The sequence below is a fragment of the Amia ocellicauda genome, chromosome 8, assembly GCF_036373705.1.
Source record: "Amia ocellicauda isolate fAmiCal2 chromosome 8, fAmiCal2.hap1, whole genome shotgun sequence".
NCBI lineage: Eukaryota > Metazoa > Chordata > Actinopteri > Amiiformes > Amiidae > Amia > Amia ocellicauda.
This window is the reverse complement of record NC_089857.1, coordinates 10,731,390-10,857,837: the sequence shown is the minus strand read 5'-3', so window position 1 is coordinate 10,857,837 and position 126,448 is coordinate 10,731,390. Positions and strand designations below refer to the sequence as shown.

General features: G+C 39.1%; 4 protein-coding genes and 1 long non-coding RNA gene across 12 annotated transcripts; 3 read left to right on the top strand and 2 right to left on the bottom strand.

Moving 5' to 3' along the window:
* Positions 1-43,550: 43,550 nt before the first annotated feature.
* cdk7 (cyclin-dependent kinase 7) lies at positions 43,551-55,640 on the top strand. The gene is made up of 12 exons (XM_066711997.1): positions 43,551-43,714; positions 44,174-44,233; positions 44,491-44,524; positions 45,022-45,089; positions 45,522-45,590; positions 50,323-50,433; positions 50,929-51,047; positions 51,627-51,726; positions 52,267-52,353; positions 52,603-52,752; positions 54,690-54,834; positions 55,326-55,640. Exons 1-12 carry the CDS (start codon positions 43,655-43,657, stop codon positions 55,352-55,354), a joined length of 1,032 nt encoding a protein of 343 aa, XP_066568094.1. The 5' UTR covers positions 43,551-43,654; the 3' UTR covers positions 55,355-55,640.
* Positions 55,641-59,459: 3,819 nt separating this feature from the next.
* serinc5 (serine incorporator 5) lies at positions 59,460-86,190 on the top strand. 2 transcript variants are annotated; one of them, XM_066711995.1, is made up of 12 exons: positions 59,460-59,871; positions 67,708-67,872; positions 71,461-71,639; positions 72,488-72,570; positions 75,759-75,852; positions 78,128-78,339; positions 78,829-78,924; positions 79,535-79,664; positions 80,305-80,374; positions 81,127-81,166; positions 82,608-82,752; positions 82,909-86,190. In XM_066711995.1, exons 1-12 carry the CDS (start codon positions 59,845-59,847, stop codon positions 83,054-83,056), a joined length of 1,389 nt encoding a protein of 462 aa, XP_066568092.1. In that variant the 5' UTR covers positions 59,460-59,844; the 3' UTR covers positions 83,057-86,190. The 2 variants fall into 2 exon arrangements, with proteins under 2 accessions (XP_066568092.1, XP_066568093.1); XM_066711996.1 differs by lacking the exon at positions 59,460-59,871 and adding an exon at positions 59,893-59,955.
* A 366-nt stretch (positions 86,191-86,556) lies between these two features.
* thbs4a (thrombospondin 4a) lies at positions 86,557-103,846 on the bottom strand. The gene is made up of 22 exons (XM_066711994.1): positions 103,549-103,846; positions 101,162-101,359; positions 100,153-100,400; positions 99,865-99,967; positions 99,250-99,332; positions 99,111-99,162; positions 98,643-98,824; positions 97,301-97,438; positions 96,732-96,809; positions 96,187-96,339; positions 95,258-95,362; positions 94,948-95,055; positions 94,476-94,635; positions 92,579-92,697; positions 91,957-92,009; positions 91,241-91,434; positions 90,179-90,357; positions 89,653-89,701; positions 89,358-89,554; positions 88,317-88,489; positions 87,494-87,633; positions 86,557-86,796 (listed from the first exon to the last, which is right to left on the bottom strand). The coding sequence occupies exons 1-22, from the start codon at positions 103,625-103,627 to the stop codon at positions 86,735-86,737; spliced, it is 2,853 nt and encodes a 950-aa protein (XP_066568091.1). The 5' UTR covers positions 103,628-103,846; the 3' UTR covers positions 86,557-86,734.
* A 1,538-nt stretch (positions 103,847-105,384) lies between these two features.
* LOC136755233 (uncharacterized) lies at positions 105,385-106,390 on the bottom strand. The gene is made up of 3 exons (XR_010817639.1): positions 106,245-106,390; positions 105,767-105,921; positions 105,385-105,488 (listed from the first exon to the last, which is right to left on the bottom strand). It is a non-coding gene; the product is annotated as an uncharacterized LOC136755233 (long non-coding RNA).
* A 176-nt stretch (positions 106,391-106,566) lies between these two features.
* On the top strand, positions 106,567-117,409 carry mtx3 (metaxin 3). Of its 7 annotated transcripts, none has more exons than XR_010817676.1 (9): positions 106,567-106,719; positions 107,505-107,574; positions 107,978-108,054; positions 108,639-108,731; positions 109,191-109,373; positions 110,743-110,819; positions 111,249-111,406; positions 112,298-112,623; positions 112,839-112,921. XR_010817676.1 is itself a non-coding variant. In XM_066711988.1 (9 exons), the coding sequence occupies exons 1-9, from the start codon at positions 106,639-106,641 to the stop codon at positions 112,938-112,940; spliced, it is 930 nt and encodes a 309-aa protein (XP_066568085.1). In that variant the 5' UTR covers positions 106,567-106,638; the 3' UTR covers positions 112,941-117,409. The 7 variants fall into 7 exon arrangements, 6 of the variants coding, with proteins under 6 accessions (XP_066568085.1, XP_066568090.1, XP_066568084.1 ...); XM_066711988.1 differs by having other exon boundaries at positions 112,298-112,386; positions 112,839-117,409; XM_066711993.1 differs by lacking the exon at positions 112,298-112,623 and having other exon boundaries at positions 112,839-117,409.
* Positions 117,410-126,448: the final 9,039 nt, after the last annotated feature.

Genomic DNA, 126,448 nt, shown 5'->3' with positions numbered 1-126,448 from the left:
TTGTAATTTGTTTTTACTTCAGTAGCTCAGTATCTGGAGCAGTTTTAAACTTAGAGGACAGTTCTATTCCAGAAAAACATGAATTCATCCTTGCATTCAAATCTGAGATTTGACCCTGGATGGTCCCATGGTCACCCGCAGAACACAGACAGCAGGATGAATAGATGCCTTTTTGAACGCTGCCCATTGTAAACAGATCAGCTCCCTCTGTGGTAGATTTGTATGGCATTTGATTGATGACCATAAAAAACAATAAACCGTTGACCACTAGAAAAAAAAAGGGAACGGGGAAACATAAAGATAGAGATGGAAAGAGAGAAGCATGTGCATGGCTTTCTCTCCCGCTTTTTCTTCAAACAACGCCATCTGACTTTTAACAAACAAACTCAAGGTGGTCTGTTAATAACTCATCTACAAAAGGGGGTTTTACATAAAGATCACGTGGATTGGCTGGATAAAAGACATACACAAAACCACATGATATTTCAGTTTCACTTGCAACCTCAAGAGAAATGCTTCCTTTGCCAGGTTTGAAATATGATCATTCATGTCTCAGATATCTTACAGGATTTTAGGTTTGTTGTACCCCTGCTACATTTTTGGATGCATTATAAACACACAAACTGGAGCTATTAAAACTTGCTTGCAGTACAACCTGCATCGTGCCTGCATGGGGAAATACCAAGTAAAAGTGCTTGCATCATATCAGGTTTTGGACGAAGTCAGTTGCGATATTCAATAGCATCTCTGACAAGGCCAGCGCGCACAAATGCAAGCTGATGTGTTGACACTTATTGCGTAGCACTCAAATCATAAAGTTTAACATCTCATCGTGATGTAAACAATGCAAAGCAAAATATGAGGAAAGGCAGTGTTGCTCTCATAGCCGCAGTATCAATTAACAAATGCAGAAGTTTCGATTTTTCATAGTGGCAACTCTGTACAACATATGGGCTTGTGTTCCAGTCATTACTGTAAGTTACTGAGTCTGCCACAGATTCATTTCTTCATTTGTCTTGAACCCTTGTGTCAGCTTAGTCATAATCAGTGACCTGTAGCAACTCAAACACACCACTGTGATGGTTGCTAAATGATTCAGCTGGTTTTCTGCAGCATGCTGAGTCATCAATGCACAGGGCAAGGGGGCGGGTTTGAAAAGAATCAAGTGGTTGAATTACAGCAGGCCACATTTTTTCAAGGTTACCAAGATGGCCTTTGACCTTTTCTACCACTTCAACTGGGTCAAGTCACAGCCTGTAACAAAATGGTGGTGCAGTCCTGAACCACCAAATCAGGTCACTATACAGTATGAGTCAAAGTGAAACAGCCCTACAGAAACGTAGAGCTGAGATATAATGCTAGGGAACTAAAGACAAATCAAGCATAACAGCACATAGTCTCAATGCTTATATTGGGGGCTATTTGCTGCTAATGCAAAAACTAACTTGGGTGGGTAGCAGTCCACTTAATGAACTGGGTTAAACAATGGGAAAAACTCTGCTGGGGACTGTATAGTGATGAACTCCAGAATAGCTTCAGAATAACCTTTCCACAGGCTGACAGTTCAAGTGAGAGCAGCCTTGACAGTGGCTGCTAGATAAAATCCCAAACTTGGTTTAATAGAAGAAAGGAAAAAACATTATTTCTCTTTCCACACCTATGTTGTCTGCTGCTGGATTTCAACCATTAAGGTTGTACAATTACTGTCAGAAAATAGGGAGCAAAACAAGTTGGAGAACCTCTGCCTCCGAAAGGTGTGTTTTAATGAGCTGTTTTGTAGCAGCTGGAATGACATCCCATGCTGATGCAGAGGATACTTTGGGGAAGCTTGCTGTAATAACAGATCAATACAGTGCAGATCGTGGCGTTTCAGTAACAGAGTTGCTGGCAGGATGTGTGAGGGAGCTGCACAGAGGACAGGCTTTCAACACTTTCCTAATGCCACAGCACCCCTACCCTGTGCCTGGGTTTACAGGCAGACATGCATTTAATTTGTCTTCCCCCTTTACTGACAATGAGAGTGAAAACCACCTTCAATACACAATATATGCACATGCATTGGCCTCCCTTGTTTCAGTGGAATTAGGAGTTGATTTAGCAGGACAAAGCAGGTGGAATCTGCCTCCTGAGAAGGTGATATTAATTTCCTCTCTGTTATCAAAGCCAGAGGAGCATTCACAAAGGACGGCTTGATGGAGTATGAATACATTTGAACACCAGGTATTTAGAGATATATTTTCAAGAGGTATTCTGTTAGAATATAAATTAATATTGATAGCTATACAATTGGTTTCTGATTTATTTATGCATTTCATAAATATACGCCAGCATTTTCTTGCCGAATCTAATTTTAAGTTGCATTTCGATATGGTCATGTGCACATACGGTGGCTGCCGCTTGTATAGTTGGCTTCTGTTCTGACCTTCTAGTACCTCAGTGTGACAGCTGACAGCCCACATTGCACCACCATTTTTGTCATGCCACCTTTGTTCCCACATAGAGGATTGCCCTGGATGGTTTAAGCCTTTCAAGTGCCATAGAAGATAATTGGTTTAGGGCTTTAATACTTATTGAAGGAATCAAATCAAATGAGAAATAACCACCAGCATCAGAGTTTGCCTTTTAAACCTGACCAGCATAGGTTCACATCACTGAACGCATTCTCCAGTGTTGCCCATGATGCTCTTTTGGGCATTGCACAATCAAGACTGACTTGTGGGTGTGTGGATTATATTTTAAGCTTAAACTAATAGTCTTGAACAGGGGCTTTACTGTTTGTTGCTCTAAGACAAAAACATGTATATAATGTTCTATATAGAACACAAGTTTATCAGGGGACTAAGTAACAAGGCTGGAATATTCATGAGAGCACCTTAACAAAGCAAGTATGCTGCTTAGCTCGAAATCACACACCGTATTTCTGAAAACACTGCCTGCCCATCCAGAAATTGCATGTGTTGTCAAAGCACATTTTTTTTCTTTATGGTTAGTTAAATATGATCATAAATATCTGTGCATTTGAAATGAAGGCACACTTTGCATTATAATTTTACTAGACATCCAACTTGACTAGCATCCAACTATGAGGATTGCCTCAGTGTACGCATTTCAAGCCACAGAGACAAAAATGTGCGAATGTGTTGAATACCTTAGTGACGGGCTTGTAATAATAGTGTGATTGTTTCTTCAGTGAAATGCTCTGAAGATATTGCTCTCTGAAAAACAGTTATTTTGAAACTGCCAGATCTGAAAATGAGAAATTGAGAGCCACGGGGATGTTGAAGTCAAAAGTGAGCACAGCCTACACTGCCAAGCATTTTGGAGCTAACAAATAAACAAACAAACAAGCAAGCAACAGAGCATCCCTGAACACTCAATCTTAACAGGAAATGAAGTCTGAGACTGGCCCCACAGTGGATGACCACATCATGACAACTCACCCAAAACTCACCTGCACAGCCAGAGCTATGAACTGATTACAGGAGTGGGGCTGGCAGGGAAGGACGGTAGCGCTCACCAATCTGCAGGGAAGCAGGCGGTTAGGTAGATCTGCACCTGTAGCAGCGACAATTGAATTAAAATGATTTGCTGTTTCTTTGTACCTAGAATTGCTATTGATAGGCAGCACTAAATAAAAACATTTGTAAATGTGAATGTAAATACCGACAATCAGGAGTTCCCTGAAGTAAAATTAATCTGTGATTGATCTTTTCCACGACTGCCTCCCAATGTGATTTTTATTTTGTAAGACAAGGATGTACTTTTTTTATTCTTCTCAGCCGATGTTGATGTCTGACACTGAGCAGCGAGAATGAAATAAGGAGGCCCCAGACTGGCAGCATTCAGTTTGAGAAATGGTAAAATACACCAAAGAGGCTCTTCATTCCCTGTTAATGAATGAAACTGTGATCCAACCAAATTATTCCACTGACAGTTTTCTCATAAAAAATGTATAATTTAAAAAGTGTATTGAAGGAGAGAAATCGCTTTAGAAAAATATGAGACTCATAACCCTTGGGTATTTCTTGTAAAAACATTTGGAGAAATAAACATTGTTTTGAAAAAAGGAAAATAAAAGAATATACTGCTTGAGATTATAGGAAAAAAAGTGTATAAATATTTATAAAAATAAAAAAGACATTTCAATTCCTGGTTGAAATATTATGCATTAAATAATAATATCTTAACTCACCTGTCACAACTTCATAATGAGAGCATTTATGTGAACGTGCCTGAATCATGTTTTATTTTCACACTAGACTAGTAAGTGCTTTTTTGTTGGTTTTGTTTTATTTTTTTTAGTTTGTTTTATTGTGTTTTGATTAGATTTTACAGTTGAAGTGCTCATGCTAAATGTTTTTTCTGTAGTGTACCATGGTAAAAGCAAAGTCAAATATAGAAAGCAAAATTAAATCATGTTTCAGCATAAAAAGTTGTAGGAAGCCATAAGGCAAAGCATGCAAAACCAGGGTAAAGCTAAAAACAACTATGGTGAAACCAAGGAAAACTGTCAAATTACCATCTCCTCTGGTCAACCTTCATTGGGGGACTGTGAATTGATTTCATTATTTTTGGTGTGACTGAGTGATTTAAGTTTGAACTGTAAATACACCAATTTATACCATAGTCTAAATACTGTACATTATGTTAAAAATACTACAGTAAGGTTGCCTGTAAATCTCACCTCTGAGTTAGGGCCCACCCCCTACTGTTTAGTGTTTGGTCAAATTCAGTGTATCTGGGGGCCAAAAGGGTAATATCAAAATGAAATAAATTCACTTTACTTGGTGAGTGGGAATGTTTGTTTCAATGTTTGTTATTTATTGATTACCTGAATATTGCCTTTTCAAGCCCAAATACCTGCATTTAAATCATCAGTGGACCCAGTTTGGCTCATGCCACTCAAATATAAACGCATTTGTAATTTCCCTACTAAAGCAAGCCTGCCTTGGCATAGCCCACATATCAATAAACACGGTGGCCTTCTTGACGGGTATTACAGAACTGAGTTCCAGCACATGGTAGTACTACGCTTGGCATGGTAAATCTCCATCTGGCCTCAAAAGGCATCATGCCTGTTCCTATGGTGAGGTGAAGCCAGTCAAACCCAGGCAATTTCCTCTCCCCATTTCTGAGGAGCACTTAGGGCACATGACAGTCTATATGAGTCCTCAGCCATAAGCAACAACGTAGCCCAACTGGGACTTTAACCACTAATTCATGCCAGCACTGGCAAATGCAATAATAGAGCCTGTGGAGAAATGTATTAAATTGACAAAAAAGAGGTCATTCACATTTTGAATCATGCTTAAATGTTTCACATTTGTGGCTGGGTGACCACAAATAAACTACTGATTGTTTTGTTAGGTGTGTGTTAAATCACCTTGGGTCCAGACGTTTGCTGTATATTAAAGGGTTCACATAAACATACTAATATGATATTAAAATATCAGGATCTGCAAATGATTTGATATGAAAAGATTGTTTTCCCAAAATGTGCAATCTGGAGCATTTATTTTAAAGTATTTATACCGTACACACGTGCCCGTCATTTCGGAGGCTGTTGAAAAGTGCTCTTCCTCAAAGCACCGAAGGTGTCATAGGAAGTGACCTTGTAACCTCTACTACTAGTACAGACACAACCAGTCTATATACACCAATCAGCCTTAACATTATGACCACTGACAGGTGAAGTGAATAACACTGATAATCTCGTTATTATGGCACCTGTCAGTGGGTGGGATATATTAGGCAGCAAGTGAACATTTTGTCCTCATAGTTGATGTGTTAGAAGCAGGAAAAATGGGCAGCGTAAGGATCTGAGCGACTTTGACAAGGGACACATTGTGATGGCTAGACGACTGGGTCAGAGCATCTCCAAAACTGCAGCTCTTGTGTGGTGTTCCCGGTCTGCAGTGGTCAGTACCTATCAAAAGTGGTCCAAGGAAGGAAAAGCGGTGAACCGGCCACAGGGTCATGGGCGGCCAAGGCTCATTGATGCACGTGGGGAGCGAAGGCTGGCCCGTGTGGTCCGATCCAACAGACGAGCTACTGTAGCTCAAATTGCTGAAAAAGTTCATGCTGGTTCTGATAGAAAGGTGTCAAAACACACAGTGCATCGCAGTTTGTTGCGTATGGGGCTGTGTAGCCACAGACCAGTCAGGGTGCCCATGCTGACCCCTGTCCATTGCCAAAAGCGCCTACAATGGGCACGTGAGCATCAGAACTGGACCACGGAGCAATGAAAGAAGGAGGCCTGGTCTGATGAATCACGAGTTCAAGGTGTTGACTTGGCCTCCAAATTCCCCAGATCTCAATCCGATCGAGCATCTGTGGGATGTGCTGGACAAACAAGTCCGATCCATGGAGGCCCCACCTCACAACTTACAGGACTTAAAAGATCTGCTGCTAACGTCTTGGTGCCAGATACCACAGCACACCTTCAGAGGTCTAGTGGAGTCCATGCCTCGACGGGTCAGGGCTGTTTTGGCGGCAAAAGGGGGACCTACACAATATTAGGCAGGTGGTCATAATGTTATGGCTGATCGGTGTATACAGTGCTTTAGGAAAATATACATACATTATTATTATTATTAAACAATTACTTGTATTAATAATATTGGTCATGTTTATATTTTATTATGTAATCTTCTTTTCTAATTTTATTTTTTATTTTGTTATGAATGGCTCCCAAATCATAATAAATATGTCAATGTAATTTGTAAACATTTGGTCCTTTGTAAGTAAGCTCACAGAGCTGTCAGATTTCCATCTAATATCATGAACACTATGGATTATTTCTGTGGTAATCAGTGAGATAGATAGATGGATGGATACATGGATAGAGGGATAGATGGATAGATAGATGGATGTATAGATGGACTTATGGATTGATGGATGGATGAAGCTAAACTCTGAAACATTCTTGATAGAATCATTGATGGAACCAAAAACATCTTGATTCCGAAGCACAGAATGTGAGTAGAATCAGAGCACAGCTTTATTTTCCTCAATGGACTTGTCTTCCCTATTCATGAATTTAGCTTGATAGTAAAGTTAAGAATCACTGGAGGAGGCCTATTCAACTGCACAGCTCAGATGGTTGCATGCTAACCCAGCTAATCCAATAACATGGTGGGAACACTGTAAACAATTGACGATGATATTTGCTTTCGTGGATGATATCAACACATTGTACATTGAAGTTATTAAATTACATTCAAATCACTGCATTTCCTAGAAAGACAAATATTCACAATCAAATCCATGAATTCAATTAAAGTAATTGAAAAAACATTAAACACATTAAACACATTATGCAGTGTATATGCTTGCAATAGAATTATGCTTGATGTCTATTGACATTCCAGAGATGGACTCACGAGGTACACACAGCGTTATTGTGGGACAGTCAGAGAACAATAACAGCAGCTGGCGGTAAGGGTAGTGCGTCTCCTAAACACTTTTCTCACTTATCTTATTTGTGCTTTAATTGTTGGGGGAGTTCACCATCAAAATGGATACATTTTGCAACTTATGTTCTTAGGTTCCCCTTAATTGTTTATGTACTCAAACAAAAATTTAAAACAGTTTTTTCTGTTCTTAGAACAAATTTGGAAATCCCCCCACATCCTTCCTTGCCAGCATGTAAGTGCTGTTAGGGAGTGAAAAATTATACTGCCAGCCTGCAAGCCTGTGCAGGGAATTTGACTGGTGTGGTACAATCTCGCTGTCTGATCGTACTGATAATTGGAAACCACAACTCTGAGTTACTCAGCTCTGCGTGTTTTCCCCCCAGTGCCTTGTTGACAACAATTTTCTACTTGTTTCCTGCTTGAAAGAAAGCAACCAAGCCTGGTCTCTATTGTTAATCAATGGATTAGAGCAAATGCATATTGCAATGCAGGGATTATTAAACCCCTTTGTTACCTCTGAATGCTGCAGTGATACATCTTGGAGGCTTGTACTATGGGAAGAGCATTGCAAAATCAGACAATAAAATGGTGCAGGACAACAAAACATTGAAGGGAAAGCTTAAAGTTATATTGTAAGTTATATATGTGAGTGTGTATGTACAAATACATACATATATATATATATATATATATATATATATATATGTATGTATAACCACATCAGCAGCAGCCTTTATCATCCCATTGCTGGATGGAGGCCTTGCACTTTCCCAGGACCTCTGTGATAAAGTTAGAGATCCAGAGCTGTGTCCAGTCATGTCAAGTGGACTGTAAAGCAAGGCTGCTCCACCTGCAGCCATTTCCACCCCCTTCCCCTGCAGGACATTATTATTAAAAGCTCCCACATACAACTGAATAATGAAGGATGGCTCAGCATGGATGGGATGCGTTTCCTGAATTCAGTCTCAAGGGTCACAGGGCCTTTTGGTTTCTGTTGGAATTTGAATGGCTAATTAATCGATTGAACTAACTTTTTCCCCCTCTTAATTAGACCATGTTCCCCCAGGTGTTAAACAACTAATGAGATAAAAGTTAACATAAAACCTGCAAGACTGAGGCCTTCAGGAACTGTAGTTTTATGCCTCTGGGTTACAAACTCTGGCTTAATGGCTTCTGTTTAGACTGTTAGAAAAAGACAGTGATAACTCTCTTACACTATCACCTTGTTCAGGCTTAATTCATCAGCTCCTGTCTGTTTATAATGAATCTGTAATATTCAATATCTCTGTGCACATCATCATTGGTTTCATCTTTCCTGCAATGTGGTTTATAAAGAGAGGGGTCCGTGATCCACTAAATCCCACTATGTCGTTATTTAGGATTAAAATCAATTTTCATTTCGTCTATTTACAAATAATAATAATTTGAGTCACTAGGGGAATTGTACAAATTATCTCAAAAAGAAGTATATTGCTCTTAGTAAGAGTAATTATTATAATTACATGCAATTTTCATGTAGCACATAATTGGTATTCAAGGGCTCTAGAGAACTGGCCTGTTCTTTTTTCATTCTTTCTTTCCTAAATAATTAAATCAGTTATATTCCCTTCTGGGAGTGTCATCTAGGCTTCTGTTTAATTTACTGTAAATAAAGTTGTAAAGCAGACTTGCTCTTAATATCCTCTCAGAAAAAGACACAGATTTAATGAAATGCGTAACAAATTGTATTAATGAGGTGTGTGCCCGGGATGACATTTACACAGCACCACTCCTCCCTAGTATTGTTTAAAAATGCCATTAATCTCAGGGCTGCCCTCAACAGGGCCAACAAGAAAGTAATCTTAATAATAATAATAATAATAATAATAATAATAATAATAATAATAATAATAATAACATTTACAAGTTGATGAGCCACGGGTTTTTCTAACATGATTCTCACTCTCACTCGTCCTGCAAGACATCCGATCTTTATGAAAAGAAATGCCATCAGCCATTTACATACAAAACTCTTAATACAGCCAGTAATATAAAGAACCAATCCCTCCTCTTGTTCAAATGTAAATGAAATGTATTTTGTATAACATTTTTACTATGACTATTTGTATTACATTTCTTTCATTAAATACACTTCTTGTATAAACCCTGTCATTAAAGTGATTGTTGATGAGGATATTAGCAGAGAATATCATAATGAAACTGAATGAATAGACTTCTAGGCCATACCTTGCTCATAGAGGTCATGTTTGGAGATTAACTCCTTCAAAAGCTGTATTGTGCTAGAACAACAGATTGTTTTATTTCACAAGCAATCCAGTTTGCACTCCCTAATGCAAATCTGGAATCAGCAGGCTAGCAAAGTACTAATGCATTAGCTTACCTTTGCTGAGGGCTTATATTAAGAAACAAAAATGAACTGCCCATCAGACTAACTATCAGACAAATGTTTTCCACTATCAGGTGTCTCTGTACAAGCTAAGCTGGCAGCTCTTGCTTTGAAAGCGTTAGTGGAGTTCAACAGCATTTAACAGCAGGGCCCTTCAGAGCTTGTCTGCGAGATTACCAAGCAAAAGCCACATCTGTGTTTATTAGAGACACAGGAAGAGGGTGTACTTTTAAGAGAAGAACCTGAACCAACCACTTCCTGTTGAAATGGGAAACATTTGGAGGTGCAACACGAAGTACAGTAAACAAGAGAATAAAAAAAAGACTACCAAAACGGAAGCGTGGTTTGAGAAGCTCACTCTCAGTAACATGTGGTAACAAGAGCAGCGTTACAGAGTAGCATTTCGCATTCTCCCCCATGTTATTTTCCACTTCTTCTGCACCCCATCTCTAACACTGCATTTCAATATATAGCTGGGCTGGGTGTGGCAGCTGGCTATGTAGACACATGTGTCACACCCTCAAATCACCCCCTCATGGAGTGCACAAATTAAACAAGAACAAATGTAGTCAGGCTTGCAGCTTGATAAGCCAAGTGTTTCCTCAAACAGGCACTTTTCATTAGAGGCCTAAATACTCCAAATGTCAAGGGGCAAAGTGCATGTTCATCAGTGCAAATAACTTCCATCTAGTTACAGATCTTATCATAGGTCAAAGTTACGCTTGCTATACAGGGTACTTTCACACATAGTTTGTTTGAACTTTCACTGTGTAGGTGAAGTATGGTTCGGTTCCTTGGGAGCTACCAATGAGAGCCAGCAAAACAGCCCCGGCATGGGACTCGACCCAAAACAAAATGTCTATTTTCTCTCTCTGTCCTGTGGTTCTTCCCATGCATACAGCATTTCAAAGAACACCGAAGGTCTCCAGTCTGTAATCATCCACTTAGTTCAGTTCAACTGAGAAAGACAAGACAACACAAGTGATTATGTAACCCTCTTAAACTGCAATGAGTGAAATTTCATCATAGAGCAGGACTGGACTAAAAAGGGTCCAGGAAAAAACTGTTCACCACAAGCAATGTAGGTTCATGAGTTTCAATCTCATTTATAAAACCTGGGACATTTTTTTTGTATAGATCAATTAGATCCAAACCCTACACATTCTACCTTCTATTCTATTCTACCTCTACTGAGTACACGAAGGTGGGCTATTAAAAATTCAGGAGCTCTGACAGCTATGAAGACTGTTTTATTTGTCGAATGCTAAAAGCATACTGATATCAAAAGCTTCAGTGAAAGGAGGCAGCAAGTGGGAAAGTCAAAATAATCTTGCAGGATGACACTTGCACTCTCCCTTCAAGCCACATTACCCAGCATCATTATTCAGGTAGGATTTTAGATACTGTGGTTAATCTAAGCGCCGTCTGCAGTCAATCATAAAATGCCATAATCATAATGTTATAATGGGAAGAAAATAATATTGTAGGGTGTCAGAAGGGGTTACATTCATCCCCCCACCCCCGGGTTGCATGATAAAGTTAGTTTGCTGTTTTGGCACTGTGTAGAGAAATTGTATAATGGAGGTGCTAAAAAACATGTGACACTATTAAAGCTTACCAGGACAACACAGCGTACCATATGTATTAAACTTTCAAACTAAACTCCCATCCTCCTGAAACTTGCACACTAACATAAAATACATGTTGTGGCTTTACACTGGCTATAGCATCACTGTCACACATTGAACCACATCAATAACCTCCTAGTGACCACATATATAAGAGCTCAACAGAGCAAGTATCCTCACATACCAGATGGCTGACACTGATACTGGGTCACTAGTGGATGGTTACTTCAGGTTAGATAAGGGCAATGATATGAATACATTTGGAAATTTCTGTGAATACATGCATCCTTCAAAATACATGCAGTGCAAACTCATAACTTTCCTGTAAGGTCACGTAGGTCATATTTGTGCTGCCATGTAAAATATAACTAGAGAAGTACAACACTTATCTATTATAACGCAATGTTGTGTTGTTCTGAACTCCTGTTTGATGTGCTATGCTTGCACAGGCTAGGATCTCAGTACATTTCTTCAGTTGGACACACTGAACCACCCAACTGCATGAATGATGAGATCTTTAAGTGCATCGCATTTATATTTTAAATAAACAAGTAGTGTGATTCATGTGCTTATTTGTTTCAATTCCTCTTAAAAAAACGCCATCCAGATTGCACCAGTCCTCGGCCAAAAAAATGAAAAATGGTTATTCCACATGTGTTTCTGTGAGTTCTGAAATAACAAAATCCCTGTGTAAATCATGTAAATATTGTGATGAGCTCAGCTGTGCAAAAACTCTCTTGTGTAATTCACTCTCTCCCAATAACAGAAGGAAAACACTTCACTGTTTGTTAAAACTTTCTCTGCTGTTTATCCCCTGGTGTCACTTGTTGTTGATTTATTTGCTTCTGTTTTAACTCACTGCAGTCCACACCTAAGACAATCTGTACCACTAGAAAGGAGTGTTTCTCTCCGCCCAATAACAGGAAATCATCAAGGGGTCATTTAAGTTCAGCTTTTTATTATTATGATTAATTGAGAAAAACAAATTAAGCCATAAAACAAATTAACCCTTTCATCCCATGAATTAAAATGTTGAAACTATCACTTAATAACGCACAACCATCATCAGTGTCCTAGTGTACTCATAGTCCTGATCAGAATCAGCCCTGGTTGAATAGATTTCTCTCCCAAGTTGTCTTGGCTGTTACATGAACTAAAACTGTTACAATGGTTCATGAGCAGGAAAATGTGGATTACTTATTTTTGTGTGCAATTTCAGGCAGTGCAGATTAATCATATGCTTTCAGGTTCGGACATTCACACTGCTTCTCTAAAATTTGCATAAAGAACTAACAGACTGCAAACATAATATATGGGAAGTGGCGTTACTTATGTCATAATTGTCACAGGATACACTCATTAAACACTTTCAATTTCCTGGACAACATAGTTATTTCTGTCCCAAAAAATTTCTTAGTTCCACCAAGAGTGAACTGTTAACTGTTTTTATTATGTGGCTATTCTGAATAGCCACATATACTGGATACACATATTCTGAATATGGTATTCTGAAATCTGAAATCCCTCTGCTGGGTAGTGCATTTCAAAGCAAATACTCAATCATGAGCACCAAGGAGCTTTACAAAACTCAGACCACAAGTCTTATCAAATCAGATCAGTACATCTCAAGACCACAGATCAAGTGGAACCTTAATATGCAACAATGGCAGATAGAGCAAAGCCAATAAAGGCTTACACACAGACATTCATCATCAGGCATCCAAAACACAGTTTGTCAAGTTCATTGCACATTACATGCATTACAATTCTACTTGAATATCAGGCAACTATAGAAGATATCAAGACAATATAATGCTTACATAATGCAGAGCATGACAAAAGCACAAAACTAGGAGTACTAATAGCCTGAAACAGTAACTCAGACTTGAGGCTGAGGGATTTCAAATGTATTTCAGCTTGTGAGAAATTCAGTTTAGCAAATCTTCCATATAGCTAGACCACATCTGCTCAAGCTGAAAACTATTTTTAGGGAACCTATATGTTGTGTTATACAGACTGTAGGACGATTTCTTTAGAAAACTTAAATTTACCAAAAAGTTTGTCTCTCCCAGTGAAAGTCTGTCTATTGCTTTGGAATCTAACGTTAACTTTATGTGCATGCCACATTGTTAAAATGCCACATACCAAAACAAGTAAAAAAAAAAATATATATATATATATATATTTCAGTGAGAGAAATGGTGATAGGCATTTAAGAAGATTTTTCCTTCTTTATCAACCCCATCAAAAAGCATTCCAGGTGGTTATCACACGCGCAGCATCTGGTCGAGAGAATAGCAGGGATTGATGTGTCCTCCTGTGCTGTACTTGGTATATGAATTAATAAGAAGCACCTAACTGCAGGTCTGTGATGGGAACTAATACGAGCATGAGGAGGGGGGGGCTTGAGAAAGAAACAGGATTTAATTTGGCTGCATGTGATTCGTGCTTTGATGGAGGCACTTTTATTGGGACCAAGTCGATGAAACTTAAGAGTGAGGCTATGACAGCTGCCGATTTGTGTTCTCTCTGAGAGACTAACCTCTCCAGACAGGCCAGGCAGCAGTCAAAACACAAGCTGCTGCAAGAGTAGAGTGCGGGTTTTGGGAAATAATTATTGTCTGAAAGATTTAACAAAAATAACCGGAGTGCTGCTTTCCTGGGAGTCAAAAGGACAGGATAAAAATGTTCAATTAAAGGCAATGCACCCCTTTATTAGCGTTTCATATCATTGCTAGTATACATGGATGATATGGAATACATGGAATACATGGATCTCCACCTTCAATGCACTGCCCAGCATATTTCATTTCATTTCATTTCTAGTCTACATGTTTATTCTGTCAGACGATTTGCCTGTAATCATTAAAAGCTTTAAATTGTCAACCACAATCATCACAACTTTTAAATGATGCCCACGTGGGATGCAGTGGGATACTCTTGTGAATTAAATTGGGGGTGCAGAGAGGGGAAAGGGGAGTTGCTATTTCAAATGTGCACCCCCACTACAAAATCGATTCAACATCACAATTTTCAGGCTGACCACACCGTCTCATAATATGTAGTGTTCCACTCTGTTCAGCATCAATTCCTTGGGTAATCAACAATGTGCATTTTTTTCATGTTCATTATGATGTCCATGTACTTTTTCCCGGGGCAGGGAGCTGTGCAGTGTGGGTACTCAACAAATGACTAACACTGCCTGCTGCTCTGTAAAATAACTTGGTGTCAGATAGTGTCAGATTACTTATTATTTACCATGCCTTACTTGTCTGCATATCAGCATTACCTACATCTGATGGATTCTCTGCCATTAAGTGAATCCCAGATCCTATCTATCATTCATGACCTATATTTACTTGTCACAATCCTGTCTTAAATTGATGAAGCACTTAAAAATTTAATGGAGCCAGTCCTGCTTTTGTCTGCAGGCAGTCTGTAATCTCGCATCCTACCTCTCTTGTTCACGCTCGTTCACCAGTCTGGATGTCATACAACATGCTCAGATCCCAGGAGGAGTCTTCTCAAACTGAGCTCAGATATGAAACCTGATGTAATTTCTATGTAATCATTATCTAGAGAGACTCATGTTGACCCTAATTGCCAACAAGCACAGCTTCCCATGCCGCACAGCGCTTCAGAGCTTACCTGGGGGCATTAACAAGTGAATGAAGTGTGCCGTGACCAAGCTGTAAACATGCAAAGTCAAAAACCCATAAGACTGGAAACTGGGAGGTCACAAGCATATAATAATGTTACTGAGCTCTGATTATCCCACAGATATCAAAGAAATCTGAGGAAGGACCCAGCTCTTTCTTTATTTAATTTTGTTTAATTCGGTTTGTAACAATGGTAATAAATACATCCTGGGCCTTGGTTTTATTGAGCTATGGACAGCATTTCAAAAAGAACCAGGGCTGTGATACAAGAGGGGTGTCATGCCTCTTGTGGTTATCTGCACTCACTTTCGATGTAGCCTTTGTTCGAGGTCAAGAGGCTCACCCCCCCAGGCTGTAAGCATAGCTAATCAACCTAAGCAGCAGGTCTGTCGGATATGAGAGGAAATCGGACCACCTGGAGAAAACCCACAAAGACAACAGGCCAACTCCACTCAGGCGGATCAGAGAAGGACCCGGGTCCCGAGAGCTGTGAGGCAGCAGCGCTCATCACTGCATCACCATGCCGCCGCTATTGATTTATTCCTTCTTTCATTTTTTTTAATTATGTATTTTAGCTCTACCTATAATCACTTTTGGCTGTATGCATCAGCAGATCATTCTGATTGTCTTGCTAAATTTCTAATTTCCTTCCTTTACATTGAAACATTCAGTCTTAGCTAATAAATCAATCAAATAAAGAACTGTGAATACTCCATAGTTCCTCATCCATAGTGTTATCGATAACACTTTATAATAATGTACTGCTCATTAATATGTTATTAATATAAATGTTTAATAGATGATCAATATACTTTATAAAGCATTAATAATGCTTCATATATATAAATAACAATGCTTTATAATAGTATATTAATGATCTATGAAACATTTATAAATCATTAATTACACATTAACAAACAACATCTTAATATAAAGTGTTATTTCCTGTGTGGAAAGTCTCCCGGTGGATTAGACAAAGAACTATTAGATTCATCTTATATGTAGCAAAACACAGCAAAATGTGTTTCTGAAAGCAAATGGACAGCTATATCCTTGATGGTTGAGAAAATATACCAAATGGGAAGGAAACTAAATTATATAATTGCATATGATAGCCACATCTAAATACAGATTCAAATAGGAAAGAATATATATATATATATATACAGAAGCTGCACTGAGAGATGGAGTTAAACATATGAAGATTACAGTTTACATGATAATATAAAAAATTATTGATCTGGCCCAAATATTAGAAAACATGTTACAGAATTTGTTTTCTTAATTAGTTCCATGTTTTACATAAGAGGAGTGTTGTAGACTTAATATTTTCCCTTCTTTTGTTGAATTAATGTCTATCTTGCTGTACATTTCCTATGTTTTAGGGTTAGCACTGCATTTTTACAGAGAAAAATATAAACAGATGCTATCAAACCATACATTAAATTATGAAATTTAGATCACAAGTCAGTACAGGTGGTTGGAGGAAGAAAACAAACACGCTGTGACATTTTTTTTGGTATACATATTTTTATTGATTTAGTAAAAACAAAAAAGTGGGTACATTTCTGTCCAAGCCTGAAATTGAAAACGCTATTTTATATACATGTTTACCAGTTTTGCATTAGGGTACCATGAAGTCCATTATTAAAATGCCTCAAGCTGGCAGGCAGAAGCCTAGGTATGCAACAAATGACCTCATTAATGTTATTTATTTCTGTAGCCTGCTTTTGCCTCATCTCCATGTCTTTCATCGAGAGCGGAGTCTCCCACCAAGTGTTGATTTAACACGCTGCCAAAGAGGCTGCAACAGTGTGATTAAAACATCAGTGCTGCAGAGCTGAGACATTCGCACCATGCTTGCTCGGGCTGCCTGTGCTAATTACTACTGTTATCAGTTCCTTGAAGTTTCACAAAAACGGGAGTCAGATTATGTTTTCAAACACATCAGACTTTTGTAACCACACATACGAACCAGGCTATATAAAAATAGACTTCATATGGCACTTGCCAAGAGCACAAGATATTTTTAACATAATACAAATAATGATTTGATCATTGCAGAAGAATTACATTTTTCACATTTAAAGTTTGACTAATATTTCCCTGATGTATGTTTCTTGCAGTGGGAATTCTATGCATAAGCCCATGGTAATATGTTTTATGATCAACTTATCAACAATACAATTAAAGATTAATAGACACACGTCACTTTTTCAAGAAACTTTCAATGTGGTTTTCAATGTCTAAGATTAAAATTCCATATTTGCAGTTTCTCACACTGGAGAGCTTTAAAAACCTCACTTAGCTGAGCCCTTTGAACAATAATCACCTGACACGCTGTCATAATGCCATATCAGCATTCAACAAGACTTTTAATCATTTCAATAATTTCAACCACAATTGTTATAAAATTGGGTCATTACTGAATCTCATTCTTGAACATGGACAAAATAATAATGTTTACCCTACCAATATCAAAGTATTAAGTATGTTGCCAAACTGTATCTACAATTCCTAGGAATAATAGGATTATTCTCAGATACAACATTTGAGCTATTGTAGGGAAAAAAACAAACATGATAGCAGAATGCATGACTGGTACAAGCTGTTAAACTACACTCAGGCATGTAAGAGCGGGAGTGCAGAAACAAATGTGTTTGCACCTGTTTCCTGTGACCTTGCAACATGGGATTATAGTGCAGAATGTGAAATGCCATTTCAGGACTGAAGATGCCTGGGAGATTGCTTTCATACATTGCCAATCTCCTGGTGAGATTTTCTTGTACTCTTGCTGTATTGCAGTTTGTTGCTGCCCTGTTTTGTTTTTGTGTTTTTTGCTTCAATGAGAAGTGCAATATATATTTAAATAATTTAAACACAGATATGTATATATTCCCTATATGTACAATGTGTGTCTTTCGATGCAAAAACATGTTTTTACTCTGTGCCTCATTTCATTAGGATGTACAGTTAGGTCCATAAATATTTGGACAGTGACACAATTGTCATCATTTTGGCTCTGTATGCCACCACAATGGTTTTTAAAGGAAACAATAAAGATGTGCTTTAAGTGTAGACTTGCATCTTTAATTTGAGGGTAGTTACATCCAAATTGAGTTAACTGTGTAGGAATTACACCCATTTTTATATGTGGTCCCCCCAATTGTAGGGGCTCAAAAAGAACATAATCAAGAATTAAATTGTGAGTTTCAATATCTGGTTGCTAATCCTTTGCAGTCAATGACTGCCTGAAGTCTGGAGCCCATAGACATCACCAGATGCTGGGTTTCTTCCCTGGTGATGCTCTGCCAGGCCTGCACTGCAGCTGTCTTTAGTTCCTGCTTGTTCTTGGGGTGTTTTGCCTTCAGTTTTGCCTTAGAAATCAAAACAATGATTTCAAATGATTATGTTAGTTTGTCCAAATACTTTTAAGCACCTAAAACTGAGGGGACAACATATAAAAATGTGTGTAACTCCTACACCGTTCACCCAGTTTGGATGTAACTACCCTCAAATTAAAGATGAATATCTACCCTTAAAGTACATCTTGATTGTTTCCTTTCAAATCCATTGTGGTGGTGTACAGAGCCAACATGATGACAACTGTGTCTCTCAGTTTAACGTCATGAAGAAAATGCATTTGATTCTGTTACTTCTCAATGAACGGCTCTGCCCTTCTTAAAGTGAACTAGACGTATAGATGAATGTCCCATTTTGAGACTTGTTTACAGGAACATAAAAGCATTTTCATAGTGTCATGCTTTTCCCAGACATGTTTTGCAATGTTGGTCCAGCTTATCAAACACTAATCATTAAATAAATAAAAAATATTTAACTTTTTGAAAGTCATATGCATGAGTAATGCTACTTGGTTTTGTAACAGGGTGTGTTCAGTACAGCAAGCTATTCAACAGTGACTTAATGTTTTCAGGAGCACTGTAACCCTGTGCCAAGCAGACTAGTCAGTTTGGTACACTGAAATGTGTCAGTCTCATAGCCCAGGGTCTGTCAAGCTTGGTTTACACACAGAGGGTATCATCTGTGTTCTTCATATACCAGAAACAGTCACTGGCATGATTTAATAATGTACAAAGCAGCATATTTATTAACATCAAAGATTTTAATTATTGTCCACAGAGCTGTACCAGATGCACAGGAGTCCCCCCAAAACATAAGGACGGAATGAGAAAAGTGTGGTCACAAGATCATCACTGGACAAACACACCTCTTACAGCACTCCCAACACGGGGGTAGGAGCAGTACAGCGGGTAAGTGGTGTAACAGCTGTATAGTGGCTTCTAGCCAGTGATGGTGCTCAATTTTGATTTCCTAGTTTACCACTGTCCCCCTCTTTGTAAATAATCTTAAATTGTTCTGTCTCCCTCTTAAAAGTCCTCTAGTTTTCCAAGGATTAGTGAAGGCTCAATTCTAAATGTATTTCTCGTTACATATTTCTTGACCACATCTTGCACATTTGCACTTCTATGTTGCCCTGTGCATTAGGAGGCAGGGGCATTCAGGAGCCCCTAATATTGTCATCTGTGTGGCCTTGTTAGATATTTGCATTTTTACATCTCCTGATGTTTCTAAACTACAGAAAGGGAGAGTTAGCTTCACTCTCCTCTCTGTTTTTGGAAGTAACTGTAAATGTTTCTAGTAGATCCATCAAGACTTATTCCAGATGTGAAAAAGGAGTAGCAAGTGGAATGCTGTTTTGGTTTGTTTGTTTGTTTTTACTTGCTGGAGCCAGTTAGCCAGATATTTCATAGAGCTAGAGCTACTTCTGAACTGGAGTAAAAAATCTAAAACTTTGAAATGAATTACAGTTCTATTAGCCTCCTTAACAAGTATTCATTTGCATCTCATGTCTTTCTATAACCTAAACTATTCCCTTTCCCAAGTGCCTTTATTTGCACTACAGACAAAGATCCAGTTATTTCAAACACTACACAGCTTTTCCAGTTCACTAATTCACAGTTAGTCAACCCTGAGTTTTGCAAGTAAACCTTCTGATCTCATTAAGAAAAATATTATACTTCAAAATAATGGGTGATTCTGTCTGCTTATATAGTGCTCAGCCTGCTATACTATATGACATAAAATCTAATATTTGAGAAAATGTATCAATGAATTATTGATAGGGTGGGATTTCCACATGTAAATCAAATTGCCTTCGAAAACACTGGAATCAGAAATTACATTACTGTACTGATTACCTTCTGAGGATCTCTGCTGATTTGTACATCCAATCAAGCTACAATGACTAAAAACCTGCACCCACTGTGGTTGCAAGGGTAACTTCAGACTTTCAAACAATCATAATTTTTGTATTTACTTGGATAAGCGGATGAATTTGTTTTGGATTGTGAAGGGGTTGTACATTTTTATATCATTCTGTAAGATATCTGGACAGCTCAGTAAAAGCCCCAAATACATTGAGCTACCTTATTTTATGGACTGAGTTTTCTGAGTATCTTATCTTATCTACACAGCAAAAAAATAACTGTAGTGGGAAGTTATGTAGTGAAAAATATGATTGCATGTAGCAAACCAACTGATACAGTAATTCACTACAGTAAACTACTGTATGCACAAGCATGACATTCTTGTTTGTCGTGCAAGAATTGTTGCTCTTTCTGTTATATTTTCCAGATGCACGCAGAGCTATATTATGATCTTCAGAGCTAATGATGTACACAGTCATCTGCAAGGCCCAATTTCCACTACCTCACCCAGCCACTTGGCAGACTATATCTTTTCCTCTCAATGTCATATCCAGATTAACCTCCATTTACAACATGGCTGGGATATTATTCAATTATGTTCAATTACAATATCTGAACTGATTTACAAGTTCAAAGAGGAAGGAGGGTGGGGGGGAAGGAATATCACTGTACAATTCCTTTGTTAAACCTTCCAAATCCTTTCTAGCAAGAAACACAAGGAGACAGGCTGTCTCATAGCATCGATTTGAACATTTCTGCAGCATACTGCTTCACAATGCACTGTTTGTTTACAAGGAGAGGGAGAATTGTTTCCACTACTGGAAAAATGTATGTGTTTTAATTCTGCATGGAGTAAAAAGTTCAGGTTTATTTTTTAGCATCTTCATCTGGTTTAGGGAATCACAGGAAGGCCTGATTTTCTGATTAAAGTGTTCCAAGGACTTCAAGTACCATCAATGTATTTGTCAGCTGGCATTAGTATAAAGAAGGAGATTACCAACAGAACTGAGGCAACACGCATCATTGTTTAAAGCGCCTGATTTCAAGAGTGAGTGCACAGAAAACAAATCACTGTTTAATTGACTGTTGTAATTTGAATGACTCTTTACAGCAAGCCTTACTGTAATCACAATGGCTTTTGACGTTAATGCTAGAAAATGCCTTTTTAATCAAAGATGTAAAATACTACACAGGGGAGATAAAGCGAAATGGTATGGTGGTTTAGGCATATCGGTGTAGACATCTCAGATAGAAAGGAAAAGCTTTTCAGCTGGGTAAATGTTACATGTTCCTTATCTGATTTACTGAGTTTTAATTGTCCTAGCCAGCATTGGCCTCCAGAAGTGCTTCACATTTAGCCAAGTAGCACCCACACCCATCGTTTTGGAATGAACACACCTACCAGTCTGTGCATTGTGGACAACACAGATATTGTCTCATCACAAAGCCTGCCTTTATCTTCAGTTTTGGTAGTTTGGTGGTTCTACTAAACCTCTTAATGTTGCCACGTACATTTTGGATTGCGTATAGGGAATTTATACATCCAATGTCATTAAGGAGAAGAGATAAGGGCTGCTCTTCTACATCTCCAGATCGTTGTATTGAATTGGAAACTCTGCTCTGGTTCACAGAGCTCTGAAAAAGGTGCAACAAAGCACCTTGGGTGAACCAGAAGAGGGCACTCCAAAACCTTGCCAGCTATGATCAGGTAGACAGCATCCACACTGTACCGCATCCCTGTTTCTTCATTAACTAGAGACCACACCCAGGTTAATTCAGTTCATTTTAACAAACTGTTACGTTCATGTGCCAGATTTCCTCACAGCCTTCATCAGAACATGACTTTTTGCTAAATGAAATGGCTTCCCTCCCATTTTAATTGAATGACTTTGGCTTTTCTTTACTGCATTGCTAGAGTGTTTTTAAGCAAGAGGTCAAAGAGTCATGACTGCCTTGTCTGAATGAAGAGTGTAATACATTCTCTTGTGTGCGCAAAGTCTGTGGCCACGATTCCTGATCCACGCGATTCTTAAAATGCATGACCTTTAATTATACAGTGTTTGTGTATCTAACACGAGTTACCAGGCATTCCAAAAATATTTGAACAAAAAAATAAAAATATGTATTTTTTTGGGTACCATGTATCCACCTCAGACAGAATTTTAGCTCTTAATTAAATGCAACTTGAAAGTTCAGCACCGAATAAACCCAAATAGATCAGTTATAGTTTTTCAAGCAATTTAAATCTTTCTTTCTTCTATTCTTAAGAAGATACTTTTATCCAGGGAAAGCGACTGACATGAAAGGCAAACTCAGTACCTTTTTTCCTGCCCATTTTCAACTGGCAAAAGTAGGTCATTTTTACTCCTGTGTGCCATTGCTCAGTGGAATTGCATTGATTTCTGTAATTAAATAGGATGGAAGCAAATCCTGACCCCTCGCCGCCTGTCACACATCACAGCAGATCTCTGAATCTTAATAAGCTGTTTACTGTGATCTCGAGCCAGAGCTGCAAGATGTCAACATTTTCCCATCCCTGCTTGACCAAGTCACAATTCCTTCCTTTTAATTGACTCACTTTAGGTACAAAGGATAAACAAAAGGCAAGGCCAATTGTGCTAGAATGTCTTAAGAGCTAGTGGCTACAGGAAAGTTTATATATTTATATATATATGTGTGTGTGTATGTGTGTGTTTAACAGCTTGGTTAAATCTAAGAAAATGTATGTAGAATAATGTATACTCAAAGTAGTACAAACCTATGTCTACCTTGAACAACAAAAAGATACGGAAGAAATCAAAAGAAGAGTGAAAATGGGATGGAGTGCATTTAGAAGAAACTGCACACTGCTGAAAGAAAATTACCCACTTGCCTGGAGAGAAAAGTACTTGATCATTGCATACTACCAGTGCTCTCGTATGGCTCTGAAATCTGTTCACTAAAAGCAAAAATGTTACAGAAACTGCAGACGACACAAAGAAGCCTGGAAAGGAAAAATACATTAATTGATCGAAGAACAAACAAAAATATGTGACATCATTGAAAGAGTGAAAATGCAGAAATGGCAATGGGCCTGACACATTGCAAGAAGAATATATCAAAGATGAATAAAATAAACGATCAAATGGATCCCAAGAGATGAGAAAATACCTAGAAGATGAACAATATAGAAGATGGGTAGATGAAATCATAAACGGGACATGGAGAAGAGAAGCTGTAGTGGAAACATCTTGGGGAGCCTTCATCCAGCAGTGGATCGATATGGGCTGATGGTGATGTGATGATATATATATATATATATATATATATATATATATATATATATATATATATATATATATATATATGTATGTATGTGTGTGTGTGTGTGTGTGTGATTTAATTGGTTCAATGTTGCCAAGAATTACTTGAAGGATGAATCCAAACTGAAAAGCCAGAAATTGTTTGTTTGTGACTTCTAACTCATCTATCTAGTACTATCTATCTCTGCTGGGACTGTGTCATTTTGAGAGATCCGTTTCAATGGTCTTTTCCTATGTGGCATGTGTTTATTTTCCAAAAGGACATATTCTGCTATCTTTAATATGATCCCCAGAGCTTAACATGATGACCTTACTGACAGGTGGACAAGTCTTCATTCTTAAGGTGGATATGGGATTCATTCTAACATATCCTAAGAGCCTTTCAGAGTTGATGTACACTTTTTAATCTCCATGAGTATGAAATCTATGCTCCCTCCCAGGATGTAGTATCATCACAGGCACAGAAAGCAATAAGAGTGCTTAGCTAACCTCATTTTTAAACCTCTTCAGGGAGATTTTAAAGTATTTCTGCTCTAATCTGTAACAAACTGAAGCTTGGAGGTACAACCTATCGTATCATATTTACACAGCATTTAATGTTAACCTACTGGGAGTTTCTATAACATTTTATTTAACATATCGGTTTAGTGTCATGGAAGGTGACAACGGGGTTTGATCAACTATTCTGTTAGATTATTAATTCTTTTTTTATATTTTATTGCGTTTTTGTACTATGGTTTATTGGGTTGTTTCTATGATATATTTTTTTCATGTGTTAATGAATTCCACACTGACGTTATTACCTGCAGCTGGAGCAAGTGTTTAGGAATGGTAAAGGTTTTCTGAGCCCTATCTGGGGAAATGATTGGGGACTTTAAAAATAGTTTCACAAGCAGGGAGGGGGAACAGCAGTAGAGGGTGTATGTGCGACTGGGCAGCAGTGAAAGAGAAAGGGTCCGGATGGGCGACCAATGCAAGGAGGGGGCGACAGGATCAGCTCCACATCTGGGGCAAGATAGACAGAAGATAGGGGCACAACGGATACAGTGCCCCAGACCACCTACCCGGAGCCCGAGAAACAGGTGTGGTGGAGCCCCCTCTCGGTCCCGTCAGGTCGAGATTCTGTAGTGTCACGCTGCCTTTTTCTGTGTTTCCCCTCCCCTGTAACCCAGAGGCAGGACTGATGGGCAATTTGCAGTATAGGAAGCAATTTTGGTGATATAGAGAGCAGCTTGGCCGAAAGGGGTATTTGGGTGGATTTGGAGATTGAGTGCAGGACTGACTGGGGAAGAGACTCAATGGTGCTGCCTGTACTTTCTTGATAAAGGACTCCTTCCTCCTGATATAAACTATGGAATATTTGGTACAAGATGTGCTGGTTAACTTTTGTATACACATATATATATATATATATATATATATATATATATATATATATATATATATATATATATATATAGCTGTGTTTGAGATAATGTAACCCTTTTGATTTGTGACCTGTCTTCTTCTATGTTATAGAGCTTGCTGAAAAGAGAAGATTAAATAAAAAATCATTCTCAACCTGGTGTCTGTGTTGAGCATCTCAGGTTCCTTTAATCCTACCGTGGGGTTTGGGGATTGTCGAGGTCCCCTTTCCTCGCTAATAACGGGTGTTGTGGTCAAGTACTTAGGAGCCAGTGCCGTGTTCCACCCATGACACTGATATTACATATTTTAGTAGTGACTGTAAGCGTTCACCCTGAGAAGTATTTTTTTTTTACGACCACTCATTAACAATGACTAGACTACCAGTTGCATTGGGCTTTTAACACAACAAAACTTTATTTATTATTTAATATATATATATTATTATATTATATAGTATATTATTATTATTTAACAAAGATATGAAAAAAGTAAGGATATTATGCTTATCTTCCACTCCACATCCCTATCGACAATTTCCACCATCCTCTGAGTGAGTTACTGTAGTATGTATGCAAGGCCTATATATAGACATAGACTACACTTATCTTTCAGTCCAGTGTGGTTAAGTCCATACCAGCAGGGGTCTCCAGCCCTGGTTCAGGAGATTTATAGAACAGTACACAAGGAGGCAGACACAGATAGCGATACAAGTACACATATAGGCTGTAGACAAGCACACACTCCAAATGTAATTTTTACAATAGTTCCCCATTGGCATTTTATATTATTTCCTAAATGTGGATGACAAATCAACATGAACCCCTCACAAGTTCCTTCCTGATGATCAGTGCCTCCTATTTGATATTTATAATGTACATTCCTGCTATTTGAATATAGTAAGTTGCTTCTGTCTGATCAAGATCAAGTATAGAGTGCAGTGTGCGTCTCCAGTTGGAAAATGACTGATGAACGAATTTGATTAAACAAAGTGAGCTACCACTCTAGCGCTACGTGTCAGAAACGTACAATGAAACAAAGTGTTTATGGTCAATCCCACTGTGTTCCCTGGGTCATAACTTTGAGACATGTAACAGTTTAGATGCTCATTACCTGGTGAAGTATTTCAAATAAATTACTGGGAAAATAAACATGATTCAGATGCAGCAACTTAAAGCCATCGGTATAATTAATCAGTCTGTGATTTAGTATCCTTTCTATGACAATGAAACAGTGTGTGGGGTAATAAAGATAACAAAAGCAGCAATAATATGAGTGTAGCTGCCGCAGTGGGTGGCAATAATTGTCTCCCAAATTGATATATCACCTTTAAGAGTTACAGTTAAATGCCTGTGAATCGAGGTGTGTAACCTATTTACGTCTAATTCAGCAAGACAGATATTCATAAAGCAAGTCACCATTTTGATTTTGTAATCTTTGTGCCAGCAGTCATGCTGGAAATGCAAATAAATGACAAAACAATGAAGCTAAACAGTGTTAAGATTAATATTGATTTACCTCACCTTATAATATCTATTTATCTTCATTGATAGTTGCAGGCATTATCTGAAGTGCATGGTTTATGTTGCAGTGGGGAAAACCATCTTGAAGTTCTTACCTAGACCATTTTAAGAAGGAAAATGGTGTATCATGCTGTGCACCGCCATTTTATTTTACAAGGGCTTAAATTAATACAAATATAAAAATAAAAAACAAAGTGAAGGACCTTAAAATCTTCTGTTTCTTTTCTCCTTTGTGTTTCCATTCAGAACATTTTGAATGGGGTGGCCGAGGGAGGGCACAGAGACACAATGGGGGGCATACTTAATCGATACAAAGTGGATGTGTTCAATATACATTGCATCCGGAAAGTATTCACAGCGCTTCACTTTTTCCACATTTTGTTATGTTACAGCCTTATTCCCAAATGGATTAAATACCCCATAATGACAACGTGAAAGACGTTTATTTGAAATCTTTGCAAATTTATTAAAAATAAAAAACAAAAAAATAAGTATTCACAGCCTTTGCCATGACACTCAAAATTGAGCTCAGGTGCATCCTGTTTAAACTGATCATCCTTGAGATGTTTCTACAACTTGATTGGAGTCCACTTGTGGTAAATTCAGTTGATTGGACATGGTTTGGAAAGGCACACATCTGTCTATATAAGGTCCCACAGTTAACAGTGCATGTTAGAGCACAAACCAAGCCGTGAAGTCCAAGGAATTGTCTGTAGACCTCCGAGACAGGATTGTATCGAGGCACAGATCTGGGGAAGGGTACAGAAAAAATTCTGCAGCATTGAAGGTCCCAATGAGCACAGTGGCCTCCATCATCCATAAATGGAAGAAGTTTGGAACCACCAGGACTCTTCCTAGAGCTGGCCATCTGGCCAGACTGAGCGATCGAGGGAGAAGGGCCTTAGTCAGGGAGGTGACCAAGAACCCGATGGTCACTTTGACAGAGCTCCAGCGTGTCTCTGTGGAGAGAGGAGAACCTTCCAGAAGAACAACCATCTCTGCAGCACTCCACCAATCAGGCCTGTATGGTAGAGTGGCCAGACAGAAGCCACGCCTCAGTAAAAGGCACATGACGGCCTGCCTGGAGATTGCCAAAAGGCACCTGAAGGACTCTCAGACCATGAGAAACAAAATTCTCTGGTCTGATGAAACAAAGATTGAACTCTTTTCTGGAGGAAACCAGGCACCGCTCATCACCTGGCCAATACCATCCCTACAGTGAAGCATGGTGGTGGCAGCATCATGCTGTGGGGATGTTTTTCAGCGGCAGGAACTGGGAGACTAATCAGGATCGAGGGAAGGATGAATGCAGCAATGTACAGAGACATCCTTGATGAAAACCTGCTCCAGAGTGCTCTGGACCTTAGACTGGGGCGAAGGTTGTTCTTCCAGCAGGACAACGACCCTAAGCACACAGCCAAGATAACCAAGGAGTGACTACAGGACAACTCTGTGAATGACCTTGAGTGGCCCAGCCAGAGCCCAGACTTGAACCCGATTGAACATCTCTAGAGAGATCTGAAAATGGCTGTGCACCGACGCTCCCCATCCAACCTGATGGAGCTTGAGAGGTCCTGCAAAGAAGAATGGGAGAAACTGCCAAAAAATAGGTGTGCCAAGCTTGTAGCATCATACTCAAAAAGACTTGAGGCTGTAATTGGTGCCAAAGGTGCTTCAACAAAGTATTGAGCAAAGGCTGTGAATACTTATGTACATTTTGAGGAAAACAATAAAATTAATCAATTTTGGAATAAGGCTGTAACATAACAAAATGTGGAAAAAGTGAAGCGCTGTGAATACTTTCCCGATGCACTGTATTTTTTTTGGCAACCAAAGCATATATATTTAAATATACAAATATTTTTTCCTAACATAAAATGTTACTTTTTGCAGCAGACACATTTTAAGTTAAAATACAATTTTATATATATATATATATATATATATATATATATATATATATATATACACTCACCTAAAGGATTATTAGGAACACCATACTAATACTGTGTTTGACCCCCTTTCGCCTTCAGAACTGCCTTAATTCTACGTGGCATTGATTCAACAAGGTGCTGAAAGCATTCTTTAGAAATGTTGGCCCATATTGATAGGATAGCATCTTGCAGTTGATGGAGATTTGTGGGATGCACATCCAGGGCACGAAGCTCCTGTTCCACCACATCCCAAAGATGCTCTATTGGGTTGAGATCTGGTGACTGTGGGGGCCAGTTTAGTACAGTGAACTCATTGTCATGTTCAAGAAACCAATTTGAAAGGATTCGACCTTTGTGACATGGTGCATTATCCTGCTGGAAGTCACCATCAGAGGATGGGTACATGGTGGTCATAAAGGGATGGACATGGTCAGAAACAATGCTCAGGTAGGCCGTGGCATTTAAACGATGCCCAATTGGCACTAAGGGGCCTAAAGTGTGCCAAGAAAACATCCCCCACACCATTACACCACCACCACCAGCCTGCACAGTGGTAACAAGACATGATGGATCCATGTTCTCATTCTGTTTACGCCAAATTCTGACTCTACCATCTGAATGTCTCAACAGAAATCGAGACTCATCAGACCAGGCAACATTTTTCCAGTCTTCAACTGTCCAATTTTGGTGAGCTTGTGCAAATTGTAGCCTCTTTTTCCTATTTGTAGTGGAGATGAGTGGTACCCAGTAACTGAGCAGATTGTGAAATACTCAGACCAACAACCATGCTGCACCAACTGGCACCAACAACCATGCCACGCTCAAAATTGCTTAAATCACCTTTCTTTCCCATTCAGACATTCAGTTTGGAGTTCAGGAGATTGTCTTGACCAGGACCACACCCCTAAATGCATTGAAGCAACTGCCATGTGAATGGGTGATTAGATAATTGCATTAATGAGAAATTGAACAGGTGTTCCTAATAATCCTTTAGGTGAGTGTATATATATATATATATATATATATATATAAAGCATTTACAATATAAATAAAATTATATATTTTTCCTAATACAAAATAACAAGGCATTCTGTGCTATAATAAGGGAAATTGCAAAGTGTTTTCTCATCTGCTCCACTGATGCGAAGGCTGTTTGTCTGCCCTGCCTCTAAAACAGTTGCGTGTTTACACTGCCAGGATCAAACAAAACAAGTGCATTTGATCCAGATCTGTACCATCTCCCTGAGAGGTGTATTTGATCCGAGCGTTTACATTGCCATTTCTGAGCAGGATCAAATGCAACCGATGTACTTGATCCTGATCAGAAATGGCAGTGTAAACGCACCTACTGAAATCAGCTCAGCTCTTCTATAAATTTTGCTGGTCCACCTTTTGGTTTTGATCGACTTGACTAATGACCAATCAGACTTCTTGGGGGGCGACTGGGTTGGACAATCAGATTTCGGGGGGGGGGGGAGGCTGTATGTACATAAGGTGTCTCTATTAAAATGTGTAGAATGTAGAACAGAATGTAACAGTATTGAACATCACTGCATAAATGATTCTGTTTGTACATTTCCAAAGTTAAATAAATAGTGCTTGTGAACATGCAACACATACACCCAGTGGAATCAATTTAATTAAAGGACACAGAGCTTAGTGTAAAATTATTCATGCCATATTTAGTGTCCTTCATGCTCTGAGCCAGTCCCAAACGCAAAGCTGCTGTACCTGAGATTATAACGACATTGGCCTGGCCCACAGTAATGATGACTGTCAGTCAAGTGTAGGGGTTTGCTGCAGGAGTGGTGTGTTAGGAGCTGTTGGATTAATTAATGTTCAAAAGAAGAAATATTGATTCAGTCCAGCTGACCACTGTGCACAATGCTTGACCTGTTTAAAAAGGAACAGGCTATTAGTTGTGCTTCGGTCAAACCTCCCATCTGTCTCTGCATTCACTCTTCCCTTCATGTTTCGTTGCAAACATCTAGTATGCTTTCCAATCATTAATCTGCCAGTCTAGTCTAAAAAGTGCCTTTTTTTCTTCTCTCTTTCTTCCACAGCTAAAGCTGTTTCTTTAATTTTGATGATGGAGTCCTGAAAGGTACATCTAACTACAGTGTACCAGTGCTTTTCAGCTGGTCACACTCATCCATCTGCAATGGTCGCCTTCCATCCAGTGGTTAGGCATTACCAGCTAAGTGCTAAAGTTTGTTGTAATAATGTTGCTTTTCATTCATAGGAGGGAATCTTCAAATCCTATCGACATTACTTAACCTTGGGGAGGTATTTTCTGTGCCATCTCGTTTAGCTCAAAGCCCTAATCTGACTTATGATTGAGCTGTCTTAAATCAGTGCTAGTCTGTGAAACTTGACAGAAATTATAGGATCTAAAAATCAATAGTCACTGAAACAAGCAGACATTTCCCACCCCCTATTAGTGAATTACAAGCAACACTACGTGCTGTTTTCATGACAAACACCCTGCAAGGAGCCCTGGAATTTTACTGTGATAACAAAAATGACATTAGACATTTACCAATTTCTATCTTGCATGAGGTACTCATGTACTTTTGTAGATTTATAAGTAGATGTTAAGAAATTGCAATGTTATTAATGTTTTCATGTACAATTTGTACTAATAATACACCCAAATTTTTCCCAAATATGGTCAACATAACCTCCATAAAAGTAATATTTTACAGCTACATTGGTATGATGTGACCATGACAGCTGCAGAAGGAAAACAGTGAAAGGAAAAAGATTGACAGGTGCTAATAATATAATGTACATTGCTTCTGCAGCTGGGGCAAAATAAATCTAAGCCAGTTAGACAGTTGGAGAAAGAGCTACCTGGCGGCAAACCCCGAACACTTCGTAAACTGTATCATCAAAGAGCTGTACAAATAGCAAGCAAACAAATGCTACAGCAACACCAACAACAGCAAACACAACAAACCACAACAGCAACAACCACGACAAAGATACCAAACAGCACCAAAGTAGTTAATCAGAAATACATTACAAATAAATATCCATACAAATCCGTAAGTAGATAAATCTCCTCCTTTCCGTTAGAATGTACAAATGCACATGGGATACGTACACATGCATAATGGTGTGTATGATAAATATAGCCCCAGGATATTGTAGATCATATTGTGGCATGGATGGGAAGTTACTTCCACAACTGCCATTATTTGACAATCGAAATCACCTCCAGCTGAGGTTCAAGGTGAATGGAAGAGCAGTACTCTGAGCTTGCTCCCCAAAGGCTGCAAGGCAAAGCACACTACACAGCATTTCAGAAGCTCTCATCATATGAGATCATGAGCATTTTTTCACACTCACAATTTCAAAACATGTATGAAATAAAACGACTGTGTTACATGTTAAATTGTCCCTGCACAAGATGATCAAAGCGAAGGAGTAAAATATCTGTATGTTGCAAGCACCTGGAGGTTTCAGTGGCAACCTGAGTGTGTGAAATGATCTGGCAGAAATGAACAGCACATCGCTCGCAGACCTGGTGGAGTCAAGTAGTACACAGCATAGTATATACTATGCTCTGGAAAGATAAATAAATCTGTTGCATTTTACAGGCATTCTTGGTCTGTGAGGGCTGTGTAGAATAGTGGCCAGTGACGTCAATGTGTTATTTAATGGAGCAGTACAACGCTGGTGTTACGCCTGACACAAGCATTTCGAGTCAAACAAAAACAGCTTTGACACAATACAACTTAATTAACCAGTACAAAGTTCTGCTGTTAACTGGTGTCATATCCAGAAGTAATTTGAGGCTTTTCAGAGGAACATTCATTCCTGTTTAATAACTCTTTGGGGGAAACTCCAGCAGAAAGGGATGAGGATTGGGTGGTGAATAAAACGCCCCATAGCTGGTGTGCTGTTGCCATGATTGCTACATGTAGGGTTATGTTTCCATATTTCCCCTTAAGCTTAATAAGGATAGTATGTATGGAGCGCATCGATTTCAAGACTTCACATTTTCCCCTCTTTTTTTCTCACCAGTGCATTAAGTCAGCTCTTTAATGTCTAATTGTAATTGGAGGAAAGTAATAACGGATGACACAAAACAGTATTCTTGATTAATTCAATATCAGTGAAGGTTAAGCTGTAGACACTGGTTATATGTATCCTTATTTAGTATATCATTATGTTAAGTGCATCATGTCCTCTTAATAAATCAAACTGAACTGCTGATTGACTGTCTTTCAAACCATCATGATTGTAACCTAGACCCAACTGTCTACATTGGTGAAATAAGTGAAAAGTTGATCGTAGCAAATGCACTTTGGTAATAAAAGGCAGTCCATTTGGTAATTTAATTGAGTGATCATTTAATTCCCCTTTCTAATTCATGGCAGGGGAGGCACTATCTAGGTATCATAATTGCTTGTCAGCTCAAGTCTTCTTTACTCAATGAAAAAAGAGGAAATAATAATAATAATTTGCTTTAAATTCTCACAGAAGTAATATCAGCTCCTCTTTAATCACAAGTGCAAATGTAACATTCCTTTCTCCTCCATTTGGACCAATTTGGATAGCTGGGGATGGTTGGTAATTTCCCTTGCCAATAAATTAGGTTCCAAAAAAAAAGCATGTTTATAAGATGACTGGGCCTCAGGTAAGTGTATAATGAGCAATGTCACTGCCCCGAGTTCCCAAGAGTCTTCAAATCCCCCACATCCACTGATTGGAAATACACTCACCTACAGGATTATTAGGAACACCTGTTCAATTTCTCATTAATGCAATTATCTAATCAACCAATCACATGGCAGTTGCTTCAATGCATTTAGGGGTGTGGTCCTGGTCAAGACAATCTCCTGAACTCCAAACTGAATGTCTGAATGGGAAAGAAAGGTGATTTAAGCAATTTTGAGCGTGGCATGGTTGTTGGTGCCAGACGGGCCGGTCTGAGTATTTCACAATCTGCTCAGTTACTGGGATTTTCACGCACAACCATTTCTAAGGTTTACAAAGAATGGTGTGAAAAGGGAAAAACATCCAGTATGCGGCAGTCCTGTGGGCGAAAATGCCTTGTTGATGCTAGAGGTCAGAGGAGAATGGGCCGACTGATTCAAGCTGATAGAAGAGCAACTTTGACTGAAATAACCACTCGTTACAACCGAGGTATGCAGCAAAGCATTCGTGAAGCCACAACACGTACAACCTTGAGGCGGATGGGCTACAACAGCAGAAGACCCCACCGGGTACCACTCATCTCCACTACAAATAGGAAAAAGAGGCTACAATTTGCACAAGCTCACCAAAATTGGACAGTTGAAGACTGGAAAAATGTTGCCTGGTCTGATGAGTCTCGATTTCTGTTGAGACATTCAGATGGTAGAGTCAGAATTTGGCGTAAACAGAATGAGAACATGGATCCATCATGCCTTGTTACCACTGTGCAGGCTGGTGGTGGTGGTGTAATGGTGTGGGGGATGTTTTCTTGGCACACTTTAGGCCCCTTAGTGCCAATTGGGCATCGTTTAAATGCCACGGCCTACCTGAGCATTGTTTCTGACCATGTCCATCCCTTTATGACCACCATGTACCCATCCTCTGATGGCTACTTCCAGCAGGATAATGCACCATGTCACAAAGGTCGAATCATTTCAAATTGGTTTCTTGAACATGACTATGAGTTCACTGTACTAAACTGGCCCCCACAGTCACCAGATCTCAACCCAATAGAGCATCTTTGGGATGTGGTGGAACGGGAGCTTCGTGCCCTGGATGTGCATCCCACAAATCTCCATCAACTGCAAGATGCTATCCTATCAATATGGGCCAACATTTCTAAAGAATGCTTTCAGCACCTTGTTGAATCAATGCCACGTAGAATTAAGGCAGTTCTGAAGGTGAAAGGGGGTCAAACACAGTATTAGTATGGTGTTCCTAATAATCCTTTAGGTGAGTGTATATACTCTACATACACAAACTCAAAAGTATTTTGTTGGATGATGACTATTTTTGAAGACTTAAAAAAATGTGTCACAGTCAATTTGCCCAATTTTCTATGTACCCGATGTTTCTCCTTGATGGAGTAATGGTTGGCAGTGTTTTCCTCAGACTGGAATCAAAACAGCCAAACAAGAGGCAACTGTGCCTTTCAAACACAAATTGATTTTGATTATACTCCACAGAGCACCTGGTAACAAGACAGCTCAAGTAACCTTGAAGTAAATGACTCTAAATTCATCGCTGCACTGAAGAGAAGATTGATGGCATGTGTACTCTGAGGATTAGGAAACGTCCTCCCAATGAACGTGTTGTTTTTAATCTGTACAGGCAGGCACTGTACCAAGTAACACTGGATTGCAGTGACACCTGCTGGCTTGAACTTTCATTCAGTGGAATGTGATATGAAACGTGGCTCCAGTGTTACTGTGGGACAATCAGGGAACATTAACCACACCATGTTCTCAGGGGTAATTTGTAAAAAAAATTTCTGTCGAAACCCAAATACAACCAAACTACAGCCTCACACAACATAGCCGGAACTCAATGCCTTAGTTGTGTAGCTATCTACATGGCATTGTTTCAAAGTAGTCTGTATGGACCAGCAAACTGTAGTAATTCTAACATGAACAACAACTTTAACTTTAACAGTATTAACATTTTTTTCCGGGATGTAAGAGGTGATCTGCACAGCAAATCTAAAAACCATTAAAAACTCAATGGCAGAGGTTAGAAGTGTGTCACACTGGGGTTAATATACCTGGAGGTGATGCGTGTGTACAAATGGATTAGTTTTATGCTAATTAAAGGAGCTGGTGGAAAGAACGCCCTGTTACTGTCATTACCAGGAGGTTAGATGGAGGTTGATGTGCTTTTTTCTTTTCATTTTTTTTTTTTTAACTTTGATGGGATTATTTACACTCCTGAGGAATGGCAGTCCAGCTGGCACTAAAAATAAGCATAATTCAAAATTCACAAACTGTGCAGCTAAAAAATAGGAGGAGTAGCACAACAATGGCATCAACAAATGGTGTATCTAAACTGTGCAGAATGTGTATAAAAGAAAACAGAAATTTAATGGAAAAGGCTTAAAGCACCTTCCAATAGCCTGCATTTGGGACACAGAGTATCTCCTTTCATTGCCCAGAATAGGATTGGGTGACCCTTATTCAGTCCCAGTTGACATTTAATAATCTACTGCTTCCTGCAGTTTTGTTAAAAACACAAATCACAGAAATATCTTGGTGTACAATTTAATGGCCCCAGGACCACCATTTGAAGTCATATGTGCCAATAATCGTTCCCTAATTAGCTATAATTTCCCTTATTATCTTTGTTCCTGTTACTGATGGAGCATCAATCTTTTATCTCGCCATGGGGGTCTACAACACGTGCCCTTCTGGTCCTTTCATAAAGCACCCAATTTGTCAGCATCCCTCTGACTCAAAAGTGTACATGTTTTCAGTTGGAAAGAACCAACTGAAAAGAGCCATTCACAGACATAAGCATGGAGGAGATAAAGAGATTTTGCATGGAGGAGTGGACTTTAATCCATCCTGAGAAGAGCCTGGCTCTAGTAAAAGGATACATGAGGCACCTTCTTGAAGATGCTCAAAGAAGGATCTACACATATATATATATATATATATATATATTATTTTAACAGTATGGTTCTGGAACTATAGGTAACAAATTCTGACAGATATGCTATTGACATGGATAGTAATATTGTTCTCTCTTTTTTTCATTTTACATTTTGATTTATTTATATCAGATCATTCTGAATGTACTTCTGCCTTTATCTACGTGGTAAAAAGGGGGGTAGAGAGAGAGAGAGAGAGAGAGAGAGAGAGAGAGAGTGAAACAGCAAGGCAGCAAATGCATTACTATGCTTATATCGCCAAAAATAGCCAATATGTATTTCAAATTGGTTGTAGAATAATTAAAAATAACAAGAAAATAACAAAACTAGGCCCACTAGAAAGACCTGTCAAAATCTGTGATGATTAATGTCATCATTAAGTTCATTAAAGAGCTTAGAAGAGCATTTCTCCAGTGCTAAAGCAGAAAATCATTCTGAGGTAAATACATAAATAAATAAATAAATAAATAAATAAATAAATAAATAAATGCATACTTGATAGACACTTAATTAAAGTTACTTGTTCTGCAAGTAAATGTGTAGCTTAGGTTTAATTATAGCCATTTCACTCTTTAAGTTTAGAATAAAAGTAATGAGTCCTTCTAACAGATATAAGAAGTCTTCCACCCCAAGTGGTCTAACTTCTGACAGAATGACTTACGGAAACTATTCTATTTTTATCATTGAATTAGGCCTCCTCCTTTGAGAACCTCCTTCTGTTTTACCAATACGGATGCACACAGCAAAAGTGTGATTAAAGTGAAAATACAAATCTGGTGATTTAGACCCTGTGGCATCTCTAAAATCAACTGTTTAGGGTTTTGTATTGTTACTATTTTCATATCATAGTGTCACGGATGGTGTTTATGAGCTCTTTAATCACTATTACATTTATTTTTTACTTTCACTTTATTTAATATGGTTGTGTGTATATTGTTTTGATAATTATATTGCCCTTTATTTTGTTATTTATCCTTCACCTTATTGTTTAATTCTTTATTCACTATTATTATTATGATTGTTTGCACGTGTGCCTTATTATAATTTGTATCCTTTCAGCAAATCATTGCCGCACAACTCACCTGGGTCCACCTGGACTCCATCACCATGCATCCTCACTTAATCACCCTGCCCTGGCAGTATCAGATAAGAACAAGAGAGATCTCTTCGCTAGGGCTGGGCGATATATCGAGTTTTTGCGATATATTCAAATATATTACCTTGTGCAAAATACAAAACACTTGTATCGCGAGTATCGAGTGTGTGGAATGTGGGAGGCTATACCTGAAGCACCCCGACAATACATGATCGCATTTTGTTATTTTTATTTAATGTATTAATTTAAGCAGGTAAAACAAAAATCATATTTACCATGACAGCCTGGCAATATATATTATTGCATTTTCGGCTTCTTTGCTATCTACATCTGTCGCATAAAATAAGACATAATCAGAGGAATCAGATAAAATAAGAGTTTAATTTACAGGGAACCAGTTTTAACAAGCTGAAAACAAATCTCTGAATCGGGGGCATCACTATTTATGCCCTCACCCCCTCGTGATCCCCTCTCCCCAATCACTGCTCTCCTCCATTTCCCACACGGGGCCAAACTTTGACCCCATCAATACCATGACTACATTTTTGTTTTTAAATTAACATAGAACTAGGTTATGTGTATGTATGTATTTTTTAAACTTTGTGTTTTCAAATAATTTATGAACAGGTTCTAAAGCAAACTTAACTACTGCTTTGATACATTCCTAATACATTATCTTACACTTTCTGATTATAAGTTATTTGAAAGGGACACTTTTTAGCTACCTGTCCAACTTTGTGACCATTCCATATATTGTTATTACTGGGTTTATAATGCTTTGTAAAGTATCTATTAATCATCTATTGAACATGTATAGATAAATAATAACACATTAATAAGCAGCACATTATTATAAAGTGTTGCCTTTATTTCTAAATGGAGGAAAACACAAGGAAAAAATCAACAGATGAGCCTCCGTTAACTAGTATTTGATCTGTTTGTCTGTCTTTCTGTCAACTAAGTAAAAACATTATTTTTACATTTAGAATGTTTTTATTATTTACATTAAGCTGTGATGATATTCTTTGATATATCCTATGGTATAGGAACATTACTGTAAAATCTTTTTCATCAACTGGTGATGTGTAACTGAATAATAAACAGTTGATCAATGTTACTGGCTCAGTGATAGGGCAGTATTACTTGGATGTGGTAAAAAAGCAGACACTAGCTTAATCTCTCTATGCTCTACCATATAGTCTAGAACAGTGGTTAGTACCAGTCCATATAGTACATCAGTACTTGCAAGAGAAGTTCCCAGACTCTCAGGTGAGGACACCGGATGGATCACCTTGGTTTGTTAGCATTGTGGCATTATGAAGGTATACACTATAAGGTTATTAAATACAATCACAGCAGCAAAGTAGAATTTAGCCTGTAGATTTTGTATAGCACAGGGGTTTTCAAACCGGTCCTGGAGCACCCCCTGCCCTGCTGGTTTTTGTTCCAACCTAGGTCTTAATTACCTAATTTAATGGTATAATTGCTTTGCCAGGTCAATTAAGGTTCCAATTAAGCAATTAAGTCCTCAGTTGGAACAAAAACCAGCAAGGCAGGGGGTGCTCCAGGACCGGTTTGAAAACCACTGGTATAGCAGATACGTCTACGGCTTTATGAGTAATATGCTTTAGATTCTCTATGAACAGAATATTGTTCTACCGTATTGTGAATACACTATGGACATTTTGTATTGCTTTTGTTTTGCTATTCACATCATGGGATTTCTTTTTCATCTTTCAGCTTGATTTGAAATACTTGTTTTCAAATACTGTCACTAAATTCCAATTGTATATATAAAACATTATACTAGAACAAAAAAAGAAAAAAGAAAAAAGAAAAAAAGCCAGTATGACAGAAGAAGAAACACAGCGGTCATTGAAGCCATCTACCAAAATAAAAGGGAAGGCAAAAAATTGAAACCCTTTCTTCTGACAAGTGCTCAAATAAAAAGAAAGAGCTTTGAAATGAAAATTGTGAAGTATTTCTTTATTAATTTCACAATTTTCAAACCAAATTGGCTAGCAGTGTTTGATTACATATTTAAACTTTTTTTTTTTTTCAGAAATGTTGCAAAGGAGACTAGGCAGGTTAGAAAAATGGGAACCCTGACACAAAAGTAACATTTTGTAGTAGGTAACATTTAAATATACTAGTAGTATTTCATATTTTGTTTCAGTGTTTGTGTACCTACTGTATTAGCGCAAGCTTGAATTCTTCCACATGTAGCTACAAATCCAAACAGGAATGCTTTATTTGTGTTGTATTCAAATATTATATTTGTCACTGCAGCTTTGGAATTCATAATGCCATTTTTTATTTGTTTGCTTCTTTACTGTAGCATCGATCACCTTGAAATGGAAGTACTGGTAATAACCCAATTGAAATCCATTCAGAAATATTCAGTTATTTGAGTGTCACAAACACGTTACTGCAGCAACATGACCGCTGCTGGAAAGATTCCACACAGTGAAAGAGGCTTGATTTCCCAGGTCATCTGATCCAGCCTCTGTTAACTGCCATTAAAGCCAACTGTATAATGTTCCAGGATTAATCAGCATTTGTTGCAGTAAGTCCAAACCTGATACATTAGCACCGAACTTTGACCTTGTCAGCTGCTCTAGAGCTGTAGTGAGGCATTTACAAAAGCATATCAATCCAAGCCTTCAGATGGTGAAAAGAGGCTGCTGGTTGTGGGAATGTAAAGGTCAGATGAACAGTGAAGGTCTGGCCTTTCTGTCTAAAATCACAGTTTATCCTGAAAACAAACAAATAAAGCCTCATCAGACAAGGAGGATTTATGATTTTGTCAGTCAGATGATGGAGGCTTGATATGGTCCTGAAATGTATTTAATACTGCAATGATTCATGTCTTCATGTGCCTGTATGTGGGGACTTGAAACTGGGTTTTCAGGCAGGACCAATGTGTTTGAATGTCCAGTAATAAACATATTTGGCAGGATACTGTATTTTATACCAAAAATGAAATCATCCTCTATGATAGGTTAACTTCTACATTATCTATAAAACAAACTCCTTAAAGTATTTTAGGGTTGTTTTACAATCACAGATAGAAGGATTTTCTGCACCTGCATTTGCACAGAAAGCTGTGTCTTATTATACATATTTTTATGACACTAAAATCATCTATCGTATGTTTTTAGTTTAACTTTTTAAATTTCCGTCAGAACATGGCTGTATGATTGTCAGAACGCCAAGCATGTTTATTTTGAGAGCCTTAACTACAATAACTTGACAGGGCTTTCACTCAACTATGAATACAACTGTGCCATTGCTCATGTGTCAAACCTACACTGCAGACATCTCCAATTAGATTCTTCTCCATCTGAGTTCATTGCTGGCATGGTAGCATATGTTCTTGTCATCTGTTTCTGTGATGTCTTGTCAACACAATGGTATGGATGCGTGCACAGATAGGAAGCACAAAAAAATGTAGCCTCCTCGCTGCACATTCCTTTGTCAGTTATATTTTAATGTGAAATCTCAAAAGTTACCCATGCCAGGGCTGGAATTGACAACACAAGTCAAATTGGGTTCAGACTTAGAAAGGCGGCTTTCCAGAAAACTTCCATTACCGACTGAAATTGGTTCCTGCATGTAAGGACACATTATAGGCCGGCTGTCTCTACAACAACACACTCATCAGTGCATCTGTCAGATGGCTCTAACCAGTGTTTGAACATTAACAGCAACACATGCTCCAACGCCATTATCAAGCAACTGTTTGCCTCTGGACTGAAATGCTGTCAGAAATAGGGAAGGATTGGGACTGGAATTAAGTTTTACATTTTTTGATCCATGTCAGCATGTAGAGACACTATTGGACACAGAATTAGCCCAGTGAAGAGAAACTGCTGACTGTACATTCCCTCAATACGTCTCTGCTATATCTGTGTTGTATGTATTCATGTTATTATAGGTAGAAATCAAGTAATTGTAATTCTGACTCTGCTTGTCAAAATCATTTCATTTAACTATTTGCTTGATAAGACCTTTTTATTTAAGGAGAAGTTTTTATGATAATTCAGCAGAAAATATAATTAATTCTGAACTATCTGACTATCTGACTTGGGTGAGCTGTTTTAATCACCAGATATCTGTAATTTAACCAGCAGAGCCCATAAAGAAATAACAAAGTATGCCATGTAAGCATTTCATCAAACATAATTCCACTTGTGTCTGAGCAGCGAGTTTTCAGTTGTAGCTGTTTAAACAGGTTAAAGAGAGCAGCAACTTAATAAACAACCTGAAGACAGACTGCACACAATTACGTTTCCTCAAAGTCTTTGCCCACCATACACCTAAAGCAGAGTAACCCTAACCCTATCCAAGAAGTAAAGGTAGACATAAAGATAATTAAGAAAACACTTTCATTAAGGCATTGGTAATTATAAGCAATTAAGAGTTCGATCAGAATTAAATGATATACATTTGTGCTTCATGATTCAAATGCTTTCAATAAACAATATGTACAGACATAGACATTTCAAAGCTTTCATATAGCTGTAGGAGGCTAAATTATTCTGCAGCTATCTGATGCCCCCTAGTGAGTTGTAGCTGATAATGCACTGTTTCACATATGTCAAAACTAACCTTGTCCCCAGACTCATTAGATTGTACATCTTAAAATGCATCTTTATTCTCTTAATACATTTGATAAGTTCTGTAAAATTATTTATATTAATATTTTGTAACTTTTTTGCTACACAACTTTTAAATCTTAAAATAAAGTCTAGCTAAAATTAATCTATATATACATGTTCAGGTGGTTCTATTTAATTTCTCAATTAGCATACTTGCAAATATCTCTTGCTAAGTATACAATTTTGAACTGGTCCATGTTTACAAATCCTCGTTAGAGACTGAGAATAAACTGCACATGTTAACTCTGATAATCTATGTATAATCCACTTTGATTGCCTGATTCACTTAAAATCAGTTTTTGTAGTAGTGTTTGCAATCAATTGTAATTTTGTTTCATGAAATGACAGTTACTGCTGTCCACATTTAGTTTGTCTTCAGCTCGGTGCATTTCACTGCTGCCTGCTGTCCTGAGTTCAGTTTGACTCCACCATGAAGGCTGTGGGGACTTTGCCATGAATATCCATGTGATCAGCACTGCAAAGATATCTAACTGTCTATATGACATTCCCCCAAGCTTCTCTGACCGCAGCCAGACACCTTTGCTATATGTGATCGTAGTCTAACCAGGGAAATCATGTTGGTAGAGGTAATGAATAATTAAGTTAACCAACACTACACCCCCCCCTTTTTTTATAAATTACAAAATATTTTATTGAATTTAATTCTCTACCTAAATGATGTATTTATATTTGGTAGGAACTTTATAATAGAAATTAAATCATCCTATATACATTAATTTGAAAATACAATATCTATTAAAAATAATGACTTTGATTATTTTAATGCAGTTTCATAATCACAGACAGTTTTTTCTGCACTTATTCATTACAACACCACTTTTTTAATTGGCATACATGGCTGTATGATCCTCATCTACAATAACTTGACAGGGCTTTCACTCAGCTATGAATACAACTGTGCCATTGCTCATGTGTCAAACCTACACTGCAGACATCTCCAATTAGATTCTTCTCCATCTGAGTTCATTGCTGGCATGGTAGCATATGTTCTTGTCATCTGTTTCTGTGATGTCTTGTCAACACAATGGTATGGATGCGTGCACAGATATAGGAAGCACACACAAATTGTTGTCAGTTATATGTAAGTGTGCAATCTCAAACGTTACCCATGCCAGGGCGGGAATTGACAACACAAGTCAAATTGGCTTTCCAGAAAACTTCCATCACCGACTGAAATTGGTTCCTGCATGTAAGGACACATTATAGGCCGGCTGTCTCTACAACAACACACTCATCAGTGCATCTGTCAGATGGCTCTAACCAGTGTTTGAACATTAACAGCAACACATGCTCCAACGCCATTATCAAGCAACTGTTTGCCTCTGGACTGAAATGCTGTCAGAAATAGGGAAGGATTGGGATGGAATTAAGTTTCAATTTTGTGGAATCGAGTCAGTGTTTCCTTTCTTCTTTTTTTAAACAAAAATACAAAATATTGTTTTCAAGAGTTCTCAAAAATATCTCACAAGGTCAAAAGTGTGACGTTTCTGCTTGGTGCCAGCTTTTCTTGTAACACTTTGCAGAGCGGTAGCAACATTTATCCCTGTGAACATGTACCTGGTTCTCTCGATGCGTCATCGCTTGCTGGCGGCTCGATTGGTAATGTCTAGAGCAGCCACGGGAATTGCCCATAATGCACCAGAAGCGCACGAATGCTTCCGGGGGCGGGTGTGCGAGTGCGGCTGCGTCACCTAAACCACGACTGTCACATGCTGCGCTTTACACTGTTCAACAGGAAGGTGGATCTTACTGACAGTTTGAAGTTTTGAGATGGATGTGAAATCCAGAGCCAAACGATACGAAAAACTCGATTTTCTAGGAGAAGGTCAGGTAAAGGAAAATATTCTTAAGCGAATAGATGTTCCAAAATGAAACACATCTCCAGCTTGGCTACAGCTGTGAACTATTCAGCCTCTGTGAATTCAGACTCTTCTAGCAGGAGAGCAACATGCATGTTTATTTTCTTCATTATGCAGAAGCATGAGGTATATCTACGTATTAGTGCCTGTAGAGATTTTATTTTTTATTGTTTTCAGGCTGCATAGATGTATGCCCTGCGTCACTTGTGAAAAGCAGTGCTTGTTGTGCATCACTTCGTGGCCACTCCAGTTTCAAATGAATCTTCAGTGAAACTTGTATCAAATGACGAATAGCAACATCTAGCTTTTTAGTTAAGTAAAAACAAAAATGTCATGTATGTCCCTTTATAACAGACTTGCTTTTGTTTTATTAATGCCGATTAGGTCTTCCTGTACAATTTGGCACATCGCTTCATGCTTTATTTTTCAGTTCGCCACTGTTTACAAAGCAAGGGATAAGACTACGAATACCATAGTTGCGATCAAAAAGGTAAGTTTCTGCAAACGTGTTGTCCTCTCATATGTTTGCAATACAAATGCAAAACTGGTTTCTCATGCTTGCTAATGTTTTATTCCTTTAACAGAACATCCACTTTAATATGCTTGAACAATCAGCTTTGTTGTATGATTAGCCAGACTTTAATGACTGAATGAATGTAATGTATTAAGTTTGATAGTTTAACAGCACCGAGGCTGCACTGAAAACAATTCAAATAAATGCATCTTTCTCATTCATATTCGTTTTAGATTAAAGTTGGCCACAGAGCAGAAGCCAAAGATGGTAAGCTGCGTTTTTGTGTTTTCTTTCAGTATTATTTCTGATTTTCAGATTGTTAAACAAGTTGTTTTATATGTATGTGAGTTCCAGACTTGGTTTTGAGTTTTGAGGTGTGTCCAGTAGTCTCCAGATGTTATATACTTTATTTATTTGATATAATTAAATTGACATTAAATTAAAAAGCTATCATGTGTGCTTCAAAATTGTATGTCAACAGGCTGGAATTGGGTTGCAAATGAAAAATAACATCTGTTTGTTTTATTCTTAATTTTACAATGATGTATGTAGACCTGTTTTTTGTGTAATCGAGTGTGCATGTTATGATGCAAAGTTTCCATTTGAATTCCAAAAGTTGTCAAAGAATCCATTTCTTTTTCAAGACACTGTTAGCAGTGTAGGATCTTGAAATGTGTCGAGCTTTGTTTGTATTGTAGTGAATAATATGTAGTGAGTATGGCTTGGGATTCTTCAGTATGTCATTATTTCCCCCATTCTGACAGGTATTAACAGAACCGCCCTTCGAGAAATAAAGCTGCTTCAAGAGTTGAGCCATCCAAACATCATTGGGGTAAGTAATAAATATATCTAGCATTCAATTTCACATTGATTAAATACATAGAACAAAACATCTGCGGGATTCTTAGGGAAAACTTTCCATGAAAAGGGTTTGTATATGTGTGATTTACAAATCTCACTTCTTTATTTGGTTTTCTTCATGTCAAAGTATTCAGTATATTTTTGAATAGGGTAAAGAAAGCCAATCCATGAATATAGATAACTTTATGTAGCATGACAGATACTTTGTTTTCAATAATGTAGTAGATGGAAAAACAGAATGTGATGATTAATGGAATAATGTATTGGATTTTATATTTTAAGATGCACATTTCCCTTAGGCTAAATGTGTTAATTGACATTGTTGTTTGTACTCCCTTTCCTTTTATATTCAATGTATTATTTATATCTAGTCTTATGATTTCGTTTTCATTTTTGTCTTAAGCTTCTAGATGCTTTTGGACATAAATCCAATATAAGCCTGGTCTTTGACTACATGGAAACAGATCTAGAGGTAAGACGTTTTTGAAAGTGGTGAATTACTTAATCGCATTGTTAGTGTGTAATTCAGGATGTGTGTAAGTGTGGCTGTCTCACAGGCCATGAAAACATGGAGTTGAGTTACAGACAGAAATTGCCATTAGTAAGCATTCCTCAATATTAATGTCAGTGGCAGCATTACGGCCCTGCCCTGGTGCTGAGGGAAATGTCATGCTTTTACAGTGCTAGATGCTGTATTCTGCTGTTTTTCATTACTTGTGAATCAAATATGATCAGTCCATTGCTTTGACTGTTTGTTCAGTAGAGGGCGCACTGTCTGTTTTTTCATTTGATGTTTATTTCTGCTGAGGCCTGGTGGAGGGCACATCCTTTCATCCACTTTCTGGGCTCAGCACAACTGTTCTTCTATGGAGTGTAAACGAGACCAAACAAATGCTCACTCACTAGGCGGCCAGTAATATACCATAAATATTTGTGTGCATGTGTTTGAGAGAGCGTGTGTAATACATACAAATGAAAAATAGTTGAGGAGTTGAAATAAGACCTGGTTCCTGGTTTTACTTGTTTGCTGCAAAGACAAATTTAAAAGAAGAATCTAAAGCTTTTAAAACTGTTGTGCAACAGGAATCTCATTTCCATCATTGTTCTATTTTTTTCTTTTGTGTCAAGCATAATTATGTTTTATCTAACCAATCACCATGACAACATTCATCAACAACCTAGCACGCTGCTGAACTTGATAATCTCTAATTGTCAATATATACATCACCTAAAGGATTATTAGGAACACCTGTTCAATTTCTCATTAATGCAATTATCTAACCAACCAATCACATGGCAGTTGCTTCAATGCATTTAGGGGTGTGGTCCTGGTCAAGACAATCTCCTGAACTCCAAACTGAATGTCTGAATGGGAAAGAAAGGTGATTTAAGCAATTTTGAGCGTGGCATGGTTGTTGGTGCCAGACGGGCCGGTCTGAGTATTTCACAATCTGCTCAGTTACTGGGATTTTCACGCACAACCATTTCTAGGGTTTACAAAGAATGGTGTGAAAAGGGAAAAACATCCAGTATGCGGCAGTCCTGTGGGCGAAAATGCCTTGTTGATGCTAGAGGTCAGAGGAGAATGGGCCGACTGATTCAAGCTGATAGAAGAGCAACTTTGACTGAAATAACCACTCGTTACAACCGAGGTAAGCAGCAAAGCATTCGTGAAGCCACAACACCTACAACCTTGAGGCGGATGGGCTACAACAGCAGAAGACCCCACCGGGTACCACTCATCTCCACTACAAATAGGAAAAAGAGGCTACAATTTGCACAAGCTCACCAAAATTGGACAGTTGAAGACTGGAAAAATGTTGCCTGGTCTGATGAGTCTCGATTTCTGTTGAGACATTCAGATGGTAGAGTCAGAATTTGGCGTAAACAGAATGAGAACATGGATCCATCATGCCTTGTTACCACTGTGCAGGCTGGTGGTGGTGGTGTAATGGTGTGGGGGATGTTTTCTTGGCACACTTTAGGCCCCTTAGTGCCAATTGGGCATCGTTTAAATGCCACGGCCTACCTGAGCATTGTTTCTGACCATGTCCATCCCTTTATGACCACCATGTACCCATCCTCTGATGGCTACTTCCAGCAGGATAATGCACCATGTCACAAAGGTCGAATCATTTCAAATTGGTTTCTTGAACATGACAATGAGTTCACTGTACTAAACTGGCCCCCACAGTCACCAGATCTCAACCCAATAGAGCATCTTTGGGATGTGGTGGAACGGGAGCTTCGTGCCCTGGATGTGCATCCCACAAATCTCCATCAACTGCAAGATGCTATCCTATCAATATGGGCCAACATTTCTAAAGAATGCTTTCAGCACCTTGTTGAATCAATGCCACGTAGAATTAAGGCAGTTCTGAAGGCAAAAGGGGGTCAAACACAGTGTTAGTATGGTGTTCCTAATAATCCTTTAGGTGAGTGTAAAAACCTTATGACAAAAGTAGTAAAAAACTATTAAATAAGAAAATATATAAGAACATAAGAAAGTTTACAAACGAGAGACCATTTGACCCATCGTGCTCGTTTGGTGTCCATTAATAACTAAGTGATCCAAGGATCCTATCCTATCAAAATTTTCAGCTTCACCCACATCGCTGGGGAGTTTGTTCAGATTGTAACAACTCTCTGTGTGTGAAGAAGTGTCTCCTGTTTTCTGTCTTGAATGCCTTGAAGCCCAATTTCCATTTGTGTCCCCGGGTGCGTGTGTCCCTGCTGATCTGGAAAAGCTCCTCTGGTTTGATGTGGTCGATGCCTTTCATGATTTTGAAGACTTGGATCAAGTCCCCATGTAGTCTCCTCTGTTCCAGGGTGAAAAGGTTCAGTTCCTCAGTCTCTCAGTAGGACATTCCCTTCAGATCTGGAATAAGTCTGATTGCTCTCCTCTGAACTGCCTCTAGAGCAGCGATATCTTTCTTGAAGTGTGGAGCCCAGAACTGTCCACAGTATCCAGATGAGCTCTGAACATCACTGCCCTTGTTCTCATTTCTACACTTTTGACAATATACCCTAATATTCTATTTGTGACCAGCATTAATTCCTCTACTGGAAAACATTTGTTTTAAATCACGATTATCCTAACTTAATCTGTAACTTCCCTGAGAAGCTGCTTTGGTACTAGCGCTCCCATAATGTCTACATACTAGAGTTTCAGAGATTGTGATGCATTCAGTATGAGACAACCTTGTGTGAGGAAAAACGAATTCGGTAGAAAGGGAAAGAGGCTACTGAAATGTTCAGATCCTTCAAGAACACATACTACACACACACACACACACACACCTATATATGCATTAATGTAAAATGTTTAAACACTAAAGTAATATATTATTTCATGCTTTGTCCTGGAAGGAGAGTTTGAAACCAAGAAAATGGCTTAAAGCTATATTAGATCTTCTTTACTGCATTCCTGTAAAAGCATCCCCCCTCGGCCTCACTGAGATCACTGCCTCCAAAAAATCTGAAGCCGCTTCATTAGCAAGACCAAAAATATATATAAAAGCATTTTATTGATTCATAAACAATGGAGCCAGTTCAGTTTACTTGTGAAAAGCAGTGCTTGTTGTGCATCACTTCATGCATCAGTTCAGTTTACTGCGGTCTGAATTTAACAAGATTACCAAAACCTTTCTTACCATTCCTCAAAGCTCCAGTCTATGAAACTGCCTGGTACTAACACTGTTCAGCTGAAAACAGTATTTTGGAAATGGTGGATCATGTCAGATATCATATATATATATAAATTGTAACAGTAAGGATTCTACTGTTTTATGCTTATAATTGAATCCAATAGCCTCCTAGCACTTGACTTTCAGTAACACTGTTTAAAGTAATTTTACTGATGTGGTTCTTTGCTTCAGAAAGCTCAGATGCATATGAATTTGTTGGTGACTTGTGCTTCATTTGCATGTTCAAGATATTCACCTGGTCTGCTCTTGCCACTTTGACCTGAGACAGGAACCATTTTATTTCTTCTTTAATCCCCACAGACACACGCATACGATTTACTTAATCTATAATGTGGATCTTTGCTTTGAGTTTTAATCCACTGCCTAGCTCATGAAGAGCATTAAGAGTCCCAGAGACAATCAAGAGCTCCCTTTTAATCAGATTTTTACACTTTTGAAACATGATTAAGCTTTTTTATTATTTTTTTGGAAATTGTATCTTTTGCATCAGATTGAGTTTGCATAAGCTAATTCATACCCAAAAGTATGTTATGCTTATGAGAGAGCATTGCAATTCCCTGTTATTAACAACCGTTACATTTTAATCTGACACTAAATGCATAGTATTTTTCCTGCAGTCCATTGTTATATTATCGTGTTAACATGATTATGAATCTGTTTGTTGTAAAATCATGTAAAACTTGTTTCACACTAAAGTGCAGATATTTAAATATTAACATATCCCTCAGTACCAAGTGTGAAGCCATTAACTTCATATTATATGGCTAATCTATTCTAAATTATTTTAGTATTGAAAAAGCAACAGCATTATGACAGAACTTCCCATGAAATGTGTGGTATTTTGTCTTGCATGTTAATAATAGTCTGTGTTTTAAATTACAGTTTTCTGGTGCATAATTAATCTGTACATCCTTAATCCAGGCCAGACTTCAATGTGTCACTAATTATACATAATCGTTTCCACTCACAAAAAAGTACATGTTTCTTGGATCTGTAATTATGGAAAAAATACAAAATAAGGACTATATGGTAGATATTCCACCAGTATACAGGCCTTCCTTCATGTGCAATTATATCATAAATTATGACTCATCTGGCAGAAGTTTTTTTAATGATTTTCCCATTCTGTTCCTACAAGCCCATTTGGGAGGAAAACAATTATTATCATGCCACAGAAATGATATCAATGACTCATATAATCGGATGCATATTGACCCGCAGGATTTCCAGATAGTGTTGGTATCCCACGGACAGAACGTAGGTGTTCGGTTGGAGCGATTTCGCTCTCGGAGAGGCATTGTGTTACCGAGCAGTTAGGGACTTGAGGTATGGCTAGGACTGAGAGGGGAGCACTAAAGATCAGTGTGGAAAAAAATGTGCATGGAGCCTTCAGAATAGGGAGACCAGCTACATTTCTGGAGGATTGCAATGCATGGTTAAGAGAGGGATTTCAGCATCATATTTATCTCACGGTCTGTAATTAATCTTCTTGGCTAGGTAATAATCAAGGACACCAGCCTGGTGCTGACCCCAGCCAACATCAAAGCCTATATTCTGATGACACTGCAGGGTCTGGAGTACATGCACCATCACTGGGTCCTGCACAGGGTGAGACTGACTCACAAACCCCACCTCAGATAGTTATATTAGATGTTCTAACATCTTAACCTTTAGAAATATAGTGAAGTGTACAGTTATCCATTTGTTTCAGCTCCGCACTAAGTATATGACAAAGTAGTCGCTTCACCAAGTATTGCCCTATTTTTGTATGAGAAGACAATTACTTTCTAAGTCAGTATATCAAGTGATCAAGTTTGTGTAGCTTTGTGTAGATAACTTAATTACTGCCCTAAATTAGTGTTGTTAAGTTGTGCACTTGTAAACATTAAAACTTTCCTTTAATTGCAATTTTATAAGTATTTTTACTGCATTTATCCAGTGAGGCATATGGCATGGGGTTTTATCGGCTTAGAATTAAAAGCCTTTGCAAAAGATTTTAAAAGTACACGTTTAATGATTTGGTCTGTTCACAGCTGAAAACATGACTTAATGTCTAAATTGGTGTTTTAAAAGGCTCTGCTTCATGTTTGTTTATTTTTTCAGGATCTTAAGCCAAATAATTTGCTGTTGGATGAAAATGGTGTCCTGAAGCTTGCAGATTTTGGTCTGGCTAAAGCTTTCGGCAGTCCCAACAGGGTCTACACTCATCAGGTAGTCACAAGGTGGGCATCTTTGATTTTGTAAGAAGTATTTATTTATCTACATCTATATCGATGTCTATATTTATGTCTATGCCTTTATCAGTGTCTATATCTAGTGTGAGGTGATACCTCATGAAGTGTGTAAGAAAAACTATTATTATTTTTAGCTCTGTCTTGGTTGTTCAGGCTCAGACATGGGGTGTGCTATAAATAGGAAAAGCATCATGGGAATAGCAGCAGGTTTTTATCAATTCAAGGAAGGTGATGGCCTTCTACACAGTTCTAAATAGAAGTATGCCTGAGGCCAAGCACAGGATAATAATAACAATAAAGATGTAATGTCTTGTATAGCAGAGCATGTAATTGTGCTCCTTTCAATTAATTATAATTGGAGCAGATTTAATGTCGACCTTGCACAGACGTCACAATTTAATTTATTCACTGCTGTGTGGCTTGGTTAGAACCGCTCGATTATTAATGCAGTGGTGCCTGGGGGAGGTCAGTTATCTTTACAAACCACTGCTTTCTGTGTGAATGACCGTGAGGCTGTAGTGTAGCTTGCATGGTTCCTGCGCTCCCTAACTGAGCTCTTGGCTTTAGGTGGTACCGTGCTCCAGAGTTGCTGTTCGGTGCCAGGATGTATGGTGTGGGTGTGGACATGTGGGCGGTCGGCTGTATATTAGCGGAGCTGCTGCTTAGGGTAAGCTGATACTCACAGCAAGAGAATGTTTTTTCTTTAGCTCTTGAAGAGATTTTTTATCACTTGCCTGTCTTCTTGTGTGGTAAAATAATATGCATTCTTCAAGGTCTCCAGTGAATTTCACTTCCCTCAGGTGCCAAGGAGAATTTCATCTGGGTTTTTATTTATTTAGTTTTAGTTCAAATGTTCTGTTTAAGATCATAAAAGGCTTTACTAATGCGTTTATTAAAACAACAATAATAAAAATAATTCAGTTTGCTGGCTTCGGATGCCGGCATTTTCCAAAGATTATATTGGGTATTAAACCACATTCATATGAAGTCAAAGGACTATAGATGCCTTTGAATACTCGGCACTGACAATGCTTGTTCAGAAGCTGTTTACTAAGTAGCCTCCTATAAGAGACCCTCCAACTTGGGGAGAAATCAATGACCAGGAACTAGAATGCAGTTTGGCTCAGCAAACCAGGCAATATGTGACCATAGAGATCGTGCTGCCCTCTGTAAACACTACAGTTATAAAAATGTTTTGTCCTCTCAGGTCCCCTTTCTGCCAGGAGACTCAGACCTCGACCAGCTGACAAAAATATTTGAAGCCTTGGGCACCCCAACTGAAGACACCTGGCCTGTAAGGGTGGCAAGAGTTTATTTTCATTTGAGCACCGTGGTCCGACTGAGACATTTACAATAAAAATGAAATGTTGTTTTGCTGTTTCACCCAAGTTAATTTCCATACTACCTTTGAATGTGACTGACCCTTTCATGTGTAGCATGTATTTGAGACCCTTTAAAATGAAAAATAATCATTTGTCTATTTACACATTACCTGACCGGTGACGGTGCTTTAACTCTGTCGTGTTTATTTTCTTTTCTGCAGGGCCTGACTAGTCTACCTGACTACATTTCATTTAAAATGTTTCCTGGTACACCACTGGAACACATATTTAGTGCTGCGGGGAACGACCTCTTGGACTTGTTACAGGGGCTATTTACATTCAATCCCTGCACACGCATCACAGCAACACAGGTAACCATGAGCATCTGAAGTGTGTTTGTTTTCATTTTATTCAAGTCTCCATTCCTATGTGAATAATGGCATTTGTCTGTGTAAAGCAGTCCAATGTGTTCAGAAGTTGGCAGCTGCTGTGTAGTGTAGTCTCTTGGAGAGGCATGCACTGTTAGGGTGCCTTTGATTTCTATTTACAGGCACAAATAAACCTGTATATCCCAGAACATCAGTTCAGCCACTGTTGAAGCTGCATCTGATTCTATTTTCCTAACTTGTTGTGATGTCTTGTCAGGGGTTACACTTGCGAAAGGGAGATCGAGTTGGCTGCTGAAATACGGACTGCCTTTCAAGTTTTCCATCTGGTTATATATATATATATTCTGGAAGACCTTACACGTTTCTGTTCCAGCCAATAGCACGAATGCCAAAACAAAGAAATTCTTTCAAATCAGCAGAATGTTAGCCACTGTGGCTTTTTCTTGTGTTGCAGTCTTCTCACCACTGCCCTGCGTTTCACACGTGGAAGTGTTGTTGTGCTCTGTGTCTCAGAAAGAGGGTATATAAGAGCTGACCTCTACAAGGGTTCCTCTCCTGTTTCTTTTGCGCCCATCTATGCATTACTCTGATGTTTGTATGGAGTGTGTATTGTGTGCGAATTACAAATTAATGCTGCCCTGTAGACACAATCCGCATATCTTGTGTCCTTTGTGGCTTTTAAATGCACAGCAGTTCTTGCAGTCTGGAAGGAATGTCTACTGTCCTGAAATGCAGAAAGGCATAATCTCTTTATCGAATTAAATATGCTTTATTATATTATGTCTTTATTATCACCACAAGCACTTCAGCCTATGTATACTTTCATTACCATACACTTAAGTGTTTGTGTCGAAACCATAGACCTTTTCTTTGTTACAGGCTGCTCAGCGTCAGAAGAGCCATGTAATGCAGACTGATTCAGACAAAAAGGCCCCTCTGAGGTTTCACAGTTGATTTCTCTGTAAGAGCCCAAACCAGGCTGTACAAAGTCAGAGTATTAGGACTGAAAAAAACATGCCTTAAGCGGAAGCCATTTAAACATCTCAGACATTTAGATTCATGCTCTGGATATTGGCCTAGATCAAAAAACAAATTTGACCTTTAATAAATTAAACCGCAAATATGTGTACAGGTTTGATCTTTGCCATTTGCAGGTGTTTCAGAGTCTTCATTTGGCCTTGCCCATTGTCCTTTAAGGCCAGTACATTGGATGTGTGTGATTTGCGTAGGGTTCGTGAAGAGCCTGTTGCCTGTTCACACTTCTGGATATGTACATGCTGCACTGTTCCATTAAAGTGTGCATTCCTCCACAGCGATGCCCTGCTGCTGTTGAATCCCAAAAACACACGAGTCTGGTAATGTGATTGTCATGTTGCTCAGATTACCAGCCCCCTGCTATGAACAGATTTTGGCTGAAAGAGTGCAGAACTGCCTGCCAGAAAATGAAAATGAACAGTTTTGTGCTCTGGCTCTGGTTAAGTTATAGTCCAAGGGCTATGTTGTGTTAGTGCACAGGTTTATATAATTATAAAGCAAAACCACAAAGCTCTCTAACAATTAAAATTAAACGCACTTCGTATAAATGTCAAGACTTGGAACACATTAACCTTCTGTGAACCCCATCAGCATTATAAACGATTGCACGGCCTTAATTAAAACATTTTATTGTTTGCAGTGTTCAGGATTTGGGTGAGGTGGGGTAGAGAATAAATCCAGCCCCCTTTGGGGGATAGAGTGCTGAGGGTCCAGTTTCTATAAAATAGGTAAAATAGTTGCAGAAATGCTTGGAAATGTACTAATGGGATTTATCCCAGGTTTTAAGGAGTATCCCGTTATCTGAAATAAATGCCAATCACTGTGATCATTGGTGCAGGTTCAGAAATCATCAATTGTGATGGACTTCTTCCTTCTTGTTTCAGGCATTGAAGAAACATTATTTCAGTAACAAACCAGGCCCCACTCCGGGACCCCAGCTCCCACGGCCCAATTGCTCGGTGGAGGCACTCAAAGAACAAGAGAACCTCAAAATCGGTATCAAAAGGAAGCGAGAGGCAACAGACCAAGGTATGTGGATAATTGTCATCAACCAGAAGTTGCTTTTGGACATTCTAAAGTTGTTGTTTTTTTTAATTCAGCAGTTGACCTAACAGTTGATATATGACGTAGCCTGTATTTCTATAACATTTTGTGTTTTGTTCAGTTGTTTTTATTCTGCTACAACTGAACAAAGAGTAATATTAATATCTTCCGCACCACAGAAAACGTTTGGGGGAAATCAGTTTGAGCTTGAAACAATCTTTCCTTTTCTCCTTTTGTAAATAATAATAAGAAATGGTTATGATGAAAAGTGTACAAGAGGGTACAAACAAATGTTTGTGTCTGAAAGCTGTCTTAAAAAAAATATATTGTATTTCCATTCGATGTATGTTGATGTACATATGACAATAAATTATTGGGTTTACAGGTGTTAATTATGTTAAGCTTCCTCCTAGTGATCAGTTACTAAAGTTAAATTATACTATGGAAAAAATTATAATCAAAACTCTCAATTGCAGGAACACTGAAGAAAAAATTGATGTTCTAACTGGAAAAGGCAAAACAGGTTGTCTGTATTTGCTGAGGACTATTGTTACTGCTGCTGAAGAAATGACTGTTGAAGTCCTGAAAAGGAAGAAAGAGAAACTTGATCTCAATTACACCATGTGACTATGAACTGCGAGCTCTGCAGAGCATTACTATTTATGTAAATTACGTCTCACCATGGATTTTGATTATATATAATGGAGGTTTGTTTAGTTGTTGTTTTTTTCTTGTAGTTTTATTTTTCAAATGTTTTTTTATATATAACTTAATAAACTGTGACACCACAATGTATTTGTGCATAGTCTTTTTTTAACCTTGATATTTACATTATACTGTAGGTTTTCCTTTTTCAGCAAGGAAACTGAATATAGCCTTAAAAAATATTTTGTGCAGGTGCTGCTTGGTTGGCAAAGCAGAAAATTAATAGCTTTTGGGGAATATTATTTTGTACTTCCCTTAGCTGTAACATACAGGAAAACATTGTATGCTGGATGGCCTAGTTTAGCTGCTGTTTAGCTATTGGAATGCATCTGTCATGTGACCTGGCACTCCACAATGATAACAATTGGATGTTAGGTTGTTTATTTGAGTAAGAACCTGAACGCTTCATGGATCTCCCAAGGCACTGGTGCATTGTCTCATGCGTAGAGAGAGCTGACCACTGGAGATCCCTTGTATAACCTGGAGGAATTCAGTTACACGGCTACATTCCCGTCTAGCTGAAGTTTCAGCAAGGAGACTCTCGCTGACATTGTGCAGTAAAAGGGGGTGGCTGATGCCTTTATACCAAGCCTAATCCCGGCGGCACTGGCCCAGTTCTGTGAGACAACTGACTCCAGGCCACAGCTTGTGGTTGTTCCATGCGTTTATGGGACTTCAAAGGCATATAGCACAGACTTGGGGGGAGGGGTTGTGGTGTTGGAGGAGAGCAATGGTATACTTCTTGCTGTAACAATTTCTGATAATGCAGCTGCACTTTTTCACTCCAGCATCAAGAGTCTGTTGACCATGCTCTCATACTTACAGCACAGTGCATGAGAACGCAGTTCCCAAGCCGTTTTGCATTAGGACTGGTCCAGTCACACACCACTCACTGTGGGACTGGAGCACCTGAAGCCCTCACACAGTGGCTGAGGCCTTGACACAGAACTAGCCAGGGCTCCTCACATGAGCTATATTTAGAAGATTTCAGTGTAACCTCTGGCAGATATTTTGACTTTTTGGAGTCATCTCGTCTCCGAGCCATCAGTATTGGATTTCCATTAAAGACCAAAACAAAGGCCCTGAAGTTCTTGAGTAACCCTTGACTTTTCAACCTATTTATTCATAGCATATGTGACCGACCCACACTGAGACAACTGAGGATTTGTCAGCAATTCTGTATAACAATTCTGAGACTTCCTTAGGAGTCTATTGAGTCACTTTCAGTGGAAGTGGATTATCAAAATGCAACTTCTCTCAAATTCAATTATAACGTATTTCGTTTGGGGGGGATTTTTTTTTTTAAATTGACACCAGCCATTTGCTTACTCGGATTTATAGCACAATGGATAGGATATGGGTCACCCTAAAAAATCAATGAAAAGATCACCCACGTAATTATGCTGCATTGGCATCGTAATGTTACTCTGAATTAAATGATCAAAGGATCTTGTGACTGTGACGTCTTGGATGTCACTAAACAGACCAGCAACTCAAGGGGGGTGGGGGGCTGAAACAAATCCCTTTAGAGCTGCTGGTATGAATGGACAGTGCAAATCTGGTTTAAATAGCTATTGTGATAACTGAGTTCAGTATAAAAATATAAAGCCCCTTGTGTAACCAGGAAGGAGTGGTCACTCCCTGAACTCTGCAGAATAGGAGACGTGGAGCCAGAATAGAAAACATGAGGAGTTCAAGAAGACAAAGGAACATTTCTTCTGGACATATAAGTGATATGCACTAACTTGGAAATTATGAGAAAGCAATTGTCCATTCTATCTGGAGAAAAAAGCATCTGTATCTGCTTTCCGATTATACTTGTGCATATTAGCAGTTACTCTGACAATAGCAATTTAGCCATAATAGTGTGGTTTGGTGACTTTGTAGATCTCTTCAAAGTGATGAACTGTGCAACTAGAAACGAAAAGAAAAGAAACAATACTATCGATTCAGTTTTTTTTGTTTTTTTGTTTTTTTAAGGAAGCAGATATTTCAATGACTGAACCTGAAGGGCAAGTTTTCTCTGCCTGCTTTATACAGATCATGTCTGACATTTGCTGTAAATTTGGAAAGCAGGATTTTTGTCATGTGGCATACAAATAGTGTATTTTCTTAAACTGATCTGATATTAACTAGTCCTATTTATACACAGCTTTTACTGACCTCGTAATACAGGAGTGATCTTTCTATTCTGCCAAGTAAACAACACAAGATTAGGGAATGTACTGCCCATTAGAAAAGCAGGTCTTCATACAAGAGTTTCAAGGCTGCAGTACAGCAACTCCCTCTTGTCGAACGTGTGTGTGTATCAAAGACTGCAGATAGTATTATCAGCATGGGAGAGACAATACACAGAGCATACCTTAACGCTTAGTAATAATTGTAATAATTATAATTTGGGTTCATCATAATGTATATAATAAAACATTTGTACAATTCATAATTTGTATTAATTTATGATACAGCACACACAAACATATAGGCTAGGTCTTAGAGGCACACACTCAAAATTCCAAATGTAATTGAAATTCAGACACATCATACACCGATCAGCCATAACATTATGACCACCTGCCTAATATTGTGTAGGTCCCCCTTTTGCCATCAAAACATCCCTGACCCGTCGAGGCATGGACTCCACTAGACCTCTGAAGGTGTGCTGTGGTATCTGGCACCAAGACGTTAGCAGCAGATCCTTTAAGTCCTGTAAGTTGTGAGGTGGGGCCTCCATGGATCGGACTTGTTTGTCCAGCACATCCCACAGATGCTCGATTGGATTGAGATCTGGGGAATTTGGAGGCCAAGTCAACACCTTGAACTCGTGATTCATCAAACCAGGCCACCTTCTTCCATTGCTCCGTGGTCCAGTTCTGATGCTCACGTGCCCATTGTAGGCGCTTTCGGCAGTGGACAGGGGTCAGCATGGGCACCCTGACTGGTCTGCGGCTACGCAGCCCCATACGCAATAATCTGCGATGCACTGTGTGTTTTGACACCTTTCTATCAGAACCAGCATTCACTTTTTCAGCAATTTGAGCTACAGTAGCTCGTCTGTTGGATCGGACCACACGGGCCAGTCTTCGCTCCCCACGTGCATCAGTGAGCCTTGGCCGCCCATGACCCTGTCGCCGGTTCACCGCTTTTCCTTCCTTGGACCACTTTTGATAGGTACTGACCACTGCAGACCGGGAACACCACACAAGAGCTGCAGTTTCGGAGATGCTCTGACCCAGTCGTCTAGCCATCACAATTTGGCCCTTGTCAAAGTCGCTCAGATCCTTACGCTGCCCATTTTTCCTGCTTCTAACACATCAACTTTGAGGACAAAATGGTCACTTGCTGCCTAATATATCCCACCCACTGACAGGTGCCATGATATCGAGATTATCAGTGTTATTCACTTCACCTGTCAGTGGTCATAATGTTATGGCTGATTGTAAATTGTCTGTCCTCTATGACACACATATTGTGCCTTCAGGTACAGATACATCTATTAAAGTACACCTACACCTTGTTCCATGATGCTTGAAGAATAAACCATGGTGGCCACCCCTACACTCCCATACATGTATGAATATTAATTATATTTGTATAATATTAATATTTCCTCAAATGTGCGTTTTAAAATCGAGAATAATATATTATAAAGGCATTTATATGTCAATTGAGTATGTATGAAATTCTCTTTCGTGACTCTTGACAAAACATATTTTGTCCTCAATGAAAAAACGTATGATTCACTGTAATGTGTTGTGTGATGAATCCCTCCTTCTCCGGGGGTCTTCTATTGCATTTCTTTGAAAGCCCCCCTGCCTTTTCAAAACAGGGGGTGGGGAAATACACACGTGAATGCAGACCTCTTTTCTAAACTAAACAGTATATATTTTGTTTAAAAAAGCCCCGGAAAGCACAAGTACAAAACAACTGACGACAACAGGAAGTCGAAAGAGACGTGAGATGATAACAGAAATATGCGAAGGGAGCCCCCCCTGCCCGGGATAGGACCCGTATTTAAAACGGATTGTTATTATGTGACTGGCTCTGCTGCCTGTGTGAACTTTTCTGTTGCTGACAATGGCCAGGCTTGCTTGGACCTGCGGATGGTATAAACCCAGTGCGGCGGCTGTGCGCACCAGCGTCTGAGCAGCTGTAGCGCCATCGCGGCGCGTCTCCATCTGGGATCGGACTCCGACAGGCAGCATCTCTCCCAGCCGGAGGTGGACATTAACACACACGTACATCTGTTTTGTTTTCTCTCCCCCCACCCGTTTTTCGGCTTGAACCGCCAACATGTCCCGCTCCTGGTGTCTGTCTCAGGTAAGGCTGTTGGACTGAGTTGTGTGGTGTTTGAGAGACACGGAAGCAGATTTCACGGATTTCACTGCTCGTATGGAAAGACGCGTAAGTGCGTCTCACTCCGTGTTTGAACGCGGGGCGCCGCGGGTGCAGTGCTTCGTCTGTCGCTGCTTTATTGTTTTAAACGTGTATTGTTGTGTCTTGCTCTGAAAATGTGCTGTGCTCTTGTGGTTGGGGGTTACGGTGTTTTACTTTGCCAACATTTCCGCCACAGTACATTATAATATGTCATCTTAATAATGTAGCCTATATTTGCGTTTGGAGTTGTTTCACGTCGGGGCTTTGTTAGTTTGCGTCTTTTCCCAGAGGTGTACAGGCGTTTACTGCCCATATGGATGTAGGCTGTTTTTCCATAATACAACGCCCAGCATAATTGCATTTGATCAACTCTCAGTGAGCAATATAAGTGATACTTTTTACTATTTTTATTTTTTATTAGTACATACACCTTCGGCATCCTTAATGGGACTTAAAGTTTATGATCATGTAGCCCAGATGTACAAAACTACCCACTGCAGGGTGAGAGAGGTGATTGCAATGGCTCGTTTTCCCTGTTGTCGTCTTTGTCTTTCCTTGCCTGGTCTGCTCCCCCTCTCTGTAAATGAAGTTGAAAGGCTTTGTCGGGTTGGTTGGTCGTGTCCAGTGTTTTGCAGTGTAACTAACCAGTGTGTTTCGAGGACAGGGAACTTGCATCTGAGTCAAAGGTGACCGCAGTGTTTAATCGCTTTAACCATTCGTTTGCAACAGCAGATCCCCCTTTTTTAAGATCTGCGGGAATGCACGCTTTGTTTTTTAATGTTTTTCCATTGCAACCAGCTGTTATCCGAATGGCAAGCCTCGGTGATTTATTGTCACTATGTTGCAGTTGGGTTGTAGAAACCAGTTTTACACTTCTGTCCTCTGCCATGTCGGCTTATCCCGAGCCTGTGACTTCAAAGCCCAATGAATAATTGTGAAAAAGTCAAACATGGTGAAGAATAGAAAGGCACGTGTGAGTTTCAGAAAGGGAACCACCATGTCACAGTTCCTTGGCATGGATAACAAAAAGTCCAGTTATTGCTTATGGTTCTTGATTTATATTATTTTTTAATGGAATTTGCCTGTATAGTTTCAAAACACTTCTTACATTTCAAGGAGTAGATTTTAAAAGGTAGCCTACATTTACTAAAAAAAAAAACATGAATGTATGTTGAAATGTGATGTACACTGAGGTGATGGGTGCTTTTATTTTAGACGCTTCTTGATATTGATATGGTAGTAAAGGTGTTTTTCTTCTTACTTCTCTTCCTTCTACTAGGTGTTATTTGGTGTGTGTGCGCCTTTAATTCCCAAATCCAATTTGACTATGTGGGGAATAGATTAGTCCTGGAAGGAATGGAGGAATGCTTACAGTTTGACGAGATGTCAGATGACTTGGTCGGAAAGGAAAACAAATGGCAATTGCATTGAAATTCTACACTCCTATTTTGTTTACTTCTGTAACTTCCTTCATCTCTGTCTCAGAATCATATTTTAACTCTAAACTACACTAAACAACATTTTATTAAAGATAATTCAAGTAATGTTGAAAAACTAAAACCCAAGCGATGAGGACAGCAGCAACATAAATTAAATTAGAAAGTGGAAAGTTGCTCTTCATACTCCTGTGCTTTAACTGCTTTTTTAAGTTGATTAATTTGTCTTGACCCTTTACTGTGTATAATTGTATTCTGTTAAAAAGTACAACTCAACCAGTAATTTGCCTTATCAATGCAGCTGCATGGTCCCACAGGGGAATGTTTATGCTGTCATGGCAGCAGTTATTTTCCCCTGGAAATATAGCATGGAAAACGAATTACTTCATACAGTTGTTTAATTTCACCAGAGCGTATATTCAAGCCAAGTTATGATGACACGTGTCCATCCCTTTGGGATTCCCCAATTTAAAACCATTACAATAAAAAAGGGATAAATGCTGGATTTTAATTTCTATGGAAGGAGAAAGAGTAATCAAAGGAGAGGATACAGATTCAGGCTCAGTGATTCAAGCCAGGAAAACTTGTTTCAATCGCCCCAGAGAAAAGTACAGTATAACACATAAACACAAGGATACCACTGCAGACAGCACAGTTCAGGATAACATGCTTGAAGACTGAGTAATACACACCCTGGTTAGTACTTCCCAAATTCCTATTCCCCCTCTGACAGCAGGGAGGTGGTTCTGGTAATTTCCAAGCTGATATTTTCCTCCAAATGTCCAATAGCCCACAGTTTGTTTAAATTTGATCATGGGATACATTTCAAGATCTGTTATTTATTGTTTCATTCTGTACAGTTGGCACCAAATTCTCAACTGCTATAACTACTTTCAGAATAGCAGAATAGTGTCTTAAGAGGTTTGTTTTACTGATTATTACAAACAATATGATTATAAATTCACAAATCCAAACAGAATGTGTGTCTCTTTTGCATATTTTAATATTTGGGATTATTCCTACACTTAATGATAAAACAAACAAACCGTTTGTCTTTTTCCCAAACTTGTAAACCATGGCTGTTCGGCATATGGTATTGACTTGTGAACACAGACCTTTTAATCTGTAATGCCTACTGTTCAGGGTGCAGTATGATGGCAGGTCATGGTTTAGTAAAATACCCCTTTATGCCTTAATTGTGTCGGTCCATTATTACTCCCGGACACATGACGGATGTTCTATGTCCATCGAGATGATGGAATTATGAACATGTACAGTTTAAATGTATGGTTTGCTATTTAAATGTGCAAACTGTAAAATTAACTCCTGTCAATAACAGTTCATATTTGTCAACAAAATGAAATGTAAATATTACGATCAAGGACAGGAAACGCATTTGCGATCGAAATGGCAAAATTGAGGGAGGCTTTCACTTCTGCATAAGTGACGAGTTGAGTGCTGTGTTACTATGACCGTTTTAATATTTGATGACCCATTTTCTTTTTGCTGTGTCTGTGTTATTCTTCAAGCAGAGAAAAGTGTATGAGGTCATCGTCTCATTTGATGACTCAGGCTCTACAGTTCTCAGCCTGTTCTTGACTTGTTATTTTTGCCCACTCTCCTCATGAATTTGAATAGCAAATGGCGGTGGGAGGGATCTGTTTTTCTACAGGGAGTTGGATCTAATAACTGCTTTGGTGCTGTCACCAATCACTGTCTCAACAATAGGCTTATTTGTAGAAGACACAATGATGTCACTCTCAGCTGACGAAAAAGGACCATGTAGGTACAGTGGGAAACTCAAACATTCTCTCTGGCTTTGCAGTCAACGGGACAGCTGTGGATTTTGGTGTTAAAATGAAAAATTGTATCGATAGCTTGAGTTTAAATGCCACAGTTACATTTCCTGTTGTGAACACAAAGCAAACTGAGTATGGCATTATATCAACTGAAGCAGACTGTCTAGCTGGCTGCAAACTAAAGACAATAAATCAGCCTTTGTGTGTAGGGAGTGAATCTTTACAGTATATCCTTGTGTACTGTCTGTAATTTGAAATGTTTTTGGTATATCTGCGAGAAGCTGAACATCTCGTCTTCGCTGCCATTACAGGTTTCACTGAAACTATAGCTCTGCTTCAATCGCAGCTGCATTTTTCGTATTTTCCTTTTTCCATATTATCCTAAAATTGCTCAGTAAGTTACACGTGAAAAGTGGGCACTTAAAAGCCATTCTTTTCCACGTTTGTCAGCTTTAAGACTCCGCATCAGAGTGCAAGGTGACCTATTTCACACTGCTTGCCTAGGATAAGATGCAGTCTCTATGCAATCTTCGTAATGCTTGACATTGGCAGGTGAAAACTGGGAAGTGGGAACATGGTTCGCCACAGCTTTGGCTTAATTTATGTTTTTCATTTAGAGGGATGTAATTTTCCAAGAGTGAAAACCCTTTCAGGGGAAAGCTTTCCATTTATTCTTCAGAGGTATTATTCCTGAAGGAAAGGTCTGGGGCTCTAGCTGAGCATGTCCACGTGCACTTTGCTGGTCACTGACACTGTGCTCACTGTAGACTAATTAAACCCAGCCACATCTAACAACCACTATTGCTTATTTTCCTACAGTACAATGTACCAGCTATGTTTTGAGCACCAGGACATTTTTACTGCTCATCTTTTCTGGCCAGCAGAAAATTCCTCTCCAGAGGCTAGTGCAGGGAATTAATTTTTTTTTACTGCCGAGTACTAAAAACAAAGACACTCTGATACTGTAACTAACCCTCAACTCTTCCCTGGTTGTAGGCATACATCTAACCCTATTTCTAGCCTTGACCCTAGCCTAAACCTTATTCTGAGTTGCAAGCCTAAACCCAATGTTTAACCCTGTCCTAATCCCAACCCTAAATCTAGGCTTTGCTTTAGTCCTAACCCCACCTCTAAGCTTTGATAGTAAATCTTAGGCTAAGTGTTTTTCATGTTGACATTTTTTTTTTCCTGTTTATTGTAGAGTTTCTATATATGTGTTAGTTACTCTATCTAGGATTGTATGGAGAGCAAAGCATCTTGTTTAATAACCATCTGCTCCAGAGTGCCAGATAACACACTCAGGATGGCTTTCAAAACCATTTTCCTTTAAATGGATTTCAGCAAATGTACTGGAGGAAAGAAAAAAAAGTGGCGTCTCTTTTTAGGTCTGCACAATTCTCACAGAGGAGGTGATGCTGACAATTGTTCTAAGGAAACAGAGGAAATTCTGTACAAGCATAAAACTCTGGACCCCCGCCTCTGCGTTTTATTGTTAAACCTATTCAAAGGTTCTGACATAGGTGCTATTCTACAGTTCTGAATGAAAATATGCAACAGCACAAACATTTAATGAAGATGTTGAGCACCATCTAACCCCTTTAGCTAAATTGCTAGTTGCACTGTGCTTTCAAATACATTTAACGCTGACAGGCTTAATTCTTTTTAAATGGATCAAGATAACTACTAAATGAATCTACATAAGTCTAATTCAAATTAATCCCTTTCATTAATGTACAGGAGTTTATTCCCTGTGATTTCTCAAACAAAAAACACATTTTCTTCTTCTGAAATGCAAATTGTTACAGCATTTTCCTGTCTATGTAGTAAACCTCTAGCTTATATTCAAAGGAAAAAGCAGTGATTCCTTCAGTATAGCAAACATGCTGGTGAGTTTCAGCTCCACAATGTCTGTGTCCTAATATTCTTAGTATTGGAGAGTGGTGGGAGTGATGTAGCCTAGGAGTTGGCTGTGTGTTGGTACGTGTTGTCACTGACTTGGAAAGACTTCAGAAAAGAAGAGAAACTCAGCCACACCCACGTAGAGGAGCATGAGAAAATCCCAATGAGTGTTGTGCTCCAACAATGGCCAGGCTATTGTCTTTTCATTAGAGAGTTTTTTTTTTTTTCTATTTTTGAGGCAGGTCACGTGCTTTTCAGAAGGCCATCCAAAGCAAGCAGAGCAGTACAAAAGAAGCCGGCCAGCCTGAGGAGCGGCGCATTGTTAATCTTTCAGTCTGGAATGAGCCAGCGGTGTGGTTGTGCGTGGGGGCAGGGAGGTGGGATTTGTGCAAATAGTGAGGGTGTTAACCGAACTGTGCATGGCTAAGGACATGGCTGATGTATGACAATGTGATCCCTTTGGTTTTCCAAGTTGCAGTGGAAGGAGGTTAATGTGGCCCTGAATAAAAGACGTAACCGTGCAGGCCCACCACCCGTCTGCTGTGAGAGCAGTCAGATTCCGCTTCCTTTCAAAAATGGTTGTTGTGGAGACCATTGTTTTTTTCACATAGGGGAGGTCTGTTGATGGTCATTTCTACCCCCCATGAGGAACGTTAGCATGCTTTCATTACTCATTGTATGGTGTAGTACTCGTATTCCTTATTTCCGTCAAGTGTTTATTATAGTACATGCTAAAACGTGTTTACTAATAGGTCATTAAACTATTGTTTTGTGGATGTTGTACATCCCAGGATTACAAATTTGTAGGGGAAAATGAAGTGTTACTTGGGGTTAGAAAAATAAGAAATGTGACCTACCCATGAATTGCAAAGAACAGATCTGTACCCTATCACTTTTTTTTTTTTTTTTTTTTTTTGTAAGATGCCACTTTATACTATTTATAAATCAGAATGCAATGGGGTACACATGCCATTTCAGGATTGCACTACTGTGGTTTCATCCTCATGTGGGGGACATGCTTGGAGCAATCTTATTGTAGTTGAACATCCCAGCCATTGTATTTGACTTGAATTAAAGCTTTATTTGCCACAATGATATGTTTGTAAAGAGTATGCCAGCATTTCTGCACAGGCATGTAAATAACGTGTTTATTAGAATGCAAGAAACTGCAAACCTGTAGGCCTAATTCCTGGGGAACTTGATAGTGACAGTGAAAACAAAATCCAGACAAAAGGAAAATGATATAAAAAATATTTTTATTTAATTTATATAAATCAAATTTGAATTGTTGATGATCATCTCTATTACACAGTAGAGATTATCATCATCAATTCAAATTTGATGACACTTTGTTGTGACTTACAGATGTAATCAAGAAAACGATTGAAAAGCTTGTGAGATTTCTCTTTCAAAATTACTAATTGAGTGGACACTAAGGAAAGTCAGTTTCTGGAAGTTAAGCTGATGGTTTACTTAATGGGAGCACTAGTACCACAGACGTTCTCGGAGAAGCTGCAGATGAAATTAGGATAATCATGATTTAAAGCAAATGTTCACCAGTAGAGGAATTCATGCTGGTCACGAATAGAACTCTGTAGACATGGGACCGAGACGCTACAGAAGCCTGTGGATCCGGAGAGGAGACCCGGACCCATACTGTGGACATGTCTGTACAAGTGCATTCATTTCCCCGTTTTGTAGTTTCCTTCATTGTGTTTACTGGGCTGTTGGTTCTAATCAGGGCGCTGGTTCGGTTGGGACTCAGTAGCAAGAACTAGTCAGGAGGGAAAGACAAACAATAAGTCACTCTAGGTGTGTTTTCGCGCTATTCCCAGTTCATCAGTTTTGTGGTTGTGTGTTTTTGTGGTGTGGTCACTGGACCCAATAGTCTGGTTTTGCAGATCTGCGATTGATTGCTCAAAACAATTTATTTTATTTTTTCATTTTTTTAAGTTTGACATTAGTACAGTAAAATCAAATTAAATAATTTGAAACAAACTACCATCTGTGTCACTGTAATACAGACTAAAGGCTCGTTCACACGAGAGGTTTGTTTTGTATTCAGTGCGGTTCGGAGTGTGAAAAACAGATTTCGATCAGCAAACGAACCAAAACGATGTTCACTGCCTTTTTATTTATAGAAGCCTCGAGGCAATACATTCTAATGGAGGATATTTTGTAATCAAATTACTCTGGTTACTCAATGAATCATGACAGCCCTAGCTTAGATACTGCATCGATTTTGAAACTATGCATTTCACTGCTGAATAGGCTAATTAGAGGTTGTTCACGTGGTGTCCAGTAACTTGTTTCTTGCCATCTGTTTTTTGAAGGATCTTGCAGCCCCAGTTACACAGTGAAGTGAAACAAATTCAAGACATCTGTGACTTTTTCCCTTCTCTTGGTCCTTCATGCACCCTTGTGGCTTTCTCTGTGTCACGCAAGATGTAAAGGACTAGACCTGATCAGAATCCTATATGACATTATCAGTCCAGTACGCATGTATGTCTGAGGCTGGTCAACTTCCAGAAAGCTGATGTGTGTAACGGTGCTTGAGCGTGTAGAGCTGACCCAGGCATGGGCTGCGCATCTGTGATGGGTGCTGAGCAGTGTTCTCACTGGTGAGGATTGCCCTTTCGTTCCAGCTGGCTTGCTGCTGCGGGTCTGCTGCCTGTTCCCTGTGCTGCAGTTGGTGCCCGAAGATCAAGCAGTCCACTGGAACACGCTTCATGTACGCCCTGTACTTCCTGCTGGTCACGGTCATCTGTGTCATCATGATGTCTCCCACGATTACGGATCAGATGAAGGAAGTAAGTAAGCTGCTTGTAACTGCCACAGACCGCCAGCATCCTTCAGGTCAGGTGCATTCGGCTCCTGACATCCAGGGCAGTCTTGATTGGAAAGACGGAGCATGCCCAGTCATTTATCAGGGTTATCTCCTAACAAAAAGATATTGCAAAAACATTTCAATTAGTGTTTTATATGAATTTTGCCAGTAAGCTGTAGTTTTTGTTTTTTTTAGTTTCGGACATTTTGTAATTTTATTTAGCTGATGTGTTATCCAGTGTCTAGTAAGGTTTTGGAGTCAGTAATTGTTTGATTTTGGCCTGTTTACATGGCAACAAAGCCCATAATGACAGAAAATTTACTTTAAAAAGGTTGTTTAGAAGACTGCTTCAAGTTTCCAGTGTTAATAAGGGTTGGTTGTGTGCCACCACATGAATTGTGGTGTTTTGGCTTTATGAGAAACATTCACTGCTTATTACACAATTCCATGACCTCACCTGTCAATCAAGTATTTATTTATTTTAAACATATTTTATTGCCACATTGCTCCAATTTGTTGTCGTTTGCATTACTTGTCAAATAGAACTGAATGTTTTCAATATATTTATATGTTCCATACTTGAAATCCATGAAATTTTGTTCCCAAGGCTTGGTACAAAAGAGGTTAATCTGTGCATCTAGGTTAATCGAAAATGTACAGCTCTGCAAAAAATTGAGACCACTGCAAATTTTTCTTTAATCAGCATCTCTGCATGTATGGCAGCCATTCCATTGAATTCCAACACAGGCACACCTAATTCTAATGAATGAAGTACAGATTAGGTTATCACCTGAACCAAATTATTTAATGAGGGAAAGTTAAAAAAAAGCAAACTGCTGTGGTATCACTATCCTCTTGCAATAGGACCAACTGGATGGCAAAAACAGTGCTAGTAGTACGTCAAAAGTAATTGGAATCAAAAAATAACTATTTACCATGCCAAAAGAGTTGAAAAGGAATGTTTTGAATGAGGAAAAGAAGGGTTCAATTCTGGCTTTACTGGCATGCTTAAAATTTCAAAGACGGTGGTTCATAAGAACAAGGTTAAGCAGCAGACATTGGGGACAATAAAGCTACAGACCGGCAGAGGGCGAAAACGACTCTCCACTGACCAGGATGACCGCCAACTAATTTGAATGTCACTCAACAACCATAGGATGAAATCAAGTGACCTACAAAAATAATGGCAAATGGTAGCTGGGGTGAAGTGCATGGCGAGGATGGTTCGAAACAGGCTCCTAGGGGCAGGGCTGACGTCGTGCAAAGCTAGAAAAAAGCCCTTCATCAATGAGAATCAAAAACGAGCCAGGCCGAGGTTTGCAAAAGACCATAAGGATTGGACCGTAGAGGACTGGAGTAAGGTCATCTTCTCTGATGAGTCCGATTTTCAGCTTTGCCTAACACCTGGTCGTATAATGGTTAGACGAAGACCTGGTGATCTGGGTGTGCTTCAGCAAGGCTGTAATCAGGCAGATTTGTACAAGTTTTTTCCTGGAAGAAAACTTGCTTCCTTCTGCTCTGACAATGTTCCCCAACTCTGAGGATTGTTTTTTCCAGCAGGACAATGGTCCATGCCACACAGTCAGGTCAATCAAGGTGTGGATGGAGGACCACCAGAGCAAGACCCTGTCATGGCCAGCCCAATCTCCAGACCTGAACCCCCATTGAAAACCTCAGAATGTGATCAAGAGGAAGATGAATGGTCACAAGCCATCAAACAATGCCGAGCTGCTTGAATTTTTGCACCAGGAGTGGCATAAAGTCACCCAACATCAGTGTGAAAGACTGGTGGAGAGCATGCCAAGATGCATGAAAGCTGTAATTTGAAAATCAGTGTTATTACACCAAATATTCCACCTGAACTCTTCCTAAGTTAAAAACTTAGTATTGTGTTGTTTAAAAATGAATATAAACTTATTTTCTTTGAATTATTCGAGGTCTGACAACACTGCATCTTTTTTGTTATTTTGACCAGTTGTAATTTTCTGCAAATAAATGCTCTAAATGACAATATTATTTGGAATTTGGAAGAAATGTTGTCAGTAGTTTATAGAATAAAACAACAATGTTCATTTTACCCAAACACATACCTATAAATAGTAAAACTGATAATTTTGCACTGGTCTCTTAATTTTTCCAGAGCTGTATAATGTTCTTGGACAGGGAGGACAAAAACTGCATGTATGATGGCTTGTAGTTGTTTTTTAATCCCTAATGGAATACATCGTCACTGTCAGGCCAAAATGCAATAGAAGTTATAAGTACAATATCCAGAAATGTATAAATTCTAGTTTTTCTGTTGGAAAAATCTATATTTGGGCTGAGATATATTTGTACTTCACACATTCATGATCGAGTGTAAAAACCCTTGCTATGAGTGGCACAATATCCCTGCTAATGTGAGATAAAGACTAGGTGCTGCACTACAACTGGCCCAGTTAATGTCAGCCTCGGGAACCACTAATGATAAATGTGCTGCAGAATGAGGCCCAGGGGGTAGTTGCCATGGGATTTTTTTTTTTTTTTTTTTTCAGTTTTTTTTGTATGGTGATGTTTCACTGCACTAATGCAACATTTATTTTTTTAATACCTACATTTAAGTTTATTTTTTAGGAATTTCTGAATTGAAGTACCACACTGGCCAAGCAATTTTTTTAATGTGCATTGTACAAAATGTACAAAATTTCAAGCCAATCGCTGGTAGTTTATAACTGAAACGCACATTAAAATCCTTGTGTCTATATGCAGACCACAAGTTTTAAGTTTGGGGGCGATATGCTGTTAAATGTCGGTCTTTTCTTCGTTCTCTTGTATAATGAAACGCCAGCTGCTTGAAATTAACCTTGTAATTTATTCATTTCACTCTTTGATGGCATTCCTGAAAGTGAATTAGCAGACTGTGCAAACCCCTCTGCGCAAGGACTGTGGGTGTCACTTGCTGCTCTTTATCAGCTTATTCTTGGCTGAAGATATTTTTTGTGGACACAATTAGGTCTTTTCATCTGATAGCTTGTTAGCACTCAAGGGAAACCATCAGATGAAAGAAAGGAAGTTATTCCCTGTTTCTACCTTTCAAGTCCTTAATTGTAATTTCAAAGAACCAGTGACCTGGCACAGTGCCAGTGCAGGATAAAGAGAGTTCAGTTTAAATTGCATTTTGAGCAAAGGCAGAACTCATGAAAAAAATACGGAATTTAATTAAATAATTTTGTTGTAATTTCACAAAAATATTACATGATTTAAAAATAGATTTAATTAAATGCTATAAAGAAAGTTTTCCTCTTTGCAGAACAGATCACAAAGTAAGAGAGAACTGCTCTGATTTCACCTGTCCTGGTGTATCTGCACAATTGTTGTAACCCACGACACTTTATCAAACAGACTACCTGTTGTTTTCATTGTTTAAATGTTCCTGGTATATATATCACAAACGAAAATGCCAAAAACAATACAACAGAAGAATAAGAAGAACCTTCACCCACCCCAAGTATAGTGTCTGCGCCATTTGTGACTTGGGAACAATGTGTTTCGACTCTGGCATGTAAGTTGATGTAGTTTTGTTCTTGTCCAGATTACATACTTCAAGGATCTGTGCTCAGGCATTAAAGCCGGGGAAGAGTGTGAGACGCTGGTGGGGTACTCTGCAGTCTACAAGGTCTGCTTCGGGATGGCCTGCTTCTTCTTTATCTTCGCAATTTTCACCATCAGAGTTAACAGCAGCAGGGAGTGTCGGGCCTACGTTCACAATGGGTATGTAAACTTGGCCAAGACTTAACTTTTGAAATTGCTCAAAAGATTTCTTAAGTATTCTTAGTGTTTCTTCCCCTCCAGTTCATTCACCTCTGAAGCCTTGAGTTTGAATCTGGGCCAGTGCTTTAGATACCTCAGTGTTAAAGTATTTTGCCTCACAGAATGTACACACACATCCCCAGGTTTTCAAGTCAGTCTCCAGGACTCTCAAATGCATGCTTGTTGGGCTGAAGCCTTGGTCCTTTTCCTTTAGTTGTCCTGAGTTGCCTGCCTGCGGTTTTGGAAAGAAATTAATGCATTAAAATGAAACCTTTGTCAACAGGAAATTGTAAGGAATTGTTTACAAGTACAAAAATAAATTAAAAACAAAGCTTTGAATTTGTGGAATGTTAACAATGTATAACTCCCTGTTAAACTTGCATAAAGAAAAGTTGTTTAATTTGCCTCAATTGTCAGGAAAAGCTGTGTTCGTAAATGTACTTTTGTCTAAATCTTAAGAGTACATTTCATGTGCTCTTTGGACAACCTTATAAATTAATTAGCAGGCTAAGATGTTCTTTGTCAATTTCATAATTAAATATTGAGTGAACCTGACAGATGTTTAATGATAATATGTGTATATAGGCATTCTTTTATATTAATAAGTTCAATAAAATAAGCTTTTCTGCTGTATAGGACAACCATGCATTACATGGTTTAGTATTGTTGAAGGTATGTTTTTTTTTTTTCTAAAATAACTTGATATCAATATTAGAAGATCTGTACCGAAACCTCATTGGTTGGATACCATATGGTTTGCATTATGAGGTGACTTGATTTCTTGCTTTATTAATTTTATTTTTGTACAGATTCTGGTTCCTGAAGTTTGTGGTCTTGCTTGCTTGCTGTGTAGGAGGTTTTTTTCTTCCAGATCAGGATACGTTCCTTCAAGGTACAGCTGTGTTTAATCCCTGTTGTGTTTTTACCTGTGCATATTTCAGATTGTCGTTTACAGTAAATTAATGCAGTTTTAAACACTCTGTGACAGTGTCCAATGTGACAACGTAGCTAATAGTTAGACCTCACCTGGAATACTGTCTATAGTTCTGGGCACCACACTTCAAGAAAAGCAGTTCAGATGAGAGCAACCAGGTTATTCCAGGTCTGAAGGGAATGTCCTACTGAGAGACTGAGGCAACTGAACCTTTTCACCCTGGAACAGAGGAGACTATTTGGGGACTTGATCCAAGTCTTCAAAATCATGAAAGGCATCGACCACATCAAACCAGAGGAGCTTTTCCAGATCAGCAGGGACACTCGCACCCGGGGACACAAATGGAAATTGGGCTTCAAGGCATTCAAGACAGAAAACAGGAGACACTTTTTCACACAGAGAGTTGTTACAATCTGAACAAACTCCCCAGCGATGTGGTTGAAGTGACAATTGGGAACATTTTAAAAATAGACTAGATTGGATCCTTGGATCACTTAAATACTAATGGACACCAAACGAGCATGATGGGTCAAATGGCCTCCTCTCGTTTGTAAACTTTCTTATGTTCTTAATGTTTGACTGTGTTTTGTATCTGGCATTGATAGTTCCAAACATTATTATTATTATTATTATTATTATTATTATTATTATTATTATTATTATCTGCAGACAAGACCTTTCATTGTGATCAACACTTTTATTCTTGGGGTTTTATCTTGAAATTGCTGCATGGAAAAGTAATGCCAAAACCACGTTGGTCTGCAAAAAACATACAGTGACAGATTATAGGATTGTACAGTATTGTTCTGCTTTAATGTGGAGATAAGCTATGTTGCAAAGGAGTTGGATAATTAAGTGGTTATTATTTCTTCCCTGGAATGTTAAGTCTTGCATATGGACTGTTTGATATTTATGTAGACCACCAAACCTCAGTGTGTGAGCTGTCAGTGAACCCAAAATAAGAGAAGAAACATTGGCAACACTTGGCATGGAGCTGGGCCAGTGTATACACCAGCATCCCCAGGAATTGAGCTACACTCAACGCATGTGAAACCGAGAATCACTGTGACCTAAATCTTGCAGGAGAACCATTTTTATTACAAAGTAAAATTTAAAATGCAAAGTGATTATGAAATTCACTGTCTAGTGCAGAGTTGATAGCTAGTAGCTTTTGGGGGCTAGAGTCTCGTGGTATTATTATTATTATTATTTTTATTTCTTGGCAGACGCCCTTATCCAGGGCGACTTACAACATAAGTGCAAAAATACAGAGAAGTATAAGGCATCAATCATTACAAATTCAATTTAGCTAAAACATAGCAATTCAAAATAATAAATTTTACAAATTACAATTACAATTTACACAAAGTACAGTAAGAGACTTCCTACATCCTGGACGGTGAAAGCTAAGTGCTGTCAAGATGTAGAGTTACAGACTAGGGCTACGGGAAAGGGAGCAAGGAGGAAAACAATCAAGAATGCGAGGAGCATAATAAGCTGAAGTGCTATCTAGCAGGGATAGTACTAATATTACAAGTGCTGTCGGAAGAGATGCGTCTTGAGTAAGCGCCGGAATGAGGTCAAGGACTCTGCTGTTTTGACTTCGGTGGGCAGGTCATTCCACCACTTAGGGGCCAGGGATGAGAAGGAGCGGGCTCTGGAGGAAGGAGAGTGGAGAGGAGGCAGAGTTAGCCTTCTGGCACTGGAGGAGCGCAGTGGTCTGGAGGGGATGTATGGGGAGACGAGGGTCTGCAGGTAGCTTGGTGCAGTGTGGTGAAGACAGCTGTAGGTGAGGGTCAAAGTCTTGAACTGAATGCGTGCCGCTATCGGGAGCCAGTGGAGGGAGCGGAGCAGTGGAGCAGCGTGTGCGAATCGTGGCAGAGAGAATACCAGACGAGCCGCAGAGTTCTGGATGAGCTGGAGTGGGTGGGTAGTGGATGCAGGCAGGCCGGCCAGGAGGGAGTTGCAGTTGTCCAGGCGGGAGAGGAACAGTGACTGGACGAGTAGCTGAGTTGAGTAGTCGGTGAGGAAGGGACGGATCAGGCGTATGTTGCTTAGGAAGAATCTGCAGGTGCGTGTCAGCGTGGTGATGTGCTGGGTGTAGGAGAGCGCAGGATCGAGGGTGACTCCTAGATTTTTAGCGGAAGAAGAAGGAGAGAGTGTGGTGGATTCCAAGGGGATCGAGATGGGGAGGTCAGCAGAAGGTGAGGAAGAGTGGCGGAAAAAGAGGAGATCTGATTTGGAGAGGTTGAACTTGAGGTGGTGCGAGTGCATCCAGGTGGAAATGGCAGACAAGCAGGAAGAGATGCGTGAGGGGATGAGAGGGTCAGAAGAGGGAAAAGACGGGAAGATCTTAGAGGAGGATGAGGACTGAGGAGAGGGAGGCTGCCCGAGCGCGGCTGAGGGAGTCAGTGACAGCCAGGAGAGCCATTTCAGTGGAGTGCCGGATTCAGCCAGATTGCAGAGGATCAAGGAGTGAGTGTTGGGACAGAAAGTCCGAGAGCTGATGGTGGACCGCCCGCTCGAGAGTCTTGGAGAGGAAGGGAAGTAGGGAGACGGGGCGGTAGTTCTGAGGAAAGGTGGCATCAAGGGTTGGTTTCTTGAGCAGTGGGATGACAGCAGCTTGTTTAAATGCAGAGGGGAAACAGCCAGAGAGGAGTGAGGAGTTGAGGAGGGAGGAGATGAAGGGGAGAAGATCAGGAGCGGTTGCTTGGAAGAGACGAGAAGGGAGAGGGTCCAGGTTGCATGTTGCATGTTGTATGTGGTATGTCACTGTATTGACTTGTGTGTGCCAGTGGAAAAGGTGGCAAGGCGGTGCAAAATGAAAATGACAGCTTACCATACCAAGGGACACACTCTATTACTCAGGATTTCGTTTGTGCAGTTATTTTTAAGTGCCTAGATGTTGCAGATTTGTGGAACTCATGGCGTTTCAGTGAGTCTGCAGTTCCAAGGGGATGTGAAGTTTGCTATACTCTGTACAGCAAATAATCTTGAAAGCAAGACATCCCACACAAGACATGCGCTGTGTGAAAGCTGCTCCCATGGCTGTGATTATAATGGCTGATGCAAAGGCACAAAAAGTACTGTGCATGTGTACGGGTTCAGAGCATTGTAATGTATCCGTCTTCTTTCTTGGATTACAGTTTGGCGGTACGTCGGGGCAGCGGGAGGATTCCTGTTCCTGGTGATCCAGCTTATGCTCCTGGTGGAGTTTGCACACAAGTGGAACAAAAACTGGTAAGATGGCGCATTTCCAAGTAATGGTCATGATGAGGATGGAGTTGGCAGAAGGATTATTCTTCTTCCTGTGGTGCAGTTTCAGTGTAAATTTGTTCATTTGCACAGAGTAACATGTTAGGAAGCCATTGAGTGACAAGGTTTATTTCCTGTCTGACAATACTGAGGCAGATCGTCTGCTGTCATCTGTTGAACATACTAATCACAGAAAGAACACAGTCAGCATTCGTCAGCCTCTTGAGCAAGTTATAAATATAGGATCTTTGTGTTTAGTTGGCCGATGGAAATGTCAGACGTGGAATGAGTAGTTAAAGTGACGTGTGAAAGGCAATAGAGTGTGACCACATCTTCTGGAGAGGTTGAGTTCTTGGCGTTGTCTGGATGACATTTTTTTGTGCGACTGGTAATGTCTGGATTTAACCAGAAATAATGGACTTCAAATACAGTAATTATCATGTTTTGCTGCATTTTAATAACCTTTTTCATCATCTTCTTGGGTCAATTGTGGAGAACATTATGTTGTATACTTCCTAAGCACTTCAATGACTAAATAAGTAGGATGGCTGGCACCACTGGCAACCACATTTTTCTAAAGAAACCTCAGTTAATTGTTGCTTTTTGAGAAGACAGTGAACCAGGAATCCCCAGACAGACATACTGGTAGAGAGGCTTTTTTGCTATAGGTTTTGAAATTAATTAATTTGGGCTAGTGCATCCTCATAATTAAACTGGAACAGATTTAGTAACCACTGAACAGAAATGAGTGCAGGCCTTTCGATAGCATAGGAGGTGATGTAAACCTAAAAACCTAATTGTAATTATCTTATAAATACTGAAGTGGTGTCCTTTAGTATGAGAAATTGTTCAAATTTGATGCATTTATTTATATGGTTTGGTTATTTTTATTTCTTTTGTAATGGTGACAATTTCTGAACCCTTTTCATAATGTGAAATGTTTTTGGAAATTCCAGGCAATTGCATTCTTCCAAGACTTCACAGTCCATTAAAATAGTGTTACAGTCCCAAAAAAAAAAAAAAAAACCTCACTCACTTTTAAAGGAAACTCAGTGTCTTAGAAATTGACAGCAGTCTTGCCTCAGGTGTATTTTATTTGCAGGCAGTAATAATTTTAGCAGTCTAATCCTTATTTAGCTTTATCTGTTCCTCTTCAGTAGCTGCTGATTGACTGCAGGCCTCCTAGCAAGATGGGCTACAGATGTGTATTGGGCAGCCATCTTTGTTTCACTTGCTCCTCTCCTGTGTAGTAGAGTGGAAAGGTAGCATAAGACTGAACTGAAATCCAGGAGATAATGTTGCCGCTTGTCTGAGGTGGTCCGGAAAATTCCTGCTACTTTGCATGGCTGCAAGTACAATATATAATTTGACGGATTTTTTTTGTGTGAGACAATGAGCTTTTCTTTTGAGATATCCTTTAACTTCCTAATTACAAGCTTAGTGCATGCAGCTGCCCTGTGTTTACAGTTAAACCATAGTGCATATTAGTCAAAATCTGAAATGTGGCTGTGTGTATAAATTAGGAGTGGCCATATGCCTTTTGCACATTGGCTTCACCAGGCCTCCACGTCCTTGTCAGTGTTGGTCTGTACAGAATGATTTACCAATGTGAGTGGGAAAACTTTGGCTATAGTCCAGGCCCTTGACAGAATGCATACAGCAGGCCAGCAGGGCAAACAGAAATGAAGCCAGGCTTGATTTACTTTCCTTCCCCTGGTTATAAATAGAAATTAAGAAGAATCTTCTACCGGACTTCGTTTAAAACTTTAGATGCAATTCCAAGAATAATACTGTTGCTTAATGTGCTTGTTTGGGGAAGTACAGAGGTGTGAGCGAGTGGGAATAAAATTAGTCTGTGCGAGAAGCAGAACAACCTTCCTCACTTGTTTAGTTACGGACTGTGATAATATTTATTAAGGCAGGAAATGATACAAAAGAGAGTCTGCCAATGAAGATTTTTGAGATCACAGTCCCTAGTGATGGTTTTATGGAAACGTTATCAGTCCGAAGTATCTAGCTCTGGGAAACATCATTAAGGACATCATTAGTCCAGATATACCAGTTTTACAGCTGGTGAAATGATTGTGAGCTTTAAAATATCCAGTAATGCATAATGCCATATACTCACTCACTTTAATTAAACCACAATGTCAACAAGGAGTGAAATTCAGTTAGAGTGCATGACTGAACAAATTGTTATTAAAAAAACGTGTTTCAGGTGCAGTTCACACAACATATGACCTTAATCTTTGTTTTGTAGGACGTCGGGTACAAAACGCAACAAGCTGTGGTATGCAGCTCTGGCCCTGGTCACACTGTGCCTCTACTCCGTGGCGGTTGGGGCTCTGCTTCTAATGTGCCTCTTCCACACGGCCCCAGAAGGGTGCATTCTCAACAAGGTCTTACTTGGAGTCAATTCAGGTCTGTGCTTGATTGTCTCCCTGTTGGCAATCTCACCCTGCGTTCAGAAATGTGAGTAAACATTCATTCTTTGAAAGTTTTGATTTGAGAGATTGCATGTGAACAATGCTGTAAACCAGAAAGTCAAGACATTTGCTGTTATACAGTGCATTGTTCTCTCTGTTGCAAGCTACCAGAGCAACATTTTGAGAGCGAGTTTAAAGTACAGAGGTTCTGCTTTTGCTTGCTGTCAAACAGCCCTCTATCTATTAACACCCTGTTCCCAGTGTGAACACAGGGCAAGCAGCGTGTCAAAGAGCTTGCATTTGAAGCAATCCCCTATATCAGTCTTGGAATTGTTAATGTATTTTTGCCAAGGAAGTCTTAGATATTTGCTGCAGGTTTTTAGTTTGGCTTTAATTTACAGAATCTTTCGGTTGCTTCCACAAAGGAGGATGCTGTAGAAATCTACATTGTGCAGTGAAAGGGCATACAAGTGAAATGTTCTTTGCTCGTTCTCTCGGTTTCTGCTGCTGACCGTCCCTTGTGTTTCCTCCTCAGTAAAGCCCAACTCGGGCCTGCTTCAGTCCGGGGTCATCAGCGTGTACGTCATGTACCTCACCTTCTCCGCGCTGGCAAGCCAACCGGTAGAAGATGGTGAGTCGGCCCGTTCCACATAAGCACTTCCACCCTGAGCTCTCTGTCGGCTTGCCTTTCTGCAAGAGTGTGTGTTTTGCATTAATTAAAAATAAAGTAGGACATGAAACCTAGTCCTACCCCTCTATTCTGATCTGTTGTGGACTGTAGAGAGATTTGCACAACATCATCTAACGATGCCTCCTCATTAATATGCAGCAAAAACTGATTTGTTTTATTATTGTCCATGAAAAAATGTCTTTATCATGATGACATGTAGCCTGGGACAGTGAATTATAATATTTAACACATCAACACATCACTAATTTGCAGAAGCAAGCATTGTTTTTATCAGGACAGTGAAAAGTATCATTCGTGACGCACATTGCAGCTTCAGCTTTTGAAATGGCCCATGGAGCGCCTTAGCGAAACTCGGAACCAGTCATGAGCCAGTCATGCAAAGACTCAAAAGTGTTTTTCACTTCATGGTCTGATGCCAGCTTGGGGTTCACATCAATAGCTCTTTGCTTAAGAAAGTAATATGAATTAGTTGTAAAATAAAAAAATACATTAGCACATAGAAACCACTGTTTTCATCACCGTTTTTAATACATTGCTGGTTCTCTTGCAGAAAAGGATGCCGCAAGTCACGCAAATGTTACCATCTGTGCCTCAGCCTTCAGCTCAGGGCTTCAGTTTGAAGACAAGCTGGTCACAGGCCTGGGCACAGTCATCCTGTTCGGCTGCGTGTTGTATTCCTGGTAATACATGTTAACTACTTCAAAAATCGTATTCATTGCTTTTACTTTTACTTATTCATCTGGTGTTCTTTTTTTATTCTGCCTTTTTAAAATTCACTTCATATATTAATCACATTGCTTTGTATTTGACCTGAAGTGACACATTTCAGTAACGTTCACTTTAGTAGCTAATCTGTTGCGGTTTTACTGCTGCTGTTCCAACTAGAGCTTTGTGTGAGTTTTTCAATGTCTATGATCATTTGGTACAATATCCATACCTTGACAATAGAATAGACAACTTTATTTTTAAATGTAATCAACTGTTTTAAACCAAATTTGCATCTGATGATTACAGGTGAATTTGTGTCTACTGTACTCATATTTACAGCATGGATGGGGGAAATTGCATGGGGACTGTCCACAACATGACCGGAATCCTTTCATCTGATTTTCATTCCTCAAGGGTCATGATTAAAGCTATGATTGGGCTTACTGTTAGTTTAGTTTCTTATCATTGTTTTTCAGGGTTTCTGTATTTTTGGCTGCTCTATGTTTTGCTTGCTTGTATTGCTCATAATATCTTTCTCAGTTTCAGTCACTCAGAATCTGGATGTTACTCAAATGGAACATTCAGTGAACCAGCTTTTTGTTTTTATTTCAGTTTGGTTTCTACTACAAGGTCCAGCACTGCAGCCCTGAGGGTCTGCAAGACAACTCTCACAGAAAACGAGGTAAATTTCACTCCACAAGCAGGTGTCGAAGCAAATGCTCATTGTGGATCAGTTTCACAGGGACACACAAGGCCCGTCTTGACATTGTTGCACATTTCAGGCTCAGTCCTAGACCACATCCAGACCTTGATCTCCCCCCCACAAATCTCAAATTGCAAACCACTGCCCTATCATGATTTTAATTAGCAGGGGTACAAAATGACTTCTGTCTGCACACATCAGTGCGATGGGGTCACAGGCTGGTAATTTGCGATTCCCGGGGAGGTGTAGGCTGAAGTCTGGTACATTATTTAAATTTAAATGCAAGTCTTAGTTAATATATTCACCTTGTTGCCAGAGTCACAGTGTTTGAGAGTGCCTGTGTCAAATGCCTCCAGGGCACTGGTCTTATAGATGCTCTATGATATTGCTGGATTTCACAAAGCACTTTAAAATATATTAAAAACTTCACAATTAATATTCCACTTTTTGTTATATACTTACATTTCTGAAATTCTAGTTTTTTTTTTCCAGAATGTCTTTATCGGCAAAATCAGAGATGTCAGTTGCCTTGGTTTACCATGCTTGAAAGGAATAAAGGCACTATAATTGTAAATGTCACTATTGTAACATAGAATTGTAAAAAGTCCAGTACTTTTACTGTGAAAAGCAAATTTGTTCAACTTGCTTCGAAAAGATTGTTGTATTCAATATCTTTCCAACAGAAAGCTCTTCATTTTAGCTCATCCTAACATATACTTCCTGTACCCCAGGTGGCACGTTGCTGTTTCTGCTGTGAACAAGGGAATGATGGTAATTATATATTTTATTCTATAAGGGGGGACACTTTAAATGTTGTAGATCTGTCTATAAACTATCTAGATATAATAGAACAAAAAGCATGCTACATCAAATTTGTTTTTATGTAATTAACTTTGGCAGATTAATTGACTAACCCAAATACATTCTGAAAGATTTAAATTCAGAAATTTTAACTCAAAGAACCTGCCATTTGGATAAATAAGTGCAGCTGGCTGAACTCCACAGCAACCTCTATAATTTCCCAGTAGCAAAAAGGAACCTTTTACATCTAACGGATATCTGATTCAAGGACAGACACCAACAGATTTACAAACACAAACAGACATGTTTGTTGCTAGAATGGTTATAATTGCAACTGTAAAGCAGCTTACAAAGAGAACCTGATAATCCAAGTATTCAAATGTTGTGAATTAGTAAATGTAATTTATAAAATGGGAAAAGTTACACACAATTAGGAGCCAATAGTATTTATTTTCATACAATGGGAAATGTGTAACAGCATTGTGCCCAGTGTGATAAAGCTGTATAGTAAGTGACAATAAAGAAATAGGAAGAAGAAAGGGCACATGGCATTAAAGACATCAGTCTTCCTGCCTAAAACATGCTGTTCTGGATTAAAATAGAATTCTATCCGTTCTCTGTGTTCCAGCCAGAGCAGGAAATGGAAAAACAGCGTCTGTAGCAACTTCTGCAAATATTAGTTTCACATTTTCTGCTTGTATTCAAGTCTCAAAATGGCTCAAAAAGGTTGGAACCATAATGTGTGTGCCACACCCTTATCACAGACCTCAAAACCAGTCAAGTGAACGTGCTAAAAAGTTACAAAAATAGACCAGGTAGGTATTGCTGTGTGCACTGAAGTGATGCATTGTCCAAAGTCTGCTGGCGGCAGTGTGTGTTATGTTTCATTCTTCTGATTTGAGGTGCTGAACAGTTGTAGTATTAAAGATAGTTGCCACAGTAAATGCATACTAGGATTGTGGTGGTGGTGGTGGTGGTGGTGGTGGTGGTGGTGGTGGTGGTGGTGGTGGTGGTGGTAGTAGTAGTAGTAGTAGTAGTAGTAGTAGTAGTAGTAGTAGTAGTAGTAGTAGTAGTAGTAGTAGTAGTAGTAGTAGTAGTAGTAGTAGTAGTAGTAGTAGTAGTAGTGTCTGATGCCTCTATATAAGGAGGAACTCGGATTCAAAGCCAAAATTATATTACGAAATGTTGGGGAAGAGTAAGGAGTTTCTTGAGTGAGTCATCAAAACAGATGTAGAATACAGTGAAGCTCTCAATGTTCAGTTTGATCTGTGTGATTACCTGAACTGGAGATGATGCGCAGGTGACTGTGAATTACTCATGTAAGCCCCGACGCACAGTGATGGCCGTGCCAAGAGAGGAAAGTCTTGCAGCTGCAGTCATTCAACCCTTTGCTCTGTGGCTCTCTGTGCAGCGGATCACACAGTGGATGCCCGTAGAGGAGGGCAAAAAGTCATCATGGACGAGAATGAAGGCACCGTCTACAGCTACTCCTTCTTCCACTTTGTCTTCTTTCTCGGATCTCTCTATGTCATGATGACCGTCACTAACTGGTTCCAGTAAGTATACCAGGAAATTACCCTCGTGTTTCCCCACCGATAAAATGTCTCAAAGGTTATGAATGATACATATTTAGTGTCAAGTGCTGTATGATTGGGTATTCATCTTCACAATCCTGGAAATTCTCACTTGTGCTTGCTTGTCCTCCTCCACAGTTACGATAATGCCAAAATCGAGAAGCTCTTCCACGGGAGCTGGTCTGTTTACTGGATCAAGATGGCCTCCTGCTGGGCCTGCATCTTGCTGTACACATGGACACTCGTGGCACCCATTGTGTGTCCCAAAAGGGAATTTCTACACTGAGGAATCTTATCAAAAACAAAAACCTCACCTCTGGCACTCCCTTCCTCTTCCTTCGTGTCAGATTTCTGTTTCTCCATGTCTGCAATCCTGGTTATTCTGGGTACTTTTTATACCTATACCAGACGTGATGCTGGGTGAGCTATTTCTGCCTTATTGGCCATTTTAAAACTTTTTTTTTATAAAGGGAGAGTTTGTGTTTGTCATGTTAGGTCTTCTCTATCAACGTCTTCTAAAGCCCTCGCCTAATGAGGATTCAGGACTGATTATGGTGGTGATGACTGCCGTTGGATTTTGTTATAGAAGTGAATAACAGCAGGTGAAGAAACATTGCTCAGGCTCCGGATTCACCTAAAAGTGTCTTTGCCTGTTCGTTATCTGGGTCATTGTATTCTATGCAACTGATCGAGCTGCAGTAATAGTGTTTTGTAAGATTTTCATGGATAGCTTCAAAACTGAACAAAGCAAACCTATGTTTTTATAATATAGTTCTGTTTTTTTATGTTGTTTCTACAGGTTGAAAATCCTTTTTGTAGCAATTCTATAAGTGTTTTGTATTTCCAAAAAAGTAGCTGTGAGGACATTTTTTTCTTTGTTAATATGGTAGAATATGAGGCCAATTTCAACTGATTGTGTGACAAGACTGGTGCTTAGTCTAAATTAAAAGCCATAAAAAAAGAGGGGTCTATACATGATGTACTGTAGTTGGCTATGAAATGTCATTGTGAGAAACTGTGCCGTCAGACTGACCGAGTCGACATCCTGTAGTTCAGCGCACTTTGTGATGAGACTCCAAAGGAAAATAAATGCAAAGTATTTGTCTGTAGTTGGCTGTAATCCCTATTTCTGAAGAATGAACAACAGCGACACAAGAGGGCAACTCAGTGTAGTGTAGGCTGACCTTGCATGGCATTCTGTTTTGTACCTCAGGACATGTTCTTCTGCATCACCATGGATTGTGTTAATTGCTTTAAGTGGCATAACTTTTAAGACCACTGAAAACTGACCACAAATTATAGATGTGCAAATCTCTATTTTTGGGGTTGGATGTGTTTTCTTTTCAGTGAACATTCCTTTTTTCTTTATTTAACTGGAAATGTAGTACTTTTGACTTGCGTTTAATTCTGAATGGCAGTCACTGTGTAGTCAGTGGAAGCAGACATGGAACAGAAGGTGTCAGGTTCTGGGATCGAGCAGCAGCTAGGAGCCAAATTCATTTGGATGGTTTGGTTTTCTCTGGTGCACATTTTCTTTACTTCTGTGTTTTCTGAATTTCTTAGGTGTTTTTCTTGTTTTTTGTTATTATGTAATGAATAGTATTGCTTGTCCAAACATAGATATGTTCATGATTAGTTAAAACATTAAAATAAGAGAACCCACTACAAAAATGCCAAGAACTATGCATAATTGCCAAAGGTTGAGAGTAAAACTGTCTTCAAGATATTTCATAAGATTGTTATATTAAAAAATATATATATATAATAAAGCTTAACTACAATGAGTAAACATTTCTTTAAATGAAACATTGCACATTTAACATGTTCTAGACATGCCTAATATTGGGACCAGTCTTCAGGTAAATGTTTTTGTTTTGTTTTGCTGGTACTGAATACTGGCTGTAGTTTCCTATTGCATGAACATTTCTTGCTTCATGTATTTATTTTCAGAACTGTGGCACATGTGAAGGGAGCCTTCTGAATGCAATATATACTCCTGAACCATGTGCAGAAACTGCCTTATTGACACAGGTTGTCATTTCAGAGGTTTATTTTTAAAAGATTAACATGAGAAGCAATCTGGTTTCCAGGTTTATAGTTTTATGCTCTAGAAGTCACTGTGATGTTTCTGTGTGTCATTTAAATTCTTATCTTATTCTTATAATAGACATGACACTTTTGTTACTTTGTAACTCAGTAGTATGGAATTGTAAATTACAGGTCATGATATTCTCCCATACCCTTTCACATTCCCACTTGGAAAAAGTAAGACACTTTCATAATACAAATTTAACTGTGGGACTTGCATCATTAAAGTAGGAGAATTTCTTGAGCTTTACATTCTACCTATAAACCACATGTATTTTGGTATAAGAACTTTCTGATATTTCTATGATTTAAATCCCATTTGATTTAATGTGTCTACTCTAGAGGAGTACTCTAGAGGAGATTAAAAATTAAGAAGCAATAACCCATCTTTATGAAGGATTCTGGCATTTTGTTTCTATAATTATTTTTATAGCTATTGAGAATGTCAGAAGGAAACTGAAATGTATTAAATACTAGTATGTCCTATTTCAAGCTTTTTAACAATCTTGTGCTTTTGTTGTTTTCCTTGATTATAAGTCGAAGACACCACATGGAATAATAAATTGTGGGTGACCACACTTGAAAGATTAATTCAGTTTTTTGTTAGTTTGTTTTTTTCTTTATGTACTGTATACGCAGGTAACATGGGGTGCTGTCTGGCCATGTTGGAATAAACATTTCTGATGTGATGCCTGTTACACATGCTCTGCAAGATGTCACTCTTCAGTAGTTATCTCTGGCTTCTTGCGTTTTGAAATAATAGGTCCGAACAGTTGGCTTGAAGGGTTTGGACTCTGAACCTCACACCTCTACAAACCTCAGCCTAGGTGATCAGTATACAGCTGTTTTTTGTTATGCTTTGAATTTATACTCCACTCTACTATATACACTAATAATGTGCTGCCTTGTCTGCACCAGGTTCTGCCTTCCAGGAATCCAACACTTTCAGTCATGGGGCTGGGTGTGTAATGTGTGTATTATGAGTAACATGAATATTAAAGCCTTGCTGAGATTCTTAACCCTTTCACTGTGATTTGTTGTAATGAAATCTCCATTTTGCATCCAACACGATGAATGATGCAGATAGGGGGATATTTTTTCTCCTATGCAAATAGCTTGTGTTGATAGATTCATCTCAGTTTGTGGTTTTGTTCTCCTGTAGGAAGTTATTAATGTGTACACCCTTCAGAATTCTTTGTTGAAAAGCATGAATTAAATATATATATATACCCTGTTTAGCTTGGTTGAAAAGACAGGAATGTGCCCTGTTACATGCAGTTTTTTGTAAACCTCAGTTATTACACAGAAAAATAAAATAAAAAATAAACATTGTGTTCTATGTTAAATTCCTTTCATACATATTAGTTCGGTGTTGTCCCTAATGACCGGTCTGAAAAGTAAAGACATGAAATATAAAGTGGTTGTTGGACTGCATACCTTGATCATCGCTGTGAACAGATGTCAGGAAATCTGCCAGTTCTGTGTTTTTTGTGTTTAGATGGTTATTATAATTTGTATGTGCTTTCATTGAAAGACAGCACTTTAAGCTGTTTTTGATTTACCTATTCTCATCCAAAAGTAATTGCATCTACACTGCCCCTGTCAGATGCTGAGTAAGGACTTGGAGTAGTTCTCCATTGACACTTGAATGCAAAGGTTTTGGCGTAACATGAAATGTAGAAATGAGACTAGTCAACATATTTTTGTATGTATTTGTTTATTAACCATACAAATAACAAATAAAAAAGTGAAATGCACAGGACTGAATTGTATACAGCAGCCAAAAGGTTTCTGATGAATATGTTAAATGCGGTGATGGAATACTTCAGCATTCAGAGAGGGGTTTTTCTACACACGCAAACATTTTGCAGTTTGATTAAAGAGCATCTCCACCAGTATACTGTGTTCTGAACTCCTGGAAGTCCTCAGGAATCGTATCTGAGGAAAGAACAGAAGACACGCTGTGAAAGCTGCTAGCAGACCCTCTGAGCTTTGATCCAGGCCTGATCTGACTACACATCCGAAGCCAAGGACCCTGTGGCTTTTCTTCCTTTCCACTGTTCGGTTAGCTGTCAATTCACCATGGCTCTTTATCAGCACCAGTACTAGTATGGGTGACATGAATACTTTGCTGCTGTCCGCTTCAGATTTGACCACAACTTTATCACTGAACTTTTGGTATAGATCTAGGAAGCGTTTTCAATTTGTTCTCCCAGTTTGTTTATTTTACCAGCACCTAGGAAAGCCAAGCCACTGTACACCAAAGTTAGTCTAAGACTTGTGGAATAATTGACAGTTGAGATCACCTAATCCAAAACTTATTTTGTTTGACCAATCAAACACAGATTTTGTTTCTATAAATACACAAAATGACGGGAAACCAGACTCCAACGCAATTGTAGATCTGAAAATGTTATTTTCCAAAGCAAGCGAGATGGTAAATCCTAAACGCACGGATGAAATAAATTAACCCCCAAGAAATGCAAATCTCCATAGCATTCTAATGGTTCAACAGGATTTGTTAGTATTGATTCCTCAAGCTGTGTGCTTTTGCTTGGCCACTGTGGATTCCATTACTCTGAACAACAAATTGACCGCGTTAATCAATACTGTGTCGGAAAATCAAGTGTCTTACCGTTGCAGCGGTACTTAAGGTTTGACCAAATGATGTTTTCCTGGGAGAAGCAGAACACCCCGAGTCGCCCCCCTCGCATCGTGGTGTCAATAGTGACCCCTGAATCAGCCACCAGGTCGGAACCCTCGTAGAAGCGGGCTCTGTGGGCGAGAGGAGGGAGGTAAACTGGACTGCCAGGCTATTGGTACACAGGTTGGTTTGCCAGGCTGATTGTATGTTTATAAAAGTGTTCTTGATTGTACCATGGCGACTTTATGAAGATGTGTATTATACTACTTTGATGTAACGTTGGTAATGTGTATTTTGTTTCTGTAAGTCACCATAGACAAGGGTGTCTACAAATAAATTAAAATAAAATTTGTGCAGTACACTTCACTCTTGTAACATATCATGTAGAAACCGTGCCCTTTTAATGTAATGCTCCTGTTAAAACTGTTCATGTACAGAAGTGTCAGGAATCTGATTATTCTTTCAGTGACAGACATATATTGTCTTTATTGTTCTGTCCAGGTGAGGTTTGACTTTAGAAACTCTCTGACAGATAGTTATTTACAGAAATAAGATTCTCTCATCATTCCAGTTACTGGAAGATAAGTCATGACTCAATATAATAAGGGAAAAGACAATTGCTATAAGCTTGAAGGTGGACTGGATTCTCAGATGTGTTGGAACTTTTGTCATGAGTCATGTGTGAAACTTGACCTCTAGGGAAGGTATGATTAAAAGTAGAAGAGAGCTGTTGTCCTTTTTTTCCCACTAACAAACAAAACGCTGAAATCAAAACATGTCTTTAATTGTCAAAGATAAGTGAGTTTCCCCGCACCTGATGTAGCCGACCTGCGGTCTGTGCTGAAGGTACCAGCGGTATGACACTTTGTCCTTCCAGCCCACGTTTCTTGGGTCCTTCCACAGCAGCCTGACCTGGTCGTTGGTGTCTCCAGTGTGCCAGAGCGAATTCCTCAAATGTTCTCCTGGCCCTGTCTTGGATTTCACAGCCTGACAAGGAAAGGAGGTTATAACTGAGTCTCTTTTTTTGTTTTTTATAAAAAGGGCCCTAAGGTTTAATTACACACTTTGTTTGCCTTTTAAATGCTGAAAGGATCTACAAATGATCTGTGAGCTAGTTTCAAAAACTCCATAAGATGTCTTTGTTTATGTGCTAATTACACACTGTCATCCAACTTGAAAATAACAATTAATCATCCTTATATAGATACAGGTATAACATGATGAAAGCAGATGTGCACACACATACAATGCAAGCACCAGAGCTGGGAGAAAAGAGTGAGCTTAAGGACAGCTTCAGTATTGTGTTGTTAGCACTAAGGAATGCCAGATGTATTAAAATCAACCCTGAGGAAAGGGAGCCAACAAAACAGGCAGGAGAAGGCAGTGATTACAGTGATTTTGGCAGCACTGTGGAGGGATCGTTGGAGTTGCTGTGCCATCTCATTATCTCTGTGCAACACAGTACACACTCGCACTGAATGTATTAGAGGAGAGCTGAAGTTTAGCTGAAGTCAGCTATAGTTTATAACAGGACATTGTTTTGAACTCATTTTGTGCTGTAATTGTGTCAGAAACACTGATGTTGATGTAATTCGATATGTATAGCAAAATAAATTGATAGCGGGAGTAGACAGTAACTGATGAGAGTTCAAAGGGGAAGAAACCCAGTCCTGGAAACTTGTAATGCCCAGGAGGGCAGTTGGAAAGTTAATGTCTGAAGCTGCTAGACACCCTGCCGAGTCGTTCAACGGTCTTCCTTATGGTTTCCTCCTCGTTGTTTGTTTGAAATCTGTGACAGCTGGTTGTGAAAAGCTCTATACCAGATAAAGATGGATTGATTCCTCCTCAACATTACCTTGAGCTGAATACCAGGTTCTGCCACAGCACGGAAAGGTGTGGCCTGCCAGTAGGTCTGTTCCGTCTGTTTCCACATGACTACATAGAAGCTGGAACTGTCCTGATAGCCGAAGATGAAGCCAGCATAGTCATCGTCCGTCACTGTGTTGACATGGAAGGTGCCCTCAAAGTCCACTCCATTGAAAGCAGTGTACCCTGGGTACAAAACAAACAAACAGCAGGGGCAATAAGACATGGTAATTGTATCATCTCCAACTGATAAACAATATTGTTAGTAAAGAGCAAATGCTTACCAACAGCAAGTCCAGGGTCACTGTTCATGGTCTGCACTATTTCCATACCCTGAAAAACATACAAATGTTTAATCACACAGGATATATATTTTAAGCAAGTGACAAAGGGTTAAATCCCTAGTTACTAGTTACAGTAACTGCTTATGCAAAAGTACCCTCATATCCTTTGTCTGTTTTACTGAAAGGTAAAAGAGGAAATGGGAGTAATATTGACTTAAGAGTTTTTACTGATCTTGAAAATGTAATTACAATGACACATTCATAGTCTGACTGGCTCACTTCCTTAAACTGAATTAACTTCAAAAATGTGAATTGGTATATGATGTGGCCACATTTATTGTGTTTTGATTGTTTGTTTGTTTTCCCCTTCAAGTTATAAATAAGGTTTATGCCTGTACTCCCATTACATTCCCAGTACACTTCCAAATCACAGGCAGATTATTACAGAGATATTCATCATCAGACAAGTTGTCATCTGTTAGCCATGCTTGGCAAGCAATGGACACAACCAGACGGAGGGAAGCACCTGATTGAGCACCACCCAGTTGGGATCGATCTGGGCGTCTCCCTCAGGGTCCAGGACCACAGTCTGGTAAGCTCTGAAGTCCGTCAGGGTGACCTCAGCATTCTCGGGGCAGATATCGATCCTGTCAATCACCGTGTCCTGATCAAAGTCACTTTCACAAATATCTCCCACTCCGTCGTCTGGAAAGTAAAACAACGAGACCGAGTGCATTAATATCAATAGGGGAAGACAACGAGTCGGTATTGTGTTTACTAGAAGACAAAGTATATACTCCATTCACATATATACATTTAATTATGTAAAAAAATCAAATTTAACTATAGAAACATCTGGACTGCTAATCCCCATAAGATATATATATATATATATATATATATATATATATATATATGTAGATATAGATAATTGGGAAACTTTCCTGCCAATTTCTGTTTTTAAAGCAATTTAAATCTTTCATAAGTATATTTTATTTAAAAAATTGTGTATATATGATATAGTAAAATGTATAGGTCGGTGCTTTCTTATTATTTATAAAAAAACTAAAATCCCATTTTTAAAAACTGACAAAAAAAATGACAGTTTGACAGTGTTAAAGAGAAGCATATTTTTATTTTTCCTAATAAAAGTCCCAAACTGCCTATAGTTTTCAATCTAAACCAATCCCATTCTTAAACTGATTCCTAAACAAAGCCTTTACCTTCCTTTTAAATAAGTGAAGGAAATGGGGTATGAGAAAATGTAACATTCTTCGAATTTAAATCAGAATGAAAGTGCTTAGTTTCATTATATAGTTTTCACTTCACACACTTCTTCATTCCACCCGAGAACTCGAGAGACTTTGAAAGTTAAATTCATGAGAGCAGGGAGCAGTTTCCAGTAAATCAGTAAACTCCTTATAAAATACAGCCATTGTAGAGCAATAACTCTTAATTCCATATGGGTTTTCCCTTCCTCAGGAGATCCTTCTATAAGCCTTCAAAACAAGTAAAAACTCAGCCCTCCGGTTTCTGAACCTGTGTGACATAGGACAAGCTGATGGCTTTGTGAAAGGACAACACGCACCGTTGTCATCCAGCTGGTCTACATTGGGTACCAGCCGGCAGTTATCGGGCCCAGGCGGCAGAATGTCAGGGATGCCATCATTGTCGTCATCGTCATCGCACTCATCACCAATGCCGTCCTTGTCCGTGTCCAGCTGGGAGCTGTTAATGACGTTGGGGCAGTTGTCCTTGCTGTCCTGGTGGCCATCTCCATCACTGCGTCAGATAAAGAAATAGCTTTCAGGTCCCACAAACACTCACTGCTAATGCTTTGGATAAAGGCTGCATTGTTTGATCATTCCATAAAACATCCTAAAGTTCACACACAGGACAATATAAGAGGGATTCCCGTTTGCTTACAGCACTGACCTCTCAAATCAAGCATTTTGTCAGTTAATGCATTACTTTTACCAAACCGTAATGTGTTTTTTTGTTAGTTTTTTTTGGGTTGCTGTCTTTTATATAAATATCTTAAACACTAGTGATTATCCAGAGTTAAAGGTTACTCTTACGCCCAGTTATAATACATTTGACCCTGACTGAGTCATGATGTAAAACCGCAGGGGCCAGGGTTTCCTTGTGAGCAGCCTGGGCTCATTGGCCATGTGGCACCTGACGCAAATGCCATTTTTCTCATTGTGTGTCCACTGTGAGAAGGTTGGGGTTCAGGACAGAGCACTGAACTCCAACAGGATTATAAATTGTAACAATTTACTGGAGATGAATTGTATAGAGTACCTGTCTTGGTTTGTGTCACAGGAGTCGCCAACAAGATCGTTATCAATATCGGACTGAAAAAAAGAGAAATAGAAAGGACACGGGTGGTAACTGATATTTCTGAAATGCTTTGTGTTATTGTGCTGCAATTAAACTTAATCCAAGCGGATACATTCTTTGTAAAATTCAATACCATTGTTTAACTGCTTTGACATTTGGAACACTTGCCAGAGTCCATTTGTAATAAGTCAAGTTTTTTTCCTTAAATATTCTTTTTTATCAGCTTGGAAATGTCATTAATGCTTTTGTTTATAATGGATCTTATAAGGTGCAGTTCATCTGTTTATCTGGCAAGTTTATCTGACCTGCTTCATTTCTAGATTCCTAGACAGCATACACCGTCTGTGCCCATTACCAGGTCCTGGGTGCACGGCCTACTAAAGCTGTAGGCTAGATGGCAATTGGGACCAATTAGGTGAATCATTTGTACAAGTACATAATTAAAAACAAGGAGGAAAACAAACAGCAACACTGTGTCCCTTAGGTCTTGGAGGTCGGACTGCCTTGCAGTGGAAAGGTATTTGATACACATGTGTAGGCAGGGGGCACTGAGGGGTCTCTGACACTGTTGAAAAGCACCGACCTGGTTGGGGTTACTTATGTCTGGGCAGCTGTCACAGGCATCTCCCACTCCATCGTTGTCTCTGTCCTTCTGGTCACGGTTGGGGACTCTCTGACAGTTATCCAGGAAGTTTTTGATGCCTGAAAACCAGCACATTAAAAGCTCAGACTTTCTAGACAGAAAGATAGCAAGAGAGAAATCTGCTGATTGTTTATTACACAGGTTAACTGCTTCATTATTGTCCCTGTCTTGTTCCTTGGATTGATACTAAATAAAATCTATCAATGCTAATTTTAAAACGTATTATTATGTAGTTACTGTGAAAATATGAAAAGAAATGAGAAGTCAATTGTTTTTATCATTGAAATTAAATGCCTATATAAAAGTGTCATTTGCCATTAACATCACAAGATGGCACTGTTTCCAACAACTTACCTTGCTGTAATATAAAAGCGCATGTTGAAAATAACATTTTTTTTTAATAATTATTTAAATGTATTACCTAAGATGTGTTCATTAAAGCAGTTAAGTGAATAATGGAGATGTTGTTTAGAATCCAGGCAAACAAGGACTCCACTGTTAGCTATGGAAAAGCTGGACATTTAAATGAGTGACACGTCAAAGAGGGGAAACAACATTCTGTTTAAATTAGGTAGTCATTGGAAATGGCAATAAAGGAAGCTCTGGCATTTTAAGCACACAGTTAGCAGTTTCATTTGGGCTCTTCAAAGGAAATGGCATTAAAATCATACTAGATCAAACAGGTTTTAATTGGCTAGAGCTAAATTACCGGAATTTGGAACCTAACCTTCCTACACCTTCCTTTGAACAGACTGTTTCGGAAAGGCAGCCCAATAAAAAAGTGACCATATTCAGTCCTGTATGATAGGTTGTGTGCTTCAATCATAGCTCCTGGTTTCCTTCCCCGGGAAAAAACCTCAGAAAAAAGTCGAAGACTTTTGAATGGAGGTATCTCACATCATTAATGTGCTCTAAGAAAAACATTGACTCATTTACGGTTGGTTGGTATTGATGTGGAGTGCATGAAAGACTCTATTTGAAAACCCAAATAACTAGGTTATGTAACGGAGACAAACAAGCATTAATCTTCGAAAGGGTTTTTTTTTCATTCTTAAAACAGAATCCCATTCAAAAACCTGACCTCCCAGGCAGCACGCTTCCAGGTTTGAAAATACCGACCCTCCTATATATTTTCAGGAAACCAAATGAAACACCTCTCTGAAACTTCACCACTTTCAAAGCACTAGAACAGGGCTTCCCAATGTCTGGTGATGGAGGGCCAATTTCCTGAGGTTGCATGGGAGGTGGTGGGGGGCGGCAGCACAAAATGAACCACCGATGAAAACTAAATATGTCCCAATTCATACCTTTTTATGAACTTTAATTGTTGTTTTATTATTTTCCCTCAAACTACATGTGCAATTTGTAACAGAAAATGTTCAGAAACTGTAAGAATATAGTAAAGGTTCAGAAAGGGGTGGTTGAAGGTTGGCTTTGGGGGGACGCACCAAACATCCTCGAGGGCCACATTTGGCCCCCGGGCCGCACTTTGGGAACCCCTGCACTAGAACAAACCAAGTTAGTCAGCAAAGGAGAGAAACTCAGATTTAGCCAATACTACAACACCAAACAGATGGGACTAAATTCAACCGGTATGAACGGGGGCCAATCAACTAAAAAATATATATTAGTTACATCTACAGTAGAGAAATTAAGATTTAGTTTCTTTAATAGGGTGGAGTTCTGTGACATATCAGTAGTAGGAGTGATTTATGATAATACAATCTTACAACTTTTTAATGTATCCATGTTAAATGTAAAAAGAATATTTAAAAAAGCTATTTTCCTCAAAGTCATGTTGACTGAACTGGGAGCAAGGTTAACTGCACTGCCTCACCATCGCCATCCATGTCATCATCACAGGCGTCTCCCTTGCCGTCACTGTCCGTGTCCCTCTGGTCGGGGTTATCCACAGTGCGGCAGTTGTCGCAGGCATCACCAAACCCATCTTTGTCCGTGTTCTTCTGGGCCACATTGGGCACCAGGACACAGTTATCCTGGAGAAACATTTGTTGTGAATTTAAAAACTGATAAACCCATAAACACAATTAATTTTGGTAAGATTTGTATGGACACAGCCAGTAATGATATATTGTATTTCAAGTTAATTGCGTTTCATTTCGCCAAACATTACAAGTTTTGTAAGGTGTATCTGAATGAGGTACTGAGAATTGCTTCTTCTTTAATAAGAGCAAGAACTTTACATTCCAGGAGGTAAAATGGAGGTCAGATTTAGAGGACAAAATGGCCAGATTGAACAAGGAAGCGTATATGTCTATTGAAGGGCACATCGTGGTGGCGGAGGATACCTGTTCATTGGGGATGCCATCTCCATCAGCGTCGTCATCACACGCGTCACCGTGACCGTCCTTATCCGCGTCTTCTTGTCCAGAGTTGGGGACATAAATACAGTTGTCCTTTGCGAAGATTATGGAAGACAGACACGTAAGTTCCCCATTTGTATGGCTTACCCAAATTACACCATGTTTCTCACAAGAAGTCGAAAATGTTTGTGTTGTGTTTTTAAGTTGGATTTTTTTTTATTTTAGTGCTACTACTAATTCTACTGCAACTGGAAAAAAAAAATACTACTACTAATAATAATGAGGTGACTGTTACCTTCCGGCAGTTTCTGTCATTGCACTTGAGTTCTTCATCGGGATAGCCGTCGATATCCGTGTCCTTCCCACACATATAGCCGTTGCCCGCCCAGCCAATGCCACACTGACACGATCCAAAACAAAACAAAACGGAACCGGAAACACATATTAATAAATGGTAAATGGTGATTATACGTCTTTTTGAGTGGGTAGGCCTATTCTTTGGTGTCTGAATGTCATTTTCACATGATGGCAAAGACATTTCACAAAGCATTCTGCCCTTATTTTTATTATTATTAATAATATTATTATTTATTATAAAATCTCCTTGGATCATTTATATTCCTTCTTTTGTGTAATACATAAGTTAATATTTTATACTTGGCAATTATGCTTGTTTTTCAGTGCTGTAATAATAGTGACACCAACAACATCATATTTATTTCACCCAAATTGCCACATCATGAACCAGAAAGAGAAAACGGTCATCAGCTGAGCTCTGGGAAACTTCTGAGAGTGAGATGACCAGGTCAAACTTATAATAATAAGATTTTCTAATGCTCATGATTCTTTTAATTCCTTGGACCACAATTGTTTATACCACTTGAACTGACACTGGTTCCTATTGGAAGTGTGCTCTTTGTGTAATGCTTCCTGTTGTGTTAATTGCCTTGGACAATTGATACATTTCCACCGTGTACAAGACGCTTCCTGTCCTGATGTCCCTGCTGCTGTGATTTGCCTCGCCAGGCAATCCTGAGGAACGGCAGGGAGAGGTCAACTGGGAAATGCTTAATGAGGTCATCCAGGCCATGAGTGGAGCACTGAGGTGGCCCAATTCACCGTGAGCAGCAGTGCCATGCTGTTGATGGGCCCACAGTCAAATACCACAGGTTCTGCACACAAAGACGTTCCTGCCTCCTAGAACACCAACACGGGAGGTCTTACCGTACAGCTTACGGATCCGTCTCTTTCCACGAAGCACTGTGCGTTGACATTGCACGGGTTTGTCAGGCTACTGCTGCAGCTCTTCTCCGGTTGGCAGCCTCTCACTTGGTCTCCAGTGTAGCCTGAGACACAGCCCCCACAGCGGAAGGAGCCCTGAAGGACAGGAAGGTAAGGGAGCTCTTTGGACTCAGCTAATGGTTTGTTTTGTTTGTTATTTTGGATTGCTGAGAGAAAAGTCATATGTGCTCTCTAGGGTCAGAGTTGAGTGATAAGCAGGAAAGGAAAGAACATATAGTAGATGCTAACAAACGGTCAAATGTCTTATTTTTTATATTGGCATTTACCTTCTAGATTACAAATTAGTTTTTTTACACAATGGTTCTTAATGTAATAGGAAAAAATACACATTCCAGGCGTGGCAATACCCACATCGCAGTGAAAGTGGTGTTTGCAATGACAGGTAGAGAAGGCTTGCGAGGTTTCATCACAGAACAATGTGCCAATGTGAGTCTGTCACTGGTTCATTGAGAAAGAAATGTGCTTACTGGAGTGTTCAGGCAGATGGAGTTGGCTGTACAGCCACCATTGTTGCGTCCTTTGCACTCATCCACGTCAATGCATGTCTGTTAGGTCAACATATGGAGGAATAACCAAAATCAGTCTCAGTTGGACCTCTGTCCTGGGTTCGTCAAATCAGAGATCAAAGGCATTATTCTTTGTGTCATTAAACTGATTGAAATAGTTACTTTAAAAATAAATCTACAAATCTTCTGGTTTATATATTATCAGAAATCAGCGTATTAGTAAATCTGACAGGGTATTGTAAAATTCAACAATTAAAACAAAAAACACATTTTGGTCCAAAACTTTTTAAGCGATTCTGAGACAAATAACAGACTGATCAGATTACTATTAATATTAGCATAACATGTTGTTATGTATGTTTATAAATACCAGAAAATAACATCAGCAGGTATGGCTGTGTTACATACCTTAGTCTCAGTAATCTCTCTTTTAGTAGTTAAATAAATAGAATGGATAGTATAGCTATTTATTACTGGCAAAGGTCACTTTTACAGATGTTTTCCGGCTTTAAAGCGAACAGCACCTGTACCTGTTTGTGTGTCTTAGCGTAGATCTCTCCCACTCCTTGGATAATCGAGCCCGTGAAGCCCAGAGGACATTTCTCACACCTGAAGCCCGGGGCGGTGTTGACACATTGGACTCCAGGGTAGCAAGGGTTAAACTGACACTGCAGGCAAACAAAGGGAAATGGTTCCATAGGGAGACATCAAGAACAAGTGAACTAAGAATGAGATAGAAAAGTCATAGGACCTGTGAGGGGATGTCAGATGAAAGAAGTAAAAAAAGTGGTTTATCATGCAGAATATGCTTTTCTAGGCACACAGCACCGAGCTATACCTTATTAGTCCCTATGGTTAGGCCTCCTAATGCAAATCTGTTTAATGCCAAAGTCACACACTACACCTATTCCAGTAAGTTTAATCAGAATGGCTGATGATAAAAGTATTGCTAAGTGACATTTTAGTTAATGCTTTGAAGAAACAGCCAAACATTCCTACAGACTTGCATCTTATGTCAAACGGATAATGGATTGAATTATTTCCACATCCTTTTAAGTGGAACCTAATCAGGACTCTGATGATGGCATGCATTATATGGGTGTAAGGCAAAATATATAAAAATAACAAAATCCAGCTAAGAGATTACACATTCCCATTATGAAACTTTGGTTAAAGGCAAAGTAAAGCTTTTATTTTTCCACTACCTACTCCTGCTTTGTTTATTAGCTGTTTGTTTTTAAACAAGGGAAAGTACACATTACTTTATTTTTGTTTTGGTCAACATCTGTTACTTTGAAAAATATTGTTTTATTCCTCAGACAATTTTCCTTGCAGCATATGTACATTTCTGAAATGTGAGGCCATTTTCTCTCTAATTGCACAATCACATTATGGAAGAACACAATATTCTTGTGTAGCTACAAAATTAATTTATTTTCATTGGAGAAGGCTGTGGCTGTGGGGAACTGGTATTTCCCTGTAGATTTCCCTTTGGCAGCCCTACCTAAGAATTTACACAAATAAATACTGCCCAGAATGGTTACAAAGACAGCTGTATGTTTTTCACCGATGGTGCTGGCAGAATTTGAAAATGCGATGACGTTTCCACACAATTCTGGAATTCAATCTTGTGAAGCTGGTGCCACGATGTAGAGTGAAGTGAAGTATGGCCAAGGAAGCTCACTAAAATACAGTCAAAGTCCTCCTTCCAAAATGATCACCTTAGCAAACCCAACGGTATGTTTTGATTGACTATCACAATGTAAAATAGGTTTAGTTGATGATATATTTTTTAATTGAATTCAAATCACTGATCTCCCTGTCTTAGCAAGCCGTCATTCATGCAGGTCATGCATACAGCTATTGTGGCACCTCATCCACGTCGTCACAGCTATAGCCATCGCCTGTATATCCATCAGGACAGGGGCCGCAGTCGAACCCGTCCAGTGTCTCCACACACAGATCTTCTCTGAAGCAAGAGTCAGCGGTGCAGATGGGCTTTTGATTTGGGGTGATTATGATGCCAGATGGAGTGGGAGCAACCCCTCCTAAACCTTGAGGCACAAAGAGATGAGATTTACATCAACGCTAATACAGAAATGCCAGGACAATTTATTGGGAGTTATTTTTAATTAGGAAATGAAAGACTTGGGGGGTGGGTGGGTTTTATGGGGTCTAGAAATTACAATAACTGATATGGACTCCAGAGGGGTTTAAGATGTTCCAGTGTGGGATTCAGTCTCTATGTCCATTACTAAGGAAATGTGCTGGTGCAGAGAACTGTGCAGGGAATGTAACAATATACATGACAATTTGCTAAAGCAACATCACACATCTTACCACAGGCCTGGCACTCCGATATGGTGTTTCTTAGGAAGGTGGTTTCTTTGACCTGTACAAACATGTAAACGCAAAATGTTACAGATCTGCAGCACCTGAAGTAATTGCATGGAAATGGGTTAGAATCTAAAGATGGCACCTGCTGCTTCAGGATTTCCTTCAGTTCTCCGATCACCTTGGTCAGCTGAGCCATCTGAGTAGTGAGTTGTCTCCCATTGTTACCTAAGTGACAAGAGCTTATGAACCAGAGTTCCTCTCATTCCCATATTAGCCTTGTAAATACTGTGAAAATGGAGTACTGTATATTGAGTTCTTTTCTTTGACATTGGGTGTTCAGTCAATGTTATTTGCTATATGGCAGAAAGTATAATATATATATATATTGTGTGTGTGCATCTGACAGACAGTCTGTACATTGCTCTGTCAGTGTGATCTAGTACCTTCATCATGGGATAATTATCTAATTGATAATTGATAATTATCATTTACAATATTTTCAGTCCTGTTTATATCAGTTGAAATGTTTTGGATTGCGGGTTACTTTTTGGGGGTATTTTTGGGGCTTCTGGATTTACTTATTGTTAGAATCCACATTCTTTAAATTGGTTATGATCAAACTACTGTGTACACTTTGCACAGAGGTGTTATAGTAATTATGTACTAAGAAGTAACTCCAGTAAAAAACATTTGGGGAAATGCTGGCAAAGGTATATGATTAAGGACTGTATATTTTTACATTGTCTTATAAACTTACCAAAATTTTGTGCCGAGTCACTCTGAGGGAGCAAACATTCTTGGATTTCTGCAGCATTTTCAAGTGTATCACTGAGCACTATTTTCAGTTCTTCAAGATGATCCTAACAACATAAAGCAGATTGTGTGATTCTTTCCATTTTTATGTGCAATATCCTATATTTTGATGTTGTTTATAATCATGGAAAACTTGGACTGTAGGGCAGGGTGAAATCAACAGTTTTTAAAAGAGTCAATGGTAAAGCTGCAAATTTCATACATGGGTAGTGGTGTTTTTTACCAGACCTACCTGTGGTTTCCTCTGGAGTGTCCTGAGCTCTACCGTGTTGGGACCAGTTGGCAAAGCTTTGAATGGCGGCGGAAGGTCACTGACTGTGTCTATCCGCTTGCAGTCCACATACAGCTCTGCTGTGCTGGACCTCTGCTGTAAGCCACTTAAATGGAGATGTACTGTATGCCTCTTGACATCGGCCAGTTGGACATTGTTGAAAGTGGCAACGTTCAGCCTGCCATCATTTCTCAGATACCTAACAACCGCTGTGGATGATAAAGTCTTCAGCATTTAATATTGACTTATTATCAAGCCATGTCTGTGGAGTGATGTATATTATTATTTGCATGAGTATGCAAATTCTTTAATGTAGTAGCACACTAGCTGTATAAAATAAAAATAAAAATCAACATAAAATTGCTAAACGCAACTTTAATACATATTTATTTAATTGTTTATTAGCAGACAACCTGTAGTTATGAATTACACTATGTAACACAATTTTTGTTCCTGGGTAGTAAGTGTTATTTCTTAATTGCTTATGCCTCAAAAGTATAGAAAATGGCTATTATTCCCCACAAACTTTGCTTTTGTGACCAGGACAGTGATATTTTTAAGTTTAACTATTTCCAATGAGAAAACGGGCGAATTTGTGTCTTTTCATTCACATAAAGTCAGAAAAAACAACATATGAATCCAAATTAACATGTATTTATATTAAAGTAATACAACAATGACTACAAAAGATTTAGAATTGAGTAGTTGGACTCATATGTTCTTTTTTTCAGATTTTATGTGAAAAAAAAATTGTTACACGGTGTTATGTGTATGTTGAGGAAATGATGTGAAGCTAAATCAAAGAGGGATGACTGATTCAACTGTAAATTAAAAATAGAAAGACAAATCGTTTGTGCTTCTATATGATGTAGGCATATTTGCATCAAACAGAGAAAAACAGCTGAGTGTCACTTAACTGCTCATTTTCAGTACCTGTGTGTGGAAGGCAGTCTTTCAATGATGGCCTTACCTCTGTTGAGTTTGCCAAGAACTGTGAATTCAAAGTACTTGATGTTGTCCGTTGGAGAGTATAAGCCAAACACGGCAGTGCTACTCTTTGCTTGCAGTTTAAATGTTGTTAGAATATGAACATCATTCGTAGAGGAAGCAGTCAGGCCTTTCTCCAAAAGGTCAGGCAAAGAGTCCGTTGTTGCGAGCAGGTCAAAAACTGCAAAGTAAAGAGCTGAGTAACCATCATTGCATTAAGCACATTACTCATTTACTTTATAGCTTATTAATGCAGAAAGGCCTTAAAATGAATATTAAATTAATGTAATATGTCTGTGATGTGTGATCCTTGGGTGAGTCACAGTCACTTATTTATGTGGCTGTAAAAAAATAAAAATAGAATAAAATATTTCAGAATACTATATAAATGAGCAAAAAGGAAGTGCTACCATGACAAAAGGAAACGATACCGTGCTACCGGTCCTGGAACCCTTGTTAGAATTAGAGGATGGATGGATTGCAAAATATAACAAGATGTGTAAGCCAATAAGACTGGTGCCCCATGTCAGGAAGTTCAAGCTTGACTGCATACTATCCAGCACAATACTGATCCAAAGCACACATCAATCCAAGACTGTCCCCAGTGGTTCAGAGAAAACACAATCAATGTTTTTGTTTTGTCCCCATAATCTCCAGACCTCCATAGTTTATGTGACACAGGGTAACACAATTAATTTCAGATTAATCTACACACTACAGTGAACAAAATGTTTACCAGTGTAATGAAAACACATATATAGACATACAACAGTGACAATCCTGAGGTTAGTATCTGCCCACATGATCCTCTTTACAGTTAACCTGATTTGTTGAGGTTCCCAGGATACAGGACATTGTAACACTGATCTCTGGGAGAACCCAAGCTGGTCTCACCTGCACTGTGTGTGGAACTGAGTGTGATTGCTGTGATTACTGCTACAGTTTGGTCCATAAATATTTGGACAATGAGACCATTTTCATCATTTTGGCTCTGTACGCCACCACAATGGATTTTAAAGTAAACAATAAAGATGTGCTTTAAGTGTGGACATTCATCTTTAATTTAATTCTTGATTATGTTAGTTTGTTCCAAAAACTTTTGAGCCCCTAAAATTGGGGGGGACCACTTATACAAATGGGTGTAATTCCTACACCGTTCACCCAATTTGGATGTAACTACCCTCAAATTAGAGATGAAAGTCTAGGCTTAAAGAACAGATTGTTTCCTTTCAAATCCACTGTGGTGCCGTACAGAGCCAAAATGATGTAAATTGTGTCCTTGTCCAAATATTTATGGAACTAACTGTATAAATGTACTTGTGCAATGAAGAGGGCTTGAATGGTTTTCTTTTTTTAAGGCATTTTACCTAACTGGTTTGCTAGGAAAAAAATCTATGTGTGTGGATTCTTTAGAAACACAGTCTCAACTCAGACAGAGGGAAGAAAATCACTTGTAAAGAACATGATGTCATTTAAATGAATCCCAGACAGGATCAATCACTGAGGGGCTATTGCTGATGGACAGGTTCTCCTATTGCTCTGCCACATGTCCCAGTCAACAGCATTAGACTGAACGAGGGAAGAGGACTAGTTTATAAAATAGACAGAATAAATTAATCCACATTGAAGAATTCCAGGACACTGAACCCAGAATTTAAAACCTCTATATCTCTATATCCATTTTTTTTTTTTTTTTTAATGCATGTAATAATTATGACATCATAACACGGCCAATGATCTGAAAAGAACTCGAAAAAATGCACTGGTTTCTCTAATTCTTTGTTTCTGATTTCTTCCAAAATCATGGAAGTTTTCCTGTTATGTAATATGTAACAGCCGAGTGTAAAATTTAAATGGAGAGGGGGATCAAACAAATGCCAGCTTTGTGATAGATTTTGATAGAATTTGATAGAAATTGCTACTTCTGAAACAAACTTGCATTCTAACAGTGCTTTACAAAAATAGGAGCAAAGAAGCTTGTGTCAGAGAAAGAGCCAAGAGAGAGCTCTGTTTCTGAGGTTTTATCCAGCTGGACACTATTTTGCACAGCAAAGCCAAACCACTTTCAATAGAGAAACAGATTTGCTTGTGTTCAGACTGTGCTCTCACTGCTGTATCCAGTGATGTGTTCAATTCCACATGGCCACATTGGTAATACATATGTGACATATATGTGCTGGCTGAACTACTGTGGTAAGGGACAGGTGTTCTCTCACAGTGTAGTATGTATCAGAGCAAACGCATAAATCCTCCTTAACTGCACAAACCGTGACAGACAGGTACTTTGCAATCAACATTTCATGTTTTGTTTTAAATCCTGACTCTACTGTTGGGAATAAGATTAGGAAAGCCAAGGTTTTAGTATCTTACCTTGGGATTGTGATGACAGACTGGCGCAGATTTGTAACACGACCTGTGAAATGAGAAGCACCCTCTTCCAGAGAGTCATTCTTGTTTCTTGAGTGGAGAAAATAAACCTTATAGTCCAAATATCAGTCTTCTTGTACTATAGTTTAGTCTGCGGTGCACAAAGCACTTGAAAAAACGGATTGATCTTTAAAGGGTATAATCTAGGCTGTCATAGTTACTGTGAGGTGTGCCTTGTCAGGCAGTTTGCTGGCTGTACTGCTCCCTTCCCTCCACCGAAGTATAGTAGCTTCTGAAAGTTGATGTGCTTTTCAGATGACTCCATAGAGAAGGTGTGACCAAAGACACATCAACCCCATTGGTCCCAGGACACTGTGTGTGGAGTCAGTTTCTTCAGTCTGGGCTTTTGTGAAACTTACAAATCCAGCTTTTTCTTTTTTGTCATCTAATCATCTAATTCAGATGTGGCTTGACTGTGGGTAATGTCAGATTTAATTTTTTTCTTCTGCTGACCCAAGCAATAAAGTGAAAACTACACCAGAAACGAACCATAAGGACTATATTGTGTGGTAATAGTTTAAGGGCCACTGCTGAAATCTGGTTATGCAACCCCCTTCCAAAATTAACTGTAGGAAGCAAGACAAGTATATCAATACTACTACTACTACTACTAATACTAATAAATATGTAGTGATAGTGTTAAACTGCAGTGAGAACAGGTGCAAATATATTTTAATCTATGTAATTTATTTCCAATTCGTCTGGAATAATAATACCCAAATTAATGCATTATTACATTACAATTGTTTAAATGTGTATTTAAGAGGATTTTTAAAAATACCTGCTTTATACTATGCATCTACAGCAATATATACATAACTATATATCAAACCTAACATTTAAATTCTTCAAAATAAACATGGTTGAAGCCAGTGAAGTGCAGTGATTGTATGGTTGTGATGGTCCAGATCATTACTGAAGGAAAACCGTGGTGAGTTACCTGTGTTGACTACAGTTTTCTGTGGTTTAGTAAGAATATATCACAGTGTATCTTATATAAAACATGAGAATCAATGATCAATATATGTTATGTTATGTAGTATGGTTTACTACATTTATCACACTTTAGCAAGGTAGATCGTAATAGATTTGTGTTAGACAGGCAATATCTGTCACAGCGTTATCTTTAGGAGACTTTAATCGTGCATGTTGTGTTGAGTAACATGATACTGTTTCTAGCTGAATGAAGTTATGACTATCTGTATTTGTCTTATCTACTGGCATTCCTGTGTCCAGGAGAGACTAATTTGAGCACTCAGTCTCTGTCAGCACTGTCAGATGGCACAATCTTGCTGAGGTCAAATCTAGTCCATCATTTTATTATTTTTTTCTAACTTCTAAACGTTTGTTTTTACTTTGTAAGACGTTAATCTTCACAGAACAGTTTGCCATGAGTAACAAAAATCCACAATAAATAGTGCTTGTGCTGGAATAAGAACAGACAGATCATCATCACATAATGAGTCATCCACTTGGCAGTGAGGCCAATCATTTCTCTCAAAGCAGAAATGTGCTCTAGGATATCTCAGTGACATTCTGCTAAAGGGCACTGTTCTCAATTATTTTATTTATTCACAATTATGCACTTCTTAGGATCTGGGGGTAACCAGTTTGAGCCCTTAAATGTCCTTGTTTTTACAGCACAGCTGAGCTTTCTCAAAATAATTTTATACCAAAATCAAACAAACAACTTCAATACACATGGCATAACTGAAAAAAACTGTTTTATTTTAAAAATTGTACATCAGTAACTGATAAACCAGAAAGGATGGTCTCCAGAATGCACAATCCCACCTTTCTCATTAAAGCAAAAATGTAATTAAAAAAACATTGATGTATATCCAAGGACTGGAGAAGCCATGTGATGTCAATTGGTATTTGAGCTGCAAGGAGACGAAAACATCATAAAGTCAGCTTTGGGCCACAGTTCAAGTTTTACCCAAACACACCTTAAATACAAATTCCATTTCACTCCTTCCACAAATTATACAAATAGTAACTAGATGTTTTAATTATTACTGAAATGATTTATATAAAAAACAAGGAGAATGATTATTCCAGTTTATGGGTCTAGGTGTGATTTAATAGTCCTGGTCTGTACATACAGGATGGTTTCTGAAAGCTTTTGTTTCTTTTAGGCCTCTTGTAAGGCAGTGCCCACCTTCACAGGGAAGTCATTAGCAGACTTTAACTGCCGGCTCCTGTTGCGCCGGGTGTAGACGTGTGTGCAGACTGCTGCTTCGGACATGATGCACACAGCTGTGGTCACTGAAGAGGGAGGCTGTATTCCCAGTGGCATGGCCTCTAGTTTCCTACCTGTTCAGCAGAATTAAAAACAAAGGATATTCCAATGCAAATAATGGGCAGACAGCCTGGACTGTGTGGAGGAGAAGGCATTGTTTGGAAGTTCTGCATTGGGCTTCCTCAAAAGCCTCGCTGAATCTGTTCAGAAAAATGATTTATCTACATCCTCCTCCACCTGCAAACATTAATAATGAAACTAACATTTTAAACATGCAAAATAATGTGATATGTAAAGCTTCTAAAATAATCTCAGGCATGACCTGGTTATTTAGGGAATAGAGAATGCTTTATAGGGAATGGAGAATGGCATTTGTAGCCGTTTTTCTGACCATTACCTGCGCCATTAACCCATTGCAATAATCCACAGATTAGGCTGATGCATTACCAGGGTCTTTTATTTGTGGATGAACAGTGAAAGTGCAACAGAGCACCAAAGGGAAACGTTGGATTGCGTTTATTTCTTAACAAGGCGCAATTTGATGCAAAGTTGGATCGCTTTGGTTGTGTGGCCAATTGACACCCGGGCTCCCCTCCACTGCTCAACTCGAGCTGCTCTGCTGTCTGATTTCCCCTGATGCGCAACGCATGTCAGAAACGTCATATTCGCGCAGCTCCACCAATGGGAACGGTGGAATTGTGCAGATCTGCGCACAACTGCGGGCATCTGCGCTACAAGAACGCGACCTGGAGCGCGGCGGCTGCGAGCGCTTCCTGTTCAGCCGAGTAAAGATGGCGACGCCCATGGAGCTGACATGTTGGGGAGGCGACTGGGGTTTGCCATCCGTGCACACTGAATCTCTGATCGTTATGGTAACTACTTTTAATGGAGATACAAGGGCATGACACCTAAACTGAAAACCGATATCTTCCGAGACTGAAACCGTAATATAGAAAGTACGCTGATTAGCATATGCCGAAATGCACATAATAATAAATACCGCTGTAAGTATGCCGATCATCTATGTACACACATACGATGTATTTGTGCAGACTGTTTGTGAGCTGGTGAGATTGATTTAAAACCCATAGCAAGACGAATCGAAAGGCTCAGATCTTCAAGGTCAGTATTTGTGTTCAGGGTGCTTCATTTCCATCCCCCTACCCCTGAGAAACACTGCCGTGTCTGTGTTTGTGCATCACATTAGTGCACTACGCCCCTTTTAAACCCCCAGGTGGAAACGTGTCTTCTTGTGATGTTTGCAATGCCGGGACAGAGGTTGTTTCGCACTGTACCTTAAATATGACTCTGTTTCGGGTTATTGTTTTCCACTCCTTTTAGGTGAACTCTTTTTGGAATCTAGATTTGTTTTGCTGGGATTATTGTTGTATCCGGTATGTGACTTTTCTTTTTCTTCTCCCCATCTACTCTCAGCTGACAGAAGTGATTTGTCTAGAGACCATACTGATGTATGGAGACATCAGACCACAGCATATCATTAAATCGGGCCACTCAACATGTAAAAAGAGTTCATTCACACAGGGTAGAAATATAGGGAATACAAGGCATGTTGTTATAATTTGTCAGACCAAATCATATATTATTAAATATGCTCTATCAGGACACTTTGTTTTCTTTTATATAATTTTTCTTCTAGGCTTATGCAAAATTTTCAGGTGCTCAGCTGAAAATCATGCCCATTGACTTGACATGGAAGACATTAACAGGTGAACACAGTTGATCGCTTTCTATCTTTTACAGTACCGCTCATTTTATTCATGTTTGCCTGCTGCAGTTCCACCAGTGACCTAACCTTTTTGTATTAAACAGCTTTTGGCAAAACACTTGATATTTTACAGATGTATTTAGGCCACTATTGTCTTCTGAATGCTTTTGTTCAGTTGCAGCAAAAACAATTACATTGTTAATACTTGGCAGCAATGCACTTCTATAGCATTTGCGGTAGTGTATTTATTTTGGAGAACAAAAAGTTTAAATGTTACCCAGAATTTAGTTTCACAATTTAAAAATGTATAATAAACGGCAAATCAATGGAAATAGTTTCACCTTGGTAACAACAGCCCTATATAGGCTTAATTAAATTATTTCTTTTACTTTCTCTTCCTCCAGAGACTGTACCAGCATTACACTTTGATAGGACCACTGTGACTGAGCCTCCAAACATTTTGAGCTTCTTAAGAAAACGGGTATTGCTTTTTTTTAACTTGGGTATTGCTCTTTTCTTGTTAACGCCTGTTCTGTAATGTGCATGATGCATTTTAAAATCTCACTTGAAGAGTGTTGGAAAGTGCATATTCATATTTGAATACTACAAGATAAAGCAGTGTGTTAAGAGAGGCAGATAACTTAGGAGTGAAGAATTAATAGAGGTCTTAGTTGGCTTTATTTTACATAATACGATTAATATTATTTTATATCCCAACATTCTCTTATTACGGTTATTGTTAGAATTGTTTTCTATATTCTTCTCTCCAATAAGTACTTTTTTAACTTATAACTAATACATACTGTATATCTGCTTTTAAAGATGCATGCACTTTATATAATTTCCAAAAAGTCATACATTAATTGCATTGCCGTGGCTTAAAATAATTAATGTATTTCACTGCATTAGCAGTTTTATTTGCTGTTAATTTAGAATTATATTGATTCATAGTACTAATTAATGTTTAATAATTTGCATGATGCTGAACATTTACAATGAGCAATGATTTGTGAACGTTTGAAGAGGAAATCATAGAACTTCTGCCCGTTGTGTTTTGTCTTGCAGAAGTATAATGCTGATTTTGAGCTCACAGCTAAACAGGGAGCAGACACTATGGCCTACATCGCCCTGCTGCAGGAGAAGCTCGGTCCAGCTCTGGTAAATATATCTGCACAGAAATACAGCAACTGTAGGGTGGAACACTAGACCTCTGGGACAGATACTGCCACAGGGTTTAACACTACTAGAATGGAAACGGAAACTTTTTTTATTTTGGAATACCCATTACATTTACTGAGTTAGAGCCTTTGTCATACACAGTGTGATCCACCTGTCTCTTATTCCATAGTCTTTCCAAACTGAGACGAGATTGGGCATTAGATTCAGACAAGCCACTTGTGTAGGGTCATTTCTCCGGTGAATACAAAAACTTGACATTTTTCCTTTCTATCATTTTTGGTACAATGAAAATGCATGATTTGGAATATTGAATTTGAACTTACTAGCAAGTGCTTATTGACTATTGCAATGCACATCTTTAAAAAGGCTAGAACAAAAACTGAGCCTGTTAAGTTGCACTGTGGTGTGGGATCTGAGTTGTGGTCGACTGCCTTCCAGCTGCACACGTTCTGGGTGGACGTGGAAAACTACTCCAATGTGACCCGGCCATGGTTTGCCTCCAGAACCCCATTCCCGCTCAACTTGTTCCTCCCGGGCAGACAGTCCAGTGTGGCTCTGTCCCGCATCTTGCTGACAAAAGGAGAGCCCCCTCTGCACAACATCAGTGATGTGGAGGCAAAGGTAAGCCACTTCTGTGCATAGAGCCACACCTGAGACTGGACAGTGGAAAGCAAGCAGTTTATCATGTACATTTGTCTTCGTGAATTCACAGTGTCAATAATTTGCTGCTTTGGGGGCTTGTATGGAGTTCTTACAGCCGATGGGAAGAGTAGGAAGAAAGCTGTAACCTGGAGATGCCAGCTGGATGAATGCCAGTATCGCTATCCCTGTGCCTGGCAACCAGTGGTCTTTATCTGTAATCTGTTGAGCTTTACTGGAAGTTTAAATAAAATAAGGTCTGGTTGTTAGTTGTTTTTTTCACAAAACCTTTTGGCAGAAGGGGTTGTTTTATATATTTATTTTCAAAAAATGAAGGTTATTTCCTCTTTATTTCGCAATGTTATGAGTATTCAGCCTCAAATCAACATATATTTAGCCAGATGGCATGGGTTTGGCTTGTGTCATTGGCTGCTGCAAAATGTTCAGAGCAGATGTTGGATCACTTACTGCTCTTAACGACAGGGAGCGCTTCTTCAGAAGATGGAGCACAATACAAGATCTCGGCGGACATCGGAACACATGATCTCACTGCAGCAGATTTACTCCCAAAATTACAAAGCAACCTTTCTCATGGGGTTTAATTTCTGGGCCTGTAGGTTCTGTTTGTGGTTATGAGATCATCTGAGACCCCAGATATAGTTGTGTGCCTTTTTAAGTAATACTTAAACCTTTCCTTATATAGATTTCTTTACAAATGATCAATGGGAAACAGAAATAAAGACTGTTTCAAGTGTCCCTGTGCTGCATAATGTCCGTATAATGAATAGGACTGCAATGCTTTGACATTCATTCCTTCTCGAGCCTCTCAACTGGAAGCAACTCGCATGCTAACCAAACAAACCAATTGACTGTAAAAGTGACTGCAGTAAACTTCTTTTTCATGCAGCGCACTTGACTGCTTTTGTTGCTTCCATAGTTAAGCGCCTTTAAAAGCAGGGAGAAGGGGACAGAGAAATGAATAGACAGTCAAAGTTTCAAGAATTACTGTCCAGTCACCCTGTAGGTGTGTACCCTTTTCCTTACAGACTATTCAAATGTTAGGAATGAACTGTGTGAAAACACCCCAGTTGAACAGGAGCTACATGCTGTGATTGTCCTCCAGATCATTCCATGGATCGCAGACGTCCCAAATGCTGGTGTGTGGATTCCTTAGAATTTGCAACTAGTTCTGCAAAGCTGCAGCATGTTATCAGCAAGTTGAGGGAAGGAAGTAATTTGACACACATTTCAATTAAATAACCACATTCTCTGCCCTTGTTCTGCTGCAGGAAGTAGCCAAATTATAGCTCTGTAAAACCAGCATCTGCCTGTTCTTCATCTCTCTCTTTAGATCTACAGTGAAGCCAAAGAGTGCCTGAACCTTCTTTCACACCGACTGGGGACATCCCAGTATTTCTTTGGAAACACGTGAGTACTAGTCAGACAGGCTTTGAAAAGTGAAGCTGTACATCGATAAACTTTGATCGTTTTCAGGTCATTTACCAGAGCACCATGGCAAGTCATCCAAGTGTGATGGCACAAGGTATTGCAGTGGGAAAGCCGTATGTGAAGATATCGACTCTCCATCTCAAGACTACAAAGTATATCTTTATGCTCATTCTATCAACAGGCTGCCTAAGTAGAAGCTGTTTTGTCCTAGTGCATGAGTAGCTTTTTATTCCTTTTTTTTTTTTGGAAGGGCTTTCTAAAACAAATAGAATGTCGATTTTAATAACTTCAGTGGGTTTAGCTTAGTTCTTTGTGTTTGCTATGGTCTTTTTCCATAAACAATTCAAAACCAAGGCTACGTCTCCTATTACTGAAATGTTTTCTCAATTTTCCCCCCTCTGTGTCTAGACCAGCCAGCCTAGATGCATTTGTTTTCGGACACATTGCGCCGCTTCATAAAGCAATCCTGCCCAGTGGCCAGCTGCAGCAGCATCTCAAACAGCTGCCCAACCTTGGCCACTTTTGCGATGCCATCATTAAAACGTATTTTGTAGAGAACGCCTCCGGTAAGGAAATGGGCAGCCTTGTTGTTCGCACTCTTGTTATTTGTTTGTTGGCCCGGTTGTTGCTGTTATAAACCTATTGTGGCTTTGAAGCCATTGTTTCATTCCTCTATTATTGTGGATGATCAGACGAGCCCATGATTCAGGGGTGTCCTGGAAGGAACCTTTTACAGCCCATTATTAATCCCTGTTAGTCTAGAACACATTTTAAAGATTGTTTTCAATTAAATACATATGTTTAGAGCAGCCCTGTAACACATGTAGCACAATTTGCAACAGAATACGGTTATTCCTTCAGCGCCAAGCAATTTTATTAAGGTTTGTGTTAATGGTGATTTAATGAAGGTTTTGTAGAGCATTGCTACATCAGTCATATGTCTGGCAATCAGTGGGTACTTCCCAAGCACGTGCTAAAATCAATTAAAGGTATAGATGATGGCACGGAAGGGGAGCCGATCCAAGAGATTGAGACGCGTCTTCAGTGCCAATCTATCCAAACTCGTCCCGAGAAACAAAAAATGTTCTCAGACCTTCATACTTGTAAATTCACAATCTATAAATCATCAGAATCCTATGAATTCTACATTTGTTTAAAAAAAAAAAAAAAACGCTGACAGTGAGTATCCTGCTATAGGAAGTGGGCCCAAAATCTGATGCCGAGTCAAGTGTTAAACAAAAGATTTACAATCAAAACTGCATATTGCCCTTCAGTTTAGATTAAATTGCCACAAATAGTTATGGATAGAGCTCAGGCCATGTAGACTCCACCGTCAAAACTAACTCTGCAACATTAACGTGCTATGTCTCCGATCCTGTTCTTAAAAAGCCTCTTCACACTGGTCTTTGATCTGGGCTCTCTTTCTGTCTGTTCTTTTCTGTATCTTCTATCTTCAGGTTTACCTCCAGCCAGCCAGGACACAGTAGATGCCAACTTGCAAAAACTGACACAGCTTGTTAACAAAGAGTCCAACTTAATTGAGAAGGTCATGTCTTGCTTTGCTTGCATTTGTTCTCTCTTCCTCTCTGCATGCCAGATTGTGTTTTTTATGTTTTGTTTTCCCCCTTTCCTTACCCAGCACGTTTGTAAGCACACAGGTTCTGCTTCAGTCGTGGATGTTAATGGAGGCTTGGTCTAGTTTTTGGTTCTCCTCATCTGGGTCTGCCTGTCAGTAAGAAGACTTGCTACAGTTGTATGCCTGTAGTGTCAAAGGGAAAAGCTGGTAAACTCTGAAATTGCTGTGCTGTGTGTGTCTAATTTCTGTAACTGTTTCTGTACTTGTCTGTGAGCAGTGATTAGTGACTGCAATTTGAAAACCTTGAAAGCTGCTCCCTTTAACTGGTTGCAGAAAGCCAGCGTACATCTGTTTCTCTCTGTGCGTTTGACGACGCTGCGTTGCTGTGTCATTGCTGATTGAGTGTGTGTATTTTCTGACAGATGGATGACAATCTTCGCAGTAGCCCCCAGCACCGGCCGCGAAGGGCAGAGGTGAAGCCCTCCCTTGGGTCTAATGAGAGAAATTCCTCGATGCCGGTATGACCTCCACGGCAGTGATCTCAAGGAAGCTTCTTCAGGGTGTGGAAAGCTGGAGATCTGGGTACACCTTCAGACTTGACCAGGCACAATTGTACTGTAGATCCACACGATAACTGTGCAGAGATGCCTGCTTCGGATACTACCATACTTTTTTCCGGACAAGGCATCTTAGCTCTCCTGAGGAAAATGAAGAAATTGCAGTGAAATAATTTTGCTTTGCCAAATGACAAGTTGCTAGCATTGTGCAAACCGCCTTAATATCAACTGCTTTCAGAGTTTTGTAAAGATTATGTATTTTCACAGTAGATGCTGAATTGAGTTCGGTGGCCAAACCTTTAGGGTATGAGTACAGCAAAATAAAAAATCTTGAAAAAGGGACATATCATAGAACTAATAATCCCATAGAGAAGTTGTGCATATTCAGTATTTAATACAAACACATAGATAACCATATAATCCATATAATTAGTGGTGTATTATATAACGTTAGAGCCTTTTGTGATGTTGAATTGGAAGATTTCTTCAGACACCAAAGCAAAGTTTTAAAGAGTATTTCAGGTTTTTTTTTTTTTTTTTTGACACGTCGTATAGTATTTAACGCTACCCTGTTTGGAATTATTCAGTCACTTTTAGTCTTTACCTTTTTGTCTGTATAGTGCTCATCTACATTTTTACAAAATCACGTTTTGTCCTTTTTTTTAATGAATTTGTGACAGTCAGATTTGTGATTGATTGTTGTCATTCAAAACGACTTGTGTTTCCTTCACTTCCTGCATGGTTTTAAGTAGGGTAAATTAATTGTTTTGGATTGTATGTAGTTTGCCTTGTCATGTTAGTCAGATAACTCAAAAGCATGTTGGATTTCCTTCTGTCTATACACATTTCATATTTGCATTTAGATATCTATATATATATATATATATATATATATATATATAATATACACGCACACAAATGCATGGATTTGCTATTTAAATACCTGCGTATCTGGTTGTAGTGAGAATTTTAATTACTTATTTATTTTACCTGAAGTTTAGTGTTCCAGCTGCTAGGGATTGTATGTGTAGTGTAGGATTTTACATCTATCCAAAGAACCTTTCCTCATAGATAAACCTGATATGGCCATTGATAAAGGACGAGCAACAAGGATTTCAGTCTGTAGCAAACATCATTCTTCATCCTGGCACTGACCATGTGCAATTCAGTCTGTGCGTTGCCTCTTTTTCATTAGAAGTGAATGCCCTCATTTGAAAATGACCTCTACAGCTGGAGATTTACATCAAGGGCACAATGGCCTTCTGTGCGTTTTAGACACTAGTGGACTGTTGTTGGAAGAAAATGAGGGTTTATTATTCTGTGAAATGTGAAGGCTGGTGTAGGGCAGAAGAAGGAGGGTACTCTAAAGTGATGAACTGATGATTACTCCAGATAGCACATACTGTATTTATTATTTTAATGTTTGGAGATGTGGAACATTTTATATTATAGCCTAATGCACACAAGGGGCATCCTTGGATTCAGTGGGGACTAATGTAAGAGAGCATCAGCTTTTGAACTAGAAAAACAGCTGAAAGAGAAATGTATGATGTATTGTGAAGCACAGTAGACTGGCAGACCTTACACAGACTGCTGCTCGCTGTTGTGTGTCTGTGATATATTCAGTATATAATATTTAGGTATCATAGTGTAGTATTTTTAGTGCACGTGCAGTAGTTGAGGAAGTCTTTGCTTTGCTGAAGCAGGGTCTTTAAGTGATGGATTATGGTATTCGATTGCTTCTGGAATATACTGTGTTACACTGTTAGGGATCACATAACCGTTATTGTCTGGATGAACAAAACTCAAAAGATTCCATGAACGTTTAAAAAGAATACCATAATATTAATAATAAAAAATAAATTGTGGCCATCCACACAACACAGCCCAGAGTGCTAAGACTTCATTTTCAATATTGCAATAGAAGTAGTACTGCAGCCTTTATTTTATTTGGACATTTGCAAGCTCTTTGCACTAAGTATGCCCATGTGCCACTGAGCTCTGGGATTAGCTGCTGTTTCTACTTCACTGCTTTTATGTTTTATTCTGGGGATGTTAACTTGTCTTTCTAGTTTTTATGTACATTCTTTCCACATATGTGAGGCTGGTGAAATGAAGGACAGTTTTTTCTGCCTTGGAGAAATCAGGGATTTCAGTCACTATGCCAGTCACTCTTTGGATGAAGCTTGTTGGTCAGGCTTATCCTGGAAGATTTGCAGAACCACAAATAGAGACTCCGAACACGGGCTCCGTGTCAGACAGGGTGACACGTTCTGTGTAAAAGCATAACATGCACAGTTGGGTTTACAACATGTACAATTTTGTTTCTTTGTAGTACACCAGGCATTCATTCACACGGATTACGGATATTGCCGTATGTACAGTCTCTGAAACCTCTTTGCAAACTGGGGCTTCTGAAATGCACAAAGAACTACTGCACACGATATCGGAATTTGAATGATTTTAAATTAATGCATAAAAGTTCAAAGTAACGCCACATTTCACTTCATGACTTAAACGTATGTCACTTAATTCTTAGCATTAATACAAAATAAAAATGTGTGAATTAAATCATTTTGCATTAAGAAGGAGGGAGGATGAATGAACCGTTTTTACGCACACGATGGGAGCATGCCAATACACTTACAGGAAGGTTAAAAACTGCGTGTGCGTTGTGGCTCATCATTTGAAATGAATACCTTAATGGCTTCCTGATTTGCAGTGCAGGCAAAACCCAGGAAAATGCAGCCTTCCACTTTCAGACTGATGAAACTGCGTAAGATCCCACTGACATGAATGTCTATCATTTCTACTAAAGGAAAAAACTAACAAAATAATGATTTAGTAATTATAAAGCTGATCTACTAATCAGATCTTTCTCTTGAGCACATTCTTCGCTGAACTTGCGACAATGGTCACTGTGCTGCTTCCTGTTCTCCAGTTATGTCTCAGAAACAAACAAAACAATGACTGCAAAAAAAAAAAAAAAGAAAAATGAGAATATAAAGTTCTTCATAGCATGGTGTTCAAGGGCTTCATACATTTTGTATATTATCCAGGTCAGCAGCTGTGACTGTAAACTATATGTAAAGTATTTTTATTAGTGGTACGGTGCATTTAGCATTAATATGCTTTGATCTTGATTATTTCAAGCTACAAAAACAAATTAATCTTTAGACACAAGTGAATGTAAAGCACGTGTTTGTGTATTTATTCTCCTGCTGTAAGGCTCACCAGGATAACTTTTCACTCTAAAAACAGCCACTATGACTGAAGGTGGTTATGCCATGCTTTTGTCCATGCATATTAGACTTTACTGTTTGTAAATATATATAAGGTATATAGCTCAGGTGGTACTGTATGCCTGAATTTCTGAGTTTGTCAAATACACATTTCTAATTGTGTGTCTATTTTTTGAGATGTGTCAGAAACTCAGAGGGGGGGAGGTTCTCAGTCAGAGTATTCAGGGTTATCAGAGACATGCACTCTGCTGCATTTTATGCCATAGACTGTGACAAGTGTTTTCATTTGTTTAAAGGTAAACCATACAGTGGTAGTTTCAGTGGAAAAACTAAACTAAATATCCTTTCTGCTGTAAGCCAGACATTTGCTGGTGTATTGGACAAGAAAGCGTATATGCATTGGAAATTAAATAACGCAATGCAGTGTGGAAATGAAAACCTTTTCGATGCGTACTTGCTTATTTTAATGGTGTGAGGTTACAATGTTGACTGTTCAGGTCTCGTCAGAAGTGTTATAACTGAACCCTCCATATGCAGTAGGAGTAATATAATCTAATATTTATGCATTTGTGTTGGTAGCTAGGAGGTTTGAATTACAAATCTGTGTTTCTCAGAATTTAAAATCTGTAGAAATCTATTAAGACTATCCTGCATTTTTTCATTTTGTAAGTGTGAGAGTCCTAAGCACTCAAAGCATGCGCTTTTTTTTTTTTAACAGCATATTTAACTACCGTGAATTTTCAAAATGGATGCATGCATTTTTCACTATATATTGTAACATTATAATGTGATGCTGCTTTGTATTTCTCACACCTTCCACATTTCTTAAGCTTCTTGAATTGCAGGACTAAAAGGGAGCCACACGAGTGAGATTCTCTATAGTGTTGAACTCTGGGAATGTTAACTTAGTGATACATGGAATACATGGAATAATTTCAACTTTCAACACCTCATGAAATAATTTAGGGATCATGAACACCTTTTCCCTTTATCTGCTGTATTTACTTAATTGTGTTAAATCCAAGGAATAATTTAAGAATAACTATATATGTAATATATATTAAGGAGAAAAGTCATAAAAAATAAAATGTTGACATTTGACTTGGGGAGACAAAAATGTGTCTCCTAAATAATTCAAGTAGCTTTTGCCACTGTATTATAATACTATTAAATGCTTGAAATAATTTGAAGATCCATGTGTGTGTGTGTGTGTGTGTGTGTGTGTATATATATATCAGCCATAACATTATGACCACCTGCCTAATATTGTGTAGGTCCCCCTTTTGGTGCCAAAACAGCCCTGACCCGTCGAGGCATGGACTCCACTAGACCTCTGAAGGTGTGCTGTGGTATCTGGCACCAAGACGTTAGCAGCAGATCCTTCAAGTCCTGTAAGTTGCGAGGTGGGGCCTCCATGGATCGGACTTGTTTGTCCAGCACATCCCACAGATGGATTGAGATCTGGGGAATTTGGAGGCCAAGTCAACACCTTGAACTCGTGATCATCAGACCAGGCCACCTTCTTCCATTGCTCCGTGGTCCAGTTCTGATGCTCACGTGCCCATTGTAGGTGCTTTCGGCAGTGGACAGGGGTCAGCATGGGCACCCTGACTGGTCTGCGGCTACGCAGCCCCATACGCAACAAACTGTGTGTTCTGACACCTTTCTATCAGAACCAGCATTCACTTCTTCAGCAATTTGAGCTACAGTAGCTCGTCTGTTGGATCGGACCACACGGGCCAGCCTTCGCTCCCCACGTGCATCAATGAGCCTTGGCCGCCCATGACCCTGTCGCCGGTTCACCGCTTTTCCTTCCTTGGATCACTTTTGATAGGTACTGACCACTGCAGACTGGGAACACCCCACAAGAGCTGCAGTTTTGGAGATGCTCTGACCCAGTCGTCTAGCCATCACAATTTGTCCCTTGTCAAAGTCGCTCAGATCCTTACGCTTGCCCATTTCTCTTGCTTCTAACACATGAACTTTGAATACACATGAATATATGAATATATCCCACCCACTGACAGGTGCCATGATAACCAGATTATCAGTGTTATTCACTTCACCTGTCAGTTGTCATAATGTTATAGCTGATTGGTGTGTATATATATATATATATATATATATATAATTTATAATAATATTTTTGTAATTACATTGACTCCCATTGTCCTGTTACAAAAGGAAGTTATGTGGACATGTGGCAGTAAAGACTTTGTGACCATGGCCCTACATCTTTACATAGATATACACTCACCTAAAGGATTATTAGGAGCACCTGTTCAATTTCTCATTAATGCAATTATCTAACCAACCAATCACATGGCAGTTGCTTCAATGCATTTAGGGGTGTGGTCCTGGTCAAGACAATCTCCTGAACTCCAAACTGAATGTCTGAATGGGAAAGAAAGGTGATTTAAGCAATTTTGAGCGTGGCATGGTTGTTGGTGCCAGACGGGCCGGTCTGAGTATTTCACAATCTGCTCAGTTACTGGGATTTTCACGCACAACCATTTCTAGGGTTTACAAAGAATGGTGTGAAAAGGGAAAAACATCCAGTATGCGGCAGTCCTGTGGGCGAAAATGCCTTGTTGATGCTAGAGGTCAGAGGAGAATGGGCCGACTGATTCAAGCTGATAGAAGAGCAACTTTGACTGAAATAACCACTCGTTACAACCGAGGTATGCAGCAAAGCATTTGTGAAGCCACAACACGTACAACCTTGAGGCGGATGGGCTACAACAGCAGAAGACCCCACCGGGTACCACTCATCTCCACTACAAATAGGAAAAAGAGGCTACAATTTGCACAAGCTCACCAAAATTGGACAGTTGAAGACTGGAAAAATGTTGCGTGGTCTGATGAGTCTCGATTTCTGTTGAGACATTCAGATGGTAGAGTCAGAATTTGGCGTAAACAGAATGAAAACATGGATCCATCATGCCTTGTTACCACTGTGCAGACTGGTGGTGGTGGTGTAATGGTGTGGGGGATGTTTTCTTGGCACACTTTAGGCCCCTTAGTGCCAATTGGGCATCGTTTAAATGCCACGGCCTACCTGAGCATTGTTTCTGACCATGTCCATCCCTTTATGACCACCATGTACCCATCCTCTGATGGCTACTTCCAGCAGGATAATGCACCATGTCACAAAGGTCGAATCATTTCAAATTGGTTTCTTGAACATGACAATGAGTTCACTGTACTAAACTGGCCCCCACAGTCACCAGATCTCAACCCAATAGAGCATCTTTGGGATGTGGTGGAACGGGAGCTTCGTGCCCTGGATGTGCATCCCACAAATCTCCATCAACTGCAAGATGCTATCCTATCAATATGGGCCAACATTTCTAAAGAATGCTTTCAGCACCTTGTTGAATCAATGCCACGTAGAATTAAGGCAGTTCTGAAGGCGAAAGGGGGTCAAACACAGTATTAGTATGGTGTTCCTAATAATCCTTTAGGTGAGTGTATATTATACAATGTACCCCACTACTACAGAGTGTATTCCAATAGAGGGGGAACATCTCAGCCAACAACATATCTGTGCTGACCTCATGAAGCCACTGTCACATTAGCAACAAAGTTCTCATCCCCATTACTGCACATGGCTGAACTGTGTGTGTGTCTCTTAATAATAATGCAACTGGCTTGTACATACATCTCTCGAGTTTTTAATTGTGAATGTGGTTCATGCTGCCTTACAGTTATGTTCAATACATATTCAGACTAATATTTCAGACTTTGCTGTCAGTGTCCTACAGCAATGCACGACTTCTGAATTCACTGTGTTTAATTTCCTTGTATTGTGTGTGTATTTCAAGAACAAATGTAAAAAAAAAAAAAAAATTGTAACTTGGATGTAGAAGAAATAATATTTTATTCTGGTTTCTTTTCCTCCCCTCATAATTACATTAGCGTGTGTCATTCTGTAACAATTTTATTTTTGGTTACTGGAAAACTTCTACACATTGTTTCAACCCTTGTTTGTAGTACCTCATGACACTTTTTAAATTATTATTATTATTAAATATGTACATTTCAGCATGTTTAAATTCTTAATCATTTGGACTCTCAATATGTTTCAGTATACAATTGTGAGTCGCATTAATCGATCGATCGATTGATTTCAAATAATAAAAAGATAAAATAATTAAAATGGTAATTCTCCAGTAAACCTGAAATCCTATGCACTTTTGAGACTAACTGTAAAAGGAAAAAAATAAAATTTGTACAAAGGTGCATTTATCTTTTGAGTGATATTCAAGACTGTACCTGTGTAGATGCTTTGGCTTTTATTGTTTTGCATGGTATTGTAAAGACATTCTTTTGTACAAGGTGGACGCCACAATTTGATCTCATTAATTAATTTCTGCTGTTTTTTTTATATAGGGCTTCTATTACTATTACTAATGTGACGTGATTCAGACATTGAAAAGAGGCTGAGAAACCAGCAGGGGAATATAACACGGGCAAGCTTACTGTCCTGCCCTGCTGCTTATCACACTTTTCTCCCTCCAGACGTCTGAGCCTTGAAGGGAATTCCTCTGGTTCCTTCTTTTTTGTATGACCAACTAATATTCAGCAGGGGGGACAACTCCATTTTAAAACACCTTATTTATTTATTTGGTACTTCTGAAAACATCCATGGGTTTAAATCAATAAACACTATGTATGTAAGAGATTTAATTTAGGGCAGCCTTCCTACAATTAGTGGGTTACATAATTCTCATAAGAATAACCATACAGGGAGAGTAGACGTAAGACTGTCAGTGGCCATGCTCTTAAAAGTGTTAAATGTGCTGTTGACTTGGGGCATTTTTCACTATTACTGGAATTATGATGCAATTAATTGATACCCAGTTTACAGCAAGCAGCCATTGAGAGTGGCAAAGAAACGTGAAGATGGCTCAATGCTTTTTACTCTGAATGCTGAGGAGTTTCAGAGCTTTAGGGAGCAAGTGTATTAAGTTCACCTCTGCCACTCTTCACAAGAACTTCAAATAAGAGATGACACGGCCTTGCTCAAGAAATCTGTGCAAGTTGTCTCATTTCTCTCTCTTGCATTAAGATTCAAAAGGGGGGGGTGGGGAGTGGGAGAGAAAAACATCTTGTGTGCATCACCCAAACAAATTAATTGGACTTGGATGCATCCATCAGTGGAAAGTCTTGCTTGTTTCTATTTTGATGTTTCTTTAATTGAAAGAATCTTTGTGTACCACTGGTTTCCTGTCATTAGACCATTGCGTCGAATGTTGCCTGCAGCATATGCTCTTATCCTTTAGCCTTACTGGTCTTTTGCTGCCTCTTGTGGGGATGATACCACATGGGAACAATATGTTTGTTCAGTAGTATTGCACCACAAAAAGAGATGTTTACATGTGTATGGGGTGATTGAGGGGACAGACAGACAGACAAAACACAATGGCTGCCATCTTCTGAAAGACCAAATATGATTTTCACTCCAGTGTAGAAAACCCAGACCTTCATCCACAGTGGGAGTGAAGAAAGTGATTTAGAGTGCATTCCATAACCTGGGAGAAAGATGGAGAAGCACTCTGGAGACAGGGGAGTGACGTCCAGCCTGGACTACTGCGACTCCCTCCTGGCCGGCCTGCCTGCAACTACTATCCGCCGCTCCAGCTCATCCAGAACTCTGCGGCTCGTCTGGCGTCTCTCTGCAGCGATTCACACACGCTACTCCACTGCTCCGCTCCCTCCACTGGCTCCCGATAGCGGCACGCATTCAGTTCAAGACTTTGACCCTCACCTACCGCTGTCTCGACCACACTGCACCAAGTTACCTTCAGTCACTTGTCTCTCCATAGGCATCTGCCAAGAAATAATTATTATTATTATTATTATTATTATTATTATTATTATTATTATTATTATTATTATTATTATTATCAGGTAATTTACCACACATATTATTTTAAAACTGCTTTTGTTGTATAATGGAAATATACTGTCAATAGGGTAGTACTGAAAACAGATTTAACAAGTTTGTTTTGTTACTTGTTCAAATTCTGTGCCCTTGTAAAAAAGTATTATCCTTACACATTATCCAAACACTGCTGGGTGAAGACTTATCCAGGATTAGTCAGTGAACATCTTTTGATTTAAAAAAAAATTATTATTATTTTTAGCTTTGCTCACTTTGCCTTCAGACATTTCAGGGTTTAGTCTTTGCCTTCTTCCAGGAGATCTTTGTCTGGGTCAGTTTTTCTCTCTTGGGATCCAGTCCAGGATTTCCTTCGGTCCAACAATGATCTAATGTTCAAGATGCCTACAAGTAAATTTCCATTTTAGCCTCTTTAGTCTTGAAATTACATCACTCTCTCCCTCTCTCTTGTTTACTCCGACCAAACAGTTCCTTTGTCTTCTCTTCACCTTTCTGTGCTTTTTATCTGTATAATTTGTACTCTCCCTACCAGGCCGTGCATCTTTACCTCACCACAGCAGGCACCATTGCTGAAGACTCTTTCCTCCACTTTAGCTCATTGTGGTTTGTCTATTTATTTTAGACATCTGGTGATGGATAGAAGATTTTAAATGACCCGATGGCTCCTAGGTGTTTTAACGTATGCTTGTATAGGGTGAGAGTAGCTTCATCTGCAGGAAATCATTTACAAGATACATTCCCAGAGGATTAGTTTAGGTTTTAAATCGACGCTCCACGTGTGGGTCGGTGTCAGGGGGGAGCTGACATTGAGACCTATTGTTCATGGTTGCATGTGGTAAAGCATTGAGACGGTAAGCATATGGGAAAAATAGCTGCCTTGAAATTGTGTGTAACCCAGTAAGGATACAGAATGTTCCATTGTGGACCATGTGCCTTTTTTAAAAGCATTCCTGAGGACGTCTCGAACCGTTTGAAATATAAACCTCCATTTCCTGTCCTGTCTGCGAAGGCAAGCGATGATGTTTTATGCAGTGAGGCAGGCGACAGTGTTTAAGGCACAAAGCAGGAAATTAAGCAGATTACACCGAAGTCTTTCTCCTCTTTACATGTTGCGACAGTCTGTTCCAGCAGCTTCACAAAACTATTTGTTTCACCACTGGCACCTTCGGGCAAAATGAGATTCTGAATGTATTAATATTCCCTGAATGGCAGCCCTCAAAATGCTTCACGCCAGCCTCAGAAACTTAAATTGCACAGCGTTGGCTTTCAAGCTGTAGTGCAGAATGCTTCAAGTTTACACAGCTGTGTATGATAACTGATTTGTGATGGAGTTTAGTCTTACATAAACAAACAGGCAGGGGAAATGAAAAACAGAGGATTGTTTTGAGGAAACAAAACAATCTAATTGTAATAATAGTAACAATTGTAGTAAGAAATGGAAGTATGGAAAGATACTCTGCTTGTGACAGTAGTTTTAACATGATATTGGATGTGTATTTTTTTATGGTAATATGCAGATGAATCTCAGTGATGGTAATCAAAAGTAGTAGTATAATTTAGGTTAGGAGTAGTGTGCATCAGTAAAGTGTAAACCTAACTGTAGGTTAGTAATAGTAGTATAACAATAGCAGGTATGGTCATGATAGAATGTAAGTTAATGTAATAATGTAAGTGATCATACAATGGAAATAGCCCTAGACTAATTAATGCTAATCTATGAAAAACTACGCATTCACTCCAACAGTAAACACTGTAATGTTTTGAACTCCCATTGTGTAGTGAATGTTTATTGAGATTTTCTTTCATTAAATATAATTTTCGTAGTTTAATTTTGTTAGCTTTAATTTTTTTTAAGGTCATTATCTTGAAAAGAACCCAAAAAGCCATGAATTCTGACAGCATTTAATCCTCTGTAATAACAGTGTCAATGAGTTGGTAAATGACATCATTGTCTGAGAAGCTCCTGTTTGGATTCAAGCACAGGGCCTTTGCCTGACAGTGCAGCCCTACTCCCAAGACACTGGCCAACGGCCCAAATTACTGTGGCCACAGGGACCTGTAAAAATCATTATGTACTTGAAGCATGTTTTCATTGTGAAAATATGTATTTTTTTAGTGACATCACTCATTTTCTCATTCCAGATAACTCTTGAGAAATACACTTGGGTGACATCATTATCAAACGACATTAAAGACGCATTGTATATTATTTAGGCTGGTATAACTATAAACTATTCATCACAGTAAACAACTTTGTTTTTTTATTTTCAGGTAACGCAGAGAGTATCGTGGGTAGCCCTTCAAAAGGCCCTCGATTGCATCCAATAAATACTTGCCTGGGGCTTTGGGGAAAACTACAGTGCTCTTCTTGGCAGGATCAATTTCAAGTGATAGACCTAATAAAAAGAAAATTATATCGACCTTATCAGAGAGGATGAAAGGAAGGTAACTGTCCCACACAGCCAGTTTGCTAGCAGTGGTGTTGGTGTGACCAGTGCAGCTCTGGATGGAAACCAGCTAACACAGTCCTGGGCGTCAGTCTGAGCCGCACACTCAGCTCCTTGTCTTGGTGTTACCAGCACTGCCTCAGCAGGGCCCTCTTACATCAAAGGCTCCATAAATTTCTAAGAACCTCATTAGACTTGTGACAGGCCATAAACAAATGGTGCAATTTACCCGGGTCGTTAAGAGGCTTCTGAGGCCGAGACTCACAAATTTCACTGGAGTCAGAGAGGGAGGCGCAGACCGAATCAGCACTTTTCCTTATTTTTATTTTAAAAGGAGAGAAACACTTGCCATATGTTTCTATTCCAAATAACAGACTTATTGTTTTCTGCAGCGAAGGTGCTGTTGAGTGATTCAACACGAGCTAGACCACATATATGGACAGATTTGTATATATTTGTTCAGAAAAGGCAGTGGCAGTGGCAGTAGGTAGTGCTGTGGGTGTCTGAAGCCTGAATGGCGGACATATGTCGTGATTGAAACCAAACCCCCCTGTCCTGCTAAAGTGCTCAGAAAAAAAATCTGCAGATGGGTTTTCCAGGAGGTGATGTAATGAAATCAGCAGTTTTTGTCTAGGTTCTCACCCCTACAAGCCAGCATGTCCACCGACACGGCTGCTGAACCACTTCATGCATTGCTTTGTAATGGCTACTAGTTGGATCTGTCCATGTGCTGGAGGAGTTTCTTAAAATTAACAAAAAAAACTCAAGGCATACATACACAAAAGTCTATTGGTGAATCTAGGTCTTGAAACCCTACCAGGCTAAATGAAACAGCAGGCACTGGTTTTCTAATAAGAGGCATCTCACTGCTCTTTTTTTATGCAGATTATTCAACATTTTCTATTCTCTTGATCAAGGATTCTCACTTTGCTGAGAGAATTTGGCTGAGGCCTGCAGTGAGCGCTGACCGGGATGTGCCAAAACCCCGCAGGGTGGGGTGTCATCGCTTGGCTTGGTGACACGTAGCTGCTGGATATGCTGGCCACAGCCTCGAGTGGTTTCTCTGACTGGACGCGCTCCAGCACAGGGCCACATCCCATATGGCAGACCAGTAATCTCGTAAGATGAAACCAATATTCTTTGCTCTACAAACAGGCTTGTTGGGTTAAACAGGCCACCATAAAAAACGGAAAAGTGGTGCGTGCATATGTATTCACCCCCTTTGCTATGAAGCCCCTAAATAAGATCTGGTGCAACCAATTACCCTAAGAAGTCACATAATTAGTTAAAGTCCACCTGTGTGCAATCTAAGTGTCACATGATTTGTCACATGATCTGAGTATAGATACACCTGTTCTGAAAGGCCCCAGAGTCTGCAACACCATCAAGCAAGCGGCACCATGAAGACCAAGGAGCTCTCCAAACAGGTCAGGGACAATGTTGTGGAGAAGTACAGATCAGGGTTGGGATCTAAAAAAAAAATATCCGAAACTCTGAACATCCCACGGAGCACCATTAAATCCATTATTAAAAAAATGAAAGAATATGGCACCACAACAGGAGACTCCACAAACATATGGAAGAACGTCCTCTGGTCAGATGAGACTAAAATTGAGCTTTTTGGCCATCAAGGAAAATGCTATGTCTGGAGCAAACCCAACACCTCTCATCACCCCGAGAACACCATCCCCACAGTGAAGCATGGTGGAGGCAGCATCATGATGTGGGGATGTTTTTCATTGTCAGGGACTGGGAAACTAGTCAGAATTGAAGGAATGATGGATGGGCCTCAATACAGGAAAATTCTTGAGGGAAACCTGTTTCAATCTTCCAGAGATTTGAGACTGGGACGGAGGTTCACCTTCCAGCAGGAGAATGACC

Bases quoted from the DNA above. Each gene is read 5' to 3' on its own strand.
- serinc5 (XM_066711995.1), top strand. From the start codon at position 59,845: ATGTCCCGCTCCTGGTGTCTGTCTCAG. The intron at 80,375-81,126 runs GTAAATTTCACT...CCTGTACCCCAG, and splicing joins CAACTCTCACAGAAAACGAG to GTGGCACGTTGCTGTTTCTG. The intron at 81,167-82,607 runs GTAATTATATAT...CTCTCTGTGCAG, and splicing joins CTGTGAACAAGGGAATGATG to CGGATCACACAGTGGATGCC.
- thbs4a (XM_066711994.1), bottom strand. From the start codon at position 103,627: ATGACTCTCTGGAAGAGGGTGCTTCTCATTTCACAGGTCGTGTTACAA. The intron at 101,360-103,548 runs GTAAGATACTAA...TTTACTTTGCAG, and splicing joins TCTGTCATCACAATCCCAAG to TTTTTGACCTGCTCGCAACA. The intron at 99,163-99,249 runs GTGCCATCTTTA...ATGTTTGTACAG, and splicing joins AGGAAATCCTGAAGCAGCAG to GTCAAAGAAACCACCTTCCT.
- cdk7 (XM_066711997.1), top strand. From the start codon at position 43,655: ATGGATGTGAAATCCAGAGCCAAACGATACGAAAAACTCGATTTTCTA. The intron at 44,234-44,490 runs GTAAGTTTCTGC...TATTCGTTTTAG, and splicing joins CCATAGTTGCGATCAAAAAG to ATTAAAGTTGGCCACAGAGC. The intron at 44,525-45,021 runs GTAAGCTGCGTT...CCATTCTGACAG, and splicing joins CAGAGCAGAAGCCAAAGATG to GTATTAACAGAACCGCCCTT.
- mtx3 (XM_066711987.1), top strand. From the start codon at position 106,639: ATGGCGACGCCCATGGAGCTGACATGTTGGGGAGGCGACTGGGGTTTG. The intron at 108,732-109,190 runs GTAAATATATCT...ACTGCCTTCCAG, and splicing joins AGAAGCTCGGTCCAGCTCTG to CTGCACACGTTCTGGGTGGA. The intron at 111,407-112,297 runs GTAAGGAAATGG...TTCTATCTTCAG, and splicing joins TTTTGTAGAGAACGCCTCCG to GTTTACCTCCAGCCAGCCAG.